Genomic DNA, 144,179 nt, shown 5'->3' with positions numbered 1-144,179 from the left:
TTGCGAAAAAGAAGGCTGAGAGGAGACTTAATAGCTGTCTACAAATACCTGAAGGGTTGTCACAGTGCAGATTAGAGATGAGCGAGTACCAAAATGTTCGGTGCTTGCTACTCGAGTTGAACTTTTCGTAATGGTTGAGAGCTCGTTTCGAGTAACGAACCCCATTGAAGTCAATGGGAGACTTGAGCATTTTTCAAGCTGACCGATGCTCCGCATAGGAGAGGTTGTGTGAAACACCTGAAAACATCAGAAAGACATGGAAACACCACTGAAACGGATAGGGAACAGCAGGGGCAGCATGCATGGGTGCATCTGAGGCTACTATGTCCCATTATTAAGCTAAATTGGGGGCAAGAGCCTGGTGGCCACCCCCCTAACAATTTACTTGGGACAGACCATAAGCAGCAAGGCAGATGCGCTGGCACATCCTAGCTAAGTACCACACTAGCTGAACCAAGCCAATCAACGCCTGTGGGTGACACCACTACCTCTTCTCCTGGGTTACATGCTGGCATTACTGTCCAACCCCCCCGCACGAGCCTGCCTCCACAGCGCACACAAAATTTTCGCTGCGCGGCGTTCAGCTGCCCTCATGCCACACGCTCGCTTGATAGCCACACCACCTTCATGTCTATTTATAATTGCGTATTGGATGAGGAGGAAACGGAGACACACACTGCAGAGGGTTAACAGGGCCTGGCAGCGACCCTCTTTGAAAGTGTGGGCAATAGCCCACAATGCTGATGAGAATTGATGATTAATTGACGTACGATCATAACTCCAATCCCGTGGCACCTCCGTCACAAAATTGTCAGGAGCCGCAAATGTGGGCATAAAGGGGACTCAAGTGTCAGTACTTCTACACATCTTCACAATGTAGCAGCGCATACTTAGGCCTCCTTCCCACGAACGGATTTCCGCCGCGTAATTCGCGGCGAAAATCCGCTGCGCTGCCCGCAGCTATTAGGTTCTATTGAACCTAATAGCACAATGCTCACGATGCGTAATTCCACCGCGGAATTACGCACCGCGATTTCTCCCGTCCTCACCCGCAGCATGCTCTATTTTCTGCGGGTGAGGACGGGCTGTACGCACTGACGGCTTCCATTGCAGTCAATGGAAGCCGTCCGTTCACGCTATCTCCCGCTGTAACCAGCGGGAGATAGCGTGAAAAAACGCTTTCCCGCCCACCGCCGCGCGTCATATGACGCCATATGACGCGGCCGGCCGCGTCACGTGACACGGCCGGCCGTGCACGTGACATGGCCGGTGACGCGGCGGCGGTGGGCGGTGACGGCCGGTGATGCGGCGGCGGTGGGCGGGGAAGCGATTTCACGCTATCTCCCGCAGGTAAGTATAGGGGCTCTGGGGGGCGCCGTGACGGGCTTCGCAGCGGAATATTACGCGGCGGAGCCCGTCACGCTCGTGGGAAGGAGGCCTAACTCCAAAGATTGGTTTGAAGCCGGAGGTGTCGCAAAAGCAGATACCACAGGTATACAGTGAGTGACCCTGTAAAAGTCTCTAACTCAGTTACGCTTCCTGGGAACGCTCCAATCTAGTATCTCGTATAACTGTGGTAATTTGTAACATGAGAGATATTACATGCCAACCAGCGCTGATCCCCAGACCCCAAGGAGGAGGTTGCATAATAAGCCAGAGAAACCGTGACTGAGGTAGGACCCGCAATACTGGGAAGCACGTGAGCGGGCCCAGGGTCAGGCTCGGTCGCAGCCTCCACCTGGTTGACCCAATGTGCCGTCAGTTACGGTTCCTTTCATCGCTCCATAGACTGGATGAACCACAAAGAAGTTCCACAAGCCAAACCTGGCGCAGTTGCTTTCCCCACCAGGACCTCGGCCTCTGCCCACACCCTCAGCAATCGTGGGCATAAAATAGACTCGGATGCTAGTACTGCTGTGAGCGTCTCATTAATTCAGTTACGCTTCTTTTGATTGGTCCAAACCAGTGTCTCAGATAACTGTGGTAACAAGAGAGCAAATACATGTCGACCAGCGCTGATCCCCAGACCCCAAGCAGGAGGGAGAGGTGGCATAATAAGCACGAGAAACCATGACCGAGGTAGGACCCGCAATCCTCTATGTGGGAAGCACGTGAGAAAAGCCCAGGGTCAGGTTCGGTCCCAGCTTCCATCTGGTTGACTGTAAGTAACATATCTATGGGAAACGCATGTGTCCCCACACAATTCATTCTGTGTATATGTCAGATAGTTGATAAATGCAATGGGAAAGCCTTCTGTGCCCTATCCAAGTCATACAGTGTATTTGTGCCAGACAGCTGGACACTGCGCTGGGAAACCTTTGGGCACCCACAGCATAGGCGAGCCCATGAAACCCAAGGACAGTATTAAACATGAAGAAAAGAGAGTGCCCAAACATGGCAGAGTTTCACCCCGCCTAGGACCTCGGCCTCTGCCCACACTTCTGCCCAATTCATGCTGTGTAAGTGTCAAATAGCTGAACAACGCAATGGGAATGCCATTTGCACCCTATCCAAGTCATTCAGTGTATTTGTGCCTGACAGCTGGACACCGCGCTGGGAAACCTTTGTTCACCCACAGCATAGGCGAGCCTATGAAACCCAAGGACAGTATTAAACATGAAGAAATTACAGTGCCCAAACATGGCAGAGTTGCACCCCGCCCAGGACCCGGGCCTCTGCCAACACATCTGTCCAATTCATTCTGTGTATGTATCAGATAGCTGAACACCACAATGGGAAAGCCTTTGTGCACCCACAGTATAGGCGAACCCCTGAAACATTTCTGTAGCACGAATATAGGCGGACACCTGAAACATTTCTGTAGCAAGAGCATAGGTCAACCACCCAAACCTTTCTGTAGCAATAGTATAGGCAAACCCCTGACACATTTCTGTAGCAAGAGTATAGGCCAGTGGTGGCGAACCTATGGCACGCGTGCCAGAGGCGGCACGCAGAGCCCTCCCTGCTGGCATGCAGAGCCATCGGCCGCTCACCACTAGTGAGTACCTGGAGGGGCCGCGGCTCCCCTGCAGCAGGAGACAGAGAGCCGGCAGCGGCAGCAGGAGACGGAGCGCCGGCGGCGGCAGCAGGGGACGGAGCGCTGGTGGCCGTAGCAGCAGACTGAGCGCCGGCGGCCGCAGCAGCAGCCGCTGGTAGCAGGAGACGGAGCGCCGGAGGCATGAGCACAGCCACTACCAGCAGAGGCTGGAGAGAGCGGCGGTAGCAGCAGCTGGAGAGCAGGACACAGAGCGACTTCAGCACAGACTGTGGGGCCGCTGAGGGGTGTGTCACTGGTACGCGGGGGGCCGCTGGGGGGGTGTCACTGGTACGCGGGGGGCCGCTGGGGGGGGGGGCGCTGGTACGCGGGGGCCGCTGGGGGGGGTGTCGCTGCTACGCGGGGGTGCTGGGGGGTGTCATTTGTACACGGGGAGCCACTGGGGAGTGTCGCTGGTACGCGGGGGGGCGTCGCTGTACGCGGGAAGCCGCTGGGGGGTGTTGCTGGTACGTGGGGGGACGTTGGGGGGTGTCGCTGGTACGCGGGGGGTCGCTGGGGGGTGTTGCTGGTACGCGGGGGGCCACTGGGGGGGTGTCGCTGCTACGCGGGGGCGCTGGGGGGGTGTTGCTGCTAGGCGGGGGCGCTGGGGGGTGTCACTAGTACACAGGTAGCCGCTGAGGAGTGTCGCTGGTACGAGGGGGGCCGCTGGGGGGTGTCGCTGGTATGAGGGTGGCCGCTGGGGGGTGTCGCTGGTACGCTGGAAGCCGCTGGGGGGTGTTGCTGGTACGCGGGGGGCCGTTGGGGGTGTCGCTGGTACGCGGGGGGCCGCTGGGGGGGGTGTCACTGGTACGTGCAGGGCCGTCACTAGTATGCGGGGGCGCTGGGGGGGGTGTCACTAGTACGCGGGGGCCACTGTGGGGTGTCACTAGTACGCGGGGGGCCACTGTGGGGTGTCGCTAGTACGCAGGGGGGCGCTGTGCGGTGTCACTAGTACGCGGGGGGGGGCGCTGTGGGGTGCCACTATTACCACTGGGGTATGTTTACAGGTGGCGGAAATGGGCAGGGCTGTTTCAAAATAGACAGCGTTCAGATTTTAACTGCTTTTTGGATGCAGAAATGCTGCAGAATTTTTCACATAAATTTCCGCTGAGGACATTATGCAGCATTTCTGCATCCAAAAAGCAGTTAAAATCTGAACGCTGTCTATTTTGAAACAGCCCTGTGCATTTTTAGAAAGACGGAGGTAAAATCATACGTCGTGATAAGCTCCGCCCCCTGACGTGTTGGCACTTTGCAATAAATAAGTGGGTTTTGGGTTGCAGTTTGGGCACTGGGGCTCTAAAAGGTTCGCCATCACTGGTATAGGTGGACCCCTGAAACATTGGTGTACCTAGAGTATAGGCGGACCCCTGAAACATTGGTTTACCAAGAGTATGGGCGGACCCCTCAAACATTGGTGTACCAAGAGTATAGGTGAACACTTGAAAAGATTTGTTTACCAAGAGTATTGGCAAAGGCCGAAAAAATTAGTTTGCTCTGAGTATAGGCGAAGGCCTGACAAATTGGTGTACCAAGAGTACAAGTGTACCCCTAAAAAATAGGTTTAGCCGAGGACAGGTGAAACCCATAAACATTTTTTAAAGATAGAGTTTGTTGTTGCTTAAATTGTAACAGAGCCTGGAGGCAGCCCTCCGAAAAAATTGGTTTTAACAGAGCCTTTTGGCCCGCAGAAAAGTTGGCAGTTCAGCGTAATGATGTGCTGTTTTTGGAGGAGGAGGAGTACTTTTTTGGGGTTAGAGAGAGGATGCATATTTCTCCTGTGGCAGATAAAAGAATCTTTATGATCCACTGCTTTCTGACGGAGGAGAAGAGAAGTCTGGGGAAATCCAGCATTTGTTCATCTTAATGAGTGTAAGCATGTCGGCGCTGTCAGTTGATAGGCGGGTATGCTTATCCGTGATGATCCCCCCATCAGCACTAAACACATTCTCTGATAAGATGCTAGCGACAGGGCAGGCCAGCACCTCTAGGGCATACAGCGCAAGTTCGTGCCACGTGTCCAGCATTGACACCCAATAGTTGTATGGAGCAGAGGGATCACGAAGGATGGTGGTACGATTGGCTATGTACTCCATCATCTTTTTACAAGGCTCCCTCCGACTCAGCCTTGACTGGGGAGTGGTGACACAGTCAGGCTGGGGAGCCATAAAGCTGGCAAAGGCCTTGAAGAGTGTTCCCCTCCTGCGCTGGACATGCTGCCTCTCCCCGTGTCTCCCCTGCTAGTTGGCCCTCTGAACTACGTCTTCTACCGCTAGCACTGTCAGATGGGAACTTTTGCATCAGTTTTTCCACCAGGGCCTTGTGGTATTGCATCACTCTCATACCCCTTTCCTCTTCAGGAATGAGAGTGGAAAGGTTCTCCTTATACCGTGGGTCGAGAAGGGTAAATACTCAGTAATCCATGTTGGCCAGAATGCATCTAACGCGAGGGTCACGGGAAAGGTAGCCTTACATGAAGTCAGCCATGTGTGTCAGAGTCCCAGTATGCAACACATCACTGTCCTCACTAGGAGGATGACTTTTATGATCCTCCTCCTCTTCAGCCCATACACGCTGAACAGATGAGAGGGAAGCAGTATGGGTACCCTCTGCAGTGTGGGCAGCAGTCTCTTCCCCCTCCTCCTCCTCCTCTTCCTCCAAAACACACTAAGATACAGACATGAGGGTGGTCTGGCTATCAAGGGACATACTGTCATCCCCCATCTCCTGTTCTAACCGCAAAGCTTCGGCCTTTATGCTTAACAGCGAGCTTCTCAGCAGGCAAAGCAGCAAGATGGTAACTCTAATAATGGCTGCATCGCCACGCACCATTTGTGTAGACTCCTCAAAGTTTCCGAGGACCTGACACATATCTGCCTTCCATCCCCATTCCTCTGTGAAGAACTGCGGAGGCTGACTACCACTCCACCGGCCATGTTACAGCTGGTATTCTACAATTGCTCTACACTGCTCGTAAAGCCTGGCCAACATGTGCAGCGTAGAATTCCACCGTGTGGGCACGTCGCACAGCAGTCGGTGCTCTGGCAGCTGGAACCGATGTTGCAGTGTTCTGAGGGTGGCAGCATCCGTGGTGGACTTGCGGAAATGTGTGCACACGCGGCACACCTTGCCGAGCAGGTCAGACAAGTGGGGGTAGTTTTTCAGAAACCGCTGAACCACCAGATTGAACACGTGGGCCAGGTTACGGCCGTTGTCACACACGACCATGGCGGGTTGGAGGCTCAGCGGCGAAAGCCAGAGGTTGGTCTGCTCGGTCAAACCCTGTAACATCTATGGGGCAGTTTGCCTTTTCTCCACCGCTTCCCCACCGCTGTGCAGCCGAGCCGCGCGCTCCAGACTGCTGGAGACGTGCTCACACTTCTTAATTGAGAGGTGGAGGTGGCGGAGGAGGAGGGGGGTTTGAAGGAGGTGGCATAATACGACGAGAAACCTTCACCAAGGTAGGACCCGCTATCCTCGGTGTGGGTAGCACATGAGCGGTCCCAGGCTCTGACTCAGTCCCAGCCTCCACCAAGTTCACCCAATGTGCCGTCAGGGAGATATAGTATCCCTGCCCGCCAGTACTTGTCCACGTGTCCGTCGTTAAGTGGACCTTCCTAGTAACCGCGTTGGTGAGGGCACAGTTTATGTTTTCCGGGAGACGTGCTGGTGTAGGGCGGGTACGGCGCACCAGGAAAAAAAGTGGCGACTGGGGACCGAGTACCAAGGGACCACTGCCGCCATCATGTTTTTTAAAGCCTCCGTTTCAACTAGCTTGTATGGCAGCCTCTCCAGGAGTAATTTGGCAATATGCACGTTTAAAGATTGTGCATGTGGGTGGTGGCGTATTTCCTCTCTCACTCCAACAATTGTGTTAGCGACAGCTGAATGCTGCGCTGGGAGACATTGCTGGAGGCAATGGAGGACCGCAGAGGTGGGGGTGTGGGTGCAGGCTGGGAGGCACGCGTGCCTGCGTCCTGGGAGGGGGATTGGATCTGTGTGGCATGTTGTGGCACAGGGGAAGAGGCAGTGGTGTGACACGGAGCAGTGAATAGCCTTCGTTCCACATCGTGGGGTGCTTGGCCATCATATGCCTGCGCATACTGGTGAAGCTGGTAGAGGTGGCTCCCCAGCTGTTCTTAGTGCGGCATAGGTTGCACAGCACTGTTCGTCGGTCGTCCGCGCTCTCACTAAAAAACATCCACACCTTTGAACACCTAGCCCTCTGCATGGAGGCTTACCGTGAGGGGGTGCTCTGGGAAACAGTTGGGGGATTATTGCCTCTGGCCTTGCCTCTCCCCCTGGCCACCTCACTGCCTCTTCCAACCTGTCCTGCTCCTCCACTTGCCTCCCCCTCTGAAGCCCTGTCTTCAGTAGGCTTAGCAAGCCAGGTGGGGTCAGTCACCTAATCGTCCAGCTGCTCTTCCTCTGAATCCTCTGTCCGCTCCTCCCTCAGACTTCCTGCCCTTACAACAACCTCACTGACAGACAACTGTGTCTCATCATCATCCTCCTCCTCATCCACCAAAAGCTCTTGAGACAGTTGCCGGAAGTCCCCAGCCTCATCACCCGGACTCTGGGAAATTTCCAAATGTTGGGCATCAGTCACGACAAACTCCTCAGGTGGGTGAGGAACCATTATTTCCCACTCAGGGTAGGGATCCGAGAACATTTCCTAGGAGTCTGCCTGCTCAGAATCTGTCATTTTTCTGGTGTGACAAGGCTTGGAGAAAGGAGGAGCAGCCAGAGAATTCAGAAGTGCAGTCCCTAGCCCAGTAGGAGTGGACTGCGTAGAAGACTGGGGATTTGATACATTCCTGGACGCGTTATCCGCGATCCACGACAGGACCTGCACGCACTGCTGTGCTTGTAATAAAGGTCTACCATGCGGACCCACAAAATGTGGGATGAAGCTGGGGAGCGGAGAGACGTGGTGCTCTCCTAATCCTTCAGCAGCCGGCTCTGATTCACCCCGCCCATGACCTCGGCCTCTGCCCACACCCTCACTTGAATGCCCTCATTCGTGTCTACGTCCACATCCTCAACCCTTGCCCCTACTCTTTATCATGTCGAATAAAGGATAGAGCAGGGGCCAAATAAATTAACCCACTATATAGCGCTGAGAACTGGGGCTAATTCACCACACACAGAGACTTGTAGATTCCAGAGGCTCTATGCTGTGACAGAAAAAATCAAACCGCTGTCTTGTGCGTATACCTAGGGCTAATTTACCGCTCACAGAGACTTGTAGATAAGAGAGACTGTATGGAGTGGCAGAAAAAAGTAACCCAGTGGATAGTGCTGATAACTGCGGCTACTTCACCGCACACAGACAATGCTAAATGTGAGATGCTGTGCACAGGGCAGAAGAAATTAACCGACTGTTTAGCGGGGAGAATTTAGTCTTGTTCACCACGCACAGCCATTGGCAGATGTAAGAAACTCTGCAGAGCCCTAGGAAAAATTAACTCACTGTTAAGTGTGGAGAATTTAGGCTAGTTCACCACACACAGCGATTAGGGGATGTGAGATACTCTGCAGAGCCCCAGGAAAAATTAACCCACTGTTTAGCATGGAGAATTAAGGCTAGTTCCCCACACACAGCGATTGGTGGATGTGATATACTCTGCACAGGCCTTGATGCTTGAAGAAATTGGTGCACTACTGCTCCCAGCCAGCCAAAAACGTAATGCACACAATGAGTAGTAGCCCTAAGAAGGACTGTTGGGTTCTTGAAGTCAAGATCCCTGCTTAACCGCACCCTACACTAACACTTTCCCTATCTCAGCAGAAACTCTTTCCCTAACCTCTCCCACCATGCATCTGAGGCGAGCCGCGGGGGCGGGACCAGTTTAAGTACTCGGCGGTCACCTAATCGGCCCAGCCACTCACTACTGTGGGTTGGGATAGGGCTGGCATGTCACAGCAGGAAGTGGTAATGCCTTCCCTTCATGTTTAGTGGCTAAAAAATGGCGCTAAACATGCGAGGAGGGGAAATGAAATTGACTCGAGTACCTCATGGTGCTCGACTCCAGTAGCGAGCATCTCGAGTAGCCAAATACTTAAACGAGCACCAACCTCGGACGAGTGTGCTTGCTCATCTCTAGTGCAAATGGATCAGCCCTATTCTCATCTGCATAAGAAAAGACTAGAAGCAATGGGATGAAACTGAAAGGAAGGAAACACAGATTAGATATTAGACAGTGAGGGTGATCAATGAGTGGAACAGGTTGCCACGGGAGGTGGTAAGTTATCCTTCAATGGAAGTGTTCAAACAAAGGCTGGACAAATATCTTTCTGGGATGATTTAGTGATCCTGCACTGAGCAGAGGGTTGGACCAGATGACTCTGGAGGTCACTTTCAACTCTACCATTCTAGGAGTCTATAACCACTGTGAGAAGGTAGTCACTATTACATATCGGAAACACCCCACAAGTCCGACAATTTTGGAGATGCTCTGACCTAGTCATCAATTTGGCTCTTGTCAGTCACTCACATCCTCATGCTTGCCCAATTTTTTCCTCTTCCAAAACATCAAGAACCAACTGATCACTTGTTGCATATTATATCCTACCCATTGACCAGCACCATTGCCACCAGTTAATCAATATTAAGCACTTTAGCTGTTAGCGTCTTTAATATTATGGATAATTGGTATCAAAGCACGCAATGATGAGGTGAGGAAAGCTTTTATCGGAAGGAGTTTTGTGGATGGTCAAGATGGTTTGAAGAATGGAAGCCTTTTTTTAGGTCTAGGAGGTCTTCTCTATTATGGCTTTTCCCACAGCTTCAATGTTTTAAAGTATTTCCAAATGGCACATTTGATGTCCTGATTTCTTAAGCTATAGATTAAAGGGTTAAACAAGGGAGTCACCAGTGTGTACAGTACAGACATGCCTTTGTTCAGATTTATGGAGTTATCTCTTGGTGGGAAGATATAAATGGATGACAACGTCCCGTAGTAGACGCACACAACGATCAGGTGGGAGCTGCAGGTGGAGAAGGCTTTATGTCGTCCAGTGCTGGAGGAAATCTTGAGGATGGTCCGGATGATTGAAATGTAGGTGACTATTATAATTATGAACGGAATCAAGAGGACTGGGAAGGAGACCACTGCAGTAACCAGTTGTACAGATGATGTACTGGAGCAGGACAATCGTAGAAGAGGCGCAATATCACAGAAGAAATGGTTGATGACATTAAGGCAGCAGAATTCTAATTTGCTTAAGAAAACGTAAACCGAAAGAGGAAAGGTGAACCCTAACAGCCAGCAGGAGGTGACCATCCAAAGCTGATGGGTGAAAGTCATAATGGAGACGTAGTGTAATGGTCTGCAGATGGCCACATTTCGATCAAAGGACATGGCAGCCAACACAAAGCACTGGGCAATGCTTGGGACACTCAATAAGTAGAACTGAGATAAACATCTGGATACCGGCAGTCGTCCTTCTCCCACCAGTATCAACCACAACATGTTGGGCACAATGTTACTGGTGAACAGGATTTCTGACAAGGACAACTGGCTGAGAAAGAAGTACATGGGGGAGTGGAGGCTCTGGGTGACCCCAACCAAAACCACCACAAAGATATTAGAAGTTAAAGCCATGATGTGGATGATCAAAAAGAAGATGAAAATAACAATTCTGAGGTTGTGTAGGTTTCCAAATCCCAAGAGGAGAAATTCTGTGACCATTGACTGATTCTTCCCATCCATTCCCTGGATAGCAGAAAACAGAACATGACTAGGCAGGAAAACCTATGGTGAGGCCACAATATTATTAGTGGTTTTCTATAGAACAACATATTCATCGAGGGCAGAATTTTAGGGAGGTTGTAACTGGCACTTATCTTCACCAACCACCTTGGGCTGAGCTACAGGTAATGCCCAGGTCACACCCACAGCTGCCAATTGGCTCCCACACACACACCTTCACAGATTCCCACGCCCACGTCCGTGCATCTTGTACACGTCTCCCCATATGTACTGGCCATCTCCCTGACAGCTCACACATCTCTACTCCCATCCCCCACCAGCCCAGCTCTCAAAATCCATGCCACCCCTCTCTCAGGGCTGTAGTCTCCTCTCCTCTGCCCACATACTGGGCCACCCACCTGACAGCTCACACATCTCAGCTCCGGACCCATGCCGGCCCTGCTCTCACCATTGATGCCACACCTTTCTCCAGGCTGTAGTCTGCTCTCTCCCCACCGGCTCCCTCTCACCAAGCCAGCCGCACTCGAAGGCACTTGGTGTCTGTTATTTTAAGGAGCGGGTGGCGGATGGATAGGGCTTGTAGCTCGCTGACCCGTCTGGCTGAGGAAATGGCCACTAGGAAGATTGTTTTAACTGTGAGCATTTTTATTGAGAGCCCCTCAATTGGTTCGAAGGGTTCCCCTGACATGGCCCCCAAGACCAAATTCAGATTCCAGTCTGGGCATATGTTGGTGGATCTAGGTCGCAACCTATCTGCCGCTGTCAGGAATCTACTGATCCACCTGTCCCCTGCTAGCTTAGTGTCAAATAGGGCGCTAAGGGCAGCCGTTTGGACCCTTAGGGTGCTTGGGGAGAGGCCCATATCCAGGCCCTCCTGCAGGAAGTCCAGGATCAATGGGATGTCAGCGCCGCTGCTCGAGGAGTCCCTCTCCTGTCTCCAAGAGATAAACCTCTTCCAGATTTTCTGGTATATGCGGTTGGCTGTCTCTTTCCTACTTGCCATTAGCGTCCTGACTACCTTGTCCAAGAACCCCCTGACCCTCAGTATGGATTCTTCAGTAACCAGGCTGTTAAATGGAGTCTGCTTATGTCGGGGTAGTTCAGGGGCCCCTGCGTTAGGAGATTCGATTGAGCCGGAAGGGTGACTGGCTCCTGGATGCTCAGGTTTCTTAGAAGGCTGAACCAGCTCCTTCTTGGCCAAAAGGGAGCCACTAGGAGCAGGGTGCATGCCTGTGACCTGAAGTGCTACAACACCCTTGGGATTAATGGAATTGGGGGAAAGGCGTACACCAGTTCTCCTCCCCAATCCTGGCTCAGGGCATCCACCGCTGTTGGCCGGTCCTCCCGTCTGAGGGAGAAGAAGTTCTCTACCTTGGCGTTTTGTCTGGATTGGAAACAGGTCCAGTTGTGGCAGACCCCATTTGTCCATCACAATCCGGAATGCCTCCTGGGATAGAGACCATTCCCCTGGGTTTATACGCCTTCGGCTGAGGAAGTCTGCCCTCTGATTCAGGGATCCATTCAAGTGTACTGCCGATAATGAGAGGATGTGGCCCTCCACCCAGCGAAAGATTCTTTGTGTGATGCTCTGTAGAGCTGGCGACCTCGTGCCCCCCTGGTGCCGAATATGGGCTACTGCCATGGTATTGTCCGATAGCACTCTTATGTGCTGGTTTTTTACTGTGTCCCCCAGGTGCTGTAGGGCCTTCCAGATCGCCTGTAGTTCTCTGTAGTTTGAGGACTGGTGTTTCGTCCCCAGCGGCCATGGGCCCTGTAGGAGCTTGTCTCCAACGTGCGCCCCCCACCCCCAGGAGCTTGCATCTGTCGTGACCTGCACGGCTGGATTCAATATCCAGTGGACTACCCTTCCCAGATTTCCTGGGGACGTCCACCAGCGCAAGGATATTTTCACAGAGTTCTTGATCTGCATTCTCATTTCTAGTGAGGATTGCTTGCCGTCCCATGCTGAGAGAACTGCTGCTTGCAGAGGTCTGGTATGCGCCTGGGCCCATGCTACCCCCGGGATGCATGATGTTAGGCTTCCCAGGAGGGACATAGCCTCCCGGATTGAGCATGACCATCTCTGAATGAAGGATTCTACTATCTGTCGGATTTTCTGCGCTTTTGACTCGGGGAGGAAGGAGCATTGAGCTTCTGAGTCGAGTGTTATGCCTAAAAACACCTTCTCCGTGCTGGGGTTTAGGCTGGACTTCTCCCAATTTATTATCCAACCTAAGAACTGTAATAGGTTGAGCACCGTTGTCAGGTTTTCTGCTAGGAGTTCTCTGGACTCGGCTATAATTAAGATGTCGTCCAGGTAGGGGACTATCAGAATCGACCTCTGCCTTAGGTAGGCTGCGACCTCCGCCATGATTTTCGTGAAGATGCGGGGTGCTGAGGAGATTCCAAAGGGCAGGCATCTGAATTGGAGATGTCTTGTCCTCTTGCCCATCTCTAGCGCGAACATTAGGTACTTTCGTGAGTCCCTGTGGATTTGTACGTGAAAATAGGCGTCCTTCAGGTCGATCGATGCCACGTAGGCTCCCTTGGGGATCAACCTTACTGCTGAAGTGATTGATTCCATCCTGAACTTCCGATATTTGCCGAAAATGTTCAGGGGTTTTAGATTTATTATCATGCGTGAGCCTCTGCACGTTTTTTTTTATTAGGAAGAGTCTGGAGTAATGCCCCCAGGTCTCTTCTCTCTGTGGCACGAAGGACACTGCTTTTAGACGTTGTAGGTCCCGCACCGCCTGCTGGAGCGGGTGCAGTTGTTGCGCTGGACCTCTGGTAGTAATGTATCTTCTCCTGGGAAGAGATACCAGCTCGATTCGGTATCCCTGCTGCAGGATCTCCGGGATCCACGGGCTCCTGCAAATTGAGGCCCATCGATCCGCGAAGCTCCGCAGCCTCGCCCCCACTGGGATGGCGTCAGGGCTTCTGCTTGGCTGGATCCCCCTGGTGAGGGTTGAAGAGGAAGTTCCTCCCTCTGCCCCCCTTGGGGTAACTCCAGGGGCCCGTCTTGCCTTTGCCCCTATACGGTTCCGGCCGTTGTGCTGGGGCCCGGAAGAAGGTCTTCCCCTTACGCTGTTTCTCTTCCGGGAATCCTTTCTTTTTATCTGATGCCTTTTCTAGGATCTTGTCCAGATCTGGACCAAAGAGGAACTGGCCGTGAAAGGGGAGCGAGAATAATTTATTTTTTGATGCCAGGTCACCCGACCATGACTTCAGCCACAGGACTCTTCTGGCAGAGTTGGTTAGGGCCGTTGTTTTTGCTGAGAGTTTCACCAACTCCGCCGCTGCGTCCGCCAGGAAATTGGTGGCCATTTTTAGTATAGAGAGGGAATCTATAATTTGTTTCCTCGGCGTTTTGTTTGAGATATGTAGTTCCAGTTGCTCTAGCCATACCCCCAGGGTTCTAGCGACACATGTGGCTGCGACCCCTGGTCTGAGCGTACTGGCAGCTGCCTCCCAAGATCTTCTTAATAGGCCCTTCGCTTTCCAATCCATTGGGTCTCTCAGCTGTGTGGCGTCTTCAAAGGGCAAGGTTGTCCCCTTAGCCACCTTAGCCACTGGGACGTCCACTCTGGGTATTTCTTCCCAATTCGTGCATACCTCCTCCTCAAACGGATAGTGCCTCTTAACCCCCCTAGAGGAGAAGGATCCCGTGTCGGGTTTCTTCCACTCCTTGTGTATTATCTTGGATATATTGTTGTGGACCGGGAAGGTATGCTTCCACCTTTCCCCCAATCCCCCAAAGACCTCGTCCTGTATGGTGCGGGGTTCCTTGGGTTCTTCCATCTTTAGCGTGGCTCTAATGGATTTGATAAGTTCCGTTAGGTCTTCTCTGTGGAAGAGGTACTTTTTGTAGTCCTCTTCTTCTGAGGACTCCTCGAGCACCAGCTCTTCTGGTTCCGATCCTGAACTCTCTTCAGAGTCTGAGTGCTCCTCTGGGCTATACGCTTTTCTTTGGCGTTTCGCCCCCGATGCCCCCTTTGGTGGCGTTTTAGGAGTCGTCAGGGCTGACCGTACTTCCTCTCGGACAAGCTTCCTGATGTCCTCGAGGAATCCCCCCGATTCCTCCTTGACCAGCTTGGCTATGCATGTCTTGCATAATGACCTCACATGCGAAGCCGGCAGTCTTGTGCCGCATTCTGCGCACTTTTTCGCTTTGGCTCTGGGAGGGGCATCCCTTTTATCCCCCTGGCAGATAAACAAAATTTTGCGTGTAAGGATGCAACATTCACAAATAACGTACACGAATATGCATGCCTTGTTTTGCCCCACTAGCTACTTACGGTTCCCGCTGCGGTTGAAAATTCCGCAATCTCTGGTGCTGGAGCACTCATTGCTTGTTACTGGTGCTGCAGACACTCTTGGTGCAGTAAGCCAATACTCACTGAATGGCCTTTACTCGCTCAGCGCCATCTTCTCTCAGGTTCCTTTTAAATTTTTTGCATTTGGCGCCTTTAATTTTAAGCCCTGCCCCCTCCAAGCGACGGCCGCGCTTGCCGCGATGACATCATCACGTTAGTCACATGGCACGGTGCCACGCCCCCTTCCATGCTCATTAAGGAGAAGCAGGAAGCGCCGCGCTCGGTCCTAAGCCGGCGCTGAGGAGAGCTGGAGCCCCGCTTTGAACCCCCCGGGGGAACCACCCCATGTGGCGTCCCGGGAGTCGCTCTGCAGGAAGGGAGGACAGGCTGGACCACTGCCCTCTGATCCGCTGGTAAGTTCTTCTGGCTGGCCTCTCCATCAGCCCCTCTCGGTGATCCTGCCTCCTGGCAGGACAGGAAAACACTGAGGAGGGGAGGATGGGGGGGGGGATTTTAACCTCTCAGTGTGTTCCTGTCCTATCAGGAGGAGGCGATCTCAGGTGGTGCTGTCGTGGAGACGACCTGGGAAAACTTTGTTTTGAGGTGCTAATGCACCCTCCCTATAGTCACGTTCTTGCCCCATTGGAATATCACCTGCTTGATCCCCTGAAAGAAGCCCTAAGAGGACGAAGAGTCAAGTCTGATGAAGACAGCGGCGGCGCATTCGTGGCTTGCAGCTTAACCTAAAAAATTTTTTTTTGAGGTAATACGAAAGCTTGTTGGTGGATGGACAAAATACACTGAAAAGCAGAGAGATTATGCCGAAAAATAATGTATTCATCTTTTTTGAAAGTTGATTAAAATAAATTCTACAGCCGGAGTGCGGATAATTATTGACTCACCTTTATAAAGTATTGCAAGTAAAATCTAATGCCAGTGCCCAGGGTGCAACTATGGTAGTACATTGACAGCAGTTGCACTTTGGCATTGGTGCCTGAGTGGGTCCAAAGGCCCCTCTGTTTCATAAGAAGACCCCAATATGGCAAGTAGGGGACCTGTCACATATTTTGCATTGGGGCCACTTAACTAAATGGCCATTTATACGACTTTGGTCTCATGCACATGGCGGAGACTGTATGTGGCACATGAAGCCGGTATGGTTCTACACTATGGATCCAAAGTAACATAGTGTGTAAGGCTGAAAAAAGACACATGTCCATCCAGTTCAGCCTGTTACCCCCTAAGGTTGATCCAGAGGAAGGCAAAGTCACTATGCATGCTGCTCTATGGTGTCTTCATATGGCTCCTTATTACAAAGATATTGTATTCGATGGGGCTCTTGCATTCTGTATGGACCAGGGCATATTTACATACAGTAGGGACTCATAGATTTCTATCGGTGCCATATTATATTTTCATACAACTCTTTGCGTGAATACTGAGTTGGTCATCTATTGGTTTGGGCATTATTATGAAAGAAGCTCATGAGAAAATGTGTAAGGCCTGGGTAACACTACCATGCCACATGTTTGCCCAGAAGTACCTACAAGCAGTCCCTCTACCTTAAAAGTCTAGGAGATAAAAGTAACTATAGATATAGAAGAGCTGAGCTTGATATTGAACTACTACTTCTACCAAAAGTAGTTGGACATCTGAGCAAGAATCATAGTGGGGATCCTTTGGCCTTAATGATATCAGATGCTGTCAATGGCATACTTTCTACTAACATCTAATAGACTTCAGCTAGTATTTCCCTCCCTCCATTTATCCTGCAAATGTCGGTGGGTTCTCTCAAAGAACATGCATTGACCCATCTACAATGGTGCAAGGAGCCTCATCATTGGACATTTGAGCAATGAGAAAACATTCAATGGAGGGACGATCATGCTACTCCATCTTCACATCAGATGAGGTACCCGGGTGTGGAGGATGCCGGGGAACGTCTTCTACCTGGGTGTGTTCTGCCAACAGTTAAGTACAGCGGAGGTACCATTATGGTTCGGGGATGTGTTACGTGGCATGGTCTCAGCCCATTGGTTGTAGTTGCAACGGAGGTGTAGCCTGACATTCTAGACAACAATGTGGCAATACTCTGGGAATGGTCAGCCATACTTCCAACAAGACAACGTGCCTTGTCACAGATCCAATGCTGGTTTACATTGGTTTGAGGATACGGATGTTCCATGATTGGACTGACCCACACCCCATTTGAACCATAATGAACATCTTTGAGACAAACTGGAACATGGGGTCAGGAAATGTGAACAGCATCCATCTTCTTTGAGAGAACTTGCCAGATGTTTGTGGGATGAATCGAGGGAAATACCAGCTGTAGTGTATCAGATGTTAGTTGAAAGTTTGCCACGGAGAACATCTGATGTCATTAGGGCCAAAGGAGCCCCACTAAGTATTAACATATATCAAAATAAATACTACTCATCATTCTTGCCTAATTGCTTTTGGTTGGACAGTGTATGTGAATAGTTATTGTTGGAACTGTGCACCATTAAGTGTGGAACCACCAGGGTGCCAGGCGAAGCAGCTTCTACTGTGACCAACTACACTCAACAGTCAGCTGTAGTTAGTGATGACTGCGGATGATGGAAAATGCAGTGGAAATCTTATAGTAGATTGATATTAGAGCAAATACCCATGAGCCTCTAGGGCCCTCGACACACTTACTGGTGAAGGTGGATGGCGATAGTGGCCCCATTTCAAGCTTTGCAATGGGAACCTTACAGTTTGGCATCAGCATCAGACCAACCTGGGCAGATGGGGCTGCAGCTCCTCTCACAATCTGGCTGAACATGTATGCGGGTGACATTGGTTGTAGAGTTGACTGTGACGGTCACCCAAGACCCTCCATAGACCCTGGTTACCCATCATGTATGTTGGTGTATGGGGTGATCAATCTTACCTGACATTGTATGTGATGCATAAAACCAGATGCCTTGTTCACATACAATGAAGTGCTTTATATAATGGCAGCAGATCCTCAGGGAGGAGGCTTGATTATCGTCAGTAGACTCGTTAGTGCTTCTTTTAATACTAATGATATTATTTTGCGCACATCCCCGCAGACTCAGTATTACTGTTCTACACAAATGTTAGTTTATTTGTAGCTCAAAAAGAGATCAAACTGACCCCATAGATTCTAATTGGTAGAAAAAAGGGGAAACACAGGCAAGGACCGCCATGCATGGCCAACATCCATTAACCCCTTGAGTGGCACACCCGGAAATTTTCCGGGACGAGCTCCACTGCTCATAGCGACATAGCCCGGAAGATTTCCGGGCTATGTATCACTATGGGAGCTGCAGAGCACAATGCCACAAGCTGTGACAGTGTACTCTGCCTGCAAAGACCCACAGAAAACAAAGCAAGGGCTTTGAAAAACCAACAGAAGATGTCCCCGATATGCCGGCATCTCCTGCTTTGTTTACAGGTTGCCATAGAGACCATCGGCTTGTCAGAAGCAAGCCGATGATCTCTGTGGCAGGGAGAGCTTGGTGCTTGGCTGTCAGAGGACAGCTAGGTACTAGCTCTTACAGCAGAGATCAGAGAAAACCTCCGATCTCTGCTGTGTTAACCCTTTACATGCTGCAGTCTATGTGACTGCAGCATGTAAAGGGCTGTCACCATTGGACCCCCGGAATGTGATCAGGGGTCCTGATGGGTCCCTGTGGAAGTGGACAAAAAAAATAAAGGGACAAAAAAAAAAAAGTAAAAAAATTATAAAAAAATTATTAAAACACTTGTCTCCCTTTACTTTGTAAAAATCAAAAATACAATCACACATGTGGTATCCATGTGTCGTAATGACCCAGAGAAAGAAGTTAATGCATTATTTAACCCCTTAATGACATGGCCCCTTTTTTTCTTTTTTCCCCCATTTCTTTTTTTCCTCCCCCCTGTTTAAAAAATCACAACTTGTCCCGCAAAAAACAAGCCCTTATATGGCCATGTCAATGGAAAAATGAAAAAGTTATGGCTCTTGAGACGCAACTGCAAAATTAGTTGAAATTCAATGATTAGACCATTTTAAAAAACCTGCCCTGGTCGGCACGACAGGGTGGTAGGAAACCCGCCACTCAAGGGGTTAAAGGGAACCCGTCATGAAGTTTTTACAATGCAGTTCCTTAACGCTAATTACTTTTGTCATACGCTCCGCGGTACATTTACTAGATGTGTTTGACATTTTCCCGCCCTGTATTCTAATGAGCTGAAAAGAGTCAAATTAGTCTTTCAGCGCCACGCCGGGCACCGACCTGTTCTTGGTTGGCCTGCATACTGATTTCTTATACTTCACTGTTAACCTGCGCAGGCGTCGTAACAAACCCTCCCCGCACCGCACAGCTCTCCTTCACTAGCTGTAACTCCAGCGGCGTACTGCGCAGGCGACTTGAAGATTGTTACTCCTGCTGCGTCCGAGGTCAGATGACTGTGGGAGTAACAAGCCCCATGACGCATGCGCAGTACGCCTCTGAAGTCTCAGCAAGTAAGAGGGAACAAAGGTGCGCAGGCGATAGCAGGGTCTGCTACGGCGCCTGCGCGGGATTACAGTACAGATGGGAAAAGCAGTGTGAATGCTGACCAAGAACCGGGGCAGCCCGGCGCGGCACTGAGGGAAAAATGTGACTCTCTTTAACTACAGCGCGGGAAAACTTCAAAAGCAGATTGTAAAGGCACTGCGGCACGTATTACAAAACTAATTAGCGGTAAGGAAATCTCAGTAGCAGCGCTGTTAAAGGTTTATCATGGATTGTATTGTAAAAACTTGATGACACGTTCCCTTAAAAATGCATTTAAAAAACATTTGCAGGTTTTCATAACTCCCATAGGACCAAGAAGTTGTTTTTTTTTTTGGGGGGGGGACTCTCTAGCAGGAATAACGCCCCACTAATAATGCAGCGTCCAAGGAGCGGGCCCCAGCCTAGGAGATGTTGTAGAAATGATGATTAGTTAGCGTAAAATGTCTATTGATTTGTATAAACTAGATGTATTACGCAGCTGTAGTGATTTAACTCTGTAGAGGCTAATGGCTGCATAATTTCATTATGGTAATTGCTGGACAATGGCATGATGAAAGATGTGTGCTATAATGTTAGCCTAATGTAAAGCTCCTCTGCAGCCTCTTAAGGGTTAAAGTCACATTGCTATACTGCAAGACTGAAGAACTGTATCCACGTTGGGCGTTTTCCCAGCCCTCCCCCACCCTCAACTTCTGAGACAAAGAAGCTACTTTTGCCTGACCACTTGTTGAGGAGACAAAGACTGGCTCATACACTGGACTTGAGAGGGGTGTGGGAAGGGGGCGGGGGATTCTATATGGCCCAACGAATGAAAACCTATATATGTTACTGATGTAATGTGTTATACGCCCATAAAGGGCAGGTATTATGTGTTTCAATAAAATGAGGGTCTGAGCATTGTACGACCAGATCCAGTTTAGACCTGAGACTTATAGCTTGTGTCTGATTGGTTGTTATAAGACGTGCACATGCCATACTACATAATTGGGAATCTACAGAATACCCTGAAACCTGCTGGAGAAATTAGCATCCAAAACAGAGACAGCGGGGATTAGATGTAGGACTTGTCACAGTGGCTCTACAGTTTCCCATCCAGAGGGTAACCAGGGACACGTCCAAGGGGCCGAGTGCAGGCTAATAAAATTAGGTTAACCTTCTGAGGGTTTACCTGAGTCCACCTTTGTCACGGGTGACACCACCGTTCCTTCCTCAGTGGTGATTTCTCTAAGTGGGAATAAAGAGTCCACACGCAGGGTTGAGGTTTTTAAAGGCAGAACCGGAAATGGTCGGTAAAGCCGTTTACTTAAACACAACTTGTAATAAAGTTCAATACAGGCCACACTTGACATTAACTGGCAGATTAGGTAGCGCAGGAGGACACGTGGTGTGACAGTGAGGAAATATGGGAGGACAGAGTGAGTTACACAGGCCAAGTTATCTGTGCGTCTCCGGTACCAGACACTTTTTCACGAACACCTCACCGACTCTCTACTGATACACACTCACGGAGGAGTAGATCTGCGCCCAACACTGCACAGAGGGAACTCGCACTTCTTGCGGCCTTTCACTCACTTTCTTCATCTAGGGAAGAAGAAGGGGGTCCTCAGCACATGTCTCCTATCCTTTCGGCCTCTTCCATATCCACCACACACAAATGAAAGGTGTCTGTGTGCAGGGCAGCTTCTCTCAGGATGGACAGGTGAATCGGACCAGCCAAGACAAACTCCAACAACCACTCTCCTCAGTCATGCACCTTGCAACCACATTTATAAAACAAGGTCACATGACAAATAGATACTATTCCAGACATACCCAGACAGTAACCCATTCAGTGCTGCAGCTATGCAATACACATCAAGTTAGTAAATGAAAGGTCATATAATTATCATTGGGTCTCTTGTTTCTTGATAATGGACAACTCATTTGGTGATCACAATGTATAACAACTATCCATTGAAATGATTAGGAGCAGAAGCGTTAATTATGATTGCTAACCTGTGTTCCCTTAGTCCTGACAGCAGCACAATTATTGGGGTTAATTCTGCCCCTGTGTAATATTAAGACAGATGGAATTTGTAATGAATCAAATTAAACACTAATCAACTAGAGCCACCTAATACTATAAGAAGAATGTCTAGCCCCCTGTCCCTATGACCAGATCATAACAATGTTTCCCAGAATCCTACTCATCCTAGTGCCACATGGACGTACCTGGGTGTGGAGGAGCCTAGGGAACGCCATCTGGAGTGTGCTGTGCCAACAGTTAAGTGTGGCAGAGGTTCCATTATGGTCCAGGGATGTTTTACGTGGCATGGTCTGTTTTTGAATGGGTGAATGGAGGAAAATACCAGCTGAAGTGTATCAGACGTTAATAGATAGTAAGCCATGCAAAGTATCTGATGTCTTAGGGCCGAAAGAGGCCTCTGTGCAGCCAGTCCAATCGTGGAACATCCATAACCTCAAACCAACATAAAACAGCAGTAGATTTGCGGCAAGACACGTTTTATTGTTGGAAGTATAACTGACCATTCCCAGAGTATTGCCACATCGTCCCCAGCACATTATTGTCTCAAATGGCAAGGCACACCTCCGTGTTCATGGTTCTTGGCACTACAACCAACCAACCAAGACCATGCCACGTAAAACATCCCTAGACCATCCTTAACTATTAGCACAATACACTCCAACAAAAGGCATTCCCCAGGCAAGTCTATCTGATTTGAAGATAGAGTAGTTTCATCCATCACTCCATAGCATGTTCATTCATTGTTGAACTGTCCAATGACGATGCGACTTGCAAGATTGTTGACGGGCCAATGCATCTTCTTTGAGAGATTGCACGGGAAGTTTGCAGGATAAATGGAGGGAAGTATTAGCTGAAGTGTATCAGATGTTGGTTGAAAGTATGCCATGGAGAGTATCTGATGTAATTAGGGCCAAGGGAGCCCCACTAAGTATAAACATATGGCAAAAAATACTGATTATGATTCTTGCTCTAATTACTTTTGGAAGGGTACTGTAACGGAATAGATTTCCATTAACCAGACTTTTATGACATTTTTATCAGCATTCCTCTTATTCATGAGAATGGACCAAGACACTTGGTTACTACCATGTAAAACCACCATCCATTTAAATACATGGAACCACTATTGTTTGTCCATTGATGGTCATCAGAGGGATCATTGAGGTTCTTAAGTGGGAATACCGAAGGGACAAAAGGTTTCAATATTGACTTATGAAAAACCCTATGAACCCTCCATGTAGCTGGCAAATCAAGTTCATCATAAGCAAGCGGGTTTACTACACACGTGATGACAAAGAGACCCACGTAACGCGGCACCAGTTTCAAAGACGGAACCTTCAATTTGAGATTTCTAGAAGACAAATATACCTTCTGTCCCATCCTGTAAGGTTCAGATACTGACAGACTCCTCCCACTACGCAACTGCATACGAGCCCCCATTGCTTCCAGGTTCTTCTGTACTTCTTTCCATACTCCCTGCAGCGTATCTGTGGTAACATCAGCTGCAGGACAGGCAGACAGAGTAGAAATAGCTGTAAGGAAGCGAGGATGCTGACCATATACGCAAAGGAATGGAGATACCCCAGTGGAAGAACAAGTACGGTTGTTTAGCGCAAACTCTGCCAGCAGCAGGAACTCCGCCCACTGATGAGCCTTTTCGCTAGCAAACAACCGTAAATATTGCACTAAATCCTGGTTCTTCCGCTCAGTCTGACCATTAGTCTGCGGGTGAAATGCTGACGAGAAGGAAAGCGACGTTCCCAGGTTCCTACAGAAGGCTCGCCAAAATTGCGCAACAAACTGAACCCCGCGATCAGATACAATGTTCTCGGGAACCCCATGTAGACGAATGATTTATTTTACAAAAATCTTGGAAAATTCTATTGCAGAAGGTAGCTTCTTTAACGCCACGAAATGTGCCATCTTTGAGAAACGTTCTACAACATCTAGGATAGTGGTGAACTTCTGAGACTCAGGTAGATCGGTGATAAAATCTACCGATAAATGCGACCACGGACGAAAAGACACCGGTAACGGTCTAAGAGGCCCCTCCGGACAACGCCGCCGGCTTTTACTGCGTGCACAGACAGAGCATCCCTTAACAAAGTCGCGGATCTCCCGAGACATGCCTGGCCACCAGTAGTGTCTAGTACAAAGATCCAGAGTCCCCTTAAGCCCCGGATGGCCTGCGAGAACAGATGAGTGAGACTCTTCAATGACTCTGAGACACAAGGTCTCTGGCACAAACCATTTGCCCTCCGGCACCCCCAAGGGAGCGTCCTGCTGACAATTTTGTAGATGAGGAACGAGATCAGAATTTCTTAGCATTGGCGAGATATACCAAGTTTTTATGATCTGTATACACGGTAATGGGATGCCTTGCCTCCTCAAGATGGTGACGCCACTCTTCTAGAGCCCACTTAATCGCCAATAACTCATGATTACCCACGTCGTAATTACGTTCCGCCGAACTGAACTTCCGCGAGAAGAACGCACATGGACTATACCTAGGTCTCCCGCTGACTTCCTGAGACAATACAGCCCCCGCCCCCACCTCAGATGCATCAACCTCAATGAAGAACGGTCGCCATGCGTCAGGTTGTACTAGCACCGGAACAGCAGTAAATGCCCTTTTGAGACGACTAAATGCCTCTAGGGCCTCTGGCGACCATCTTACCAAGTCAGCACCCTTCTTGGTAAGATCGGTCAGGGGTTGAGCAATAACAGAATAATTCTTAATGAATCTATGGTAGAAATTTGCGAAATCTAAAAACCGCTGGAGAGCTTTCAGGTTGTCTGGTCTGACCCATTGGGAGATTGCTGCCACTTTATCAGACTCCATTTGAATCTCCATGGGTGAAATCACATAACCTAGGAAAGACACTTGTTTAGTACCAAAAATGCATTTCTCCAACTTGACAAAAAGTTGGTACTCACGCAAACGGGTCAGAACCAACCTCAGGTGCCGCACATGTGAATCCCAGTCTGGGGAGTACACCAGAATGTCATCGAGATATATGACCAAAAATACCCCCAGGAAGTCGTGGAAGACCGCATTCATAAATCCCTGGAACACAGCGGGGGCGTTACAAAGTCTGAAGGGCATGACTAGACATTCAAAATGTCCGAACGAGATGTTGAACCCGGTCTTCCACTCATCTCCACAGCAAAGGCAGGATTGAGGTGCTCACCCCTAGCTAAACCTGGATTCATCACTGAAGACAACTCCTGGTTCCACTCAATAGACCAGTTTCATTGTTCATGACACCACTGCAAATGGAAGTGATAGTGTGTTGGTGTCAAAGGCACTACATGTAATGGGCACCATGAGACCAATTGTCCTTCAGCTGTTGGAGTAACCCTTTACATTTAGATTTGGTAATAAGGATACCGGCATCTGAGTTCTCTCATGTGTCTAAATTAATTAACAATGATCATCGGAGAAAGAACAAGAGATATTAATTGTGTCAAGTCAGCACTATACTCTTTCTAAAAAGCCAAGGTCAGTTTTAACTTTATTTATAGTGTGAGCAGACAAAGAGAGTATAGGGGCCTATCATGGTGCACCACCTTCCAGAACTTAACAAATCATGACATAGTTTAATGAATAATTATGTGACTCATTGCCCACATCATCCTAGTAAAGGAATGTGGACACAATGTCAAACATGGTCTTCAGAAAATGCTGCTTCTACTAATTTCAAGAACAACTGGATGAGACTATATATTAACCCTTAAATAACAAGTGTAACATATCAAATTAATATTTTCACATAGCCAATTGCCTGGAAATGGTTCCGACTGACACAGGGGTGTAACGATGGTGTCTCTTGTCTCTGGATAGGGAACAACAAAACAGTTGGAGCTGCTTGTCTTTGTTGGATGATCAAACAATCCTTTTTACTGGTAGTCTGTTGAGGGTGTCCTCAGCCCAGTCACCTTGTGTGCCCTCACACATCCACTGATCTCCACACCTCCCAACAGTCTGGTCAGATGCTTTTCTCTACTGGTGGTCTGTAGGAGCATCCTGAGCCCAGTCACCTTGTGTGCCCTCACACATCCACTGGTCCCAACACCTCCTAACAGTCTAGTCAGACACTCCTCTCTACTGGTGGTCTGTAGGGGGCATCCTGAGCCCGGTCACCTTGTTTGCCCTCACACATCCACTGGTCCCAACACCTCCTAACATTCTAATCAGATGCTCCTCTATCCTGGTGGTCTGTCGAGGGTCCTGAGCCTGGTCACCTTGTGTGCCCCCATCCACTGGTCCCAACACTTCCTAACAGTCTGGTCAGATGCTTCTCTCTACTGGTGGTCTGTCAGGGGTTCCAGAGCCCGGTCACCTTGTGTGCCCTCACACATCCACTGGTCCCAACACCCCCTAACAGTCTGGTCAGATGGTCCTCTCTACTGGTGGTCTGTCAGGAGTCCAGACCACCTGCCTTCAGTCTTGTCTGTCATGGGAGAATAAAGAAATGTTGCACCCAGAAACTTGTATGTTGCCACATTACTGGCATTGTGTGGATTCAGCAGGGAATATATTCAGATTCCTGATGGCTTTTGCATGTGGATTGTCCGACCAAATTGGAGTGGTGAGAAGTGGTGCTGTTGGTTATCCTGTATATTTCAAGACTGTCCATCTAATCACACCACAACTCTCATCATTTACAGATCTTCCTGAGATGGAACTGCTGGACGAGTTTTACAGCAAAATGACAACTTCTTCTGGGAACGGGAGTGTTTTTGACAATAAGTGTATTAATCGGCCATGTGTCAAGACTGTAATTATTCACAATGTGCTCTGCAACCAGTGGGTCTGACCATGTTATGTTCGTCACGTGCTATAGTTAATATCATAGGAATACAACTGACATTACACTACATCTATACAAGCAGAAGAAGGAATCTGGAAAAAGCTTGATGAAATCCATGCAAATCTTGTGGGGACCTCACAGATATGCCAACCCTAGGTCTGGTTTTAATTCCAAGTCCCCAACAGTGTATGACAACATTACTAATAGTGTAGAGCGAGCTGAACCAGTCGAACCCTGCTTTGCTTAAAAATTTAGTTTGCATCAAATCACAAGTGATGTGATGGTGGCCCTGTGGCTCAGTGGTTATCATTCTGTTCTTGCAGCACTGGGGTCCTAGGTTCAAAACTGACAGACGATAACATCTGCATGGATTTTGTATGTTTTCTTTGTGTTTTGTGTTCTTCTCTTCTTTAAATCAGAAAATAAAAGGTGATATGTAATATGTATGTGCTATAAAGACAGAATTACCAGTGGCTGAGCACTTTTCTAGTCATAGACACGACATAGAAGATATGAAAGTTATGGTACTGAAGGGCAATTTCAAGTCCCAAAGCCATAGAAGAATTTCACAGGGATTTACGCGTGACTGGGAAGTATGAGAAATCTATAGCACAGATTACCCTGCTGGCCTGGTGACCCCTTAACACTAATTCAGGGACCATAAAACCTTCACACCATTATCAGTGACATTTAAAAATGTTTGTATCACTGCTGCAGAATTCTTTTAAGAGGAAAATATTGACATCCATGTCTGTGCCTTGTCATAAGTATGTGTGTGTAAATCTGCAAACCTCTTCGGATCTATTTCATTTAAGCCTGAAGAAGAGCCCTGCGTTGGTTCGGAAGCTCACATTAACATCATGTTATTTTGTTAGCCATTAAAAGGTATCATATCTAGATATCTTGCTGGGAACAATCACATAAAGGTGATTATTATGGACCACTAAGCCACAGGAGAAGAGGAGCAACACTACCTTCACCACCCCTCTTTGGAAACTAATTCAGAACTTTTTTCAAAAATGTAGGGAATCCGACGAACTTTAAAAGTTCAGCCATTTCTCATTACTAACCACTGAGTATTGTTTGGGGTCCATAGTTACATTATAACTAATTGTAGTAAAGACAACAATGAATAGATCAGCTGTGGGACTCTGGGACCTCCCCAGAGGATCTCATCTCAATATATAATGTCATCGTGCAGTAATGACACTCCTGCTTCTCCACAGAACAGCAGCATATTTCAGGTAAGATATGAGAATTGATGAATATTTCTTACATTAGGCCATCCATTGTATCAGCCGTACATCTTCATTCATTATATTTTTTCTTTTTGGTGGAGGTGAACGGGGTCTGGGGTCTTTTATATTTACTTACAATTTTATTTTACTTTTCTTACATTTCTTGCGTTTAAAAGTAACTTTTAAAAAGCCAGTGTTTCTGTTACTGTATTTGTTGCAGCCAGGGCCTACATGCACCTTCACATTTAATTTATTTGTTGGAAATGCCAAAAAAAATGTATTATGCAAAAGTGGAAAAACCTAAAAAGAATATATAATATTCATATTGTCGTAATTGTACCAACCCGAAAAAAATATATATATATCATGTCATTTATGCTGTATGATTAACGCTGAAAAAAAAACACTGGCAGAATTTGTATTTTTCTCCCTGCCCTTCAAAAAAATTAATAAAAGTTATACAATACATTATATTTACCCCAAAAGGGTGCCATTAAAAACCACAGTTTTTCTATAGTAAGCTATACAAATATAAGCCTCAAAGATCCTCCACTGCCCCCCAAGATTTTTTAAGAGATATCTCTCTCCCACAGCTCACGGCACAACAAAGCGAACGCTTAAGTCAACATATCACAGAGGAGGAGGTGGAGGAGACTATGAAGCATCTAAAACGAGGTAAAGCCCCTGGCCCAGATGGATTGACGGCCTTATATTGTAAAAAATTCATTGCGCCCCTCTCCCGCCCTTTAACTCACCTCTATAATGGTATTTTATTGGGAAAAACTGTCCCTGGGGAATTTTTGAATGCCCACATTACGGTTATCCCCAAGTTAATCAAAGATCCCACTTCACCCAAACATTATAGACCAATTTCGCTTTTAAACCTAGACTACAAAATCCTAACAAGCATCTTAGCTAACCGTTTGAATAACTTTCTCCCCTCCCTGATTCACAAAGATCAGGTTGGCTTTATCCCCTCCTGACTGGCTCCAAACAACATAAGAAAACTCCTAAAGCTTATACATGTCTCAAAAACACATAAAACCCCACTAATAACCATTGCCCTGGACATTGAGAAGGCTTTTGACAGCCTCTCCTGGGATTATCTTTTCGCGATCTTAGAAAAGGCGGGCATTCAGGGGGGCTTCGTCACAGCGCTATGCTCACTTTACTCCACCCCTTCATTAGAATTAAAACTCCCATGTTCCTCAGCCAACAAAATAATTATTCAAAGAGGAACAAGGCAGGGCTTCCCCCTGTCCCCTGTCCTTTCTGCACTGGCAATGGAACCCCTGGCTCAGACCATTAGAAAGAATCCAAACATATCTGATGTTACAGTAGGAGAGCAGGAATATAAAGCCAGTCTTTTCGCGGACGACATTCTCCTTACGCTAACCAGACCCCTCACCTCACTGCCCAATCTAATAGCAAATCTAGACTCATTCGCTGAAGTCTCAGGTCGAATAGTAAATTACAAAACAGAAACCCTCTTCTGCAATATTCCCTCACCTACACAGAAGCTTATAGAGATAAACATCGGATTCAAAGCCTGCCCACAAGATATTACCTACCTGGGTATTAGGCTTACTTCCTCTATAGGCGCGCTATATAAATGGAATTACCCCCCATTATTCACTTCCTTAAAAGCAGAAATGAGGAAATGGGATCATCCTGCCCTCTCGTGGATAGGTCGTTATAACTCGGTTAAAATGATAATTTTACCACGCCTTCTATATCTTTCCAGGTGTTTGCCCATGGATGTCCCCACAGGTGATCTATTGGGCAAATAAAAAAACCCAGAATCAAACAAAAAGTTATGCATTATCATAAAAGAGTCAGAGGACTATCAGTCCCCGACCTGAGAAACTATTTTCTCTCAGCTCAGCTGTCGCAAATTCCCCCTATATTTGCGGGTTCAAGCAGACCATTGTGGGTGGATCTAGAGGCTTCTCTCCTAGCTCCGGTGGACCTTGGAACCGTATTCTGGGTCAGAAAGCTAGAGTTGGCAAATATTCAGCATCTCTCACCGCTAACCTACCCCTTATTTCTGATTTGGAGGAGGAATAGATTTAAGCATTCCATGATGTCACCTCTCCCCCTATTGCTACCTGTTATCCCTAACCAAGTGTCGTTTTGGGCCTACAGCATGACAGCTTCCCGTGGTGGCGCGCCAGGCACATTATCCTTCTGTACCATTTTATGCCACATGGCAGACTCCTCACATTGCAACAGTTGACAGATAGGTATTCTGTCCCAGACAGCCTCTGGTTTGAAGTGAGGCAAAGTTACAGTTTCCTCCGCTCTTTGTTGGGCCCCGCTACCACCACCTTCACCCCTACAGCATTCGAAAGAACCTGTATCTGGTCCCCACTGCGAACAGGTATGATATCCCTATTGTATGCCAGCATGAATCAGCCTCCATCAGGAATTAAACTTCCATTTATGCAGTGTTGGGAGACAGATCTTAATATCTCTCTCTCCTTACCTAATTGGCAACACTGCTGTACATTCATCTTAAAAGGCAGCCATCAAATAACACTTGCTGAATCCTCACTTAAAATTCTACATAGGTCCTACCTAGTACCTTCAACAATCCCTACCTTCAACAAACCATCCATAATGTATCCTCGTTCTTGTTATTCCTGTTAAAGAATAAAAATGAGATTATTCAGAACCGCGGCCACACCTGACCATGTGCTGCTGCTATTCTGCTTCATTGAAGTAAACAATGCTGAGTTTCTGTACTACACATGACCTCTGGAAAGTTGTGGTGCAGTTTTTAACCATGCAGACTAGTGATGAGTAAACTTTTGAAAAGTTAGGTTTAGCCGGTTCGTCGAATTTGGTCAAAACGTTGAGTTCGTTACTAACCAGTACAAACTGAACTGGAACTTCACCAACACCCCTAAAACTGGTCTATAAGACTGTCTAAGAGCCACAAAAGTCCTGTAGAACACTCTTAGGTCACCTAGAAGGGCATCCAAGTACTTTTGAGATGTTTTTAAGGCAAATTTAATGAAGAAGAAGAAGAGGAGGAGGAAGAAAAAGATGATCATTTTAGTGATTTTGGCCAAGATGAAATGCCCAAGGTTTGGGTTCACAATGAGCTGAACTTTTAGCAAACTTCAACATGAAATAGGATTCGACTCTATCATGTCATTCAACACTAATGGGGACCAATAGCAATGTTGTTCCAGTGCAGTTTAATTGGGCTAGGTATTTGATTTTCACTATGGGCTGTCTTCTGCTTTGAATCTGGTAGTGCAAAGTTGATAGGCCAACTCAAAGTTAACTAATGTTTTAAGCCATTAAGATCCAAGCATAGTAAATATATGGCACTTGGTCCTGCGCTTTAATCCTGGCTGTAGTCAAGCAGGAGCAGGTTGAGTGCTTGGCTGTCTGATACAGCTGAGGACCCGAAGGAAAATACAAAAGTGGTTTTTAACCATGAGCCCCAGCATGTTAGGGCTGTGGTAGCTTAGCAGACCCCTGAGCAGCTCTGACAGTGACTACTGGCACACAAGGCGGATGTTTTCTCCTCTAAGTGGGGCCTCTATGGATGCTGGTCATATGGATGTCCCAGCTACAGTGGAAAAGTGTGAAATTAAAAGAATGCATGAATTACCCCCCAGAGGTCTCATATGACATCATGGGGAGCATAAATGTTTAAAAAAAAGTTACAAAAATAAGTTTAAAAAATTACAAATAAAATTAAAAATATATATAAAAAAAGGAAAAGATCCACCATCAAAGTCAAACTAAAGTGTCACCATATCTGCTTTATAATCCAGGTGTATACAAATGATATATCAAAATGTCCAAAACTAAATGACAAACCCATTCCTGTAGTTTATTCTAATGTAAATATAAGAATTTTAAAAAGGAACAATACATTTCAAAAACTTATTTTTTACTTTTCTTTAAAATGTATTTATTGGGGTTTTCTTTTGCAAATCACATACAACAAGTGAACATGACCCGCTTATCAAGGTTACAAAGAGATACACTGCATTGTAAAGGGAAATAGAGTAGACTATGATCCATTGACATACCAAAGGAGAAGAGAAATGAGAATGTTCTACATAGCAATGGACATACTGATCCTGAATACCGACCTTGTTCTAGTTATAACCTTGGCAGCTCGATAATTAAATTCTGACTTACATAACAGGACAAGTTTTAATAAACATGTAAGTGTACTATGCGACCTGCGGGCCTGTCCCTCTCTGGAAGACCAACTAAGGGCCCTGCTGCTAGAGCTAGGTTGTGAGGCCTCGGAAATAGTTTGGAGCGTAAACCCCGCAACGAAACAGTCAAAGGGGTAGAAAGAAGAGGCCAGTACATATGTATGTATATGAGCCCACCTGTCGCATACCATAGAGGACATTGTCCACTAGGGTCATTGGAGTGCACCGTGTCAACTCCTATGTTGACCCATCGGCAAGCCATTTAGAGAACGCCATGAAACCCCTATAATCTATCCACACTGTCCAAGTGTTGGAACAATTGTCGATTCCCTGATCTACCACCGACTCGGGGCTCCTGAGCTCTTCCATGTACCTGATAAAGTCTAGTGCCTCTACCCACATGGCCCTCGTTAACGCTCCCCTCTGATTTTACTTTTCTATACACATTACTCCTAATAAAATAAAGAATAGGTAAAAAAATTTCTGCCGTATGTGAAAGAAGGTCTTACAAAAAATATATATATATGTAATGAAAATAAATCTGCAGCAAAAATAATTTTGGCCAGTCGGGAAAAAAACAATAGGGCCATAAAAACACCACATGGGCAACATTGCTAAAAGGTATCTGGTCCTTTAAGGACTGAAATACTCTGGTGTTTAAGGGTTTAATGTCTGGTGAAATTGTGGAAGACAAGCTATTGGAGGGGTACATGTGGGGTCTTGATGACTTGTAGTTGTATAAGTTTTTGTATAGTATAGAATTGAGTGGTGACCTACAGCACCACCTGACAAATACAATTTTGGGTTGTAGAATTGAGAATACTCGTAAATTTGGCTTCATGAGTGAGTATCGGAAATAAAAGCCAAGTCAACTACTGTTGACTCTCCGTCTCATATTCTGTCTCTTATTATTTGGTTCTGGCACTGAGCCCTGATTTATGCCATTAGAAGGACCTGATATTCTACCAAAACCAGAACGGAACTCCTCAGAATACATTTTTGATGGACTTGGTCAGTCAAGGCCAATAACATCCAACTACTCCGATTCATGACAAGTTCCCAGGTCGGCAGGTCACCAACTAATTTATCAAAATACCAACTTTTCATTAGCCAATAACTTCTTCATCGGTTTGCATGTAAGAGTTTAAAGATTCTTTATAAATATTGTTGATGAGAGAGATGGTTATTCTGCTCTTCGAGGAATGGATGAGAAGAATCAGACAGTGGTCATGGAATTTCTTCTTCTTGGATTCGGGGACCTCAACAACTTCAGGATTTTAACTTTCATTGTGTTACTGATTGTTCATATCATGGCGTTGTCTGGAAATATCCTTGTTATTGCTTTGGTTGCAGCCAAAAAGAGTCTTCATTGCCCAATGTACTTCTTCCTCAGCCAGCTATCCCTATCGGAGATCCTGTTCACCACAGACATTGTGCCCAACATGCTACGGCTGATACTGGAGGGTGGAGGGAAAGTCTCAGTTTCTCAGTGTGTATTCCAGTTCTATTTGTCTGCTGTTCCAACCATTGCCCAGTGCTTGTTGTTGGCAGTAATGTCCTTTGACCGTCACCTGGCTATCTGCAGACCTTTACACTATGCCACCATTATGACCCTCACACATCAAATACAGATGGTCACCATCTGCTGGTTGTTGGGCTTCTCCTTGTCCATTGTTATATATGTTTTCCTAAGAAGACTGACATTCTGTTACCCGAACGTCATTGACCATTTTTTTTGTGATATTGCTCCTCTGGTTCAGCTCTCTTGTTCGGATACGTCTTCAGTTGAACTAGTCACGGTTTTGCTTGCTTACCCCATTATCTTGTCTCCATTCTTGTTCATCATGGGCAGCTATATCTCTATCCTACAAACAATCATTAAAATTCCCTCCGGAATAGGGAGACAGAAAGCGTTCTCCACCTGCAGCTCCCACCTGAGTTCAGTATGTCTGTATTATGGGACATTAGCCACCATATACATATTTCCACTGAAGGAGAAGTTCATAAATGCCAACAAGGGTCTGACATTACTCTATGCCCTGGTGACTCCTTTGTTCAACCCTCTGATCTATAGCTTGAGGAACCAGGATATTAGAATTGCCATTTATACTTTTGTCCGCATTTTACAACAAGGCAAGGATTGAGCGCTTATTCCATTATTGCTACTGACAACCTCATTCCTAGCTCCTTTCTGATATGTATCTGGTTGATGACCATCTTGAAGTCGGCTTGTTAAAAGTTGCCATTTGTACCTTGGTCTTGCTATCTAATAAAGTGATTGGTTATTGGTATGATTCCATCGATCATAATACACTGAAAAAGCCAAAAATGCAATACCTGATAATCTGCAAAGCAGACACGGTCGCCATAGGCACAATCGCCACCGGTACAATTGCCGTAGGGCAGGCGCAACCGCCATAAGCCCTAAAGATATGCAGTCAGCCAGACTATAATGTGGAGGAGCAACTTGTTCATTGCAGGCTAATATGCAGTCACCCACTCAGCCCAGCCCAGATTGGGGAGGAGTGACTGCATATACTAATAGCCTGCACATGTGAACGATACCAAAGATGCCAGCCATAGATGGGTGGTGACCCACCATACAAGATATCAACCCCACTGATATAACAGCAGGTTGCTCTGCATTACCTGAGTCTGCAAAGCAGACACAGTCGCCATAGGCACGATCGCCATAGGGCAGGCACAATTGCCGTAGGGCAGGCGCAACCGCCATAAGCCCTAAAGATATGCAGTCAGCCAGACTATGGTGTGGAGGAGCAACATAGTCTGGCTGACTGCATATCTTTAGGGCTTATGGCGGTTGTGCCTGCCCTACGGCGATTGTGCCTATGGCGACCGTGTCTGCTTTGCAGAATATCAGGTATTGCATGTTTGGCTTTTTCAGTGAATAATGTCTTTGTTGTTTTCCTCACCTCTGTGATTTTATGATTCTGTCAATCATCGTTGTATCGTCAACCTCCTATGAACAGACATCAATATGCATGGACAGGAAGAGTCAATTGTGTCATGTTGTCTAGTTGTTCTACCTACACTGCTGTACATTCTCCCATGAACCCAGTGCATTGTTAAGGAGAGTACACATATCTAACAGTCATCATATATAATAATAAACTTTATCTGTATAGCGCCAACATATCCTGCAGCGCTTACATAGACAGGGGGATACAGAAAGACAAAAGTACAAACATTACAGAACCCCGGTTACATAGTAATCAGCTGATGGAGACAATAGGGGTGAGGGTCCTGCTCCAACGAGCTTACATACTACAAGTAATGGGGTGGTACAGAAGGTAAAGGGCTGGAGATGTGCACAGTATGGTGGAGATGTGCACGGTATGGCGAGGTGGAGATGTGCGCAGTATGGTGATGTGCACGGTATGGCGGAGATGCGCGCGGTGTGGAGAGTGAGGGATGCTATACACAGACAATGGTCAGACATTTGGCCGTGTGACGGCAGAAACAGTATGACTGCAGAAGCGGTTTATAATGGCTAGCAGAGATTGCAGTCAGTAGGTCAGGGAGCATGTTATCAGGCGGAGTACAGAGGGCTTTGTTTAGGGAATGTGGTATGCCTCCCTGAAGAGGTGCGTTTCTAGAGCACACCTGAAGTTCTGCGAGTCCTGGATTGCTCTGGTAGCCTTTGGTAGTGCGTTCCAGAGGACTGGTGCCGCTCTAGAGAAGTCTTGGAGGCGGGAATGAGAAGTTCGAATTAAAGGGGCGCTCAATCTGGTTTCGTTAGCAGAGCAGAGGGCCGGGGCTGGTTGATGGATTGAGATGAGAGAGGCGATATAGGGGGGCGCTGCGCTGTGGAGGGCTTTATGGATGAAGGTAGCGAGTTTAAATTGAATTCTGTATTTAACGGGCAGCCAGTGCAGTGACCGGCACAGGGCAGAGGCGTCCGAGTAGCGGCTGGACAGGAAGATGAGCGGCTGCCGCATTCAGGATGGATTGGAGAGGGTAGAGCCTGGTATATATGCTTCTGGGTGGATAAATGCAGTCTTAGGCCAGGTTCACACATGGCGAGATCGGTGCAGGTATTCAGTAAAAGATTACCAGCAGCAATTACGCAGGAAATCCTTCTAACAAGGCAGAATCGCTCCGGGAGTTCCGTAATGAAATATCTGCAGTAATTCGACAAAAATTCTGTAGTGGACAAATCTGCACCAAAGACCTACGGATTTGGCCATGTTTTTCAAGGGTTGAATTCTGCAGCATAAATAGACTTGTTGCAGAATCAGAAACTGCAGCTTTTTTCAAAAATTCTGCGGATTCGTCGCAGAAAATATTTGCACTGTGTAAAGATTTTAAATCCCTTCCACATGGCTTGTTCTGTAAATGCTGCAGATTTTTTGCAGCAAGTCCACTAGCATAACAGTCCATGGAATGAATGGCTCTACTCAGGGCCTGCAGCACCAACCATGTTGTTGACCCCACGTCCGGTAACGTGTGATCAGCTATTGAAGTTGGTTTAAACAAAATTGATCTAAGATTTGCAAAACTAAGTGATCTAGGATCAAAGGTTCAACCTAGAAGAAATGTACCACGAAGTAGATTGGAGGCTGTAGTCAGGTGATCTTCCCAGTATTCATAGTAAAAACGTGGCCGCTACCAGTAGCAAATATGGGTGTAATTTCACCATCCAAGCAAAGCCTATCAGCCTAGGCCACCATCTTGGATTTTGCCAATTGATCTTTGATCAACGAGTTTTATCCACCAGAATCTGGAGATCAAATTTAATACGATATCTGAGTCTCGATCACGAATTAAACCGCATTGTGCAATGTTTTTCTACTTGATTGGTGATCACCTCTTATTGATCGCCCACCAAACGTTGGTGCAGCCCAACCAAGTGTGGATGTGAACAAATATATAGAGTCAATAGATGAAATGGAAGCCAAAAGTATCCCTTTGTCCTAGTAATGGTGGGTTGCTAAACCACCCATGATCTCACCTTCTGACATCTTTAGGGCAGTTCCCCAAACAGTATTTCTCCTGCTGTCACAAGACTACCCTCAACATGCATCCTACAGGGTCACTACTATTTGTCTCCAGATCCTTAGATCATTTCCAGCAGATTTGATGATTTTTCGTAGTATTTCTACTATTTCACTCATTTTTGGTACTGGACCCCTGTTGCTCTACTGAACCAGCTTTGCCTCATCCTGATGGCAAGTCCAGGTGCTCCGCCTATACTACTGTACATTGTCTCATGACCAGGTCTATACTTATGCACTACACGTACCTAACAATTATGAACTATGGTTCCAGGTGGATAAATCCAGACTTAGACTGGGTGGGGGTAAGGTTGGAAACAAACCACCACTCCTAAAATGAGGTATTTTACGGTTTGTAATACAGAAAGAAGGAGCACTTTTGAGGACAATGGAGGGTCAAGGTGGGTAAGAAGAACTAATTCTGGAGAGCCCCATTAATCTACATTCCACTTCTTCCCCTGTTCAGCAAAATACTGTTTTCCTGTAATTTTTCTTCTTTATCAGCACATCACTCAACAGGTCCCCATGTGCTACTTATAAGGTCCTATGCCACCCATGTAGAAGATACAAGTGTTTCCCAATTTCCAGTTGACTCAACAGCACAAGGATTAACTAAAACTTTTTTATTTCTATGCAGATAGGCAGGAAAGTCTTTTCAGAAGACGTTTTCCAGCCATAACAAGAGCAACAGCAACAACCACAACCACTGAAGTGACCAAGCCGATAGCCACCAGCATCCACAGTCGTAGAGGTTCATGGCCTGCACGCCTTCTGGAAGCTTGGGCTATTCCTGCTCTGGAATCCTGCATAGGCTTTGTGCTGATGACTAGAAGGGGACCCTGTGTGACCAGACCATGCTCCTCCAGATGGGAACCTGGGTGAAGCAATGAGACAAGTAATTAATTTTCTGTAATATCTTCAAATAGTCATAGTACAATGTAAGACAAAAGCCTATGTGCTTGGGACACTTTGTAGTTATGTTCACCCAAGAAACCTATATGAAAATGCTAGAAGCTTCAATACATGACTATGTCCAGGTTCACCCTTCGGTGGCCACAGCCAAGTTGTATCACTAGGCCAAACTAGTACCACAAGCAAACATACATCTCTCCAGAAGTTTCCTCAACTATCAGGCTTATTCTTTTGTAGATGTCTAGCATATGTTAATAGTCCTACCATCTGGATATTCTTCAGAGGAGCAGAAAGTTGTGCCATATGCATGTAGGCTACAAGTCAGCCATTTACACTTCTAGAACTCACCAACATCTCTCTTCCCAAGTCCTCTTGGACTCCCAGGGAAGGAGTCCCAAGTCATTGTCTGGCCTGCAGCAGTGGTACAGTTCATAGTGGAGCAGCACTGGCAAATTCCACTTGGGCCTTCCACAGGTGACCAACTAGAAGAGATGGAGATCAACCAAGTAATCCAGTCAATGATCAGCCACCATCTAGAGTCGTAGTAGATATTTGAACCTAGGATACCAGCAGAGTTCTATTAGTTCTTACCTGCTAGATGACTTGTTGTAGGAGCAGGCCTTGTTCATTGGATCTGGGGTCTTGTTGATGGCAGCAGCTCTCAGAGAACAGGTGATATAGATCTAGGACACATTTACAAAAAAAGTCACTTAGAAACATCCTATTTTTTGGAAGTAGGGGCAAGTACCATTTTAAGTTAAGGGCCATTTTAAACATATGGTTGCCCTTTTGAGGTGACCCAAGTGGAGGCACATTTTGTAGCCTCTGGAAACTCAGGTTGCTTGTAGGCCAGTATTTTAGTAATACTCACTGTAGAGAGATCCCCATCTATGAACTTGAAGGCATCAACCATGAAGCGAAGCTTGTCTACTTGAGGTCTTGGAGAAACAAAGACTGAAGAGGAATCCTCCTGCATCCCATCCATCAAACACCTTCAGGACAGAATGATTGTAGATAACGGGCTCCATAGAAATGCAGTATTGATGATGGTAGCAACTCACCCATTATTAGAGATGATCTCATAACGAGGATTGGAGGTCACATTTGGAGTAGTGGTGGCCACACAGCCATCTACAAACAGGATCATTGGGACATGGTTCCGTGTGTCCAGAGAGGCTTCTAAGTAGAAGATGTCACCAAGCTGGAAGACCAGTGATGGTCTGGGAGCACTCCAGTCATCTGAAGAGCATATATTGGAGTATTAGCATAAGCTGAGACTACGCCATGGTTGAAATGCTGGAAAGCTTCTTACCAGTCATGATATGCAAGGAGAAGGTCAGCTGCTCTTCTGTGGTCACTGTGGTGCCAAAGGGAATCCATGTGGGCTTGATTGCATTACTGCTCACATTGGCGTGTCTAGACAAGAAATACTATTTTCACACTGGGCTTACTTGGGGCAAGATTGGACACTGAATCAGGACTGGGAAACAAACTAATGCTTCACCTTCTGCATCTACTCAGAGGCTGACCTTTTAGACAAGCTTTATAACAATTCAAAGTCAATAGGTGATGCTGCAGAAGTGTTGTTCCACCTTTTCCATTTGCATATTTAACAATCATACATTAGATTTCAATGCACCCAGACTCCCTCCTGCTGGGAGTCACTGGGCAGCAAACTCCTGCTAGCCTGCAGATAGGAAGGTCATTAAAGGTAGTGCTCATCTGGTTGACCATTTGGCCAGATGGCATGGTCATCTTTAGTCATCGGTTCCCCTTCCAAGGGAGAGGGAAACAGGAGTCAGACCATTACTACAAGATAGACTGCATCCCCACTGTGGTCCCGGTGATTGTTGTGACACATTTAACAGGAAGTCAGGGGACTGCTATAGCCAATGAGAGGCCCTCCAGATGTGAGCACTGATGCTGTAGCCTCTCATTGGCTGCAGTGGCCTTCTGATTTCCTGTGACATCTGTCACAACAATCATTGGGACTGCAGTTGGTTCCAGCGCCGATTCTGGCAGATGTGGAGGGGTTCACATTCTGGCAGGCTGGTTCATGGAGCAGCCAACAGAGGGCGGGGCAGTGCAGGAGACCTCTCTCCTCTCGCTCCCCCGCCCCTCTACATTGAGATACACAGCAGCCATTCGCTATTGAACAGCGGCCGTTTATGCAGAATGAAAGATGAGTGAAGATCATCGCTCAGCTTAAACGATGAGCGATAAAGCTCACCACCAATGGAGAACGAACAGCCACTGTGTTATCTCAAATGGAGGGGGGCGTGGGAGGGAGAGGAGAGAAGTCTCCTGCACTGCCCTGCCCCCTGCTGGCCGCTCTGCCTGCGAGCCAGCTGGGTTAACTCCTGTACAGGAGCACGGCGACACAGGGACGAGTGTCAGGCATAGTTTGAAACGCGTCTAGTGTAAATGGGCCTTAACCCTTTCCAATTCCAACTTGTAGCCTGCTTTTTCTTGGGGGCTTACTCTTCCTACCGTTCTACAATGGCGCTATATGCTGGCTAAAGCCAGTACTGCATGAGGTGACACATTGGATAGGCTCCGACAGCAGAGAGGCTGGCAATATACAGTAAGAACCCCAACAGGCGTCTGCCAACATCGGAGCTGTACAGCCTTAAACCATAATGTCTTTAGATGTCACAGTGGATTGGAAAGTGTTAAGCCTTACAACCCCCCCCCCCCCCCCAATACTGGGGTAGACTAACCTTGGGTAGAAGCACTGAATGGGCACTACAGCAGGGTTGGCCCTGATAACGGGCACAGTGCTGGAGGTGGCGGGGGTGTAGCGCAGGTTGAAGCTGTAGATCAGCCAGTCTGGAGTCATCTGGAAGGAGAACTACAGGGTTAGTCAACTGGTTCCTACTGTGGAGAATCGGAGGACCGGATCTGCAGGGTCTTCATAGCATTCTCAGGTTTATTTCACCACAAGGGGGCAGCATTCAGGCACTTATTTAACCCTTCCAGAACTGAAGACGTTCCATTTTTGTCCACACCTGAGTGTCTCAAATTTAATTTAACCATTGGCATAGCCGTATGAGGGTTTTGTTTTTTTTAAGAAAAAGTTCGATTTTTTTTAAGTTGCCACCATTATTGTACAGAAACACAAACTCCCCTCCCACTATTGTTTATAGTGTTCAGTGTACAGTAAGTACTGACACTAACTGTTTTCATCAGTTGGACTGACGGGGATAGTTTTTTTATTGCCACCATTCTGGGAAACTTGTCTTTTAGGGCAATTTTTATTTATATTTTTGGGGCCCAGCAGCCTTTACCACGTGGGATTTTGAATGAAATATTTAATCTTTTGGACTTCTACTTGCATGGCGATACCCAGTGTAAGATTCTTTATTAGTTTAAGTTCATAGCAAAAAAAAAAAAAGGAAAAAAGTTTTGGAAGTTTAAAAAAATAAATAAATGAAACTCCGCTGCACATGAGCTGCAGGCCGGGTGAGTGGACGGGCTATAGGGCTGCTGCACAGCTAGAGGCCATTGGAGTTGCTATTACTACTGGGGCTACTATTAGGGCTCGTTCACAGGCACAGGTGCATTCCAGTTATCCAAGTGCGCTGTGTGTATTCGTACAACCAAAAATATCTTCCGCCATGTTTTTTCAACTCCATTGGAGCGTTTCCCTGTGAGCAGATACACTGCATACTTCTGCCAGCCTATTCACTTTAATGGCCCTCCGCAGCGCATAAAACGCCAAAATAGGGCGTGCCGACAATTGTTTGCATGCAGTTGCACATCGCATGAAATAAGATACCCTCATGTGAGATCAGTCGGTTCTATTCACTGCATAATATGCTGCACAAACACCCTGGTGTGAACAAGCCCTTACTACACAGTCTTAGTTATAGTCGGCCCTTTAGAGGCACCCATAAGGCTGATGTGGCCCTCATTGAACATGGAGTTTGACACCCCTGACTCAACGCCTTGCACAACACTCTCCGTAGCAGCAGCTGGGAGCCCTACACCTAGATGCCACCATGTGGCGCCTCCTCAAGTTTCACAAGACGCCCTGAAGCAGAATGCAAGAGCCGTTCTTACCTCCAAGCTGCTCCCACATTCTTGAAGGCCGTTGTCAAAAACCACCATAGTATCTGTAGTCTGAGGTGCAAATCCACAGAAACCCAGGGTCAGGTCTGAGGGCTTCAACAGCTTACCGGTCCCATAGAGATCCCTCCACACCGTCACCACCATCCTGTCCTCACCGCATTGCACACTGATGGGGGAGGCTGGAGGCTCTTGGGGCTGATCACCCCCTACAGGATAGCTGGAGCCCCATCCAGACACTGGCTGAACACCTCTCAGAGGGCCAAAACCAGGCACCGACTCAGCCGGAGACCAAAGACTTCCTCTAGAAGAGCCCACTTCAGATACTGGCTGGCCTAGCGCTCTAGAAGACCCCCATCCAGTCTCTGAGCGTCTCCAGCGAGTGTCTGACTGGCGCCAGTGCCTGGCCAAGGCATCAGTAGAGCTTGTTCCATAGAGAAGAACCACTAGCAGCCAACTCCATCTGCTCCACAGTGCCATCCTGACCAAAGCCCAAGCCACATAAGGAGGAGGTGGAGGGAGCCGAGCTTTATACCCCACCCATTACACTGCCATCACTCCACCTGACGCCTCGTTGTACTCAGCTGATCACATCTGTCATGAGGGGAAACCAAGACATGAGGCCAACTAGGTCAGAAGAGATCGACGGCTCAGGCTGGAAGTGGTTAAAGGGGTGGTTCCACCAAGAGGACTCATCCTCTTGGCTTATCTCATGACTGGTGGGGCTCCATGTGCTCAGTCCCCCACTGATCAGATGATAACCCGTGGTTAGGCGATAAGTTATTTTGTTTGGAGGATCCCTTTAAAATCCCAAAAAGTTTTTTCGACTGAAGCTAAATCTTTTATATGCAGATTAATAGTTTATACCGTATATTCTTCAGAAGCCGGAGGCTAATATCACGCGGGCGAGTGCGATATCAGGCTGTGAAACTCAGGCTATTATTGCGCTCACCAGCCTGCAATGTCCCCGCGGATACGAGGTGTTTTTGTGTTAAACCGCCTCACATCACTTCAGGGAAGAAGCCGTCGGCCGGAGGAGGATCGCGGAGTATGCCACTGTTCTCAATGGGTAAACCTCGCTTCGCACTCACGTTCACCTCACACGCCGTGCGATGCTGTGCCGGGCCCCGATGTTGGGGAATGCACGGTGTTCCGAGGGAGCGCCCATGGATAGGAATACTGCGATTCTTTTGCACTGCGATGAGATGCGGGGAACAAAAAAAATCGCTCATGCGTATGCCCACTATTCAAAAGGAAGGAGTTCATATTTGCGTGAGATTAGCGCGTCTCCAACACACAAATCACGTAAGATTTTCTCAGCTGTATGAAAACGACCTGAAGGAAAGACGCTGCCACTGACCCCTAAATAGATTTCCACCTTTGTCACCAAAAAATACTGGTCAAGCTAAAAAAGGGGCGTGGGGGGGTTAGGGGCGTGGCCTATCACGACATATGATTTTACGATTTACTCCAGTGGCCCTTATAGCAATAGTGCCTCCTCTCTGTGGCCCCAGTAGTTGCAGCACCCCCACTTAGAGGCCCTAATAGTAGTAGCACCACTCTCAGTGACTCCAGTAGTAGCAATGCCCCCTTTAGTTGCCCAAGTAGTAACAATGTTCCCTCTCAGTGGCCCTAGTAGTAATAGCGCCCACTCCAAGAGGCCCCAATAGTAACAATGCCGCCTCTCAGTGGCCCTAGTAGTAATAGCGCCCACTCCCAGAGGCCCCAATAGTAACAATGCCGCCTCTCAGTGGCCCTAGTAGTAATAGCGCCCACTCGCAGAGGCCCCAATAGTAACAATGCCGCCTCTCAGTGGCCCTAGTAGTAATAGCGCCCACTCCCAGAGGCCCCAATAGTAACAATGCCCCCTCTCAGTAGCCCTAGTAGTAATAGCTCCCTCTCCCAGAGGCCCCAATAGTAACAATGCCCCCTCTCAGTGGCCCTAGTAGTAATAGCGCCCACTCCAAGAGGCCCCAATAGTAACAATGCCGCCTCTCAGTGGCCCTAGTAGTAATAGCGCCCACCCCCAGAGGCCCCAATAGTAACAATGTTCCCTCTCAGTGGCCCTAGTAGTAATAGCACCCACTCCCAGAGGCCCCAATAGTAACAATGCCCCCTCTCAGTGGCCCTAGTAGTAATAGCGCCCACTCCCAGAGGCCCCAATAGTAATAATGCGCCCTCTCAGTGGCCCTAGTAGTAATAGCGCCCACTCCAAGAGGCCCCAATAGTAACAATGCTGCCTCTCAGTGGCCCTAGTAGTAATAGCGCCCTCTCCCAGAGGCCCCAATAGTAACAATGCGCCCTCTCAGTGGCCCTAGTAGTAATAGCGCCCACTCCAAGAGGCCCCAATAGTAACAATGCCACCTCTCAATGGCCCTAGTAGTAATAGCACCCACTCCCAGAGGCCCCAATAGTAACAATGCCGCCTCTCAGTGGCCCTAGTAGTAATAGCGCCCTCTCCCAGAGGCCCCAATAGTAACAATGCTGCCTCTCAGTGGCCCTAGTAGTAATAGCGCCCTCTCCCAGAGGCCCCAATAGTAACAATGCCGCCTCTCAGTGGCCCTAGTAGTAACAGCGCCCACTCCAAGAGGCCCCAATAGTAACAATGCCCCCTTTAGTGACCCTAGTAGTAATAAAGTCTTCCTTAGTGGTCCCTCTAAGTTCTCTCCCCATCATCAAGCACTGTCACTGCCGGTGAAGTTCCCATCGGGCGCGGCTGCAGCACTCCAAGATCCTCACCCCTGTCTGCGCTGCGTATCGTACATTCAGGAACTCAGACGGCAGTGCCATCTTAACAGCATTATGGGCCCCCGGGCAAAGCAGTGTACTGGGGCCCCTAGACAACTATTCATAGGAGTAAACATGGAAATCTTCGATAAAATCAAACATATTTATTTCATTGGCACTTCCAACATATTCGGTGTGGAAACATTACAAACCTGTTGTGCAGCATAAAACTGATCAGCATGATGAAAGGGTTAATCACCTGGAAATGTATCATCTATGGCGATACGACGGCACGGGACGGCGTCAGGAAACCGCGGGAGGACGAGCGAGTTAGTAACCGGCTACCAAGACCAGAGAACCGGAAGTCTAAGGCTGGGGTCACACGGGGCGTAAATCCTGCAGAATGTCCCCAGTGGGACCGCACGGAAAGTCGGCGGGATTTCCGCAGCTGAAGTCTTGTAGGTTTTGCCGCAGGTTTTGAAAGTTCTGCTGTGGCCATTTCTCTCATTAGGGAGGGGAGCGCCAGCAGAGGAACCGCTGATAAAATTGACACGTCGCGGCTTTGAATTACACGGGGTAGGTTAGTTTCAGTGCGGCTTGGCCACAACGGGCTGTACGCAGCGTATGGATGAGATTTTTGCAAATCTTGTTCGACTCACTGCTTAATTTTGGGCTTAAGATTGCTGGTGGAACTTCCATGCAGAAAGTCTGTGCAGAAATTCCGCGACAGTTCCGTCCTGTGTGAACCCAGCATAAAGCAGGTGTCACAGTAGCGATAAACCGTGCGAGGCTTGTGCTTTCCCACATAGCACCGTGATGTGATGCCAGGCCGGAAACATCACAGCATGCTCCATCTTCCTGTAATATCGCCCATTGTTTTCAGTGGAGCGGCAGTGGGACCATTGAAAGCAATAGGAAAACTCTGATCCTCTGTTACAGCTGCGGCAGGGAATTCCTTCATCCTGGCGGGGAATCCCTTGAGACGCGGCAGGAGTGAAGGGATTCCCCCCGGGAATGAAGGAATCACCTGCCACTGCAGGTCTTAGCGGATTGCGATGTTCTCCCATTGCTTTCAATGGTCCCAGTGTGGCTGCCGCCCCATAGAAGGCATAAGGTATGCAGGGATTCCCTGCAGTGATGCAATGCTGGTTTCACATGGTAGAAAGTGTGTTATCGGTCCGTGAATCTAGTCTAGGTCTCCAGGGTCCATTCTCCTCTTGTAGACGTCTTTGTTTATAGTGCTAGGTGACTACACTAGAAAGTACCGAGACGATGGACTTCACAGGATGATCCACATCCATCCGCAGAAAAGCTCTATTATAGAAACTATGGATAATTCACTAAAGGAATTCTGAAAATTAAACAGAAAGTGACAAAATGAAAGTCTTCAGATGGCAGACAGATTGGAGCCGCGTTCATAACCCGCCAACCAACATCATAAACTAGTAACTAGCTGATATACCCGGCTTCGCCCGAGTTAATTTGGTACTGGTGTTTATCTGGTGTTCACACGGAAAATCTTATGAAGTCGTGGTTACTTTAGAGATACTGAGGAAAAACATATGTTCACCATTTTGCATAGTTCTTTGCGTTACCCAGGAAACACCACATGGAGGTAACCATGCGACGTTTCCTTCATATAAAATGACATCAGGAAGTGAGAGAATTAGATTCCATACGTAAAATTTGGACACTAATTCTCTTGCGCATAGAATTGAATAATGGAGTTGGGACCCATTAGCTGTTCCTATTTATGACAATCAATGCTCGTGCCAAATTTCAAATTCTATTACATTGGGAAGTGAAAGAATTAGATTCCGTACGTAAAATTTGGACGCTAATTATTTTGCGCTAGAATTGAATAATCGAGTTGGGACCTCTTTACTTTTCCCCATTTTGGACATAATGTACGCCGTTACCAAATTTCATGTTTCTACATTGGGAAGTTGGAGAATTAGTGGCGAGTCAGTCAGGGCTTACTAATTATATATATATATATATATATATATTAGAGCTAGTCCCAGTGTTTCTGGTAGCACATCACTCACAGCAGCTTGATTACCACACAAGACAACCACAGCTTGGCTCCTCCCACAGCAGTGACATCACTGTAGGTCCATCAGCCCATCGGATACCTGTGGTAGTGGGTCAGGGTGTTCTGTCAGGACTACTGAGTTGTCTGAGAGAATAGCGGTTTAGTTGTATTTTCATTTTGTTATTTTTGTCCTCCCCTTCCAAGAGCCCTAACTGTTCTTCTGGGCGGTCAGACTGTTTTTTATATATGTTGTAGGACCTTTGATGGTGTCACCAGGGGGGCAGAGCAATGATGTTGCCAGAGGTGGAGCATAAGAAGCACTCACATACAGACAAGTGGTTGTTAGTAGTTTGACAATACCAGGGGCATTGATGTTACCACACATAGACTAGTACTACTACGCTATGAGCAAGGCTTTGTGGGTGTATCGGTGTATGCCCCCATACTTTTGCTGCCCGAAGGATGTGTCAATCCCTCCCCCATCTCAAAGCCCCTCCCCCACCCAAGCCCCTCATTGTTCTTCTGCAACAAGCAGCCACAGCACTTAGTCTGAGACTGTAACCAACACGATTCTGTGCCCCATCCTAGTAAAACTATTTGGTATACTGTGCCTCCTAAACTAGGTTGAATTTGGTCAGAGTCACTTTTAAATGAAGACAACCACCCTAAATCTTCTGCTCAAGAAAACCTGAAGTCATGTACTCATCCCCTCACTGTACATTTCCCACTCCATGCTGCAGATAACATAGGGAATGGGTTGTGACAACTGCTGTGGTGAGCCGAGTGCCCAGAGCAGTCAGTTGTCACCTTCAGGCCACCAAGCCCTTGTCCTCCCATATTCATGGAGAATCCTCACTAGTAAAGAGACATCTGTTTGGTAAAGGCCTTTATTCTTTATAACTTACAGCTTCTTAACATACATACTAATGACAACTACAGCAACAATGATGACCATCATGCTGACCGAGCCACTGGCCACCAAAACCCACAGCTCTAAGGGTTGGGACTCTTCAGGGACTTCTGGAGACTGGACGTATTCTGCAATGGATTCTACGTGGTACGTGTCCGCCCCGATGACCAATAGAGGGCCAAGTGTGGCCATAGCATGCTCCTCTGGATGAAGGCCTGCAGGAAAAGTTAGAGTAAAGGCTCATTTACACAATCTTTGAAATGATTGAAAGACTAACAGCAATAGTTTTGTATAAACCGCTAATGGACATTGGTGTCTATTACTTTCATTTGTGTGTAATTGAGCCTCCCGCAGCTGTTCACAAATCACAGCATCTGGTCTGGACTTTGCATTCAGCTGCTTTGTCTTTGAATGGGCTGTCAGCTGACTACAATGTAATCAGCTGCTCCCATGAAGAACAGTGTGCGGTCCCTGCTATCTCTTTCCCGCTGAACAATGGCTTTTATGCTCCCCTAAAAGTAACCGTTCAGCTGAAGTGAAAGATGGAAGCATTTGAACGCAACAATTATTGCTCAAAAGCAATCGTTTGAACGAATTTTGAGCAATAATTGTGTAAATGGGGCTTAACCTTTTCGAATCCATCGTCTAACATCTTCCTACACTCCGATTGAATCCTTTACAGCTCCAATGTCAGGAGACGGCCAACTGGGTATTCTTACTGTCTATTGCCAGCCACTCCGCTGTTAAAGCCTGTGTGTATGTCAGGCTCCAGCCAGCAGATGGCACCATTGTAGAACAGCAAAAAGAAAAAGCCTTCCAGAAAACCCCAAATCCAAAATTGGATTGGAAAGTGTTAAGGCCACCTGGCGTAAATCTCCATATGGATCATGTCCGAAGAGCCTTGGTAGAAATAGCCTTTACAAAGCTACCTATTCACTATAGCAGCTGATGGTGCCTGAGACCATCTGCTACCCGGCCCATGATTTCAAGTAGTTACACTGGAAGTTTCTATAGAGAGAAGTAAACTTTACTAGATCTAACTAGCATGAATCCACAATAATTGGCTGATAGCCCTAGGCAGTGGGACGACAGGGGCAGCTGCCCCAAAGCTGTCCAAACTGTAATCCATGGCTAGAACTACAACAGCTATACTCCTGTGTCACTGCTTCCACTCCTGGCTTCTGCTCTGGAAAGCAAGAGTAGACCGATCACACAGTAGTCACTATGGCCACTCCCCGGCCTCACTAATACTGAGGCTGGAAGCTTTAGTGTTTGTGTTACTCAGAAGTCCATGCTCCTGATGCCTTGCAGGCTTGAGGCCAGGAGGACCAACATGGGATACAGCATTTTGTATTTTAGTAGCTGCAAAGGGCTTTAGTGCCAAACAGAAGAAACAAAACCAAAGCATTACCAGTTGGGGCACAACAGGGGGCAGAGGGGGTACCATTACTGTGTGGATCATTATTGATATATTACAGATCGGGACATTATGTAGAAGTTTGAATACGGAAACCAGATGGTTGGAAAGACAAGAGTCTGTCAAATTCTGACTAGACATGTTGTAACCAGGAGAAGTTCCATGTGGTCTGAGCTAGCTAGAGAAGAGAATGTAAGTGACTCCAGAGGGCACACCACTTGTGATAACTAAGAGTAATGTAACTGTAATCACAGATGGTCCAGTCTGTGGAGCCAGCATCTGACAATATATTATTTTCTTCAGTGGGGATTTTTGTGCAGGTCCACAGCAGACTTCACACATCCAATTGAAAAGGGGGAAGTGATGGGGATCTGCATCAAAGTCTGCCACTGGGGGAGGTTTCATGTCATGAGGGGGGTCCTCTGAAGAGAAAAAAAAAGTCACTGGTCCCCCAGCTGCTTAAGGACTATTCGTGTCATGTGACATTTAATGGTCAGTTCCCAATACTGACCCCATCCCATTAGGCATTTACATTCAGACTGATCTTTAGGTGTTAACGCAGTTAGACACCAGAGTCCATCAGCCCACCTTGGGAGACCCACCACATTTATGAGGAGTGCACAACATTTAACACACCAATGCCAGAACACCCCTTTAAAAAGGTTCTCCTTAGATTAAGGTGTTATGTGCAACCAAGGAGCACTATGAGGAAAAGAAAAAAAAAAAATAAAAAAATCTCTGAACTGGGAGGCCAAGTTCACAGGCGAGCGCGATATCAGGCTGTGAATCATGGCTTCAGTTCACACTTGCCAACATGCAATTTACCTGCAGATGTGAAGAGTTAGGAAACAGCCTTGCATCACTTCAGGAAAGAAGTGATCCTCCACCTCAGCGGTGGATTGTTTCATAGCTTTCGATTGGGAGACCTCACTTTGTGCGCACCTAGTACATGGTGTGATGCTGCCGTCACCCCCATTAAAGACGATGGGCGCTGAAATGTGAGAGCATGCTTCAAGGTAGGGCATGCTGCAATTTGTTTCCCACATCGAATTGCTCATGTGTATGACCCAATTCAAGGGAATGGGGTTAATATTTGTGCATCTTACATTGCAAAAACCTTGCTTTGTTCGCTTGCCTGTGTGAGGCCAGTCTTTGTAATGCTCTACAAGGAGGAATTCTGACTACCCCATCCCTAGTACTCACCAGCTTCTCTCTTCCCAATTCCTCTTGATCCACCAAAGGAGGTGTCCCATGGTCTGGGCTGACGAAGGGAAGTCCCACAGTTCCTGGAGTCACAGCAGCGGCAGATGTTATTGGAGCCCTCAACAGCAGACCAGCTAATAAGGAACACAGAATTGGATGACCATGTTAAGATATTGGAGTTGTCAACCTTTAAGAACCCAATATAGTTGCTTTGCTAGTGGGTCAAGAGTCAAGTGATTAGTCTCAACCCTTGTTTACTGGACAAAGAATCCCTCAACTCTGCAGCATCTTTTGAAGCATCAACACTTATGGAAGCACTGAGAGCCAATCCTACTACAAGTACCACCATGCCAAGCCATGACCAGCACCAACATGGTTCAGATACCAAGTACAGTTGACACTCCAAGTACAGATACCCATGCACGTTTCCCAGCTAGTGTTCTCCATGACAGTGTGCATTGTGTATTACCCTGCAGATAATGACTCTACATGTCAGCAGTTAAATACCAGGGAACTACAACCCAAGCCTTTAAGTGCCCGTTACCACCACCACCACCAGGTGTAGACCACATACCATGACCAGAGCTTGGAACACAGTAGCTTCAATTTGTCTAAGGTTACCTTCCGGTCATCTTGTTATAGGAGCAGGCCTTGTTCATCGGATCAGAAGGCTGGTCGACTGCTGCAGCTCTTATAGAGCAAGTGATGTAGATCTAGAAGAAGACCATGCTGAATAGGCAAAGTGTCAACTCTACAAGTTACCTTCATGTAGCATCTGAGGGAAGTTTCAACACATGATCCCTTTGTTCCTAGAGATGAAAGCCACCAGAGTTGTCTGGCTGCAGCTTACCTCCCTGAACGGCTTGGCTGAGCCACCAGAAACAACTGTTAGCTGAACAATTGTTCACGGTGTTTTGGCAGCTTTCGTCTCCTAAAGACTAATAAGGTTTCTCACCGTTGATACATCTGTCCCAACAAACCGGAAGGCATCAACCATGAACTGGATCTTATCTGGCTGAGATCTTGGAGATATGAAGGCCGAAGAGGAGTCATCTTGTGTTCCATCAACCAGACACCTAAACAAGAAGTAGGTGTTTAGTAGATCATAAAACCTGGAGTATAACCCCAGTCACAACGTACCCATTGAAGGCTATGATGTCATAACGGGGGTTGGAGTTCACATCCCACGTAGCGGTGGCCACACAAGAGTCAACAAACAGGATCATTGGGATGTGGTTGTCAGTTTCCACTGAGGCCTCAATGTGAAAGACGTCACCAAGCTGGAAGACGGAGGAAGACCGGCGACCACTCCAGTCATCTGTACGGACAACAGAAGAGAGAGTCAGGAGTCAAATAGTGAAGTCAACCACATCCTACCTCCACCCAACTTACTGGGACAGGGCATGCTGTTGCTGACTGCTCAATGGTTGATTTAATGTTCTGCTGACAGCAATTTGTAGGTTACTGTGACTTTAGAGGGGAAGTAATTAGGAACAGCCGTGAGCAAGAAGTAGTCAGTCTGTGCAGCTATGCTACAGTGTGGGGAGCAGAGGTGGCTCCTCGTCCCAATGGATATTGGCCCCCGACCACAATTGAGCCATCCCCAGAACAGCAGGGTAACTGAAGCAGATCGCATCGCCCCCTGCAGTCAACCACATGCTACCTCCATCCAACTTACCCATCATCAGGTATAAAGAGAAGGCCAGCCTGTCTTCTGTAGAGACTGTGGTACTAAATGGAGCCCATGTTGGCCTGATAGCATTGCTGCTCACATTACCATGTCTATGAGAAAAAATAAACTTAATAGGAGAGTTTAGGATAAGAAGTCTCACACTGGGGGACAGTTTGGGGAATGGGCGGGCGTTTATAAACTTATTGAGAAGACAGTTTAATAGATGCAATCTAGAAACACTGCCCATTACTAGGTCAGACCAGATTACATTGTGTCAGTCCTTACTTCTCACCTGGAATTCTATTCATATGCTAGACAAGATCAATAGTGGTGTGCAGTCTAGTGACCTAACAGTAGGGCACCCAGAGATCACCGAACAAGACATGACTAGCATAGACTTACCGAGGGTAGTAGCACAATATGGGAACCGCAGCAGGATTTGACCTTATTATGGCAGAGTCGATGGAGACGGGGTTGTAGTTCAACACGTTTTTGTAGATGAAGAAGTCTGCAGTCATCTGATCAATCAAGAGAGAAACCCAAAGAAGTTACCTTCCCCGACGCAAGGTGCCAGGACCTCAGTGCAACTGCTAAGAACTCCCACCAGGGACAGAGTCACTATGGGTAATACTGTACAGAACTCATCAGGGGCCACAAAAGCTTCATGCACAAAACCCCAAGATTAAATGGGTAGAGCAGTTGACCCAGCCTGAGAATAAGACTTCAATAGTAGAATAGCTGACACACACACACACACACACACACACACACACGACTTTGCATTGAAAACCAAGTTCCTATTAAAATGAATTAGAACTTTGCCTGCAATACCAAGCCTGGCCATTGCAGCAAGAACAGAGCTATCTGCTTCCTGTAGGAGTCAGCTGATTGGTGGCAGCTCAGTCAATGGACCCCCTCTAGTCAACCCATCCTGTGGTTAGGCAATCAATAACACACACACAGTGGAAACCATTACTTGACCATGTCTGATGTAAAAGTTAGTGTAAAGAGGGTCACCAGCTTTTGGCATGTGCTCACCTGTAGGCGGCTCCCACAGGCCTGGACATCATTGTCAAAGACCACCACAGTGTCCGAGCTCTGAGGCAGGCAGGAGCCCAGGGTCAGGTCTGATGGATTCACCAGGTTCCCGTTCCCATAGAAGTCTCTCCACACCGTCACCACCATCCTGTCCTCACCACACTGCACACCGATGGGGGAGGCTGGAGGCTGATCGCCCCCTACTGGATAGCTAGAATCCCATCCAGACACCGGCTGAACACCTCTCAGAGGGCCAAACCCAGACACCGACTGAGCTGGAGACCAAGGACTTCCTCTAGAAGAGCCCACTTCAGATACTGGCTGGCCAAGCGCTCTAGAAGACCCCCATCCAGGCTGAGAACGTCTCCACCAAGCCTCTGACTGGCGCCGACGCCTGGCTAAGGCATCAGTAGAGCCCAGTCCATAAAGGAGAACCACTAGTAGCCAACTCCATCTGCTCCACAGTGCCATCCTGTCCCAAGACCAAGCTACATGAGGAAGAGGTGGAGGGAGCCGAGCTTTATACCCCACCCGTCACACGGCCATCTCTCCACCCGACGCCTCGTTGTACTCAGCTGATCACATCTATCATCAGTGGAAACCAAGACAGGAGGCCAACTAGGTCAGAAGTGATCGACGGGTCAGGCTGGAAGGGGTTAAGGGGATGTCCCACGAAAAAGACTCATCCGCCCCCAGCCAGCCCCCCTGTAGTCCATGACACATCGCATACAGAGCAATGTTACATTGAATCCTATGGGAAGGGAATCGCCAACCATGTGTGGTAAATTGTGTGACGCTGCAAACGAGGCGCAGTCAGGGCAGAAACTGAGAAATGTAGCGCCGCACGCCCCCTGCGCCCCACAGAATACACGGAGGCTGATTTAGGGCGCATTCACACAGGCAAGTGCGATATCACGCCATATCAGACCAATATCGCGCTCTTACACCTGCTTAAAAGAACGCAGCGCGTCTGCCGGTGATTTTCACGCACGTCGCCGGCGCTTCAGGGGTAAATAATCGCATTGTTCTGGCGTGAATTGCAGTGAGGCGGCTCAGACGATGCAGTAAGTCCGTAATGACATGCTGCGTGCCGCCAATCCCCATGCATGTACGCGTGTATGTGCGCACAATACGCACCGAGATAGCGCACGCTGCGAGTTTTCTGTGCCCGTAATACGTGCGTCAAAAAAACGCTAGTCTGAGCGACCAATTAGAAACCAATGGGCTGTTGGCAGCCTGTACTTGCGCAAAAATGTCCAGCTTTCAGCATTTTTGCACCCTACGCGGCGCAGGTTTAAAAAGTGTTCAGGGGTTAACAGTATGGGGGGGGGGGGGCGCAGCGTCCGACCGCCCGGCGGAGTTATTATACTGTAGACCAGAAACTGGCAGAAACCATAGTGAGCGTCCCGCTCGGCGCTAACGTGGATTCCACGCGCCAGTTCCATCTATACCGCAATCGGACGGAACTCATTCCAGAGACGCGCCCGCCTGACTGCGCCCTGACTGATGCCAGTACGGACACGGGAAAAGCTGCGCCCGAAGAGCCGCACGTCATTTTGCTGCAATTCGCCGCATTCTTCAATGTGTTTGTATAAAAATCACATCAACAACCGCTACAAAAACGCGCGTTTTTCCTGCTGCGGATTCTGAAGCATTTTTCTGTACGTAGAAATACAAATTGGCGCTTTATTCACAAAAGAAATTCATGAAATTTGTGAAAAAAAAATCGCGAGCGAAAGCCGAACGCGTCCGTGTCCATCTTACGAAGATCCCGAATTCTAAAGCGTCGCAGCGCGTCCGGCTGTGCTGCGATTAACATGCTAAAAAAAACGCCCATTGCAGCTTAAGAGCGCCTTTAAAAAACGGATGGCGTATGTCAGAGCACTAGTCTGTATTGCTGCGTATTACGAATACGGGCGAGCAGATTTGCGCCATGAACGATGCTTTTTTGCGCACGTATTGGTGCATTTTACTGCACTTTTTGCACCCGCAGGCCGTGTTTATTGCGCACTAAACACAACCGCGCCCGGGATTACAGCTATTTAGCCCAATGACTCCGGATGTGTTCTGTTTCCAGCAGAATTTCGCAGCGTATCGCCATCTTCTTGCGTGTTACGCACACATTTGCGCCCCCCTACAGACTCCTATCGGGACCAGCACCACTGATGTCACTTGAATGACATCACTGGGTTGTATTCTCTGCAAAAATGTGTTCCATACGTGCGTGTGAATGCGCCCGAATACTCGCCAAAATAGGTCATGCTTCGGGATTCTTTCATGCGCATAAAGTGAGAGCGCCCCCTATAGAAATCACTGGGCTTTCAGCTCTGCATATTATGTGCCAGGATGGTAAATCCGCCTCCTGCTGTCATCACTTTACAGCTGGCGGCCGCAGGGGTACCGGGGGAAGTATAAGTTAAGAACCTCTCTTCCTGTTGTTCTCACTCTGACCACTATGGGGCAGCATAGAGTTGGGTTGGTCTGTCTGGGGCTGATCGGTTTAGTCTTCAGACAAGACTTTGTATTCTCAAGGAGTCTGTCCAGAGTTCTCCGCCAAGTGGCCCCCTGGCAGAGGCGGTCTGGGGGAAGTAGTGATGACTGGAGGTATCAGGGGGTCTCATCTCTTCCTATTGATATGGTGGCTCCTGGGGGGCATTTATCCCCTCCTGCTGTTGATAATGACTGGGGGTCTGTAGGGCACCCTGCTGGGGAGCTGCAGCCCCCTGACTCTATCATCAGTGTGCAGTGCGGGGAGGGCAGGATGGTGGTGACTGTGAAGAGGGATCTCTATGGGGATGGGAAGCCCCTGAGGGACTCTGATCTCACCCTGGGGCCCCAATCCTGCGGAGCTGGACCCCGGAGCTCGCACACCACTGTGGTTTTTGAAACTGGGTTGAAAGAATGTGGGAACAGCTTACAGGTATTAACTCTCGTCAGTGCCTTAATTGGTGGAAGGTGTAGTTCTGAAATTGTCCACTTGGTGGCACCATGGAGATTGTTTGCCCCCCCCCTCCCCCTCCCCCTCCTTCCTTCCCCTACAGGGGTTGAAATTTGGAGGGGGGTGCTGTTATACTGATGTCTATGAAAAGTAGCTTCCTCCGGTAGTGGTTGGCTGCAGTACCAGTGCTCACCAGCTGCATGGCAGTAGATGGCGCTGTAGACTGCAGTCACCAGTGACTGTGCAAGTGCTTGTTTTAGCTGCAGTAGTCCCGGTCTTAAAGGCACCGCGCTGTTTTATGTAAATTAATACTGGTGCTGAGGTTACAAGATGTCTTATTGTATACTGTTCCTGCTTCTACTATTCTCAAAATCTCTGCTTGCTGTCAGTGAACAAAAATTCATGTTTATATTGAGAGGTAACAAACATGGAACCTGTGTGAGCCGGACAGGCTTATATGTAAACTAGCTGATATACCGGGCTTCGCCCGAGTTAATTTGGTACTGGTGTTTATCTGGTGTTCACACGGAAAATCTTATGAAGTCGTGGTTACTTTAGAGATACTGAGGAAAAACATATGTTCACCATTTTGCATAGTTCTCTGCGTTACCGAGGAAACATCACGTGGAGGCAACCATGCAACGCTTCCTTTATATAAAATGACATCAGGAAGTGAGAGAATTAGATTATGTACGTAAAATTTGGACGCTAATTCTTTTGCGCTTAGAATTGAATAATCGAGTTGGGACCCATTAATTTTTCCTATTTATGACACTTTCAATGCCCGTGCCAAATTGTAAGTTTCTATGACACGGGAAAGTGACAGATTTAGATTCCGTACATTATATTTGGACGCTAATTCTTTTGCGCATAGAATAGAATAATCGAGTTCGGACCCATTAGCTTTTCCTTTTTATGACATATTCAATGCCCGTGCCAAATTTGAAGTTTTTATGACATTGGGAAGTGAGAGATTTTAGATTATGTACGTTAATTTTCAACGCCAATTCTTTTGCGCTAGAATTGAATAATCGAGTTGGGACCCAATTACTTTTCCTATTTTGGAGATAATCTATGCTTGCGCCAAATTTCATGTTTCTACGACATCGGGAAGTTGGAGAACTTTTGGCGAGTCAGTGAGGGCTTTCGTCTTTATATACATATATATACCACTGTAAGAGCTTATTTACTGTATCACACCCAGAAAACTGGAGGGTCTCCTAACCTGTAATTTGATAACTTGCTTCTGACTTCAGATGACTCCTGACTGGCTCATCTACAGCACCAGCCTTACTCTTAACCCAACGGCTAATGCTCAGAACATGCCCATAACCCGCAAAAACCCAGCTGTGATCCCTATCGAGTGTTATTACCCTAGGTAAGTGCTTCCTGTAGAGGGCGCAACAAACCCCAGACACTACTATAATACTGCCCCTATGTACAAGAATATAACTACTATAATACTGCCCCTATGTACAAGAATATAACTACTATAATACTGCCCCCTATGTACAAGGATATAACTACTATAATACTGCCCCCTATGTACAAGAATATAACTACTATAATACTGCCTCCTATGTACAAGAATATAACTACTATAATACTGCCCCCTATGTACAAGAATATAACTACTATAATACTCCTCCTATGTACAAGAATATAACTACTATAATACTGCCCCTATGTACAAGAATATAACTACTATAATACTCCTCCTATGTACAAGAATATAACTACTATAATACTGCTCCCTATGTACAAGAATATAACTACTATAATACTGCTCCTATGTACAAGAATATAACTACTATAATACTGGCTCCTATGTACAAGAATATAACTACTATAATACTGCTCCCCTATGTACAAGAATATAACTACTATAATACTGCCTCATATGTACAAGAACATAACTACTATAATACTGCCCCCTATGTACAAGAATATAACTACTATAATACTGCTCCTATGTACAAGAATATAACTACTATAATACTGCTCCTATGTACAAGAATATAACTACTATAATACTGCCCCTATGTACAAGAATATAACTACTATAATACTGCCCCTATGTACAAGAATATAACTACTATAATACTGCTCCTATGTACAAGAATATAACTACTAGAATACTGCCCCCTATGTACAAGAATATAACTACTAGAATACTGCCCCAATATGTACAAGAATATAACTACTATAATACTCCTCCTATGTACAAGAATATAACTACTATAATACTGCCCCCTTGGTACAAGAATATAACTACTATAATACTGCCCCCTATGTACAAGAATATAACTACTATAATACTGCCCCCTATGTACAAGAATATAACTACTATAATACTGCCCCCTATGTACAAGAATATAACTACTATAATACTGCCCCTATGTACAAGAATATAACTACTATAATACTGCCCCCTATGTACAAGAATATAACTACTATAATACTGCCCCCTATGTACAAGAATATAACTACTATAATACTGCCCCCTATGTACAAGAATATAACTACTATAATACTGCCCCCTATGTACAAGAATATACCTACTATAATACTGCCCCCTATGTACAAGAATATACCTACTATAATACTGCCCCCTATGTACAAGAATATAACTACTATAATACTGCCCCTATGTACAAGAATATAACTACTATAATACTGCCCCTATGTACAAGAATATAACTACTATAATACTGCTCCTATGTACAAGAATATAACTACTAGAATACTGCCCCCTATGTACAAGAATATAACTACTAGAATACTGCCCCAATATGTACAAGAATATAACTACTATAATACTGCCCCTATGTACAAGAATATAACTACTATAATACTGCCCCCTTGGTACAAGAATATAACTACTATAATACTGCCCCCTATGTACAAGAATATAACTACTATAATACTGCCCCCTATGTACAAGAATATAACTACTATAATACTGCCCCCTATGTACAAGAATATAACTACTATAATACTGCCCCTATGTACAAGAATATAACTACTATAATACTGCCCCCTATGTACAAGAATATAACTACTATAATACTGCCCCCTATGTACAAGAATATAACTACTATAATACTGCCCCCTATGTACAAGAATATAACTACTATAATACTGCCCCCTATGTACAAGAATATAACTACTATAATACTGCCCCCTATGTACAAGAATATAACTACTATAATACTGTTCCTATGTACAAGAATATAACTACTATAATACTGCCCCCTATGTACAAGAATATAACTACTATAATACTGTTCCTATGTACAAGAATATAACTACTATAATACTGCTCCTATGTACAAGAATATAACTACTATAATACTGCCCCCTATGTACAAGAATATAACTACTATAATACTGCCCCCTATGTACAAGAATATAACTACTATAATACTGCCTCCTATGTACAAGAATATAACTACTATAATACTGCCCCCTATGTACAAGAATATAACTACTATAATACTGCCCCCTATGTACAACAATATAACTACTATAATACTGCTCCTATGTACAAGAATATAACTACTATAATACTGCCCCCTATGTACAAGAATATAACTACTATAATACTGCCACCTATGTACAAGAATATAACTACTATAATACTGCCCCCTATGTACAAGAATATAACTACTATAATACTGCCCCCCTATGTACAAGAATATAACTACTATAATACTGCCTCCTATGTACAAGAATATAACTACTATAATACTGCCCCCTATGTACAAGAATATAACTATCGCTACCTTCCCTACGGTATAATAACATGAGGCTTTCGGTTTCTTATCTTTGGTAGATTCACCAATGTGAGTAGTAATTCTCTTCTGCCAACTTGGCTTCCGTTCGCCACCACGGAGTCATCAGAAGAGCGTCTGGTCTTCTCCTTACATCTGATGACTGGTAGGTCGGTAGCCATGTATATTATCAGTGAATGCAGTGTGAAGCTCTGGTTTATGGGCGGGGCTACATCTATGGTCTCTGAGCATCCATGTCTCATGAATAGAATGCAGAAACTACTGTGCAGTGAAGACTGACACAGTAAGGTGGAAAACCTGTACCCAGGGGTGCCCCTACCATGAGGCGACCTGAAACCACCACCTTAGACGGCAGTGTGTTGCTGCCCAGCTGGTATGTTTCTTACTGGTACCGTTAAGGGGGTCACTTAATATTGGGGGAACTATTACTTTGTCACTTCAGACGAGGTTTTATGTGTTGGGTATCGTGTGAATTGGTGCTTTCAATGCCTGTAAAATGTTTGGGTATTTTGTAGGGTGGGCGCCATTTCACACTTGGCCTCAGGCAGGGTGAAGGCTTGGACCCCCTGCCTGTATTGAGTATCCTTATGTGCTATGACTGAAGTGTTGCCTCCACAGAGGACTGGTCGGCCCCCAGGTCATCGCTGCTCTTCCACCTTGGAGACGTCTTCTACGTTGAGGCTTCGGTGGAGACCCAGAACCACGTCCCGTTGATCCTGTTCATTGACGGCTGTGTGGCCACCACTTCTCCCAACATCAGCTCCACCCCTCGCTATGAGCTTATTGCTAACAGTGGGTATGTACCCCCATTCCTGTCTCCCTGGTGTTATGGGGGTCTCCACACTAATAAACGTTCTCCATAGGTGCCTGATTGATGGGACTCAAGAAGATTCCTCTTCTGCTTTCCGCTCTCCAAGACCCCAACAGGACAAGCTGCAGTTTATAGTGGATGCTTTCCGCTTCACGGACTCCCAGGAGTCCACTGTAAGAGTCAAACTGTAGTAATAGCGCCCCCTAAGGGGTTGTCATGTCATGCCCCGCCTGACTCTTCACCCTGTTGTAGATCTACCTCACCTGCTCTCTGAGGGCGGCTGCTGACACGCAGGTCCCCGACCCCATGAACAAGGCCTGCTCCTACAGCAAATCCTCCAACAGGTGAGACTGTGGCCCTGGGAGGTGGGGCCACCTGCAGCCAGAACTGTGACCTCTAGTGGTAGTTTGTGGAAACGCAAGTATGGTTCATCATGCTTCAGGTTACCCCCTGGACCCATTCACACAGGCTGCTGTGATGTGTTGTGTTTTTACTGTGTATGCAGGTGTTTTGGGGTTTTTTTGGTTTGTTTTTTTGCGCACATGTAAAAAACAAAGAGGCGATTATTGATATATCTCCTGCCAACCTGTGTCATCAGTGAGCCCCCCGTACCGCGTGTCTGATACGTATATAAGCCTTCCTATAGACTAGAATGACATCCGCTCGCTCCGTAAAAACGTATGAAAATGGTAAACTCTACCATTTTTTTTTTCCCCTCCCCCATGTGATCAGAAGTTGCCTGACAATTGCGCTGGTGTGAAGATTCCAGAGCCAATCAGTTTGGTTTATTCTGCGTGTAGTATGGGACATAACCGCGCCCGTGTGAATGAGCCCCGAGCTCCAACCTTCCCTGCAGTGCTCTCCAATATGACCCGCCGCCGCAGGAAGGAGACCACCATGTTGGGGCTTATTCACACGTATGCAATTCTAGTCTGCGGGAAAACGTACCATTTTCGCTGCGTGCGTTCTCGCTGCGCGGTCTGTAAATATGGGTGAGACCGCGCTGCGCTGCGTTTATTCATGGGGGGAAAGTTAATTGGTCCAAAAAAAAAAGGTCCTCTGATTACCGGAGCGCAAAACTGTTGTATGGCGCCTGTAGAAAACTAAAATACGGACCAACACCCGTGTAAAGGGGCCCTGGGGCTCATTCACACCCGCATACTTACGGTCCATATCCCGCATGCTGTTTTTGCGCACGTAATGCGGACAGCATCCGCCCCCTGGACTTGTTGGCGTTCAGACGTGATTTTCACGCATGTGGGGAATAACAGTGGCTTGTCCTGGTCTGTACTTGGCCTGCCTTCCTCAGGTGTAGGCGTAAAGCGCCGCAGGTCGCCCGTGACGTTATACACACGCAGAGACGCGTATGAGCGGAGTATACGCTGCGCGTGACCGGGAATCTGGCGTCTGTCATATTTTTGTTTTGTTTTTTCCCACACGTGTGTAAAGACGACATACATGCAGTGAAAACGCTGTTAACGGATTGTAGTGGTATTACCAGTGATGGCCACCAGGTGGTGACAACGCATCAGGTTAGACCTTCTATAGCGCTCCTGTTTCCTGAGTTTAGCGTATGTCTTCTATGTATGCTATATCCAGGTGCGTGTGATATGCAGGACTGCGCACGCAGCCGTACGCGGTCTCCGCTGCCATACCGCAATTTACAAGATCAGTAACACGTATTCGCTGCGATTTACGGATTGCGCTCACACGGGCAGACTTTACTGGCTGTATACGGACCCGGTCCTCATTGTATTCAGCTGCGGTTTCCATGTTTGTATGTTACGTGTTTAACCCCTTCCTACCCCAGGGTGTAAATGTCCATCGTGGCTGGGAGGAGTCCCCGCGAATGTGCGTAAATGTACATCTTACGGATGATGTGGGCTCAGAAGCGGAGGCAGCGCCACCTACGGACGATCCCTACTGTTACCCCTTAGGTGCTGCGTCAATGTTGATCGTGGCATGTAAAGTGTCCAGAATGAGGGCGCCCCCTCTCTGATGACATCGGCTCTCCGCCATGGAATTACAGAGGGCCGATGGGTTGGCATGGCAACTGGATGCCAGACGTCCTGCAATGTATTATCCCAGCGATCGTAGCATTGCAGGTTCGAGTCCCCTACAGAGACATAACAAGTAAAGATATTTTTGCGTGCGTCCCCTTGGTTTGTTTTTTTTAACCCTGTTTGGCTGAATGCGGGGTAGAAGTGCGCTGCGGCTGCTGTGGTGGCACTACCACGGCGCAGGCTGTTATACCGCCCCCATGAGGCCACTGCAACAGAAAAATAAGTTGCAACTGGAGAGCGTCCCCCAAAATTTCTGCATCCCTAAAGGGACCGACCACTGCCTGTAGTGAGACTAGTCGCCGACCAGGGCCTAGGCCTGGTGCTGTAATGATGCCCCTCTTTCTCCTCAGTTGGGCAGCTGTTGAGGGTCCCGATGAGATCTGCCGATGCTGTAGCACTCCGAGCTGTGTGGCCCCCAGCGGTCACAGCAGGGTCTGGGGCCCGTCCTATAGAAGACCTGCCAGGAGAGACGTCCTACCAGGTCAGTAACTTCCTTACATAGGACTGCTGGAAAGCGTGCCTGCAAAATGAACTATTTCAGCACTAATCAGCTCTGCTACATCTGTTGCGATACAGAATCCTCAGCAGAGGTCATCACTATCCGATCAGTGGGGCTTTACGGCTCAGGACCCCCACCGATCAGCTGATTGAAGTGGGTGCAGCCATTGTGTGAGTGACATGGCTGCTACAGTGCTCAGCGAGTGTCGCCGTACACTTCATAGTGGCCGTGTCTGGTATAGCTGCTCACATTCACTTGAACAGCACTGAGCTGCTCTCGGGTCATGTGACTAATAGACGCAATGTCGCTGGTCTGCATGGGCACCGCTGCTCTCGTGCAGCTGACCAGTGGGGGTCCCAAGCGGCAGACCCCCACCACCCATATGATTTTACTGACAGCTCATCAATGTACATCCTGGCTGGGAAGGGGCTCCTGCAAATGGATAAACCTTCATGTCCTATGGATGGCGCAAAAGCTGAGCCCGTGGCATCCGCAGCGGGAGGCGGCTGTGACCAGTGGGGGCTCTGATCCCGCTGTTACCCCTTTTATATGCTGTGATCAGTGTTGATTGTGAAATGTAAAGGGAAGGACTGTAATTACACAGAGCTGATGGGTTACCATAGCAACTGGATGCCAGACAATGGCCTGTGATCACTACAAGAAGCTAGAATGCACTGCAGTACAGAAGTACTGCAATGTATTATCAGTGTGGTCATAGCATCGCAGGTTCAAGTCCCCTACAAGGGTGTGTGCGTGCGTGCGTGCGTGCGTGCGTGCGTGCGCGTGTGTGTGTGAGATTATAGTATTTGGTTTTGTGACCTGTGGAGTAGACTGAACGCTTCTCTCCATCTGTTGCACAGCATATTTAATTTGACTCCCTTCCACATCTTGTATCACATTGTGACGCCATGTTGTGCTTCTTGCAGGACGGCGGTCAGAGGACAGGCAGGCGGTGGTCTCGGTGGGACCACTACTGGTGCTGGGAGAAGACCAAGGACAGTCTCTGGCGGTGCAGGGGTCCGGTGTGCTGGAGGTCTGGGTCCTGGGGGGGGCTGGGGGTCTCGGGCTTGTCATTCTTCTTGTTGGTGTCGTCCTTGCAGCATCTCTGAAAAGAACCCCCTACCCCCAGGCTGTACGGGAATAAAATGGCGCTCCTCTACTCCAGCGTGCACCTCCGTTATTTACTTATTGTTGCATGAGGCGTCTTAAAGGGGAACTCCATCACAAGTTCTGCTAGAGGGTGGCCTGATCACTGATGTGTACGAATACCAGGACTAGAAAGGGTCTACTGTGTCACAGCACCCCCTCTGTTCACAGGTGGGGTCTGGTGGTGCATCTCAAGTGATTGGGACTGACCCGCAATACTGGACACCGCCCATGGACAGAGGGGGTGCTGCTCCTGGATGAAGCGCTTAACTGGCCCATGATGCATCACCACTAGTCCCAGTATTGGGTGGCGGTTGGTAGTCGACTGCAGCTAGAAAATGGCACTGGATTAGAGGCTGGTGTGGTCGGGGCTCATCTGGAAGCGGCTGCTGGGTCAGATGCGTTATATCCATTTGGGGGAGCATTGCTCTGCTCAAACCAGGGGGGGCAAGTCTGAAGCCGTAGTGACACGGTGAGTGACGTTCTCATGAATGATAGGAAGGGACCTCCAGGGTCATCGGGTCCAACCCCCTGCTCAGTGCAGGATCACTAAATCATCCCAGACAGATATTTGTCCAGCCTCTATTTGAACACTTCCATTGAAGGAGAACCCACCACCTCCTGTGGTAACCTGTTCCACTCATTGATCCCCCTCACTGTCTAATATCTAATCTGTGTCTCCTCCCTTTCAGTTTCATCCCATTGCTTCCAGTCTTTCCTTGTGCAGATGAGAATAGAGCTGATCCCTCTGCACTGTGACAGCCCTTCAGATATTTGTAGACCGTTATTAAGTCTCCTCTCAGCCTTCTCTTCTGCAAGCTAAACATTCCCAGATCCTTTAACCGTTCCTCATAGGACATGATTTGCAGACCGCTCACCATCTTGGTAACTCTTCTCTGACCTTGCTCCAGTTTGTCTACGTCTTTTTTAAAGTGGGGTGCCCAGAACTGGACCCAGTATTCAGATGAGGTCTGACTAGGGCCGCCTGTACACAAGCGGAAATTCTGCGGCAATCCTATGCAGACGGCTGCGCGGCAAACAAATCGCGGCATGCTCTATTTCTGTGCGGGGCTCGCAGAGTCCCGCACTGAAACGTCACTGCCCGGCCGCCGGCTCCGGTCTGCGCATGCAAGGCAAGCCGGCACATCAAACAGCCGGAGTCGCGGGTGAGTACGCGCTGCTCTCTGCAGGCGCTCGAGTCAGGTCCCGCGGCGAGAATCCTCGCAGCCGGATCCGACCCGCCCGTCTGCAGGCGGCCTAAGGAAGAGTAGAGGGGATAATGACCTCTTGTGATCTCGACTCGATGCTTCTCCGTTACATCCCAGAATTGGGTTTGCATTTGTCTGCGGCATCACACTGTTGGCTCTCTGATGGATTGGCGCACGCTCACACAGGCGCTTGTAAAAACACAGCTTTGTCACCGCAGCGTTTACTGTGAATTCAGCTGCATCGATGCGTTTTCAACGGCAACAAAAATGTTTCCCATTCATTTCAACGGGCGCCGCGTCGCGTTTACAGCGCTGAAACGCCGAAAGATACAACCGCCATTACCCGACGGATAACAGCGATCACATAAATGCTGAAGAAAAAAAAGCTAAAGTCAATGTTTTCATCTCTCATCACGGATCTGATGCATGAGGGGAGATGGAACTGCTCCGTCCGCTGATGTCCCGCGACTGCAAGGACCCGACGCCTTCTGCACATGCACGCCAGACCTAAAATGCTGGGCGCATGCGTAGAAAGCCAGGGAGCCAAGAAGTCCTTGCTGCCGGCTTCCAAAGATAGCTGAGAGCATGGAGATGGCACGGACGGCTGCGGGATGCGATTGCTGGTCACATGATTGCTGTCAGCCAATGGATAATGGCGATCAAGTGTAAAAAATAAATCAAGTTTTAGGAAGTCTCAGTTTCCTCTCCCCCTTATGGCTGTATGGACCTGCGTACCCAAGGCCCCTGGATTTATCCGCAGACCTTACCCCCACTTCTGCACCTGTGCCTATTGCCAAAATGGCAGGCGTATGCGCAAAACCCGAGGATTGCTGGAGAAATGTAAAATCTCCTTCCTCCCGGCTACCAACGATCACTGAGAGCTCGAAGCGGTGGCCATTGGGCGCGTGGCGCGGTCCGCGGTGTCATGTGACAACAAGGCAGCCATCTATCTCAGGCTGTTCTCACATGACCAGATAGGAATTCCGGATCCCGCGTGCGTCTGATCCGCGGTCATACACGGATCAATCAAATGCACGGATTACACAACTCTGCGCACATGAGCGGGTTGGGATTCCGTAATCCATTTGCAGAAAACAGAATGCCCATTGTGCCCCATGGTAGTGGATATACCCGCAGCCCATACGTAACTGCATTGTGTACGGACTGCGGGTACCCGGGTCATCGCGACGGTGTGGGAGACACAAGCAAAAAGGCATACTGCGCATGACCGCCTGCGTGAGTAGGCCATTATGCGCAGTACATTACTCGGCCGTACGCAGGGTCACAGCCGGGCTCACAGATGGGATCCGCTGCGGGCCTCCACAAGCAGATTCCACATCCAGCAGTGTGAGCCCGGCGTTATTCAGATCGCTACCTGTGATACGTATTTTACAAGAAGCCCCGGGAACGCTTGCCTTCCTGCAGTTCCAGGAGCAGCTTGTTGAGTGGCTTCTGTGTGAGACCGCCGCACCTCATCAAGCTTACGGAGATTCACGAAATGCTACTTTTTACCCCCCATACCCGCCACCGAGGGCAAGGAATACCCCAAAAAAGCATGAGAGGAGGGGGATACCCGTGGCCTCCGCGGCCCATTCGCAGTGCCAGCTGTAGACGGGTTGTGGATCAGACGGTTTCCATGAACTGCAGGACAATAGAGCGCACCGCCATGTGGGTCTTCCCCATTCACAAGCAGTAATTGCCATTGTTTTCTGCACGCCATGGGGGGTTATTGCTGCGGACCCCCGAGACGGACCGCAGCCCCAGATTTTGCTGCAAAAAGCCACCCGTGTGCATGAGCCTTAAGGGAACGCCAAAAAGGAAGAGGGGGGGAGGGAGGTTTTTTTTTTTTAAGGAGTCCATTTTTTTTTTTCCCCACAAGTGAGCAATGGGGCCTGGAGTTTATTCCGTTGTGCCCTGCAATCCAGCGGGCATTCCCTCCATTATAGGCCTGGCCATGTGTCCTGTAAGTAGATTGGGGCCACAATGGGTATGTTTCTGAACACGGGACTAGCGGGAGTATCCATTTTGGGGTGAACGTCTTCATTCATGTGTGTGCTGTACAAAAAACAGTTTTTAAAATGACATAATTGCCAAAAAATGAAAATGTATTCAAAAACTGTGGGGTCAAAATACGCAGTGCACCCCAGAGGAATGCATTAGGGGGGCTAGTTTTCCAACTGGAGTCATTTGTGGGGTTCTCCGTCGTTTTGGACGCTCATGGGCTCTACAAGTGGGCAATAAGGCTTAAAACACCTTCAAGCAAAATGTCCTTTCTGAAAGCCCCCGGCTGCTCCTTTCATTGTGGGCCCCGTTGTGCATACAGACATAAGATTAGGGCCACAATGGGTTTGTCTCTGAACACGGGACAAACAGGGGGATCCATTTTGGGGTGTAAATCCTCATTTTCATGTGCATTATGGGGGGGGGGGGCTGTCTTTAAAATGACATATTTACCAAAGTATAAAATTGTGTTTTTTCTCCTCTAAATTGCATTAATTCCTGAAAATCCTCCTGACCCCCTCAGTGAGTACATTAAGGGGGGTAGTCTTTACAATGGGGTCATTGGTGGGGGTATCTATCCTTCTCACAACTATGAATAATGTGTCCAGGATGTTTGCTGTTTGCACATCTTTGACATCTTGCATATGAAAATGTTTAAAAATAACAATTTTTTTTAAAGGTTTTGTCGCTTTTAATAAATAAACACAAATTCTATCTATTTTCACCCCCTAAATGAAGTACGACATGTGGTGAATAAACAAGGTGAGAATCAGTGGGATGCAGAACCTTTAGGGAGTTATTCTATGGTAAGACACACACGTCACATCTCCAGTATTGGGCTCCGTCACTCCAGAGTTATTGTAGCACGCGGCGCGGCTCTTACCGCTGGGGGCTTCGGGCGCGCACTCCATATTAATCCATGCCAGTGAACATTACACTGCAGCCATACAATGTGGGGTTAAGCAAAAACTCATCCACAACGGTCACGGGAGAAGTGTGAGGCCGCGGCGGGTTCTGGCACATATCACGCTCCTCTGTGTGAATGCATGCAATCGATGGAGCCTCACAGCCATGTGTTCAATCAGGGGGCTGGATGGCGCATTCCAGCGCTGCCTGTTCTATATTTGTCAGTATCACACAGGGCATGAGTAGATGTACTAGGAGGTATCACACGTGATAGGATTGGATACACCAGTATCACACAGGGCATGAGTAGATGTACTAGGAGGTATCACACATGATAGGATTGGATACACCAGTATCACACATGGCATGAGTAGATGTACTAGGAGGTATCACACGATAGGATTGGATACACCAGTATCACACATGGCATGAGTAGATGTACTAGGAGGTATCACACATGATAGGATTGGATACACCAGTATCACACATGGCATGAGTAGATATACTAGGAGGTATAACACGTGATAGGATTGGATACACCAGTATCACACAGGACATGAGTAGATGTACTAGGAGGTATCACACATGATAGGATTGGATACACCAGTATCACACAGGGCATGAGTAGATGTACTAGGAGGTATAACACGTGATAGGATTGGATACACCAGTATCACACAGGGCATGAGTAGATGTACTAGGAGGTATCACACATGATAGGATTGGATACACCAGTATCACACATGGCATGAGTAGATGTACTAGGAGGTATCACACATGATAGGATTGGATACACCAGTATCACACAGGGCATGAGTAGATGTACTAGGAGGTATCACACGTGATAGGATTGGATACACCAGTATCACACATGGCATGAGTAGATGTACTAGGAAGTATCACACATGATAGGATTGGATACACCAGTATCACACATGGCATGAGTAGATGTACTAGGAGGTATCACACATGATAGGATTGGATACACCAGTATCACACATGGCATGAGTAGATGTACTAGGAGGTATCACACATGATAGGATTGGATACACCAGTATCACACATGGCATGAGTAGATGTACTAGGAGGTATCACACATGATAGGATTGGATACACCAGTATCACACATGGCATGAGTAGATGTACTAGGAGGTATCACACATGATAGGATTGGATACACCAGTATTACACATGGCATGAGTAGATGTACTAGGAGGTATCACACATGATAGGATTGGATACACCAGTATCACACAGGGCATGAGTAGATGTACTAGGAGGTATCACGCATGATAGGATTGGATACACCAGTATCACACATGGCATGAGTAGATCTACTAGGAGGTATCACACGTGATAGGATTGGATACACCAGTATCACACAGGGCATGAGTAGATGTACTAGGAGGTATCACACGTGATAGGATTGGATACACCAGTATCACACAGGGCATGAGTGGATGTACTAGGAGGTATCACACATGATAGGATTGGATACACCAGTATCACACATGACATGAGTAGATGTACTAGGAGGTATCACACATGATAGGATTGGATACACCAGTATCACACAGGGCATGAGTAGATGTACTAGGAGGTATCACACATGATAGCATTGGATACACCAGTATCACACAGGGCATGAGTAGATGTACTAGGAGGTATCACACGATAGGATTGGATACACCAGTATCACACATGGCATGAGTAGATGTACTAGGAGGTATCACACATGATAGGATTGGATACACCAGTATCACACATGGCATGAGTAGATATACTAGGAGGTATAACACGTGATAGGATTGGATACACCAGTATCACACAGGACATGAGTAGATGTACTAGGAGGTATCACACATGATAGGATTGGATACACCAGTATCACACAGGGCATGAGTAGATGTACTAGGAGGTATAACACGTGATAGGATTGGATACACCAGTATCACACAGGGCATGAGTAGATGTACTAGGAGGTATCACACATGATAGGATTGGATACACCAGTATCACACATGGCATGAGTAGATGTACTAGGAGGTATCACACATGATAGGATTGGATACACCAGTATCACACAGGGCATGAGTAGATGTACTAGGAGGTATCACACGTGATAGGATTGGATACACCAGTATCACACATGGCATGAGTAGATGTACTAGGAAGTATCACACATGATAGGATTGGATACACCAGTATCACACATGGCATGAGTAGATGTACTAGGAGGTATCACACATGATAGGATTGGATACACCAGTATCACACATGGCATGAGTAGATGTACTAGGAGGTATCACACATGATAGGATTGGATACACCAGTATCACACATGGCATGAGTAGATGTACTAGGAGGTATCACACATGATAGGATTGGATACACCAGTATCACACATGGCATGAGTAGATGTACTAGGAGGTATCACACATGATAGGATTGGATACACCAGTATTACACATGGCATGAGTAGATGTACTAGGAGGTATCACACATGATAGGATTGGATACACCAGTATCACACAGGGCATGAGTAGATGTACTAGGAGGTATCACGCATGATAGGATTGGATACACCAGTATCACACATGGCATGAGTAGATCTACTAGGAGGTATCACACGTGATAGGATTGGATACACCAGTATCACACAGGGCATGAGTAGATGTACTAGGAGGTATCACACGTGATAGGATTGGATACACCAGTATCACACAGGGCATGAGTAGATGTACTAGGAGGTATCACACATGATAGGATTGGATACACCAGTATCACACATGACATGAGTAGATGTACTAGGAGGTATCACACATGATAGGATTGGATACACCAGTATCACACAGGGCATGAGTAGATGTACTAGGAGGTATCACACATGATAGCATTGGATACACCAGTATCACACAGGGCATGAGTAGATATACTAGGAGGTATCACACATGATAGCATTGGATACACCAGTATCACACAGGGCATGAGTAGATGTACTAGGAGGTATCACACATGATAGGATTGGATACACCAGTATCACACATGGCATGAGTAGATGTACTAGGAGGTATCACACATGATAGGATTGGATACACCAGTATCACACATGGCATGAGTAGATATACTAGGAGGTATCACACATGATAGCATTGGATACACCAGTATCACACAGGGCATGAGTAGATGTACTAGGAGGTATCACACATGATAGGATTGGATACACCAGTATCACACAGGACATGAGTAGATATACTAGGAGGTATCACACATGATAGGATTGGATACACCAGTATCACACAGGGCATGAGTAGATATACTAGGAGGTATCACACATGATAGGATTGGATACACCAGTATCACACATGGCATGAGTAGATGTACTAGGAGGTATCACACATGATAGGATTGGATACACCAGTATCACACATGGCATGAGTAGATGTACTGGGAGGTATCACACATGATAGGATTGGATACACCAGTATCACACATGGCATGAGTAGATGTACTGGGAGGTATCACACATGATAGGATTGGATACACCAGTATCACACATGGCATGAGTAGATGTACTGGGAGGTATCACACATGATAGCATTGGATACACCAGTATCACACAGGGCATGAGAAGATGTACTGGGAGGTATCACACATGATAGGATTGGATACACCAGTATCACACAGGCATGAGTAGATATACTAGGAGGTATCACACGTGATAGGATTGGATACACCAGTATCACACATGGCATGAGATATACTAGGAGGTATCACACATGATAGGATTGGATACACCAGTATCACACATGGCATGAGTAGATGTACTAGGAGGTATCACAGATGATAGGATTGGATACACCAGTATCACACATGGCATGAGTAGATGTACTGGGAGGTATCACACATGATAGGATTGGATACACCAGTATCACACATGGCATGAGTAGATGTACTGGGAGGTATCACACATGATAGCATTGGATACACCAGTATCACACATGGCATGAGTAGATGTACTGGGAGGTATCACACATGATAGGATTGGATACACCAGTATCACACAGGGCATGAGATATACTAGGAGGTATCACACATGATAGGATTGGATACACCAGTATCACACATGGCATGAGTAGATGTACTAGGAGGTATCACACATGATAGGATTGGATACACCAGTATCACACAGGGCATGAGTAGATGTACTAGGAGGTATCACACATGATAGGATTGGATACACCAGTATCACACAGGGCATGAGTAGATGTACTAGGAGGTATCACACATGATAGGATTGGATACACCAGTATCACACATGGCATGAGTAGATGTACTAGGAGGTATCACACATGATAGGATTGGATACACCAGTATCACACATGGCATGAGTAGATGTACTAGGAGGTATCACACATGATAGGATTGGATACACCAGTATCACACAGGGCATGAGTAGATGTACTAGGAGGTATCACACGTGATAGGATTGGATACACCAGTATCACACAGGGCATGAGTAGATGTACTAGGAGGTATCACACATGATAGGATTGGATACACCAGTATCACACATGGCATGAGTAGATGTACTAGGAGGTATCACACATGATAGGATTGGATACACCAGTATCACACATGGCATGAGTAGATGTACTAGGAGGTATCACACATGATAGGATTGGATACACCAGTATCACACAGGGCATGAGTAGATGTACTAGGAGGTATCACACATGATAGGATTGGATACACCAGTATCACACAGGGCATGAGTAGATGTACTAGGAGGTATCACACATGATAGGATTGGATACACCAGTATCACACAGGGCATGAGTAGATATACTAGGAGGTATCACACATGATAGCATTGGATACACCAGTATTACACATGGCATGAGTAAATGTACTAGGAGGTATCACACGTGATAGGATTGGATACACCAGTATCACACAGGGCATGAGTAGATATACTAGGAGGTATCACACATGATAGGATTGGATACACCAGTATCACACATGGCATGAGTAGATATACTAGGAGGTATCACACGTGATAGGATTGGATACACCAGTATCACACAGGCATGAGTAGATGTACTAGGAGGTATCACACATGATAGGATTGGATACACCAGTATCACACATGGCATGAGTAAATGTACTAGGAGGTATCACACGTGATCATTATCATACACGGGATTAGTCAGTGACTAGAGAGTATTTTCTGTGACAGGCTGGACGCACACGCTGCCTCCATGATAACTGTAGGTAGAAGGTACCCATTTACCTATTTTCAGAGCACCTGCCCTTATCTAATATGGCCGCCTCTCCCTATAGGACTAATCCCTTTCCCTGATCTGATATGGCCGCTCCCCTCTCATCTGGATTTGACCACACCCCTTACGCACGCGTTCCTAGAATGTAATCTAGCTCCTCCTCCTAAATCCGCATCGAGCTCCTCCTCCCGTACACGCTCCGCCCTCTCAGGTGCTGCCTATGTTGCCGCTGCGGTTTCTCGTCATGTGATATTTCTTCCTGCAGCCCCGCCTCTCCGCGCCTTTCTCCACCAATGACAGGATGGGAAGGCGGAGCCTCTAGCGCCGTCCTCCAGGTGCGGCCTCGGCGAGCGAGAGCGGAGGACGGAGCCGGAAGTAGCGGGGACCGCGGACGGGAGCTGCGGAGGAGGCGGGGAGAGCACCGGCCGCCCGCACGAGCACCAATCCGTCCCGCTGCCCTACCGGGACCGCGCTGTAGGTGGCAGAAGTGCTGGGAGCTGACAACAGTCTATAGAGACCCCCAGGCTGTTGGAAGAGCTGGAGATTCCGGACTGTCTACAGAGACCCCCAGAGCGGCTGTCACAGGGACTGTAGACCCCTAACCGTCTGCAGAGACCCCCAGAGCGGCTGTCACAGGGACCGAAGACCCCCAACCGTCTACAGAGACCCCCAGAGCGGCCGTCACAGGGACCGAAGACCCCCAACCGTCTACAGAGACCCCCAGAGCGGCCGTCACAGGGACCGAAGACCCCCAACCGTCTACAGAGACCCCCAGAGCGGCCGTCACAGGGACCGAAGACCCCCCAACTGTCTACAGAGACCCCCGGAGCGGCTGTCACAGGGACCGTAGACCCCTAACTGTCTGCAGAGACCCCCGGAGCGGCCATCACAAGGACCGTAGACCCCCAACTGTCTACTGAGACCCCCGGAGCGTCCGTCACAGGGACTGTAGACCCCCAACTGTCTACTGAGACCCCCGGAGCGGCTGTCACAGGGACCGAAGACCCCCAACCGTCTACAGAGACCCCCGGAGCGGCTGTCACAGGGACCGAAGACCCCCAACTGTCTACAGAGACTCCCGGAGCGGCCGTCACAGGGACCGTAGACCCCCAACCGTCTGCAGAGACCCCCGGAGCGGCCGTCACAGGGACCGTAAACCCCCAACCGTCTGCAGAGACCCCCGGAGCGGCCGTCACAGGGACTGTAGACCCCCAACTATTTATAGAGACCCCCGGAGCAGCTGTCACAGGGACTGTGGACCCCCAACCTTCTGCAGAGACCCCCAGAGCGACTGTCACAGGGATGTAGACCCTAACCGTCTACAGAGACCCCCGGAGTGGCCGTCACAGAAGCTGAAGTTTCCTTCTGTCTACAGTGACATCGGGAGCGGCGGTCTCAGAGACTGTAACCCTCCAGCACTCTCACCTGGTAGAGCGGCGGTCTCAGAGACTGTAACCCCCCGGCACTCTGTGATTTCGTAGAGCGGCGGTCTCAGGGACTGTAACCCCCCCGGCTATCTGCAGAATCCTCCAGTCTTGCAGAACCCCATTTCCTGTGTGGCCCTTCGGCCTGGGGGTCCCGGGATCGGTCTCACACTTTGCAGGACACTTTGAGAAGCTCTTTTCCAGGATTTGGGGTCCCCCCTGTAGTGAGGGGCTACGCCTGGGGGGCCCTCGCCCGGTGGTCGTAATTGCAGTGTGGATGTGCAGCAGCATGTGACTCGCTGCAGCCGGAGAGTGATGTGAGCAGCGCCCCCTGCTGTCAGCGAGGACAGTCCATGTGACCCGCTTCTACCTCCCCCGAGCAGCGAAATCATGGCGACTGACCCCCCAGCCCGGAGCCTGGATGACATCGACCTCTCCGCACTGAGGGTGAGAACGGGCTTGTGGGGGGTGATGTGTGGGCCGGGCCTAGGAGCTGACACTCCTATATACAGAGAGGGGGCCGGGCCTCGGAGCTGACACTCCTATATACAGAGAGGGGGCCGGGCCTCGGAGCTGACACTCCTATATACAGGGAGGGGGCCGGGCCTCGGAGCTGACACTCCTATATACAGGGAGGGGGCCGGGCCTCGGAGCTGACACTCCTATATACAGAGAGGGGGCCGGGCCTCGGAGCTGACACTCCTATATACAGGGAGGGGGCCTCGGAGCTGACACTCCTATATACAGGGAGGGGGCCGGGCCTCGGAGCTGACACTCCTATATACAGGGAGGGGGCCTCGGAGCTGACACTCCTATATACAGAGAGGGGGCCGGGCCTCGGAGCTGACACTCCTATATACAGGGAGGGGGCCGGGCCTCGGAGCTGACACTCCTATATACAGGGAGGGGGCCGGGCCTCGGAGCTGACACTCCTATATACAGAGAGGGGGCCGGGCCTCGGAGCTGACACTCCTATATACAGGGAGGGGGCCGGGCCTCGGAGCTGACACTCCTATATACAGAGAGGGGGCCGGGCCTCGGAGCTGACACTCCTATATACAGAGAGGGGGCCGGGCCTCGGAGCTGACACTCCTATATACAGAGAGGGGGCCGGGCCTCGGAGCTGACACTCCTATATACAGGGAGGGGGCCGGGCCTCGGAGCTGACACTCCTATATACAGAGAGGGGGCCGGGCCTCGGAGCTGACACTCCTATATACAGAGAGGGGGCCGGGCCTCGGAGCTGACACTCCTATATACAGGGAGGGGGCCGGGCCTAGGAGCTGACAGTCTACAGGAGGAGACCAGCGCCAGGCCTAGGAGCTGACAGTCTACAGGAGGAGACCAGCATTCCTATATACAGGGAGGGGGTCGGGCCTCGGAGCGGACACTCCTATATACAGAGAGGGGGCCGGGCCTCGGAGCTGACAGTCTACAGGAGGAGACCAGCGCCGGGCCTCGGAGCTGACACTCCTATATACAGAGAGGGGGCCGGGCCTCGGAGCTGACACTCTTATATACAGAGAGGGGGCCGGGCCTAGGAGCTGACAGTCTACAGGAGGAGACCAGCGCCAGGCCTCGAAGCGGACACTCCTATATACAGAGAGGGGGCCGCGCATAGGAGCTGACAGTCTACAGGAGGAGACCAGCGCCGGGCCTCGGAGCTGACACTCCTATATACAGAGAGGGGGCCGGGCCTCGGAGCTGACACTCCTATATACAGAGAGGGGGCCGGGCCTAGGAGCTGACAGTCTACAGGAGGAGACCAGCGCCGGGGCTCGGAGCTGACACTCCTATATACAGAGAGGGGGCCGCGCCTCGGGGCTGACACTCCTATATACAGAGAGGGGGCCGGGCCTCGGAGCTGACACTCCTATATACAGAGAGGGGGCCGGGCCTAGGAGCTGACAGTCTACAGGAGGAGACCAGCGCCGGGGCTCGGAGCTGACACTCCTATATACAGAGAGGGGGCCGGGCCTAGGAGCTGACAGTCTACAGAAGGGGACCAGCATTCCTATATACAGGAAGGGGGTCGGGCCTCGGAGCGGACACTCCTATATACAGGGAGGAGGCCGGGCCTGACACTCCTATATACAGGGAGGGGGCCGGGCCTGACACTCCTATATACAGGGAGGGGGCCGGGCCTGACACTCCTATATACAGGGAGGGGGCCGGGCCTGACACTCCTATATACAGGGAGGGGGCCGGGCCTGACACTCCTATATACAGGGAGGGGGCCGGGCCTGACACTCCTATATACAGGGAGGGGGCCGGGCCTGACACTCCTATATACAGGGAGGGGGCCGGGCCTGACACTCCTATATACAGGGAGGGGGCCGGGCCTGACACTCCTATATACAGGGAGGGGGCCGGGCCTGACACTCCTATATACAGGGAGGGGGCCGGGCCTGACACTCCTATATACAGGGAGGGGGCCGGGCCTGACACTCCTATATACAGGGAGGGGGCCGGGCCTGACACTCCTATATACAGGGAGGGGGCCGGGCCTGACACTCCTATATACAGGGAGGGGGCCGGGCCTGACACTCCTATATACAGGGAGGGGGCCGGGCCTGACACTCCTATATACAGGGAGGGGGCCGGGCCTGACACTCCTATATACAGGGAGGGGGCCGGGCCTGACACTCCTATATACAGGGAGGGGGCCGGGCCTGACACTCCTACATACAGGGAGGGGGCCTCGGAGCTGACACTCCTACATACAGGGAGGGGGCCTCGGAGCTGACACTCCTACATACAGGGAGGGGGCCGGGCCTCGGAGCTGACACTCCTACATACAGGGAGGGGGCCTCGGAGCTGACACTCCTACATACAGGGAGGGGGCCTCGGAGCTGACACTCCTACATACAGGGAGGGGGCCTCGGAGCTGACACTCCTACATACAGGGAGGGGGCCGGGCCTCGGAGCTGACACTCCTACATACAGGGAGGGGGCCGGGCCTCGGAGCTGACACTCCTACATACAGGGAGGGGGCCGGGCCTCGGAGCTGACACTCCTACATACAGGGAGGGGGCCGGGCCTCGGAGCTGACACTCCTACATACAGGGAGGGGGCCGGGCCTCGGAGCTGACACTCCTACATACAGGGAGGGGGCCGGGCCTCGGAGCTGACACTCCTACATACAGGGAGGGGGCCGGGCCTCGGAGCTGACACTCCTACATACAGGGAGGGGGCCGGGCCTCGGAGCTGACACTCCTACATACAGGGAGGGGGCCGGGCCTCGGAGCTGACACTCCTACATACAGGGAGGGGGCCGGGCCTCGGAGCTGACACTCCTACATACAGGGAGGGGGCCGGGCCTCGGAGCTGACACTCCTACATACAGGGAGGGGGCCGGGCCTCGGAGCTGACACTCCTACATACAGGGAGGGGGCCGGCCTAGGAGCTGACACTCTGTATATATACACACGAGGAGGGGCCGGGCCTGGGAGCTGACACTCTGTATATATACACACACAGGAGGGGGGCCGGGCCTGGGAGCTGACACTGTATATATACACACAGGAGGGGGCCGGGCCTGGGAGCTGACACTGTATATATACACACAGGAGGGGGCCGGCCTAGGAGCTGACACTGTATATATACACACAGGAGGGGGCCGGGCCTAGGAGCTGACACTGTATATATACACAGGAGGGGCCCGGGCCTAGGAGCTGACACACTGTATATATACACACAGGAGGGGGCCGGGCCTAGGAGCTGACACTCTGTATATATACACACAGGAGGGGCCCGGGCCTAGGAGCTGACACTGTGTATATATACACACAGGAGGGGGTCGGGCCTAGGAGCTGACACTCTGTATACATACACACAGGAGGGGGGCCGGGCCTAGGAGCTGACACTCTGTATACATACACACAGGAGGGGGTCGGGCCTAGGAGCTGACACTCTGTATATATACACACAGGAGGGGGTCGGCCTAGGAGCTGACACTCTGTATATATACACACAGGAGTGGGGCCGGGCCTAGGAGCTGACACTCTGTATATATACACACAGGAGGGGGCCGGCCTAGGAGCTGACACTCTGTATATATACACACAGGAGGGGGCCGGCCTAGGAGCTGACACTCTGTATATATACACACAGGAGGGGGCCGGGCCTAGGAGCTGACACTCTTTATATATATATACACACTGGAGGGGGCCGGGCCTAGGAGCTGACACTGTATATATACACACTGGAGGGGGCCGGCCTAGTAGCTGACACTGTATATATACACACTGGAGGGGGCCGGCCTAGTAGCTGACACTGTATATATACACACAGGAGGGGGTCGGGCCTAGGAGCTGACACTGTATATATACACACAGGAGTGGGGCCGGGCCTAGGAGCTGACACTCTGTATATATACACACAGGAGGGGGTCGGGCCTAGGAGCTGACACTGTATATATACACACAGGAGTGGGGCCGGGCCTAGGAGCTGACACTCTGTATATATACACACAGGAGGGGGTCGGGCCTAGGAGCTGACACTCTGTATATATACACACAGGAGGGGGCCGGCCTAGGAGCTGACACTATATATACACACAGGAGGGGGCCGGGCCTAGGAGCTGACACTCTGTATATATACACACAGGAGGGGGTCGGGCCTAGGAGCTGACACTGTATATATACACACAGGAGGGGCCGGGCCTAGGAGCTGACACTCTGTATATATACACAGGAGGGGGCCGGGCCTAGGAGCTGACACTGTATATATACACACAGGAGGGGGCCGGGCCTAGGAGCTGACACTGTATATATACACACAGGAGGGGGCCGGGCCTAGGAGCTGACACTGTATATACACACAGGAGGGGGCCGGGCCTAGGTGCTGACACTGTATATATACACACAGGAGGGGGCCGGCCTAGGAGCTGACACTCTGTATATATACACACAGGAGGGGGCCGGCCTAGGAGCTGACACTCTGTATATATACACACAGGAGGGGGCCGGCCTAGGAGCTGACACTCTGTATATATACACACAGGAGGGGGCCGACCTAGGAGCTGACACTCTGTATATACACACAGGAGGGGGCAGGGCCTAGGAGCTGACACTCTGTATATATACACACAGGAGGGGGCCGGGCCTAGGAGCTGACACTGTATATATACACACAGGAGGGGGCCGGGCCTAGGAGCTGACACTGTATATATACACACAGGAGGGGGCCGGGCCTAGGAGCTGACACTGTATATACACACAGGAGGGGGCCGGGCCTAGGTGCTGACACTGTATATATACACACAGGAGGGGGCCGGCCTAGGAGCTGACACTCTGTATATATACACACAGGAGGGGGCCGGCCTAGGAGCTGACACTCTGTATATATACACACAGGAGGGGGCCGGCCTAGGAGCTGACACTCTGTATATATACACACAGGAGGGGGCCGGCCTAGGAGCTGACACTCTGTATATATACACACAGGAGGGGGCCGGCCTAGGAGCTGACACTCTGTATATATACACACAGGAGGGGGCCGACCTAGGAGCAGACACTCTGTATATACACACAGGAGGGGGCAGGGCCTAGGAGCTGACACTCTGTATATATACACACAGGAGGGGGCCGGCCTAGGAGCTGACACTCTGTATATATACACACAGGAGGGGGCCGGCCTAGGAGCTGACACTCTGTATATATACACACAGGAGGGGGCCGGCCTAGGAGCTGACACTCTGTATATATACACACAGGAGGGGGCCGGCCTAGGAGCTGACACTCTGTATATATACACACAGGAGGGGGCCGGCCTAGGAGCTGACACTCTGTATATATACACACAGGAGGGGGCCGACCTAGGAGCTGACACTCTGTATATATACACACAGGAGGGGGCCGACCTAGGAGCTGACACTCTTTATATATATATACACAGGAGGGGGCCGGGCCTAGGAGCTGACACTGTATATATACACACTGGAGGGGGCCGGCCTAGTAGCTGACACTGTATATATACACACAGGAGGGGCCGGGCCTAGGAGCTGACACTCTGTATATATACACACAGGAGGGGGTCGGGCCTAGGAGCTGACACTCTGTATACATACATACAGGAGGTGGGCCGGGCCTAAGAGCTGACACTCTGTATATATACACACAGGAGGGGGTCGGGCCTAGGAGCTGACACTGTATATATACACACAGGAGGGGGCCGGGCCTAGGAGCTGACACTCTGTATATATACACACAGGAGGGGGTCGGGCCTAGGAGCTGACACTGTATATATACACACAGGAGGGGCCGGGCCTAGGAGCTGACACTCTGTATATATACACACAGGAGGGGGCCGGCCTAGGAGCTGACACTATATATACACACAGGAGGGGGCTGGGCCTAGGAGCTGACACTCTGTATATATACACACAGGAGGGGTCGGGCCTAGGAGCTGACACTCTGTATATATACACACAGGAGGGGGCCGGGCCTAGGAGCTGACACTCTGTATATATACACAGGAGGGGGCCGGGCCTAGGAGCTGACACTCTGTATATATACACAGGAGTTGGCCGGCCTAGGAGCTGACACTGTATATATACACACAGGAGGGGGCCGGGCCTAGGAGCTGACACTCTGTATATATACACACAGGAGGGGCCCGGGCCTAGGAGCTGACACTCTGTATATATACACACAGGAGGGGGCCGGCCTAGGAGCTGACACTCTGTATATATACACAGGAGTTGGCCGGCCTAGGAGCTGACACTGTATATATACACACAGGAGGGGGCCGGGCCTAGGAGCTGACACTCTGTATATATACACACAGGAGGGGCCCGGGCCTAGGAGCTGACACTCTGTATATATACACACAGGAGGGGGCCGGGCCTAGGAGCTGACACTCTGTATATATACACACAGGAGGGGGCCTGCCTAGGAGCTGACACTGTATATATACACACAGGAGGGGGTCGGGCCTAGGAGCTGACACTCTGTATATATACACACAGGAGGGGGCCGGCCTAGGAGCTGACACTCTGTATATATACACACAGGAGGGGGCCGGCCTAGGAGCTGACACTGTATATATACACACAGGAGGGGGTCGGGCCTAGGAGCTGACACTGTATATATACACACAGGAGGGGGCCGGCCTAGGAGCTGACACTGTATATATACACACAGGAGGGGGCCGGCCTAGGAGCTGACACTCTGTATATATACACACAGGAGGGGGCCGGCCTAGGAGCTGACACTCTGTATGTATACACACAGGAGGGGGCCGGCCTAGGAGCTGACACTCTGTATGTATACACACAGGAGGGGGCCTGGCCTAGGAGCTGATCCTCTGTATGTATACACACAGGAGGGGGCCGGCCTAGGAGCTGACACTCTGTATGTATACACACAGGAGGGGGCCGGGCCTAGGAGCTGATCCTCTGTATGTATACACACAGGAGGGGGCCGGCCTAGGAGCTGACACTGTATATATACACACAGGAGGGGGCCGGGCCTAGGAGCTGACACTCTGTATATGTACACACAGGAGGGGGCCGGCCTAGGAGCTGACACTGTATATATACACACAGGAGGGGGCCGGCCTAGGAGCTGACACTGTATATATACACACAGGAGGGGGTCGGGCCTAGGAGCTGACACTCTGTATATATACACACAGGAGGGGCCCGGGCCTGGGAGCTGACACTCTGTATATATACACACAGGAGGGGGCCGGGCCTAGGAGCTGACACTCTGTATATATACACACAGGAGGGGGTCGGCGTAGGAGCTGACACTCTGTATATATACACACAGGAGGGGGCCGACCTAGGAGCTGACACTCTGTATATATACACACAGGAGGGGGCCGGGCCTAGGAGCTGACACTTTGTATATATACACACAGGAGGGGGCCGGGCCTAGGAGCTGACACTGTATATATACACACAGGAGAGGCCCGGGCCTAGGAGCTGACACTGTATATATACACACAGGAGGGGGTCGGGCCTAGGAGCTGACACTGTATATATACACACAGGAGAGGCCCGGGCCTAGGAGCTGACACTGTATATATACACACAGGAGGGGGTCGGGCCTAGGAGCTGACACTCTGTATATATACACACAGGAGGGGGCCGGGCCTAGGAGCTGACACTGTATATATACACACAGGAGAGGCCCGGGCCTAGGAGCTGACACTGTATATATACACACAGGAGGGGGTCGGGCCTAGGAGCTGACACACTGTATATATACACACAGGAGGGGGCCGGGCCTAGGAGCTGACACTGTGTATATATACACACAGGAGGGGGCCGGGCCTAGGAGCTGACACTCTGTATATATATACACACAGGAGGGGGTCGGGCCTAGGAGCTGACACTCTGTATATACACACAGGAGGGGCCCGGGCCTAGGAGCTGACACTGTATATATACACACAGGAGGGGGCCGGGCCTAGGAGCTGACACTCTGTATATATACACACAGGAGGGGCCCGGGCCTAGGAGCTGACACTCTGTATATATACACACAGGAGGGGGCCGGCCTAGGAGCTGACACTGTATATATACACACAGGAGGGGGCCGGGCCTAGGAGCTGACACTCTGTATATATACACACAGGAGGGGGCCTGCCTAGGAGCTGACACTGTATATATACACACAGGAGGGGGTCGGGCCTAGGAGCTGACACTCTGTATATATACACACAGGAGGGGGCCGGCCTAGGAGCTGACACTCTGTATATATACACACAGGAGGGGGCCGGCCTAGGAGCTGACACTGTATATATACACACAGGAGGGGGCCGGCCTAGGAGCTGACACTGTATATATACACACAGGAGGGGGCCGGCCTAGGAGCTGACACTCTGTATATATACACACAGGAGGGGGCCGGCCTAGGAGCTGACACTCTGTATGTATACACACAGGAGGGGGCCGGCCTAGGAGCTGACACTCTGTATGTATACACACAGGAGGGGGCCTGGCCTAGGAGCTGATCCTCTGTATGTATACACACAGGAGGGGGCCGGCCTAGGAGCTGACACTCTGTATGTATACACACAGGAGGGGGCCGGGCCTAGGAGCTGACACTCTGTATGTATACACACAGGAGGGGGCCGGCCTAGGAGCTGACACTGTATATATACACACAGGAGGGGGCCGGGCCTAGGAGCTGACACTCTGTATATGTACACACAGGAGGGGGCCGGCCTAGGAGCTGACACTGTATATATACACACAGGAGGGGGCCGGCCTAGGAGCTGACACTGTATATATACACACAGGAGGGGGTCGGGCCTAGGAGCTGACACTCTGTATATATACACACAGGAGGGGCCCGGGCCTGGGAGCTGACACTCTGTATATATACACACAGGAGGGGGCCGGGCCTAGGAGCTGACACTCTGTATATATACACACAGGAGGGGGTCGGCGTAGGAGCTGACACTCTGTATATATACACACAGGAGGGGGCCGACCTAGGAGCTGACACTCTGTATATATACACACAGGAGGGGGCCGGGCCTAGGAGCTGACACTTTGTATATATACACACAGGAGGGGGCCGGGCCTAGGAGCTGACACTGTATATATACACACAGGAGAGGCCCGGGCCTAGGAGCTGACACTGTATATATACACACAGGAGGGGGTCGGGCCTAGGAGCTGACACTGTATATATACACACAGGAGGGGGTCGGGCCTAGGAGCTGACACTCTGTATATATACACACAGGAGGGGGCCGGGCCTAGGAGCTGACACTGTATATATACACACAGGAGAGGCCCGGGCCTAGGAGCTGACACTGTATATATACACACAGGAGGGGGTCGGGCCTAGGAGCTGACACACTGTATATATACACACAGGAGGGGGCCGGGCCTAGGAGCTGACACTGTGTATATATACACACAGGAGGGGGCCGGGCCTAGGAGCTGACACTCTGTATATATATACACACAGGAGGGGGTCGGGCCTAGGAGCTGACACTCTGTATATACACACAGGAGGGGCCCGGGCCTAGGAGCTGACACTGTATATATACACACAGGAGGGGGCCGGGCCTAGGAGCTGACACTCTGTATATATACACACAGGAGGGGGCCGGCCTAGGAGCTGACACTCTGTATATATATACACAGGAGGGGGCCGGGCCTAGGAGCTGACACTGTATATATACACACAGGAGGGGGCCGGGCCTAGGAGCTGACACTGTATATATACACACAGGAGGGGGCCGGCCTAGGAGCTGACACTCTGTATATATACACACAGGAGGGGGTCGGGCCTAGGAGCTGACACTCTGTATATACACACAGGAGGGGCCCGGGCCTAGGAGCTGACACTGTATATATACACACAGGAGGGGGCCGGGCCTAGGAGCTGACACTCTGTATATATACACACAGGAGGGGGCCGGCCTAGGAGCTGACACTCTGTATATATATACACAGGAGGGGGCCGGGCCTAGGAGCTGACACTGTATATATACACACAGGAGGGGGCCGGGCCTAGGAGCTGACACTGTATATATACACACAGGAGGGGGCCGGCCTAGGAGCTGACACTCTGTATATATACACACAGGAGAGGGCCGGCCTAGGAGCTGACACTCTGTATATATACACACAGGAGGGGGCCGGGCCTAGGAGCTGACAATCTGTATATATACACAGGAGGGGGCCGGCCTAGGAGCTGACACTCTGTATATATACACACAGGAGGGGGCCGGGCCTAGGAGCTGACACTGTATATATACACACAGGAGGGGGTCGGGCCTAGGAGCTGACACTCTGTATATATACACACAGGAGGGGGCCGGGCCTAGGAGCTGACACTCTGTATATATACACAGGAGGGGGCCGGGCCTAGGAGCTGACACTCTGTTTATATACATATATATATATGTTATGTTTCTGTTGCCCATAGCAACGAATCACAGCGCAACTTTCATTTCTTATGCTGCTGAGGTAGATTGGTTGCTATGGGCAACAGAAACATTTTCTTTTAGACAGCTTTCATAAAGGTGTGTTGCCCATAGCAACCAATCAGAGCTCAGATTTCATTTCTTATGCTGCTAAGGTAACGTGAAAGCTGCGCTGTGATTGGTTGCTGTACTGCCGAGGTAACGCGAAAGCTGCACTGTGATTGGCTGCTGTACTGCTGAGGTAACATGAAAGCTGCGCTATGATTGACTGCTGTACTGCTGAGGTAACGTGAAAGCTGCGCTATGATTGGCTGCTGTTCTGCTGAGGTAACGTGAAAGCTGTGCTATGATTCGCTGCTGTATTTCTGAGGTAACGTGAAAGCTGCGCTGTGATTGGCTGCTGTTCTGCTGAGGTAACGTGAAAGCTGCGCTATGATTGGCTGCTGTATTTCTGAGGTCATGTGAAAGCTGCGCTATGATTGACTGCTGTATTTCTGAGGTAACGTGAAAGCTGCGCTGTGATTGGCTGCTGTACTGCTGAGGTAACATGAAAGCTGCGCTGTGATTGGCTGCTGTACTGCTGAGGTAACATGAAGGGCCTCTGATACTACAGCATTATATGATAATGAGACCTGATGAAGGATGAAGCCGTTACTCAGTGACACGATGATTATGGCGATCGTTACCATTGGTTTCATCTAGAAATTGTAATGCGAATTTCATTGGGGTGAAGCTGCTCTCTCGCTCTGCAGAGGGTGCGGGGGGAGGGGGGGCTGCCGGCCGGAGGGGGGTGGTAGGGGTCCTGCGCTCAGGGAGTACTTGGGCACGGCGGGCGGATACATGGAGAGTGGGAGGGGCAGAGCTGTGCCTTCTCACAGCTGGGGTTTGTCTCAGTTGTCTGGGTGATGCGGCTTGGTCCTCCGTGTCGCCACCGTCCGTGTCCCCCCTGTCCCCCGTGTCCCCTGTCCCCCGTGTCCCGTGTCCCCCCTGTCCCCTGTCCCCCGTGTCCCCTGTCCCCCGTGTCCCCTGCGGTGGCTCCCGGGATGGGAGCAGCGGTGTATCCAGCTCAACATTGTGTGTCACACGCGGCGGGATTGGATACGGCAGGCATGTATGGCACGCGGCGGGATTGGATACGGCAGGCCTGTATGGCACGCGGCGGGATTGGATACGGCAGGCCTGTATGGCACGCGGCGGGATTGGATACGGCAGGCCTGTATGGCACGCGGCGGGATTGGATACGGCAGGCCTGTGTGGCACGCGGCGGGATTGGATACGGCAGGCCTGTATGGCACGTGGCGGGATTGGATACGGCAGGCATGTATGGCACGCGGCGGGATTAGATAAGGCAGGCCTGTATGGCACGCGGCGGGATTGGATACGGCAGGCCTGTATGGCACGCGGCGGGATTGGATACGGCAGGCCTGTATGGCACGTGGTGGGATTGGATACGGCAGGCCTGTATGGCACGCGGCGGGATTGGATACGGCAGGCCTGTATGGCACGTGGTGGGATTGGATACGGCAGGCCTGTATGGCACGCGTCGGGATTGGATACGGCAGGCATGTATGGCACGCGGTGGGATTGGATACGGCAGACCTGTATGGCACGCGGCGGGATTGGATACGGCAGACCTGTATGGCACGTGGCGGGATTGGATACGGCAGGCCTGTATGGCACGTGGTGGGATTGGATACGGCAGACCTGTATGGCACGCGGCGGGATTGGATACGGCAGACCTGTATGGCACGCGGCGGGATTGGATACGGCAGGCCTGTATGGCACGTGGCGGGATTGGATACGGCAGGCCTGTATGGCACGCGGCGGGATTGGATACGGCAGGCCTGTATGGCACGTGGCGGGATTGGATACGGCAGGCCTGTATGGCACGTGGCGGGATTGGATACGGCAGGCCTGTATGGCACGTGGCGGGATTGGATACGGCAGGCCTGTATGGCACGTGGCGGGATTGGATACGGCAGGCCTGTATGGCACGTGGCGGGATTGGATACGGCAGGCCTGTATGGCACGTGGCGGGATTGGATACGGCAGGCCTGTATGGCACGTGGCGGGATTGGATACGGCAGGCCTGTATGGCACGTGGCGGGATTGGATACGGCAGGCCTGTATGGCACGTGGCGGGATTGGATACGGCAGGCCTGTATGGCACGCGGTGGGATTGGATACGGCAGGCCTGTATGGCACGTGGCGGGATTGGATACGGCAGGCCTGTATGGTACGCGGCGGGATTGGATACGGCAGGCCTGTATGGCACGCGGCGGGATTGGATACGGCAGGCCTGTATGGCACGTGGCGGGATTGGATACGGCAGGCCTGTATGGCACGCGGCGGGATTGGATACGGCAGGCATGTATGGCACGCGGCGGGATTGGATACGGCAGGCATGTATGGCACGCGGCGGGATTGGATACGGCAGGCATGTATGGCACGCGGCGGGATTGGATACGGCAGGCATGTATGGCACGCGGCGGGATTGGATACGGCAGGCATGTATGGCACACGGCGGGATTGGATACGGCAGGCATGTATGGATATGGAGTCTATAGTGACATATGCAAATGAACCAATGTGGGCGGTCCCCTCACTTCATTATAGGTCAGAGGGCTCCCTGATGGGCGGAGCCTACCACACATGCTCATTAACATATATTAACATCCTCCCACCTCACCATCCCCCCAACCCGCCATGCTTTACCCTGCAGCTCACCAGAAAGCGCGCTAACGGTGGAGAGAGAATTTCCATGACAGGAAGGATAGAACATGATAAACTACAGCAGTTATATCATAGTAGGGGTAGACAGCGCCCCCCACTGCCCACCTGCGGATAGGAGATCAGCACTAGCCTATCACAGCTGAGCTCCAGCATCTGTCATCATTTGCGCGGCCTGCGGGATGGATGGCAAGTCATCTGTCTGGAAACCCCATCCCACTTGTCCCGCTGAGGGTCTGCTACAGTTGTATCTCTCCTGGACGTGTTACCTGCGCTGATACATTGTAACAAACTGTCAGGCAGGAGATACGATTGTAGCAAACCCTCAGCCGTGAGAAATGAATAGTTTCTTCTGATGCACTGACAGCAAGCAGAGGTCTTTAATACTAGAAGGAATCAAAGCCCAAACCCTACTAGGGCCACGTGTGACACTCAACGGCCAAATGTGGGCGTGTCTTCATAAGGGACCGCCCCTCCAGCACGACCGCACTCGTCCTCTTAATGCCGTTTTTATATATGAAAATTGAGGAAATGACACGGTAATCGGTGCCCTGTTACCATAGCGACCAGAGCATGCGGTGACGCCGGTTGTCATGGTGACTGTTGTTAAAAAGAAGTGATCAGGAAAGTGATGGGGTTCGTGTTCTCCGTCAGACGGAGGAGTTGCGTCTCTGGCCTCGCCCGATGAGCTGACAATCTAACTTCCAGCTGGGTGCAGTTGTAGTCGGCGGCTGGTGTCAGGACTGACGGGGCAGGAAGCTGATGCGCAAACATGCTGTTCCGTATTACGCCATCCGGGGGCGGCGCACAGCCACGAAGGTGGCTCTGCAAAGGGTCAAATGGGGTGTAAAGGGAGCTCACACAGCTGAGGGTTCGTTTCAGTCTGTCTGTGACGCTTGTTGGTACGGACCCAGGAAAGAGAAAGACTGCTTGTGGTCAGTCCTGCGCACACCGCTGAAGGTTCGCTGCAGTGTACCAGTGTACACAACCATCCTGACACCTGTCGCGAACACACTGAAACGAACCCTCAGATGTGGGTCTGCAGCGCGTGAGCAGCAAGAAAAGTGGGAGGCGGATGGTCTGCACCTCTCACGTGTTGCAATCACACAGCTGAGGGTTCGTTTCTATGTCTGTGTGATAGCCGTTAGCATGGAGCTCATGAGAGAGAATCGTGCAGCTGCTGTCTTTAGTCTACTGGCACATTGTAGCAAACCCTCAGCTGTGTGAGCTGGACTGCTTCTAGGAGGAGTTTTCAGAATTGTTCTGTTCACTGACAGCAAGCTGAAAATGGCAACCAGCCAAAACACCCTGAAAGAAAATGTAATTTATGCCTTTTGGGGGGTTTAAAACCGGCCCCTCTGGCAGAGCTGAGAGTTTGCTGCCGTTGATCGGTGTAACAAATCCTCTGGAGAGGAAGTGAAACTGTTTCAATTAACTGACAGCTAGCGGAGATCTTGAAAATAATGAGCACTAGAAGCGCAGTGAAGGCAAATACCATTGTCTCCATCCTGCCACCTCTTGCTCACATCGCTGATGGTTTCCATGCACTGACAGCAAGCAGAGATTGTGCACTGGAACCCTGCAGAAGTTGTCCTTACACAACGATCTGGCTTCATTTAGATTAGACTGGATACCGGCCCTTTAAGAGACCACCAGTGTCTCGTGCACAGACCCCACCGCTGGTGGCACATCCTCTGGGGACGGAGGAAACAGTTCTTAAATGATGAGAAATGGCAGAACCGTGGATGACGATGCTATCCCTTCATCTTTCAGCCTCTTCCTGCTCACACCTCTTTCTGTTCACTGACTGCAAGCAGATCTTGTTTTGGAGTTAGCATTAGGACATTGCAGAGCTTTCCCATATGCAGCGATCTGGCTTATTTTAGATTGGATTCCGGCCCTTTAAGAGACGGTGAGTTTCTCACGCATGGACCCCCCAACCTGCTGGCGAGCGGCGCGGTTCGTTCTCAGCGTCTCGCACTCCCTAGACGACCGTCTTTCTTGCGGTTTCTTGAGAGCTGTCGTGTTGTTTCCTGTGTTGACCGCGCTGCTGACTCGGCGTTATGTTGTGTCTGTCACTCCAGTCACAGCCAGAGCTGCATTCCGAATTCTGCGCTGCCTTATTGTTGCCTCTCAGACTGCAGGGAATCTGGCAGAGGGAAGATGTGAACGCAGCTCTGGATGTGATTGGAGTATAAACATTGTAACTCGGGATCTGATTCATGCAAGGTATCAGGTGTGTGCATTGTGAGTTCAGCTCTGGAGGTGACCGGAGTATAACCTAACCCTAGATCGATGCACAATAAGGCCAGCTGTCAGCTTCTTCAGCGGAGACTGAAAACTCACCGTGAGACGGGCGCTCTCATTACGGCGGTCTGTCTCCTCAATGTCCGGGAGCTGCCTACAGCCTCACTATGACGGATGGAGCGCTGATACATTGTAACAAACTGTCACACTGGGGAGACTTGTGCCGCTGATGTGCTTCCCTCACAGAGGATTCTCTAGATGGGATACATTGTAACAACCCCTCAGCTGTGAGATGTGTTCGGTCAACTGACTGACAGCAAGCAGAGATCCTGAAAAAGCATTGGAACAGATAGGGACCCCGTCTTGTGGTGGCGCCGGCAGGGGTATGATTGCGTGTGACACATCAGCTGGCCTCGCTGTTTATGTAAGGATCGGCGCGGACTATTCCCAGCCTCCCCGCCGTCATTATCACGCCGCATTAACCGTAATACACAGGAGCGCTGTGATAATGGGGGACATTCCGTGGCCTGGATGGAAGAAGGCTCATTTAAAGGGACAGTACGCCTGCAGCATTCTCTTGTATCAGCCATTTCGGAGCAGCCGCTGACCACTTCAGGGTTACTGGCCCTGTTAGTGCTGGTAGTTATGAGCGGGGTCCTGTGGGATCCGTGTTACCCATGGCTGTTGAGCTGCTGTGGTTTGCATCTGGGGGGGGCGAGAAACAACGGACCACCCATAGTTACCGCCAGCCAGTAGTCCTGTGGACTGTGTTGGCTCGCCTGAGGGAGAGCAGGGGGCCTGCCGCAACTCCTCGGGGAGGGGGGGAGTAAGAGCAGGGGGCCTGCCGCGACTCCTCGGGGAGGGGGGGGGAGTAAGAGCAGGGGGCCTGCCGCGACTCCTCGGGGAGGGGGGGGGGAGTAAGAGCAGGGGGCCTGCCGCAACTCCTCGGGGAGGGGGGGAGTAAGAGCAGGGGGCCTACCGCAACTCCTCGGGGAGGGGGGGAGTAAGAGCAGGGGGCCTGCTGCGACTCCTCGGGGGGGGGGGGGAGTAAGAGCAGGGGGCCTGCCGCGACTCCTCGGGGGGGGGGGGGGGGACTAAGAGCAGGGGGCCTGCCGCGACTCCTCGGGGGGGGGGGGGGGTAAGAGCAGGGGGCCTGCCGCGACTCCTCGGGGAGGGAGGGGGAGTAAGAGCAGGGGGCCTGCCGAGACTCCTCGGGGAGGGGAAAGGTGAGAGCAGGAGGCCTGCTGTGTCCTTCATAGGGGGAGGGGGGTTAAAGCAGGAGGCCTGCTGTGTCCTTCATAGGGGGAGGGGGTTTAAAGCAGGGGGCCTGCTGCGACTCCTCGGGGAGGGGAAAGGTGAGAGCAGGACACATGCTGTGACTCTTCGGGGTGGGGGGGTTAAAAGCAGGGGGCCTGGTGCAACTCCTTTGGGGGGGGGGGGGAGTGAGAGCAAGGGTCTTTCTGCGACTCCTCGGGGGAAGTAAGAGCAGGGGGGGGGGCGGCCGCTACTCGTCGGGAAGGTGGGAGTGAGAGCTGGGGGCCTGCTGCGACTTCTCGGGGGGGGGGGAGGGGTTGAAGTGTGAGAGCGAGGGGCCTGCTGCGACTCCTCAGTTGGTGGGGGAGGGAGCGCGAGCTGGGGACCTGCTGTGACTACTGAGGAAGGGGGAGATGAAGGGGGGCCTGACGCGACTCTTTGGAGGGAGAAGGAGGGAGCATGAGCAGGGGGCCTGCCGTGCCTACTGGGGAAGGGGGAGATGAAGGGGGGCCTGACGCGACACCTGGGGGGGGAGGGAGCACGAGTAGGGGACCTGATGTGACTACTGGGGAAGGTGAAGGGGGCCTGCTGTGACTACTGGGAAAGGAGGGGGGGGGGGTTGAAGGGGGGCCTGTGGCGACTCCTCAGGGGGAAAATGAGGCTCATTGGGTTAGCCTTGCTTTAACTGGGGAGGGGAGTGACGTTCAGAGCGGGGCCGTTAATGGGCCGGTTGGGTACTGCGGGTCTTTGCGGTCCTCGCTGTTTTGCGGAGGCTCTGACTTCTGCCGGCTCGGCTACGGCTTGGGGTGGATGATCTCTTCTTGGAACCAACCTACATCCGCGATCACCCAGCTTTCCCAGGGACAGATATCCGCATGTTGTCCGAGGCTCCGGCCCTCCGCTGGCTGCAGGATATTCCCGTGGACAGGGGCCCTGTAGCTGGGGGCATGAAGAGTTACATGGAGAGCGCCCCCTCCTGGGCACTGACTTGTATGGCTGTAGCGGTCCCGTGTGATGTTTCTACATGGCTCCGCCTCTTATGTGAACCATTCTAGCATGTCTATATCCCCCCCCCCCCCCCCCCCGACTACAGGCAGGACGGGGTTAATATTTCCCAAACCGCAGAGAGAAAAGCATCGTGCTGCAGTGCAGTGTGGGAAATGTGCCAGCAGCTACAGAGAGCATCCGTCTGACTGAATATGCCTGACGATCTGTATAATAGTGCAGACTGGGGGATGGAGGTCATGTATCATACACCTGTATCCCCCGCTGACCAGGGTATAGTATGTGTATACAATGGATGAGTGGGTGGGGTCATATATCATACACCTGTATCAACCCACTGTGTATACAGTGGGGGCGGTAGCGCATATATCATACACCTGTATCCCCCACTGACCAGTGTATAATATGTGTATACAATGGATGAGTGGGCGGGGTCATATATCATACACCTGTATCCCCCACTGACCGGGGTATAGTATGTGTATACAATGGATGAGTGGGCGGGGTCATATATCATACACCTGTATCAACCCACTGTGTATACAGTGGGGGCGGTAGCGCATATATCATACACCTGTATCCCCCACTGACCAGTGTATAGTATGTGTATACAATGGATGAGTGGGCGGGGTCATATATCATACACCTGTATCCCCCACTGACCGGGGTATAGTATGTGTATACAATGGATCAGTGGGCGGGGTCATATATCATATACCTGTATCCCCCGCTGACTGGTGTATAGTATGTGTATACAATAGAGTGGGAGGGGTCATATATCATACACCTGTATCTCCCGCTGACCGGTGTATAGTATGTGTATACAATGGATGAGTGGGTGGGGTCATATATCATACACCTGCATCGATCCGTGTATAGTATGTGTATACAGTGGGGAGGGGGGCGGTACCGCATACGTCATACACCTGTATCCCCTGCTGACTAGTGTATAGTATGTGTAGACAGTGGGGGCGGTAGCGCATATATCATACACCTGTATCTCCTGCTGACTGGTGTATAGTATGTGTATACAATAGAGTGGGCGGGGTCATATATCATACACCTGTATCTCACTCTGACCGGTGTATTGTATGTGTATACAGTGGGGGAGGGGGACGGGGTCATATATCATACACCTGTATCCCCTGCTGACTAGTGTCTAGTATGTGTATACAGTAGGGGCGGCAGCTCATATATCATACACCTGTACCTCCCACTGACCAGTGTATAGTATGTGTATACAGTAGGGGAGGGGAGCAGGGTCATATATCATACACCTGTATCCCCTGCTGACTAGTGCATAGTATGTGTATACAGTGGGGGCGGTAGCTCTTATATCATACACCTGTATCTCCCGCTGACCGGTGTATAGTATGTGTATACAGTGGGGGAGTGGGGCGAGGGTCATATATCATATACCTGTATCCCCTGCTGACTAGTGTATAGTATGTGTATACAGTGGGGGCGGTAGCTTATATATCATACACCTGTATCCCCTGCTGATTAGTGTATAAGTATGTGTATACAGTGGGGGCGGTAGCTCATATATCATACACCTGTATTCCCCGCTGACTGGTGTATAGTATGTGTATACAGTGGGGGAGGGGGGCCAAGTATCATACACCTGTATTTCCTGCTGACCAGTGTATAGTATGTGTATACAGTGGGGGAGGGGGGGGGTCACATATCATACACCTGTATTCCCCGCTGACTGGTGTATAGTATGTGTATACAGTGGGGGAGGGGAGGTCATGTATCATACACCTGTATTCCCCACCGACTGGTTTATAGTATGTGTATACAGTGGGGGAGGGGGGGGAGGTCATGTATCATACACTTGTATTCCCCACCGACCGGTGTATAGTATGTGTATACAGTGGGGACATATATCTTACATCTTTATACTCTACTGTCTGGTGTATAATATGTATATACAGCAAAAGAGTGGGGATATTATATCCTTCACCTGTGTCCTCTCCCTGACTGGTGGTACAGTATGTATTACAGTGGGCTGGGGTCATATATCATACACCTATAGCCTCCTTCACACAGGCGACACGGCATCGCCACAAGAAAATCGCATGTAAGCCCTACCCCGAAAATAAGTCCTAACTGCTGAATTTTAATTTTTTTTTAAAGTACCCTTCACCTCAGAAACGTCCGGGGCTCCGCTGCATCTTCTCTGGCCGGGGATGAAAATTCCCCGCCTCCTGGAAGCACTGGCTGTGATTGGCTGACGCTTAGCCAGTGCTCGATAAATGGCTGTGATTGGTTCATTGATCACTGGCTGTGATTGGCTAAGTGTCAGGCAATCACAGCCAGCGCTTCCAGGAGGAGGGGATTTTTCAATCCCCGGCCAGAACAGATGAAGGAGAATAGTGCGGGGGCCGAGAGGAAGCCGCTGCGGGGGCCGAGAGGAAGCCGCTGCGGCGGCGGACAGCGCTTCTGAGCTGATGTGTGGTGTTTAATGTCCCCTGCAGCCCGGCCGTACATCAGCGCTCTGACACTAGGATTGTCTGCAGTCAAAGTGCAGCGCATGAAAATCCCAATTACATGCGATGCAACAGAGAGGAAGGCTCCATAGGGAGACGTGGGCTACAAGACCTCACGGGCATATCGCCGGGTTATAGCATGGGACGTGTGAAGGAACCTGTAGGAAAGCACGGCTTCACATGTGATGTGTAGCAACGTGACTGTCGCCCGTGTGAAGGAGGCCTGTAGGCTCACCTGACTGGTGTATAGTATGTATTCTAGCAGAGGAAGGGGGCGGGCGGGGGGTTAATTATATCATACGTCTGTAGCCCCCCCTGTTTGGTGTAAATAACCCCTCCTTCTCCTGCTATAATATATACTATACACCAGTCGGGAGGATATAGGTGTAGGATTCCCCTCCCTCACTGTATATATTACACCAGGGTGTGGAGGCTTGTCCTACATAACATACTTGCATCCTCCCCCTCACTAGGGCGTACTATTTTATTACACACCTGTAATGGCCCTGTATATAGTGCATCTCCACATGAGTCAATCCTGATGAAGGTCCTGTGTTGTGTCATTGGAGGTGTAACTACTTTCTAACTATATAACACACCTGTATCCTCCAGTGCCTCGGCTGCTGGTGATTATATATATTACCTGTCAACATAGGAAAGCTCCATGTCCTCCTACTCATCTGGATGAGGGGAGGATTATATAGTACATACCTGTATCCGCCACCTGTGTGTTATTACCTAGTGCACACCTGCATTACACTCCTGTATTCTACTTTGACTGTGGAGCAGTATATATTTCACTGGGGGTGAAGAATATAGTATATTACACTGCTGTATTCTCCCCTGACTGTTCGTGTGTGTGTGTGTGTGTGTGTATATATATATGTGTGTGTATATACACATACACACTGCTGCACAGTCGGGGGAAGACAGACGTGTGTGTGTGTGTGTATGTATGTGTATATATATGTATATATATATATATATATATGTGTGTATATATATATATATATATATACACACATACATACACACACACTCCTGTCCGCCCCCTGACTGTGCAGCAGTGTGTGTACATCAAAGCCGTCTTTTGAGCGATAGTCGCTGTGTGTAATCGCGCCCGTCGTGCCTTTTTCGTTACCTGTTCGTTCATCGTTGTCTTTCAGTTGGCTTAGAATCCATCGTTCGGCAGTTCACTTTTCGTTTGGTCAAAATGACATCGTTCAGCCGTTTAGCTGGCGTCTTCCATATACCGTATATACTCGAGTATTAGCCCACCCGAGTCAATAAGGTTTACCACAAAAGATGGGTAAGACTTCTTGACTGGAGTATAAGCCGAGCTATACCCGAGTATGTACTAGGTAAACAAAAACGAGCCGTACTCCCCTGTCAGCCGGCGCCTCCCCGCAGTCTTCTCCCCGGCTTGCTTTTGAAATCCCCACTGTCAGCCCTGTGATTGGATCGAGTGCCGGCCAATCACAGCCGGCGCTCGATAAACTAATCACAGCCATTCAGAATGACATCTCTGAATGGATGTGATTGGTTTATCAAGCGCCCGCTGGGATTGGCCGGCGCTCGATCCAATCACAGCACTCACGGCGGGAATTTCAAAAGCAAGCCGGGGAGAAGACTGCAGCAGCTGGCCGTACCGCCGGGGACACAGACGCCGGCTGACAAATGAGTATTGAGGTTTTTAGTTTTTTCCTCACTCCAGTATCGGTCGAGGGGGGGGGGGGGCTTTTCAGCCCATTTTTTTGTGCTGTAATTGGCGGCTTACGTTACTCTTATATCAGACAGCCGGTTTCTATGAAGACCAGATGAGCGCGGCCGCCATCGTCACGATACTAAGCAGCTCTTCTTCCCTTCACTAAATGCCCGCGCCGTCAAACAAACCATCGCTCAATTATCTAATGCTGCCCAGCGATCTAACGCCGGACGCTGCCGCCATTTATGTTAGGTGAAAACGCCCGTCTTTAAAAGCACAACAATCGCTCACTTTTGATCGTTCTAACGAATGTTGGGCGATGATTCCCCCTACAGCAGGATGATATTGTAGATATTACACCTGTATACCTGCCATGTTATCCCTCCTGCTATAAACACGCTGTCATATCCCCATTACTAAAGAAACCTTTGGTGCTGCCAACCGTCTAATCTGTTCACCTGTCATCTCCTGGATGGTCTGGTCCGCTCTCGCCCTATAAGCGCTCTCTTCATCTGTCATCTCCTGGATGGTCTGGGCTGCTCTCGCCCTATAAGCACGCTCTCTTCATCTGTCATCTCCTGGATGGTCTGGTCCGCTCTCGCCCTATAAGCGCTCTCTCAGATAACGCTCATTAACCCCTTACAGTCTGGTGCTCTCTACATTCTACAGAAACCACTCTTACTAGAGGGTAAGCCATCCTCTGAACGGCGACCGTCCTGCACTGATCCTCCGATCTCTGCGGCGTTTGATACCACAGATCACCAAAGCTCCTCTCTGTCGGCTCTCAGGACTCTCTGCTCTCCTGGTGGTCCTCCTGCCTCTCTGACCGCCCGTGCAGTGTATCCTTCGGCTCTACCGCTCTTCCATTTGCAGTTGGGGTCCTCTGGGTTGGGTCTTCAGTCTTCTTTACACTCTTGGCTTGATTACTGCAGCTCACTACTCATCGGTCTTCTCGCTAAACTCTCCCCTCTCCAATCCAACCTGACCGCAGCAGCCAGACTTATCTTGTCAGGTCGCTGCACCGCCGCCTTCAACCCTGTGCCAGTGATTGCACCGCCGCACACTGTGCCAGTGACTGCGCCGCTGTCGCCTCTGACTCTGCGCTAGTCACGGTGCATCCGACCCTGTGCCAGTGATTGCACCGCCGCACCCTGTGCCAGTGATTGCACCGCCGCACCCTGTGCCAGTGATTGCACCGCCGCACCCTGTGCCAGTGATTGCACCGCCGCACCCTGTGCCAGTGATTGCACCGCCGCACCCTGTGCCAGTGATTGCACCGCCGCACCCTGTGCCAGTGATTGCACCGCCGCACCCTGTGCCAGTGATTGCACCGCCGCACCCTGTGCCAGTGATTGCACCGCCGCACCCTGTGCCAGTGATTGCACCGTCGCACCCTGTGCCAGTGATTGCACCGTCGCACCCTGTGCCAGTGATTGCACCGTCGCACCCTGTGCCAGTGATTGCACCGTCGCACCCTGTGCCAGTGATTGCACCGTCGCACCCTGTGCCAGTGACTGCACCGTCGCACCCTGTGCCAGTGACTGCACCGCTGCACACTGTGCCAGTGACTGCGCCGCTGCCGCCTCTGACTCTGCGCTAGTCACTGTGCATCCGACCCTGTGCCAGTGATTGCACCACCGCACACTGTGCCAGTCACTGTGCCTCCGACCCTGTACCAGTGATTGCACCGCCGCACACTGTGCCAGTCACTGTGCCTCCGACCCTGTGCCAGTGATAGCACCGCCGCACACTGTGCCAGTCACTGTGCCTTCGACCCTGTGCCAGTGATTGCACCGTCGCACACTGTGCCAGTGACTGCACCGCTGCCGCCTCTGACTCTGCGCTAGTCACTGTGCCTCCGACCCTGTGCCAGTGATTGCACCGTCGCACACTGTGCCAGTCACTGTGCCTCTGACTCTGTGCTGGTTGCTGCACCAGCTGTCTGTCAAACATAGAATACAATTTACAGTCCTGACACTCCTCCATAAGGCTCTCCTCATCGCTGTCCTGTGTTCTCCGCTCTGCTGATCGCCTTACACCTAATGTTTTGCGCGAGGTCCGTGCATTTCCCCGACACACAGAACTCATGCAATGAATTTATGCATTGTTGGCGTGTCTCCTCTCACCAATAGTGCGAGATGGAAAAACGGAAGCAGGTCCTACTTTTATGCAATTCACACAAGAGATTAGGACTTGCAGCGTCTCGCACATTGTACACCAACAGGGGGGGCCGTGTGATGCGAGTTGTCGGCTGTGTAAATACAGCCCTACACTAAGCTTTCTCTGTACCCCCAACAGACAAGGTCACGGCCGCAGGGTCTGATTACTGCCGGGAGGACACTTTCCTGCATCTTTGTCTCCTCATGTCTCTCTCTAATCTGTTTTCCAGGATCCTGCAGGAATCTTTGAACTTGTTGAAGTGGTCGGAAATGGGACATACGGGCAAGTGTATAAGGTAAACTGACTCAATACGGACTGCTCCTGCTGCTTCCTACTTCTGAAAATCGTATTCCTGTCTCAGTCTTAAGTTGCTCAAATGGGAATGCCCCTTTTAATGTCTTCTCGCTCGCTACTACTTGATCTTGCCTTCTACTGTTCTCTTCTCAATGCTTTCTGCTCCTACTGCTCCCTTCTCCTTGCTTTCGGCTCCTCCTGCTCCCCTCCACCTTGCTTTCGGCTCCTCCTGCTCCCGTCTCCTTGCTTTCGGCTCCTCCTGCTCCCGTCTCCTTACTTTCGGCTCCTCCTGCTCCCGTCTCCTCGCTTTCGGCTCCTCCTGCTCCCGTCTCCTCGCTTTCGGCTCCTCCTGCTCCCGTCTCCTCGCTTTCGGCTCCTCCTGCTCCCGTCTCCTCGCTTTCGGCTCCTCCTGCTCCCGTCTCCTCGCTTTCGGCTCCTCCTGCTCCCGTCTCCTCGCTTTCGGCTCCTCCTGCTCCCGTCTCCTCGCTTTCGGCTCCTCCTGCTCCCGTCTCCTCGCTTTCGGCTCCTCCTGCTCCCCGTCTCCTCGCTTTCGGCTCCTCCTGCTCCCCGTCTCCTCGCTTTCGGCTCCTCCTGCTCCCCGTCTCCTCGCTTTCGGCTCCTCCTGCTCCCCGTCTCCTCGCTTTCGGCTCCTCCTGCTCCCCGTCTCCTCGCTTTCGGCTCCTCTTCCTGCTCCCCGTCTCCTCGCTTTCGGCTCCTCTTCCTGCTCCCCGTCTCCTCGCTTTCGGCTCCTCTTCCTGCTCCCCGTCTCCTCGCTTTCGGCTCCTCTTCCTGCTCCCCGTCTCCTCGCTTTCGGCTCCTCTTCCTGCTCCCCGTCTCCTCGCTTTCGGCTCCTCTTCCTGCTCCCCGTCTCCTCGCTTTCGGCTCCTCTTCCTGCTCCCCGTCTCCTCGCTTTCGGCTCCTCTTCCTGCTCCCCGTCTCCTCGCTTTCGGCTCCTCTTCCTGCTCCCCGTCTCCTCGCTTTCGGCTCCTCTTCCTGCTCCCCGTCTCCTCGCTTTCGGCTCCTCTTCCTGCTCCCCGTCTCCTCGCTTTCGGCTCCTCTTCCTGCTCCCCGTCTCCTCGCTTTCGGCTCCTCTTCCTGCTCCCCGTCTCCTCGCTTTCGGCTCCTCTTCCTGCTCCCCGTCTCCTCGCTTTCGGCTCCTCTTCCTGCTCCCCGTCTCCTCGCTTTCGGCTCCTCTTCCTGCTCCCCGTCTCCTCGCTTTCGGCTCCTCTTCCTGCTCCCCGTCTCCTCGCTTTCGGCTCCTCTTCCTGCTCCCCGTCTCCTCGCTTTCGGCTCCTCTTCCTGCTCCCCGTCTCCTCGCTTTCGGCTCCTCTTCCTGCTCCCCGTCTCCTCGCTTTCGGCTCCTCTTCCTGCTCCCCGTCTCCTCGCTTTCGGCTCCTCTTCCTGCTCCCCGTCTCCTCGCTTTCGGCTCCTCTTCCTGCTCCCCGTCTCCTCGCTTTCGGCTCCTCTTCCTGCTCCCCGTCTCCTCGCTTTCGGCTCCTCTTCCTGCTCCCCGTCTCCTCGCTTTCGGCTCCTCTTCCTGCTCCTCGCTTTCGGCTCCTCTTCCTGCTCCTCGCTTTCGGCTCCTCTTCCTGCTCCTCGCTTTCGGCTCCTCTTCCTGCTCCTCGCTTTCGGCTCCTCTTCCTGCTCCTCGCTTTCGGCTCCTCTTCCTGCTCCTCGCTTTCGGCTCCTCTTCCTGCTCCTCGCTTTCGGCTCCTCTTCCTGCTCCCCGTCTCCTCGCTTTCGGCTCCTCTTCCTGCTCCCCGTCTCCTCGCTTTCGGCTCCTCTTCCTGCTCCCCGTCTCCTTGCTCTCCCCACACTAACGCCGGCTGTGTATTGCTCATACCCACTACTCCACCAATCCCAATCGTTGCCTGCTGTCTGCTCCTCATTGGCTGCTTCTCTGGTTTGCTTGCTTTTGAGCGCCCAATTCTCTGCCCGCTGCTGCCCCTTCTCCTGGTAGAATCCTGCTGTCCTCGCTGCTCGCTGTTGTCCCCATGTACACCGTACTGCTGGTTGCGTTCCCCCGCTGTTTACTCCTCTTCCTCACTTGCCTTCACACCCCCACCGCTCCCCCGCCGGCCTCCCTGGTCTCAGTATTTTCTATCACTGCCCGGCCTCTCCTGGAAGATGTCGCTACTTCATAACCGTTCGGCTGCCCGTCGTCAGCGCTTGTTGTACTGGCAGTGCCAGCCTGCAAACCTAGAGGAAAAAAATGCAGAGTAAGCAGACGGCACACGGAGAGGAGGGGGAGGGGGATTGTGGGTGAGAGAGACGGAAACAGAGGGGGCGTTATTAGGAGAATGAGCGGGGGAGTATTATTGTAGCGCTCATTCCCATGGCAACAGAAAATGATGTGCAAGAACAGGAAAATGGTCTAAGACTTATCCTGGCATTTTGTACCTGCGTGCACATACAGTACACAGAGGTGCCCTTAATAGGGAGGGGCTAAATGTCTGTTTCTGTGACTTTGTGCTCCTCCCCCTGCAGGGTGATCTATACAGAAGGGAGCTATGAGTCTGCTCCTCCTCCTGCAGGGTGATATATACAGAAGGGGGCTATGAGTCTGCTCCTCCTCCTGCAGGGTGATATATACAGAAGGGGGCTATGAGTCTGCTCCTCCTGCAGGGTGATATATACAGAAGGGGGCTATGAGTCTGCCCCACCCCCTGCAGGGTGATATATACAGAAGAGGGATATGAGTCTGCTCCTCCTCCTGCAGGGTGATATATACAGAAGGGAGCTATGAGTCTGCCCCACCCCCTGCAGGGTGATATATACAGAAGAGGGATATGAGTCTGCTCCTCCTCCTGCAGGGTGATATATACAGAAGGGAGCTATGAGTCTGCAGGGTGATATATACAGAAGGGGGATATGAGTCTGCTCCTCCTCCTGCAGGGTGATAGATGCAGAAGGGAGCTATGAGTCTGCCCCTCCCCCTGCAGGGTGATATATACAGAAGGGGGCTATGAGTCTGCTCCTCCTCCTGCAGGGTGATATATATACAGAAGGGGGCTATGAGTCTGCTCCTCCCCCTCCAGGGCGATATATACAGAAGGGGGCTATGAGTCTGCTCCTCCTCCTGCAGGGTGATATATACAGAAGGGGGCTATGAGTCTGCTCCTCCTCCTGCAGGGTGATATATACAGAAGGGGGCTATGAGTCTGCTCCTCCCTCTGCAGGGCGATATATACACAAGGGGGCTATAAGTCTGCTCCTCCCTCTGCAGGGTGATATATACAGAGGGGAGCTAGGAGTCTGCTCCTCCCCCTCCAGGGCGATATATACAGAAGGGGGCTAGGAGTCTGCCCCTCCTTCTGCAGGGTGATATATACAGAAGGGAGCTTTGAGTCTGCTCCTCTTGCAGGGTGATATATACAGAAGGGGGCTATGAGTCTGCTCCTCCTCCTGCAGGGTGATATATACAGAAGGGGGCTATGAGTCTGCTCCTCCTCCTGCAGGGTGATATATATACAGAAGGAAGCTATGAGTCTGCTCCTCCCCCTGCAGGGTGATATATACAGAAGGGAGCTATGAGTCTGCTCCTCCTCCTGCAGGGTGATATATACAGAAGGGGGCTATGAGCCTACTCTTCCCTCTGCAGGGCGATATATACAGAAGAGAGCTATGAGTCTGCTCCTCCTCCTGCAGGGTGATATATACAGAAGGGAGCTATGAGTCTGCTCCTCCCCCTGCAGGGTGATATATACAGAAGGGGAATATGAGTCTGCCCCTCCTCCTGCAGGGTGATATATACAGAAGGGGACTATGAGTCTGCTCCTCCCCCTGCAGGGTGACATATACAGAAGGGGGCTATGAGTCTGCTCCTCCCCCTGCAGGGTGATATATACAGAAGGGGGCTATGAGTCTGCTCCTCCTCCTGCAGGGTGATATATACAGAAGGGGCTATGAGTCTGCTCCTCCTCCTGCAGGGTGATATATACAGAAGGGGGCTATGAGTCTGCTCCTCCCCCTGCAGGGTGATATATACAGAAGGGGGATATGAGTCTGCTCCTCCTCCTGCAGGGTGATATATACAGAAGGGGGCTATGAGTCTGCCCCTCCCCCTGCAGGGTGATATATACAGAAGGGGGCTATGAGTGTGCCCCTCCCCCTGCAGGGTGATATGTATACAGATGGGGGCTATGGATCTGCCCTGTCTCGCCCCGTGTAACCTCTAAGTATTGACACCCCTCACACATGTACATATAATGACCAATGTCTTCTCTATCGTTCTTCCTAGGGCCGTCATGTTAAGACTGGTCAGCTCGCCGCTATCAAAGTCATGGATGTCACTGAGGTGAGGGATCTGTTTGCTGATACTTTGGGATGGGGGGGGGGGCTATATTGATGCAGCAGACCAGATCGTGACAGTTTGGCCTCTTGCTGTATTTTGTGTTTTCTTTCCGCAGGATGAAGAGGAGGAGATCAAGCAGGAGATTAACATGCTGAAGAAGTATTCCCACCACCGGAACATTGCAACGTATTATGGGGCCTTTATCAAGAAGAGCCCGCCGGGCAACGACGACCAGCTCTGGGTGAGAATCTGCAGTTAGATTGTCCGTGCAGGAGCAGGTAGGTAGATGCAGGTAGATGCAGCTGCTGTTACATGTGTCTGACCAGCAGGAGGCTCGTGGTAGGAGTAGGAAGTAGGATAGTTGTGTTCCTCCCTTCACTCACAGACTACTGGATCCGGAGATTTGGGAATCGGCATGGAATATGTTGATAGGGCTCTGCTGTCACTACTGGGGAAATGAGGAGGAGATGGGATCTGCTGTGACTAATGGGCAAAATGTGGGTGAATGGGCTCTGCTCTGACTAATGGGCAAAATGTGGGTGAATGGGCTCTGCTGTGACTAATGGGCAAAATGTGGGTGAATGGGCTCTGCTGTGATTACTAGGGAAATACCTGTGCAGGGACTCCGCTGCGGCTACTAGGGGGAAGGGCTCTGCTGTGACTACTGGGGAAATGCCGGAGTACAATATTTGCAACTACCTGAGAGAAGTGATCTGCTTTGATTACTGGTGAAAATTTGGAGGGTGGGATGTGCTGTGACTAATGGGGGTGAGTCAGGACCTTTTGACTGTTCCTCTGTGTGCCCCGGCAGCTGGTGATGGAGTTCTGCGGAGCCGGATCGGTGACGGATCTGGTGAAGAACACCAAAGGGAACGCTCTGAAGGAGGACTGCATTGCCTACATCTGTCGGGAAATCCTGCGGGTGAGCGGAGGACGCCTCTGCAGTCGGGGGGAGCAGTCTGTCACCTTCCTGCAGACCGGCGGCTTCTAACCTTCAGTGATTGCCTATATTTCCCATGAGCGCATCTTCCTGTCCTATTAACCCTTCGTGTTGTCCACAGGGCCTCTCCCACCTCCACGCTCACAAAGTCATCCACCGTGACATCAAAGGGCAGAACGTGCTGCTGACGGAGAACGCCGAGGTGAAGCTGGGTGAGTAGTCTGAGGCGGCGGGCGCTGCCGTCCTCGTGGGATCTCAGCTGCCCTTTTTCTTACCCCACACTTTGCACTTTTCTTGTAGTTGATTTCGGAGTGAGCGCCCAGCTGGACCGCACAGTTGGGAGGAGAAACACCTTCATAGGGACCCCCTACTGGATGGCGCCAGAGGTCATCGCTTGTGACGAAAACCCGGATGCCACATATGACTACAGGGTAAGAGCTGCGGGCGTTCTGTGTGCCGGGCGGCTCTTGATGCCCTTCCGTCTGTGTCGCCCTCAGTTGTAACCTTTTCCCCCTCTCTCTTCAGAGTGACATTTGGTCTCTGGGCATCACCGCTATAGAGATGGCAGAAGGCGCACCACGTGAGTGTTATTACAGTCCCTGTACATTATACCCCCAGTTGTTGTTTTACGGGAAAGCAGAGTAGTAATTAATTTGTTTTTACAATGTGTGTTAATTTGGGAAGCGGTCTACTGATGATGATTGGTTGTTTGTACACTCGCCCTCTACTGATGATGATTGGTTGTTTGTACACCCGCCCTCTACTGGTGATTGGTTGTTTGTACACCCGCCCTCTACTGGTGATTGGTTGTTTGTACATCCGCCCTCTACTGATGATTGGTTTATTTTTACACCCGCCCTCTACTGATTGGTTGTTTGTACACCCGCCCTCTACTGGTGACTGGTTGTTTGTACACCCGCCCTCTACTGGTGATTGGTTGTTTGTACTCCCAGCCTCTACTGATGATGATTGGTTGTTTTTACACCCGCCCTCTACTGATGATGATTGGTTGTTTTTACAGCTGCCCTCTGCTGATGATGATTGGTTGTTTTTACAGCCGCCCCCTGCTGATGATGATTGGTTGTTTGTACACCCGCCCTCTGCTGATGATGATTGGTTGTTTGTACACCCGCCCTCTGCTGGTGATGATTGGTTGTTTGTACACCCGCCCTCTGCTGGTGATGATTGGTTGTTTGTACACCCGCCCTCTGCTGGTGATGATTGGTTGTTTGTACACCCGCCCTCTGCTGGTGATGATTGGTTGTTTGTACACCCGCCCTCTGCTGGTGATGATTGGGTGTTTGTACACCCGCCCTCTGCTGCTGGTGATTGGTTGTTTGTACACCCGCCCTCTGCTGGTGATTGGTTGTTTGTACACCCGCCCTCTGCTGGTGATTGGTTGTTTGTACACCCGCCCTCTGCTGACGATTTGTGGGTTTTCTGTACGCTTGGTTGTCCGTAGTCATCCTAGTGTGATGATTGAGATGTTGTCTATACACTTGGCCCCTGGTGCATGTTGACTCGTTCTCAGTCCACTTGGCCTCTGGTAATTGCATGATTGTTTGTAATTGGCCAATTGGCTGTCTGTACTTTTGGTGATGATTGGTTCTCTACACACTTGACCTTCGGTTGTAATTGATATGTTGTTTGTACACTTGGCCTCTAATGGTTGGGTGTGTGCACGCTCGGCCTCTGGTGCCGGGTGGGGGTGCGCGCGCGCTCGGCCTCTGGTGCCGGGTGGGGGTGCGCGCGCTCGGCCTCTGGTGCCGGGTGGGGGTGCGCGCGCGCTCGGCCTCTGGTGCCGGGTGGGGGTGCGCGCGCGCTCGGCCTCTGGTGCCGGGTGGGGGTGCGCACGCGCTCGGCCTCTGGTGCCGGGTGGGGGTGCGCGCGCGCTCGGCCTCTGGTGCCGGGTGGGGGTGCGCGCGCGCTCGGCCTCTGGTGCCGGGTGGGGGTGCGCGCGCGCTCGGCCTCTGGTGCCGGGTGGGGGTGCGCGCGCGCTCGGCCTCTGGTGCCGGGTGGGGGTGCGCGCGCGCTCGGCCTCTGGTGCCGGGTGGGGGTGCGCGCGCCCTCGGCCTCTGGTGCCGGGTGGGGGTGCGCGCGCCCTCGGCCTCTGGTGCCGGGTGGGGGTGCGCGCGCCCTCGGCCTCTGGTGCCGGGTGGGGGTGCGCGCGCCTTCGGCCTCTGGTGCCGGGTGGGGGTGCGCGCGCCTTCGGCCTCTGGTGCCGGGTGGGGGTGCGCGCGCCCTCGGCCTCTGGTGCCGGCTGGGGGTGCGTGCGCCCTCGGCCTCTGGTCTATACTCTACTCACATTAGTTAGATCACTGGTTCCCTGCCTCCATCACCCTGTGGTCGCCGCTGCTGGTGCCGTATAGAATGCTGTTCGTTGGCTAATTATGTCCGTGGCATCTGTTGGGCGTCTTGTATGTTTCCTCACGTCCTCTCCTCGCTCTTTCCGCAGCGCTGTGCGACATGCATCCGATGAGAGCTTTATTCCTCATCCCCAGGAACCCTCCCCCGAAACTCAAATCCAAGAAGTGGTAAGTGTCTAATTACTGTGCTAATCGCTGCAAAGCCGTATAATGCCGACCACATGGGAAATAATACAGGATCGCATTAATTCCTTGCTAAATAAACAGAGACGGCCCAAATCCTCTCCCGTGTCACATGACCAACTACTCCCGCTACACAGCCCTACTCCCCATATACAGCCCACCAGCTAGTGACTGATATGGATACAAATCAGTGATGTGCTTTTATACTGTATCTATTATGGATTTACATAGACTAGGTGTAGCCACGGCAACCAGAATACACAATAAAAGAAAACGCACCATGCTTTATACTGCTGGCTGCGTTCAGAGGATTGATAATGAACGACATGCACGTTCGCGGGTCCAGTTACGTTTTTTTTTTCCCCTCCTGTAGGTCCAAGAAATTCATCGACTTCATTGACACCTGCCTGATCAAGAACTACATGAACCGCCCGCCCACCGAGCAGCTCCTGAAGTACCCCTTTATTAGGGACCAGCCCACCGAAAGGCAGGTCAGGATCCAGCTGAAGGATCACATCGACCGGTCCCGGAAGAAGCGCGTGGAGAAAGGTACGTCCGCGGGAGAGGCCTCCTATATACCCTGTGACATAATGCACCCCCTGCTGTACATTATGACAAGTTCTGTGGCCAAGTAGATACAAAAGATCACGGTACTATGAGGTCACAGTCGTGGTACGTTATACCTTCTTCTGCATGCCAGCTGCTGCAGAACCTCTTTCTGAAATTGCTACTGACATGTTATGAGTATTCTTCCACCCCACCCCCCTCCCTATTTCCATGCACAGATGAGACTGAATACGAATATAGCGGCAGCGAGGATGAGGAGGAGAATCACGTGGAGGAAGGGGAGCCCAGGTAAGGGCGTGCACCTCGCATCAACTCGCTGGCACCACCTTGTGGCCGTTCCATGGCGACACAAGGCTCCTTTTTCCAAAATCCCTGAGTATATCCCCCATCTTTCTAGCTCCATCATGAACGTGCCCGGCGAGTCCACGCTCAGACGTGAGTTCCTGAGGCTGCAGCAGGAGAACAAAAGTAACTCTGAAGCTCTGAAACAGCAGCAGATGGGACCTCAGCACCGCGACTCCGAGGCGCACATCAAGCAGCTGCTGCATGAGCGCCAGAGACGCATCGAAGAGCAAAAGGAGGAGCGCAGGCGCGTGGAGGAGGTAGGTGGAAGGGGCTTGGATAGATGTGGTCACTGTGTTCCAGCCCAAACTGAAAGTCTTTCCCTTGCTGAGGTAGTGGTGTTCTGCCACTTACTACCCCCAGTATACCCTGATTGGTGTGACATTGGGAACCTTCCTTTGTTGTGTTACGTACTGTTTGCCCCAGTCTGTTGTTAGTTTCTGTATCTCCATCTTTATTATTGCAGCAACAACGCCGTGAGCGAGAGCAGAGGAAACTTCATGAAAAGGAACAGCAGCGGAGACGGGACGACATACGGCGGGAGGAGGAGAGGAGGATGGCTGAGAGGGAGCAGGTTAGTCTCTCAGTGCCACAATGACAAGGTGGACTCTGCACTACGACACACGTGTATCACAGGGTATTGCTATGGAAAGTGGTACATGTATGGGCAGGTTATCGCTGCAGCATGGGTTATGTTTATGACACAGGATATTGCTGCAGCATGGGGTACATGCATCATACACCGTATTTTCAGCATGGAGTATATTTATAACACCAGGAATCGCTGCAGCATGGGGCAAATATGATGCAGTGCATCGCTGCTGAATGATCTGTGTCACACAGGAAACCACTGCAGCATGGGGTATGATGGGGAAGTGTTGCAGGGTGATATACTTGTATGGGTCAGGGTAGGCACATGCATGTTTCTGGATTAAGGGTCACACATGCCTCATGTATGCAGGGGGAGGGCTGGTCACCTGTCAACCTGCACCCTGTCACACAGTTCTGTACTGTCGCTGAGTACCATGTTTAGGGAGGACCGCATCTTCTCGTCCCCCATGTCTGTAACCCTGTGGTCGCCATGTCCGTGTTGCGGGGAAGTTTGTGTGTAATCTGGCTCCCTCCTTCCTGTGTTCTCTCTGGATCTCTCCCAGCTGTCTCTTGGCTCTCTCTGCATCTCTCCTTCTCTAGGAATATATCAGACAGAAGTTAGAGGAAGAACAGAGACAGTTAGAAATCCTCCAGCAGCAGCTTCTGCAGGAACAGGCCCTATTACTGGTAAATCGGTGCTCCTCCTCTTCGCTTTTCTAGTGCGGCCTCTCCTCGCCTTGTCATTAATTATTTCCCGAACTCCTCTAATGCACATTATACCACAATGAGACTCTGGGGTAAATGTACACGCTAATACCCCTGTCTGTACTACACTGTGGCACTCCTTTCTGCATATAGACCCCCTGCGCTCCACCGTGACCTCCCCACCTGTTCATACAGACCCCCTACGCTCCACCGTAACCTCCCCACCTGTTCATACAGACCCCCTGCACTCCACCATAAACTCCACACCTGTTCATACAGACCCCCTGTGCTCCACCGTGACCTCCCCACCTGTTCATACAGACCCCCTGCACTCCACCGTAACCTCCCCACCTGTTCATACAGACCCCCTGCACTCCACCGTAACCTCCCCACCTGTTCATACAGACCCCCTGCACTCCACCGTGACCTCCCCACCTGTTCATACAGACCCCCTGCACTCCACCATGAACTCCCGACCTGTTCATACAGACCCCCCTGCTCTTCACCGTGACCTCCACACCTGTTCATACAGACCCCCCTGCTCTCGACCGTGACCTCCCCACCTGTTCATACAAACCACCCTGCTCTCCACCGTGACCTCCACACCTGTTCATACAGACCCCCTGCGTTCCACCCTGACCTCCCCACCTGTTCATACAGACCCCCCTGCGCTCCACCGTGACCTCCCCACCTGTTCATGCAGACCCCCCCTGCGCTCCACCGTGACCTCACCACCTGTTCATACAGACCCCCCTGCGCTCCACCGTGACCTCCCCACCTGTTCATACAGACCCCCCTGCGCTCCACCGTGACCTCCCCACCTGTTCATACAGACCCCCCTGCACTCCACCGTGACCTCCCGACCTGTTCATACAGACCCCCCTGCGCTCCACCGTGACCTCCCCACCTGTTCACAGACCCCCCTGCGCTCTACCGTGACCTCCCCACCTGTTCAGACCCCCCTGCGCTCCACCGTGACCTCCCCACCTGTTCATACAGACCCCCCTGCGCTCCACCATGACCTCCCCACCTGTTCATACAGACCCCCCTGCTCTCCACCGTGACCTCCCCACCTGTTCATACAGACCCCCTGCTCTCCACCGTGACCTCCCCACCTGTTCATACAGACCCCCTGCTCTCCACCGTGACCTCCCCACCTGTTCATACAGACCCCCCTGCTCTCCACCGTGACCTCCCCACCTGTTCATACAGACCCCCTGCTCTCCACCGTGACCTCCCCACCTGTTCATACAGACCCCCCTGCTCTCCACCGTGACCGCCCTACCTGTTCATACAGACCCCCTGCAATCCACCGTGACCTCCCCACCTGTTCATACAGACCCCCCTGCGCTCCACCATGACCTCCCCACCTGGTCATACAGACCCCCTGCGCTCCACGGTGACCTCCCCACCTGTTCATACAGACCCCCCTGTGCTCCACCGTGACCTCCCCACCTGTTCATACAGACCCCCCTGCGCTCCACCATGACCTCCCCACCTGTTCATACAGACCCCCTGCACTCCACCGTGACCTCCCCACCTGTTCATACAGACCCCCTGCGTTCTACCGTGATCTCCCCACCTGTTCATACAGACCCCCCTGCTCTCCACCGTGACCTCCCCACCTGTTCATACAGACCCCCTGCTCTCCACCGTGACCTCCCCACCTGTTCATACAGACCCCCCTGCACTCCACCGTGACCTCCCCACCTGTTCATACAGACCCCCCTGTGCTCCACCGTGACCTCCCCACCTGTTCATACAGACCCCCCTGCTCTTCACCGTGACCTCCACACCTGTTCATACAGACCCCCCTGTGCTCCACCGTGACCTCCCCACCTGTTCATACAAACCACCCTGCTCTCCACCGTGACCTCCACACCTGTTCATACAGACCCCCTGCGTTCCACCCTGACCTCCCCACCTGTTCATACAGACCCCCCTGCGCTCCACCGTGACCTCCCCACCTGTTCATACAGACCCCCCTGCACTCCACCGTGACCTCCCCACCTGTTCATACAGACCCCCCTGCGCTCCACCGTGACCTCCCCACCTGTTCACAGACCCCCCTGCGCTCCACCGTGACCTCCCCACCTGTTCACAGACCCCCCTGCGCTCCACCGTGACCTCCCCACCTGTTCACAGACCCCCCTGCGCTCCACCATGACCTCCCCACCTGTTCATACAGACCCCCTGCACTCCACCGTGACCTCCCCACCTGTTCATACAGACCCCCTGCGTTCTACCGTGATCTCCCCACCTGTTCATACAGACCCCCCTGCTCTCCACCGTGACCTCCCCACCTGTTCATACAGACCCCCTGCTCTCCACCGTGACCTCCCCACCTGTTCATACAGACCCCCCTGCACTCCACCGTGACCTCCCCACCTGTTCATACAGACCCCCCTGTGCTCCACCGTGACCTCCCCACCTGTTCATACAGACCCCCCTGCTCTTCACCGTGACCTCCACACCTGTTCATACAGACCCCCCTGTGCTCCACCGTGACCTCCCCACCTGTTCATACAAACCACCCTGCTCTCCACCGTGACCTCCACACCTGTTCATACAGACCCCCTGCGTTCCACCCTGACCTCCCCACCTGTTCATACAGACCCCCCTGCGCTCCACCGTGACCTCCCCACCTGTTCATACAGACCCCCCTGCACTCCACCGTGACCTCCCCACCTGTTCATACAGACCCCCCTGCGCTCCACCGTGACCTCCCCACCTGTTCACAGACCCCCCTGCGCTCCACCGTGACCTCCCCACCTGTTCACAGACCCCCCTGCGCTCCACCGTGACCTCCCCACCTGTTCACAGACCCCCCTGCGCTCCACCGTGACCTCCCCACCTGTTCATACAGATCCCCCTGCGCTCCACCGTGACCTCCCCACCTGTTCATACAGACCCCCTGCACTCCACCGTGACCTCCCCACCTGTTCATATAGACCCCCTGCACTCCACCGTGACCTCCCCACCTGTTCATACAGACCCCCCTGCGCTCTACCATGACCTCCCCACCTGTTCATACAGACCCCCTGCACTCCACCGTGACCTCCCCACCTGTTCATACAGACCCCCTGCGTTCTACCGTGATCTCCCCACCTGTTCATACAGACCCCCCTGCTCTCCACCGTGACCTCCCCACCTGTTCATACAGACCCCCTGCTCTCCACCGTGACCTCCCCACCTGTTCATACAGACCCCCTGCTCTCCACCGTGACCTCCCCACCTGTTCATACAGACCCCCCTGCTCTCCATCGTGACCTCCCCACCTGTTCATACAGACCCCCCTGCTCTCCACCGTGACCTCCCCACCTGTTCATACAGACCCCCCTGCTCTCCACCGTGACCTCCCCACCTGTTCATACAGACCCCCCTGCTCTCCATCGTGACCTCCCCACCTGTTCATACAGACCCCCTGCTCTCCACCGTGACCTCCCCACCTGTTCATACAGACCCCCTGCTCTCCACCGTGACCTCCCCACCTGTTCATACAGACCCCCTGCTCTCCACCGTGACCTCCCCACCTGTTCATACAGACCCCCCTGCTCTCCACCGTGACCTCCCCACCTGTTCATACAGACCCCCTGCTCTCCACCGTGACCTCCCCACCTGTTCATACAGACCCCTGCTCTCCACCGTGACCTCCCCACCTGTTCATACAGACCCCCTGCTCTCCACCGTGCTCCCCTTCCTCTATAGCAACTCTTGTACACCATGAAATTCCCTCCCGTATGGTGACTACTACACCATATCCTCCTTTCCGGAAAGGTCCGCCATATTATACCTGAACTTTATCTACCGCACAGTGACACCCCTCCCTGTATTACACCCTGCTGGCTTCTCTGCTCTCCCGGTCAGCAGAGGTTTGTTGGCACAAGCAGCGCTTCTCTCAGTCGCTCTCCTAGAGAAGGCAGATATTAGGCTGCAGCTGTCCTTTCCTGTGATCTCCACACTGCCGCCCTCTCGTCTCTTCCCCTGTTTATTCCTGTAGGTGGCGATCTCCTCCTCTGTCCGTGTTTTGTATCCGGTGTATAGATACTGAGTATTATTACACCCGGCGGCCTGCCCCCTAGCAGTGTAGAATAATACTCCACTATACCCAGTAGTGTGCAACGTGTGTGTGTTGGCGCATTCGCCGTTGGTCGCGTTCTTTGTGTGGCTCATGCGCTTAGCCAGTTTTATCTGGGCAGGAGTACAAGCGGAAACAGCTGGAGGAACAGCGCCAGTCGGAGCGCCTGCAGCGGCAACTCCAGCAGGAGCACGCTTATCTCAAGTCTCTGCAGCAGCAACAGCAGCAGCAGCAACAGCAGGAGAAGAAACCGCTCTACCACTACAACCGGGCCGTCATGAACCCCAGCGAGAAGCCCGCCTGGGCCAGAGAGGTACGGTGGTGCCTTCTGTAATCCTCCCTCCCAATATTTGATCTTGGTTGCTCAGTTTTTGAGTCAAACACAGCCGCTGCTCAACCTCTGTCTGCTTTTGGTAAAGCCGGATTAATTTTGACGACGTATGGGATTTTTATGTTTTCTACAGGTGGAGGAACGGTCAAGGCTGAACAAGCAGAACTCTCCACTGTCCATCACAAAACTCAACTCAGTAGAGTCATCCGGGACCCCCAATCAAACCCCTCCATCACAAAGGCCACTGGACCTCCAGGAGCATAAGGTAAGCGCGCCAACATTAACTTGGGGGAAAAAAAAACCGTTTTCTTTCTGTTGATTAAAGGAGATGTCCAGGGAAATACTATTGATGACCTATCATCAGTGTATCAGTAGCTGATCGTCTGGGGTTCACGGTCAGCACTGCTAGACACAGGGGTATGAAGCAAAGTTGCTGCTCTGACCCCTGTGTAGTGGCCGGTGCTTGTAATTGCAGGTGCGGCTCCTGTGGCATGCAAAATGGACAATTCCTCTAAAAGAGTTGTACCTGAATTTCAAGTTATTCCCTGACCTTACGATACGCAAAGGGAAGGCAATAACTTGATGATCGGTGGGGGTCTCGCTATTGAGACTCCTGCTGATTTTGAGAGTGGGAACTCCCATGTTCCGTTCTGTTCTCCTGTCACTGCATAGCAGCTGGAAACAACTGAAGGCAACATTAGAAATTGCTATATACTGCAACACTGATGTATTGCAGTATATAGTCCAAGCAATAAAATCTCAAGTTCATGTTCACATTGCCCTTCTCTTTAAAAAAAAGAAAATGCTTGGTGTCTGCAGGAGGGCGTGGACCCACCAGCTTGGTGTCTGCAGGAGGGCGTGGACCCACCAGCTTGGTGTCTGCAGGAGGGGGTGGACCCACCAGCTTGGTGTCTGCAGGAGGGGGTGGACCCACCAGCTTGGTGTCTGCAGGAGGGGGTGGACCCACCAGCTTGGTGTCTGCAGGAGGGGGTGGACCCACCAGCTTGGTGTCTGCAGGAGGGGGTGGACCCGCCAGCTTGGTGTCTGCAGGAGGGGGTGGACCCGCCAGCTTGGTGTCTGCAGGAGGGGGTGGACCCGCCAGCTTGGTGTCTGCAGGAGGGGGTGGACCCGCCAGCTTGGCGTCTGCAGGAGGGGGTGGACCCGCCAGCTTGGCGTCTGCAGGAGGGGGTGGACCCGCCAGCTTGGTGTCTGCAGGAGGGGGTGGACCCGCCAGCTTGGTGTCTGCAGGAGGGGGTGGACCCGCCAGCTTGGCGTCTGCAGGAGGGGGTGGACCCGCCAGCTTGGCGTCTGCAGGAGGGGGTGGACCCGCCAGCTTGGCGTCTGCAGGAGGGGGTGGACCCGCCAGCTTGGTGTCTGCACTTTCACTTTTATTTTGAATTCTATGTTTTTTTCCTTGGACTGGACAATACAGGGTGGAATTTTACTTCTGTTCTCCCTCTGAGGAGTACAGTATACAGCAACCTCCCCACCAAGGGACTACAAAGTAAGGGCAGCTCACACGAACATTGCTTCGTCATATTACGCAATGGCGTTGCATTCGTGTGAGCTGCCCTTACTGCGTACTGCTACTGCTGCTGCTCAGTCCTCTTTAAGGACTTCCCTGCAATGTTTTGTCAGCAGTCCCTCCTGGTGTTGTGTTACATGTTGCCCACCGCTCAGCCTCTAGGGTTGGATTGGGGTACACGTACTCCTCCTGCTGTAACGCCTCGCCAAGGTTCCAAGCCCGTGCAAAGCGGTCTACACCAGGTGTCCTACTGGTCTCATAGAACAAGATAGACCCACACGGGGAGGAAGAAGAAGAAATCCAGACGCCCTTAGCCACCAAGCAACAATGATCTCTGTCTGGGTGACCGGGCTGGTATATGGTGTAATACAAGGGCCGTAGCGCACTCAGTGGGAGTACAGCCTACCATTGGAGGATTACGTGTCCTGCGGACCGCTGGGTCTGCTGTAATTACATAGATCTGGTGAGTGGCACAGAGCCCGTTGCCCTCTCTTACAGAAGAATGGGCGTGACTACCCCCTATAGCAGATCCTGGCTATACAGTCCCACTGTCCGGGAGTGTCTGACCTGTCGTATACAACCGCCATACTCTACTGCTATCATCTGCTAGAGCCCACACAGGTACTTCTCTAAAGCCATTTCTAGTAGATGTCTGCCTCTCGTCAGGGGATTCCTATTTCCTGCTCCATAATGGGAGAGCACAGTCTTCTAGTCAAGCTGATTGATTCCACATGAAGCCGCACAGGACCCATGAGCCATAACGGGGTTCCTCTTCAGCTCTCCGTCCCCTGTCTGGCAGGTTGCTCCAAGCACAAGTATAAATGTGGCCTAAAGGATTTCTACGGTCACTGAAGTCGCACATTTCTCCCTCCCGGGGTGACGGCAACGCTACGTGATTCCTAGCGGTCATTGATGGCGGTTTTGGTGAGCCAAAGGGCCAATTTCCCTCTTTTGGAGGAGTAACTTACGCTGCATAATCTCATCATTGCTGGTAGATCCCTTCATATCTTCACACGTCTCACACGGGGTTAACAGCCAACCTTTATACAACATTGTCGGCACGCAAGAACAAATCCCTTCTAGTTTCTTCTTTCTGGCTGCATGTTCATGGATTATCAGCCTCTCTGAGGACCCTCTGTGTTATAGAAGATGGAATACGCCAATAAAGCACAGCGCTCTACCGCCAGCCGGCCAGCATGACCCGTCGGAGCGCGGCTAGCTTCTAGGAGGCTGCAGGGCGTTGTTAGCGTAGATGTAAGCCTAGCCTTGGACTGTTTTGTAACAGCGCAGAAGATTCTGTACTTTGAGGTGTTATAGCCTCTTTGTACTTCACTTCTTCAGAGGTCGGCTATATACCGGCCTCCTACTGTACTAGCCGACCTGCTTCAGGCCTTACAGCGGCCGGCATCTGGGCGCAACAGAATGGTCATCTTATGAGTCAACAAGATGGTTGGCATCAGTAGCGCCACTCTCCAAGCCCTACAAGGTGCATCACTTTGTTGTATCCTCTGGAGACCCTGTCGATGTGCCCCCACGGGGTAATTGGCAACCACACTCACCGTTTTATTTCCCCGCCCCCGAGGAGCTGCTCTGGAACGTTCCCCAATAACACGGAGGAGAAAGCAGGATTTTTTTAAACATAAAATCCCTTTCTCATTCCGTTCAGCGGTGGACGCGGCGGCGGCGGCCCGGTTATCATCTCTAGCCCCGGCAGCGGTCACCAGAAGGGATCCCCCACCTGACCTGCTGCTGTTAGTTCATGTGCTAATTTACTCTCTCCGACTCATTCAGCTCAGGAGGGGTGAGGCTGGTGGGAGGGGCTAACATTTTGGGGGCTTTTTGTCGCCTTCTACTGGCAGCAGCGATCCCCCTCCTCGCCCCCCCACCACCACCTCAATGAACAGGACGAGGAATGGATTTTACGGTAAGTAACAAAAATCCAGTTTTTTTTGGTTAAAATTGTATCTACTTTTTAAAAATAGAGAAGCATTAAATGACATAAAGCGTCATCGCTGTAATGACACCGACCCCCAGGGCAAAGGGCATGTGCAATATCTACTGCACCGCACTCGCTCTAGATCCTCTAATCCTCCCACACCCCAATTAAAATGGCGCAGTTACCTTTTTTTCATTAAAAATGTTAGTATGAGTGTTTCTGCACATTATACAACTTGCAAGGCGAGGAGGAAAAAACGAAACTTAATGCCAACTCTGGTCCTGAAGGGGTTAATCTGCTGTATTGCGTCGTGAGAGATGCGGTGTCACATCAGAAGTGTGATGGAGCTTCTACAATGCAGCCACATTATGTATAACCGAATGTTACCGACGTAGCCGCAGCTTTGGAGGTGACTGGAGAGCATGATGTAACTGTCAGATTTACAAGGTTGCTGTCCGCTCTCTCTAATGGTAATTCTCCACGCTCGGCGACTGTGTAATTGCCTCATTGTAGCTGACCCGTGCAATAATGAGAAGAACCTCCGCCTGTAATCGGCAGCGAGCCGCGCTTTACAATTCCCACCGCCATGAAATATGTAAGCAGTTAAAAGGAGGTTTTCAGAGTGCGTCCTTAAAGGGCCGGTAACCCTGCTATAAGCGGAGCAGGCCATAATGGTCTCTGCACTGGAGTAGCAGTCACCAAGGAGTCTTTCTGCACTTGTGGCTGATATCAGGGAGCGATAGATTACACAGGATTGGTTGTAGCCTCGCTGTTCATTCATGTCTTATCCATCTCTCAGCCGCTCCGCACTGTCGCACCACAGGCCCGTGTGGCCCTGAAACCAAACCCCAGGCCCAATTCCCTACAGGACCCGCCGTCGGCACCCATGATCAGCCGCCAGCCCGCCATTGCCATGATGCCTCCTGCCTCCCGGAACCAGCTAGCCCGTCAGAGCTCTGACCCCTCCCCAGAGGTGGCCCTTATACCTTCCACCCGACCAGACAGGGGCCCCTGGGTGAAAATGGAGCCAGAGACCCCTCCTCCAAAGGTAAAGGGGGTGTGAAGATGTCCTCCAGCCACCGGCAGCAGTCAGCGACAGTGGCACCCTGTCCTTCTCGCTCCACTTTAACCCTTTCTTCTTGACCGCCGGTATAACTCCGCTTTCCGCTGTCCTGTACTTTCCACCTTCTTCCTAAATCTGCTAATACTTCTCTCTGGGAAAGCTGGGTGACGACCAACATGACAGAATGCAGAAGGGCCTTCCTAGGTTCTCAAGGGGTGATAACACCCCTGCCTCTTTCTCTCTGGCATTCAGGGTCTGGAAAAGCTGAGTGGCAATATGGTTGCTATTATGGTATGTAGTGATGCTGCACCTCTGCTGTATCTCTGTAGGATGAGGCGGATTTGCCATTCTGCAGCCTGGAAAAGCTGGGTAACAACTGCCATTACAGCTATGGTAGGGTGTCACCGGACCTCTGAAGGGCAAGTTTGCCTTATTAACTGGCCCATACATGTACAGTGCACATCTGGTGCCGCTGTATGCCGTGGGCTCAGGAGCCATACACACGGTAACCATGAGGTTATGGGTGGCCACTCGCTGTCATGGCAGCCAGGTGTTTTGTAAGGCGGTCAGCACTGCCATGAGGGTCTGCCTGTTAACCCCCGCAGTTTAGGATGAGCACTTTTTGTACTGGCTTTTTTTTTTTTTTTTAACTTTTACAAGTAATCTATTTTTTGGAATAAAAATCTTAATTTTACACGTATTTTTACGTTTTCTTTTGCAACCCTTTTGATTGCTTATACGATATACTGCAATGCTTCAGTACTGCAGTATAAGCTATCTCTACCAGTATTTTATTAGGATGGTCCATAGGCCTGTCCTAATAGGCAGAAAGACATGGCAGCCCTGGAGGGGGGCTTTAAAGGGCCCTCAGATGCCATTAACAACCAAACAGTACCTCGTTGCAAGGTGGCCTTTGGTGACCCTCAAACTCCGATTGGATGCCCAAAAGTATCAGGGGTAAGGAATGTTGGAAAGCTGGACTACATCCCCAATGGGAGCTGTAACAGTGGTCTTACTCCCTGACACTCGGCTCATACAGCTTTCCCAGACCCCTGAATGACTTCCTCTGCTGCATCTACCGGAAGAGCGGGTGTAACCTCTGCCTAAATAAATCCCTATGGGAGCCGTAACAGCGGACATCCAGCTTTCCCAGATTCAGCACTTACTACTCTCTGGCCACGGAGGCCGTCCGTCTACACCTCAGACACTAATGGCTGCTGTCACTAACACTACTCTGCTCTCCTGGCCTCCGGACCGCCTGGCATCGGGACACGTCTAACTTCTCGCTGCGTCTCAACTCTGCGCTGGGCTTTACCTGTATCTGTCGCTGGATTTCTTTTCCCACAATCCTCTCTGTTAAACACATATGGGATCAGAGTTGCAGGTCAATATACCTGATTCTGAGTGACCTCACAACTTCTACTCCATTCACCTGCAGAGCTGCATTCACAACGGACCTCTGCCTCCATTTAAACTCCTTGCATCGCGGAAGATGTAGTGTTGCCTACTGGACCTGGAATCCACGCCATGCGCTGTGCCGTCACTACGTCTGCAGAGAGATACAAGCTTCTGCAGCCTGAGAGTCCTTCAGAAAGTAACAGAATTGTGAATGCAGCTCTGGGAGTGACTAGAGAAATAAGGCTTTATAACTTTGTAGAGCAGCAAGAAAAAATTCTGTGTTCACAATTCTGTTGCCCCAACTTTGCTCTTGGATCTCCCAGAATCTTGGTGTGAACACTACATCTCCCACAATGCACCTGCAGCACTAAGGCAGCAGAATTGTGAATTCAGCCCTGGATGTGCCTGCAGCTCACTCTACCGATTGTTGTTCTAGGTTCCCCAGAGGACAACGTCCATAGCGACTGCTCTGAACACGAGCGGATCTGGAGGAGGCCGACCAGTCCAGGCGGTGAGAGCCAGGTGAGTCGCCCTACCCCGCCACGTTTAGCTATTTTGGGGGGGTTCAAGTTTTCGACGGAAGGATTTTCCTCTATACTGCAAAGTTGTTCATCTTCTCTTCCACTCGTCATCCTGTAGAGGTGACCGCTGCCATCAATCAGTCTGTCCGTGTCGCCTGATATCATGCACGGTGTCTAACGATCTCCACTCTTGTCTTGCAGCAATCCTGACCTGCGCCGTGCGGAGAGTGGCTGGGAAAGAGGGGATTCCCTGCTGCAGTCTCCTCACCCGAACCTACCCCAGGCCGGGTCACTGGAGAGGAACCGTATAGGTAATGACCTGACGCCCCATCCACCCACCTGTAGGCAGGGGGGGTCACATCCATCATAAGGTGCTGGACCTGATCTCCGGGCAGCTGATTGGAGCAGGTTTAGTATCAGCCGCTCTCTTCTCTGGGCAGTAAGGGTCTTATTTGGGGGATCAATTAAGGGCCATATTAAAAGTCTTAGATCTCCTGAAAAACCATATAGGAAGTGGTAGAATCGGCTGCTCCCCATCCCCTGCCAATGTAGATCACCGGACTCAGCAGGGGGTCCAACCAAGGATTAAGCAGCGGGGTCTGTCCGTCTCGGTTTCTTAATGTGTGTAATGTCTCCTGCAGCCCCTCATAAACTGGAGGAGTCTTCAATCAGTCCCCCTGGCATCAAAACCCCAGGAGAGGAGCATCGCTCCCGGCCGGGACGTCCTGCTGTGAGTATGACCCCACAAGATGGGGGCTCTGGGTATAAGGTTACACCTTCCCTGTATAAAGGAGGAGTGTTTGTGTTCGGGTATACAGTTACACTTTTGGGGTCAAGACGTCTTGCAATAATCTCTTTCTTTTCTCTACTGCTGTCAGAGTTATAAAAGAGCGATTGGAGAGGTTAGTGGCCTTATGCTGTGCTTCAGGGTGACGTTACCTACTGTTTGTATGACTCTGTGTATGCAGTCATTGTATGTGTCACAGTATAGTGTGCGGCTGTACATTACCCAGTATGTGTGTATCACGTTGTAGTGTGCGGCTGTACATTACCCAGTATGTGTGTGTCACGATGTAGTGTGCGGATGTACATTACACAGTGTATGTGTGTGTCACGGTGTAGTTTGCGGCTGCACATTACCCAGTGCATGTGTGCGTCACGGTATAGTGTGGGGCTGTACATTTCCCAGTTTATGTGTGACGGTTTGGTGTGTGGCTGTACATTACCCAGTATGTGTGTGTCACGGTGTAGTGTGCGGCTGTATATTACCCAGTATGTGTGTCACGATTGAATGTGCAGCTGTACATTGTGTGTGTCACGTTGTAGTGTGCGGCTCTACATTACCCAATGTATGTGTGTGTGTAACGGTGTAGTGTGCGGCTGTACATTACCCAGTGTATGTGTGTGTAACGGTGTAGTGTGCGGCTGTACATTACCCAGTGTATGTGTGTGTAACGGTGTAGTGTGCGGCTGTACATTACCTAGTGTATGTGTGTGTCACGGTGTAGTGTGCGGCTGTACATTACCCAGTGTATGTGTGTGTAACGGTGTAGTGTGCGGCTGTACATTACCCAGTGTATGTGTGTGTAACGGTGTAGTGTGCGGCTGTACATTACCCAGTATGTGTGTGTCACGGTGTAGTGTGCGGCTGTACATTACCCAGTGTGTGTGTCACGGTGTAGTGTGCGGCTGTACATTACCCAGTGTGTGTGTCACGGTGTAGTGTGCGGCTTTACATTACCTAGTGTATGTGTATGTCACGGTGTAGTGTGCGGCTGTACATTACCCAGTGTGTGTGTGTGTGTGTCACGGTGTAGTGTGCGGCTGTACATTACCCAGTGTGTGTGTCACGGTGTAGTGTGCGGCTGTACATTACCCAGTGTGTGTGTCACAGTATAGTGTGCGGCTTTACATTACCTAGTGTATGTGTATGTCACGGTGTAGTGTGCGGCTGTACATTACCCAGTGTGTGTGTGTGTGTCACGGTGTAGTGTGCGGCTGTACATTACCCAGTGTATGTGTGTGTCACGGTGTAGTGTGCGGCTCTACATTACCCAGTATGTGTGTGTCACGTAGTGTGCGGCTGTACATTACCCAGTATGTGTGTGTCACGGTGTAGTGTGCGGCTGTACATTACCCAGTGTGTGTGTCACGGTGTAGTGTGCGGCTTTACATTACCTAGTGTATGTGTGTGTCACGGTGTAGTGTGCGGCTGTACATTACCCAGTGTGTGTGTGTGTGTGTGTGTGTGTGTGTGTGTGTGTGTGTGTGTGTGTCACGGTGTAGTGTGTGGCTGTACATTACCTAGTGTATTTGTGTGTCACGATGTAGTGTGCAGCTGTACATCACCCAGTGTATGTGTGTGTCACGGTGTAGTGTGCGGCTGTACATTACCCAGTATGTGTGTGTCACGGTATAGTGTACGGCTGTACATTACCCATTGTATGTGTGTCGCAGTATAGTGTGCGGCTGTACATTACGCAGTGTATGTGTATGTACATTACCCAGTCTATGTGTGTGTCACGGTGTAGTGTATGGCTGTACATTACCCAGTATGTGTGTCACAGTGTAGTGTGTGGCTGTACATTACCCAGTATGTGTGTGTCATGTTGTAGTGTACGGCTGTACATTACCCAGTATGTGTGTGTCATGTTGTAGTGTACGGCTGTACATTACCCAGTATGTGTGTGTCACGGTGTAGTGTGCGGCTGTACATTACCTAGTGTATGTGTGTGTCATGATGTAGTGTGCGGCTGTACATTACACAGTATGTGTGTCACGTTGTAGTGTGCGGCTGTACATTACACAGTATGTGTGTCACGTTGTAGTGTGCGGCTGTACATTACCAAGTGTATGTGTGTCACGTTGTAGTGTGCGGCTGTACATTACCAAGTGTATGTGTGTGTCACTGTGTAGTGTGCGGCTATACATTACCCAGTATGTGTGTGCCACGGTGTAGTGTGCGGCTGTACGTTACCCAGTATGTGTGTGTCACGGTGTAGTGTGCGGCTGTACATTACCCAGTATGTGTGTGTCACGGTGTAGTGTGCGGCTGTACATTACCCAGTATGTGTGTGTCACGGTGTAGTGTGCGGCTGTACATTACCCAGGATGTGTGTCACGTTGTAGTGTGCGGCTGTACATTACACAGTATGTGTGTCACGTTGTAGTGTGCGGCTGTACATTACACAGTATGTGTGTCACGTTGTAGTGTGCGGCTGTACATTACACAGTATGTGTGTCACGTTGTAGTGTGCGGCTGTACATTACACAGTATGTGTGTCACGTAGTGTGCGGCTGTACATTACACAGTATGTGTGTCACGTTGTGTGCGGCTGTACATTACACAGTATGTGTGTCACGTTGTGTGCGGCTGTACATTACACAGTATGTGTGTCACGTTGTAGTGTGCGGCTGTACATTACACAGTATGTGTGTCACGTTGTAGTGTGCGGCTGTACATTACACAGTATGTGTGTCACGTTGTAGTGTGCGGCTGTACATTACACAGTATGTGTGTCACGTTGTAGTGTGTGGCTGTACATTACACAGTATGTGTGTCACGTAGTGTGCGGCTGTACATTACACAGTATGTGTGTCACGTGTGCGGCTGTACATTACACAGTATGTGTGTCACGTTGTAGTGTGCGGCTGTACATTACACAGTATGTGTGTCACGTTGTAGTGTGCGGCTGTACATTACCAAGTGTATGTGTGTCACGTTGTAGTGTGCGGCTGTACATTACCCTGTGTGTGTATGTGTGTGTCACTGTGTAGTGTGTGGCTGTACATTACCCAGTGTATGTGTCACAGTGTAGTGTGCGGCTATACATTACCCTGTGTGTGTATGTGTGTGTCACGGTGTAGTGTGCGGCTGTACATTACCCTGTGTGTGTATGTGTGTGTCACTGTGTAGTGTGCGGCTGTACATTACCCAGTGTATGTGTCACAGTGTAGTGTGCGGCTATACATTACCCAGTATGTGTGTGTCACGGTGTAGTGTGCGGCTGTACATTACCCAGTATGTGTGTGTCACGGTGTAGTGTGCGGCTGTACATTACCCAGGATGTGTGTCACGGTGTAGTGTGCGGCTGTACATTACACAGTATGTGTGTCATGTTGTAGTGTGCGGCTGTACATTACACAGTATGTGTGTCACGTTGTAGTGTGCGGCTGTACATTACACAGTATGTGTGTCACGTTGTAGTGTGCGGCTGTACATTACACAGTATGTGTGTCACGTTGTAGTGTGCGGCTGTACATTACACAGTATGTGTGTCACGTTGTAGTGTGTGGCTGTACATTACACAGTATGTGTGTCACGTAGTGTGCGGCTGTACATTACACAGTATGTGTGTCACGTAGTGTGCGGCTGTACATTACACAGTATGTGTGTCACGTTGTAGTGTGCGGCTGTACATTACACAGTATGTGTGTCACGTTGTAGTGTGCGGCTGTACATTACCAAGTGTATGTGTGTCACGTTGTAGTGTGCGGCTGTACATTACCCTGTGTGTGTATGTGTGTGTCACTGTGTAGTGTTTGGCTGTACATTACCCAGTGTATGTGTCAGTGTAGTGTGCGGCTATACATTACCCTGTGTGTGTATGTGTGTGTCACGGTGTAGTGTGCGGCTGTACATTACCCTGTGTGTGTATGTGTGTGTCACTGTGTAGTGTGCGGCTGTACATTACCCAGTGTATGTGTCACAGTGTAGTGTGCGGCTATACATTACCCAGTATGTGTGTGTCACGGTGTAGTGTGCGGCTGTACATTACCCAGTATGTGTGTGTCACGGTGCAGTGTGCGGCTGTACATTACCCAGTATGTGTGTGCCACGGTGTAGTGTGCGGCTGTACATTACCCAGTATGTGTGTGTCACGGTGTAGTGTGCGGCGGTACATTACCCAGTGTGTGTGTGTCACGGTGTAGTGTGCGGCTGTACATTACCCAGTGTGTGTGTGTCACGGTGTAGTGTGCGGCTGTACATTACCCAGTATATGTGTGTCACGGTGTAGTGTGCGGCTGTACATTATCCAGTGTGTGTGTCACGGTGTAGTGTGCGGCTGTACATTACCTAGTATATGTGTGTGTAACGATGTAGTGTGCGGCTGTACATTACTCAGTGTGTGTGTGTATGAATGTCATGGTGTAGTATGTGACTGTACATCAGACTACTGTGTGGTTGTAGATTCCTAGTCATATACACACACTAGTATACAGCCACATACTACACGGTGACAGTCATACATACAGGGCAGGTAATGTACAGCTAGTGTATTGTGTGGCTGTATATTATATGGTCTGTATATGACTGTCACAGTGCAGTGTGATTGTATATTACGCAGTGTGTGTGGTTGTACATGACCCGGTATGTATATACATGTTGCAGTGTAGTGTGTTGCTGTACATTTACATACATCCCGTTGTAGTATGTGGCTGTACATCTGGTACCTGTACCTTGTATGCGTCACATTGTAGTTTACTATGGCTCATAACTCTGCTTTTGTGTGTGGTGTGTGCAGCTGAGCATTACCTGCTGTGTGTGGCTGCAGACGTCCGTGTGTTGTATGACCGCACGTTACTAGGTTGTATATCACAGTGTAGTCTGCTGCAGTACAATACCCCATCCTTGTATGTCGTGGCCTGTCAGTTGTACTGTATAGTTAGTCTACTCTCCTTCCTGCCCCTCCCTGTATACAGCGTATATACAACTACATGTCCTGCTTGCTTATTTTATAATGTCCTTCCACAGGACCATTTATTAGTGAAGGATCGCCCAGAAGACGTCCCAAAACCCCCCAAAAAGGCGCTGGACTACTCCTCCTCCAGTGATGAGATGGACAGCAGCGACGAAGATGATGATGAGGGCGACCAAGATCGACAGGAACAAAGTAGAGAAAACTCACAAGCCAGGTACCGAGCAGTCAGCAGTCAACCCCTCCCCCCCCCCCCCCCCCTTCCCCAACAGAAATATGGCGGGAAATCGTTAAAATTATTCCTTTTATTTTTCCTCTCTGAAGTCGAAATGGTCGCGATGCGGATACTGACAGCGTGAGCACTATGGTGGTCCACGACGTGGAAGAGCTGGTGGGGAGCACATCTGACAGCTCCTATGGAGATGGCACCATGATCGTACAGCGGGTAAGAGGGTCTCAGAACGTCAGCCGGAGAGATGAACGGCTCGTGTCTTCTAGAGGTCCTCCTTATTTAGGAGAACAGCTGCAATAATCTAGAGGATTCCACCCTTGTCTCACTGTTTGAGTTGCATTGGAGTGGACCATCTTGTCTTTTTCCTTCCCTAACTTGGAGCATGGTCCAGAAGAAACCTCTTGAGGAGAGTCCTTTACGCCTGGCAGACATGACCATCCTAAGTCGTTAATAAAGAGGGTGATCACACGCCATTCATGTAATGTAGAGGAAAGAAAATTGCTACCTTGCTGGAGTGTCTTGTGAGACTTAAGAAATGCAATATCTTCATGTATGAGTATGAGTGCCGTCATACTCTCAGATAAAGTATTACATAATCATGTCCTAGTGTTATAATACACAGTCTGTAGATGTAGAACAAGATCCATCACTCTTCTTTCTCTCAGACGCCAGAAGAGGAGCGGAACCTGCTGCATGCCGATAGTAACGGATACACCAACCTGCCAGATGTGGTGCAACCGAGCCATTCACCCACCGAGTCCAAGGGGCCGGGCTCCTCCCCTAGCAAGGAGGGTAGTGGAACTGATGTGAGTAATGGATGCACTATGGAAGGGCCTGACACGGTGGATCCCTGTAGGGTATCTTGGGGTGAAGACCCAGATATGACTAGTTGGGGAGTCTTACAAATGGTGAAGTATTGAGAAGAGAAGATATTTGGGGATGGGACTTGGTTGATTACTGAAAAAATCTGCTTAAAGAAAGAGCTTGTTGGTTGAGTATTGAGACAGGAAGTCATTTGGAGTGGAGTTAGGACCTGTTGGAGATGTTTGGAGATGGGACTTGTTGGATGAGCATTGAGAAGGGAAGACGTTTGGAGATGGGACTTGTTGGATGAGCATTGAGAAGGGAAGACGTTTGGAGATGGGACTTGTTGGATGAGCATTGAGAAGGGAAGACGTTTGGAGATGGGACTTGTTGGATGAGCATTGAGAAGGGAAGACGTTTGGAGATGGGACTTGTTGGATGAGCATTGAGAAGGGAAGACGTTTGGAGATGGGACTTGGATGAGCATTGAGAAGGGAAGACGTTTGGAGATGGGACTTGTTGGATGAGCATTGAGAAGGGAAGACGTTTGGAGATGGGACTTGTTGATGCTCAGAAAGGAAGATGCTTAAAGAAGGAACTTGTTGGTTGAGTATTGGGAAGGGAAGACTCTTGTAAAGGGGGCTTGTTGGTTGAGTATTGAAGAAAAGACCTAAGGAGAAGAAAGCTGTTGGTTGATTGAGAAGCGAAGAGGTTTGTAAATGGGACTTGTTGGTTGAGTACTGAGAAAGGGAACATTTGTAGATGGCTCTAATTGCTTGAGTATGGAGAAGGAACTGAATGCTGAGTAGGGAAGACCCTTGCAGAATGGGCTCCGTTAGTATCGAGGAGACAAGACCTTTTGCAGAATAAAGTTGTTGCTTGAGTCAGTCATTTGGAGATGGGAATCCTGAGAGAGGAGAATGTAGGGACGGGAAATTATCGATTGAGTATTGACACGGGAGACATCTGGAGATGGGACGTGTTGGATGAGCATCAGGGAAGGAAGACTAGGGGTTAATGCACATGGGCAAGTGCGATGTCAGTCTGAGAAGCTCAGACTGATATCGCACTTGTAATATAGCGCTTCTCGATGCGAGCATGGTGCGTTTTACCTTACATCGCCCCCTATCTTTGTACTTGGGATTATCACGAGTTAAAAGATTGCTAATGCTTCCAATAGTTCTCACTGGTAAATTGTATCCCGTTCCGTGCACATCGCACCGCGGGAGCGCCAAATACGTGGTGGGTTTGTTTTTAAAGATCCCTTAGGAAAGAATCGGTGATTCCGTACGAGGAATCGCCCCAAAATAGGACATGCAGCGATTTATAGTTTTCCATCTCTCAGGATCACTGCAAGAGAATTGTCACTTTTGTGCATAAACACCCTGAAATCGATGTGTCAGTAACACCGGCGGGTTCCATCAATATTGGGAATGGGACTTGGAGTGCTGAGAAGGGAAGACTCTGAACAAAGGAGCTGATTCAGTACTGAGACGGAAAGACCCTCAGAGCCGGGACCTATTGGTTGAGTAGTCAGAAAAGAACACATTTGGGAAAGAAAGTTGTGGATCGAGTGAGAAGAAAAGACATTTGGAGATGCGACCCATCGGTTGGGAAAGGAAGATGCGTAAAGAGGAATTTTGGTTATTTTGTCAGGCAGTGCGGGAATTCATGATGCTTTAAGAAAGGAAGGCGACCCAAGATGTAGAGTATTGGACCTGTCGGTTGTAGTGGGGACACTTCGGGACTGGATGAGTAGAAGTAATCCCTGTAGAGAACTACCAAAAATATAAAAAAATAACCTTTACTGATCATCTAAAAAATAAGAAGCTAAAGAAGAAACCAAACCTGCCTAAACCTGGTATGATGTCAGCAGCGGGATACGGACGTGTAGATGCGTTACTAGTACCAGATCATGCCAGTGTCGCAGTCTAACCAACCAGAGACTAATGGTATATACCGCCACAGGCTGTAATGTACACAAAGGTATAAGGATAATCTATCGGGGGCGGAGCTTGGTATGTCACGTATGTGTGGGATCCATAGACTATTACAGAATCGTGGGTTGGCAGTGAGTGTAATGCTGGTTCGAACAGGGCGTGCGCGGCCCTCGCAAGAATTGACGCAGGATCGCGATGTTACGTCAGGGAGCGGCTGGCGTCCAGCAATGGCTGCTGATTGGTGCTAGTGAGTGTGAGCCCCCTCTGAGAGTAGGTGGAGCTACAGCGAACATAGGCGAAACCTGTGCCTACCAAGACGGTCAGCGTACACTGGGAAACCAAACCCAGAGGCTCTAGCCCAACATCAAGGCTAGATACCAGCGGGGGAATAGAACTTCAAACATCCCGATGAATCAGCAATTAGTGCAATTAGCTGAGGAAACGTGTTGATGATGGGAGATCGTGAAAGGAACAATGTGAATAGGATCAGAAGGTTATCGCAATGACAACGGCAAAATGAGACGTCAGCTCAAGAACAGCTCATCACCAGTCAGCCTCTCCCAGAGGGGCAAGTATATAGACCGGAGAGGGACGGTCACCAAATGTAGAAATGAGCAGCGACATGCAGAGGAAGTGATGAATAGAGCCGCCTCTTATGAGATGAGCCCCATCTGTGTGGCTGATGACCTCCGGTCCGGGTCTGAGGGGGTTATATAGAGAATCTATACATCCCTGTATATGGGGTCTAACGCATTATATGGACCGGCCCTGTGAGAGCTACAACATAATGTCTGGTACTGCATATACAGTCGGCGTAAATATCCCAGACAAGACTAATAAATGGTCTGTGATATTTGTCCTATGCGGCTGCACCGCCCCCGATAGGAGATTATCATTATACCTTCGTGTACATGACAGCCTGTGGCGGTATATACCATTAGACCAAGAGTCATGGGTCTCTGCGACACTGGCATGGTACTAAGTGGTATCTGTTATAGGCCCATAACCCGCTGCTGACTTCACACCAGGTTTATGCAGGTTTTGTCTCTTCTTTTAGGCTCTTACATTTTACATGATCAATAAGTTATTTTGTAATATTAAACATTTTTGGTCGGTTCTCTGCAGGGCCGACATCCTCTAAACGGGAACCCATCTGTCTGTGACTAGAGAGGAGTAAAGGGATTTAGTATTTGTGAGAGTGGAAGCCTTGAGGAAGGTGTTGAGTAGCGGTTGTGGTGCCAGTCACTGGTATACGGTGTGGAGGTCATAGAAGATGCAGATGAATCGTTGGGTAGAACATCTGAGATGATTGGTCTGGAGTTGGTGGTGTACAGCATTGGAAATAAGAGATGTTGTACTGGAGATGAAGACGCCAGGGGTAGGAAGACAAGCGACGACTCGGAAGATAGGAGAAGAGAAGGTGGAGATGGTTTTGTATACTGAGATTACTGGTGGACCATTAAAAAGTGAGAATTGCTTGAGTTGCGGCTATATAAGATGGAGTGAAATGTAAAATGACCGATTCTGGAGTAGATTTATTATCGAGTGCGTACATGATGAAGGCGACCTATAATACAATGCCCTCCCTCTCTCTGCAGTATCAGTCTCGTGGGTTGGTGAAGGCTCCCCCTAAAACCTCATTCACCATGTTTGTAGACCTGGGGTTATATCAGTCAACCGGTGGCACAGGCGACACCATCCCGGTGGCAGGTAGTGTACACAAGTCCTCTTTATGATGCGTTGGCGCCCCCCAACCTTAAAAATATTTCATCCAGAATGTCCTCTGTGCAGCGTCCTTTGTGAGTGGAGATGTGGCCCGATTGGAGCAGCTAAAATATGAGGCTCGGAAGGGATCAGTGGTGAACGTGAACCCTACTAACACCAGACCGCACAGCGACACCCCAGAGATCAGGAAGTACAAGAAGAGGTTCAACTCTGAGATCCTCTGTGCCGCACTCTGGGGTAAGGGCAGAGGACAGGAGGTTCACAAATGTTTTGGTCTTCTCTTCCACCACTTGTCATCTCACATCTTGTGTTCTCTACCAGGGGTGAACCTGTTGGTCGGCACTGAGAACGGGCTGATGCTGCTAGACCGCAGCGGTCAAGGAAAGGTCTACAGTCTGATCACCCGGCGGAGATTCCAGCAGATGGATGTCCTGGAAGGACTGAACCTCCTCATTACCATCAGTGGTGAGTGGACACTCCCGACAAGGACAATACTCCCTACGCCTCACTCTGTATCCTTACCTCCATCTATTGGGCACCCATTACTCTAATGATCTACCCCTGTCCAAACTAAAGGCACCCCACCCTCTAGGTGGTCCGGCCTCTAGTGTTCTTCATAACCTTTGGCTTTTTCCCCGTGTGTCCCAGGTAAGAGAAACAAGCTGCGCGTCTACTATCTCTCGTGGCTCAGAAACAAGATCCTCCACAACGACCCCGAAGTGGAGAAGAAGCAGGGCTGGAGTACGGTGGGCGACATGGAGGGATGTGTCCATTATAAAGTTGGTAAGAACACGTAATATTGTATCCCCTCGATCTTCGGCCCATTAGACGGGTCTCATCCTGACCCACATCCCTTCTTTCTTCCTCAGTCAAGTATGAGCGTATCAAGTTCCTGGTGATCGCCTTGAAGAACTCTGTAGAGGTCTACGCCTGGGCCCCCAAACCGTACCACAAGTTCATGGCTTTCAAGGTAACCTACAAGGGGGTTGATGACTTTTGCAATGGGGTTATTTCCTTAGGAATTGAATTGCCAACAGACATGCTTCCTGTTCGTGACGCCCTCTTTTTGTAAACCCTTCCAGTCCTTCACAGACCTCCCTCACCGACCACAGCTCGTGGACCTCACAGTGGAGGAGGGGCAGAGGTTAAAGGTCATCTACGGTTCTTGTTCCGGTTTCCATGCAGTGGACGTGGACTCAGGGAACAACTACGATATTTACATTCCTGTCCACGTGAGTCGCCTTTTGCATCATCGGTCATGTGACCAGATACGGACGAGTGGGGAAGACTTCATCCTTTCTTTGTCGTCCTTCAGATTCAGAGCCAGATTAACCCCCACGCCATCATTTTCCTGCCAAACACAGACGGGATGGAGATGCTGCTGTGCTATGAGGACGAGGGGGTCTATGTGAACACGTACGGGAGGATCATCAAAGACGTGGTGCTGCAGTGGGGCGAGATGCCGACCTCTGTGGGTGAGTCAGGCCGCAATTTAAAGGGGAAGCGTCACCAGAACTCAACACGTTAAACTAGCGGCAAGGGCAACGGGGGCCACAACCACAAAACGACTCCTTAAAGTGCAGCCCTAGATTACCTGTAGTAATGGCTGGAAGTATCTAAGGTAGATCAGTTAGATACATATATATCTCCAGCCACAGGTGTCTTGGATATGTCCAGGTGCTGGGATGTATCTAATTGGTCTCCTGTAGATTCAGTTAGAAGTCTGAATGTATCTAATGGATACAAATTAGATACACATCTAAGGGAGAAAGTGACATACTTGAGTTTGAATGTATCTAAGGGTGACCAGGTGGATGCCTGCTAGAATCTGGATGTATCTAAGCTGGAGATGTTACATCTTCACCTACGCCTGGATGTACAGAATGTAGAGGAGACAAGTTAGAGGTGGACCTGCATCTTGACGTATCTAAGCGAGAGCAGGTAGATGCCCACCTGTGTCGGGAGATATCTAAGGGACAGCACTTAGATACTTACCTGCAGCAGGGGTGCAGAGCCGCAGTGCTCGGGGCTCCAACAGGTCGTGTTTTCAGGATATCCTGTAGTTGGAACAGCTGTAACAATAATTACATCACCTGTGCAATACTGAGGAAATTCTGAAAACCTGACCTGTTGGGGCCCGGAGGACTGGAGGGGTGCAACTCTGGTCTACAGGAAGAAGAATTGGAGACCTACCTGCATCTGGACATATCTAAGGGAGACAAAGAAGGTACTTAATGTATCTGTGGAGGAGCAGTTGGATACCTGCCGTATTCAGAATGTATCTAAGAAGATACCTATTTTTGGATGAGTCTAAGACATCTGTTACTTACCTACCTTGGTCTGGGCATATCTAAAAGGGACCAGGTAGATACATAACTGTGTCTGGATGTCTCTAAAGGAGAGCACTTCACCTACCTACCTACACCTAGATGTATCTGCCCATGTCTAAGGCAAGGTAGTTAGATACCAGAGTCAGAACGTATCTAAAGTAGAGAGTTACTTGCTTGCCTGAGTTTGCACATATCTAAGAACGACTGGGTGGATGTCGACTTGCATCTGGATGTATCCAAGCAGGAAAAGTTAGATGTCTGTTTGTGACTGGATGTACCTAAGTGAGAACAATAGATACATCAAAACACAGGAAGGCATCCCATTAGATAGACCGTGCTGCAAACAGGGATCTAACCTCTCCTGCTCGGATACATCCAGATGCAAGCAGCCATCCACCCAGTCGAACTTGGATATGTATGAACTCACTATGTAACTCTCTACTTTAGATACATTCTGTTAGATACCTACCTTTCTCTGGACATATCTAAGCGAGGCCCATTAGATACCTGAGTGCATCAATCAGTTGGATACTTCCCTGCCTCTAGACGTATCTGATAGTTTGACATGTTTTGTCTTCTCCTCCAGCGTACATCTGCTCCAACCAGATCATGGGGTGGGGAGAGAAAGCCATCGAGATCCGTTCGGTGGAGACCGGCCACCTTGACGGGGTCTTCATGCACAAGAGGGCTCAGCGACTAAAGTTCCTGTGTGAACGCAACGATAAGGTAATGGGGACACCATACATCCCGGCCTCCGGGGGCGCTGTAACGCTTCTCATGGTGCTAACGCTTCTCTTGGCCTCTCTTCCAGGTGTTTTTCGCCTCGGTTCGCTCTGGCGGGAGCAGCCAGGTCTACTTCATGACCCTGAACCGCAGCTGTATAATGAACTGGTGAACGGTGAATGATGGGGGATCACAGAAGAGTCTGCTGCCGATCCCCACACACTGGATACCCCTCCCCGCTACTTTTTGACTCCTCCCCCTCTTACAGCAATTATTACTCCATTTTGTTTGCTTTTATCTGCATTTTAATTTATTGGGAGGCGCCACCCCCTCCAAGCTGCGTGACAGTAATATATATAAGATATACATTCAGGGCGGGGAGAGGGCACGATGTGGATTAGGGGCTCGTCCGCCCCTTCCTGACACGGGGACGGGCATCTTTATGGCTCAAGTTGTTTCTACATATGTTCGGTTTACTGATGGCGCAGGGACCGCAAAGAGCTGATAGCACATTTTCTGCGGACGCTAGACGGTGACGGAGTGATATATATCTATACCCTTTCCCCCTTATAATAGTCCCCCCTGACTTATCTCGCCGGTCGTCGGCTCCATTTTGTGACTGAACATTATTCTATGACCAGAAGCACTTTATCCAAACCGATAATCCAAAGTCATTCTTCCTTGCTGCTTTTACAGAATTGTCACATGTTGTGCTCTAGTCACATCCAGAGCTGCAATCGCAATGCTACTGCACATCCTGTTAGTGTTTGAACTGCAGGAACTAGCGTCCGGACAGAAGAGCCGCCGCTGCACTACATTGCTGGAGATGTAGCCTTGTGTAGGTACATCTCCCACAATGCAATGCAGCAGTGGGGAATGAGCCTAAAATTGCCAGCGCTGTTCTCGTATCTGTGTGATACGTTGTCGGCAGATGATGCGTTCTGCGCCTGTTACATCTCCCACAACGCAATACAGCTAGCAGGCTGCAACCTATTACAAGTTCTGCTGCAGTGTATTGTGGGAAAACAGCAGTACTCACTCCATTGCCAGTTCTGGGCTTAGCAATGACTCAGCAAATCTCTGAGCGCAGCTCTGGATGTGAATGGATCCTAACGAGGCATTCTGTGTGTTGCGATTCGTCCACTTTCCATGTGATGTCCGACCTCCCGCACCGCTTCCCACGACACTAATCTCCTCTTCTGTTTGGGTGAAATAGCCCCCTCTAATCCGTGGTGCGCAGAGCTGTTGGGGAAAGTAGGAATATATCTGCACTTCCCAACAGATCCTGTAGATGGTGCCAGAGCAACAACACACTATAGCGCAAATGCTGGATCAAAATCTAGTGTTCTCTGGGGTTATAAATAAAGTTTGTTGAATAGTGTGTCCCCGGCTGTTGTGCATTCTACGCCGAAAACTTTATTCCTAAAGACCACCGAGAACAGAAGGAGGCCCCCACAATTACTGACTCTCCAAAGTCCGGGGGTTAAGGGCTGCTGCTGCTTCAGTCGGGATTCGAGGTACCTCATAGTGAGGAGGTTTTATAATACGGCCGCGGCCATACCAAAAAAGTAAAGATTCTAAGCACCCACAGAATTCTATCTATAGCTATTTATGATCCCCTCCCCCAACGTGTGTGAACGCGGGTCACTCCAGACGTCCCCCAACGAGACAATTGAGGGCGAGGAACTGAATTTGCTATTTTTGTAAACTCGAGAGAAGAATTATAAGGAGGCGAAAAAATATTTTATGTAGCAAATTGTATAAAGGTTGAATTTGAAAAAAAAGTTGAAATTGGTTGTTATTGATCTTCTTCAATAAAGTTATCTCTGCTAGTAGCGCCGCCTGCAGACGTCTTGTATTTATCGCCGCTAATGGGCCCCAGCATATCGATCTGTACTGTGGTACTATCCCCTCGCCTGTGTTGCCATCTTCTCCACCTGTGACGGTCTTCACTGTAGTTCTGGCATTGTATTCATGAAGCAGGGAGCTCAGGATATGCAGGGCACTCCCTCAGGGGCAAACATTTTTTTAAAAGACATTTACCATGTCAGCAGGTTATCTTCCATCCACAGAATGCGGCACTCTGCTCGGTTTTGAAAAGGTTCACTTACCTGACTCCGCCCTCAGGTGAAGGTCTGGAAAACCCAAGTGATGAGGATTAAAGGAAGAAACATCATTACAATTATTGATAAATTACCACTCTGCCAAATATGTACAGACGTTTTATTTCTTACACCTTTATTAGGGGTCCTTCTTGCCCCTGCTTCCCTTTATCCCCGTAGTAGTCCTCTGTGCCCCTGCTTCCCTTCATCCCCCTAGTGGTCCTTTGTGCCCCTGCTTCCCTTCATCCCCGTAGTGGTCCTCTGTGCCCCTGCTTCCCTTCATCCCCCTAGTGGTCCTTTGTGCCCCTGCTTCCCTTCATCCCTCTAGTGGTCCTTTGTGTCCCTGCTTCCCTTCATCCCCCTAGTGGTCCTTTGTGTCCCTGCTTCCCTTCATCCCCCTAGTGGTCCTTTGTGCTCCTGCTTCCCTTCATCCCCCTAGTGGTCCTTTGTGACCCTGCTTCCCTTCATCCCCCTAGTGGTCCTTTGTGACCCTGCTTCCCTTCATCCCCGTAGTGGTCCTCTGTGCCTCTGCTTCCCTTCATCCCCGTAGTGGTCCTCTGTGCCCCTGCTTCCCTTCATCCCCCTAGTGGTCCTCTGTGCCCCTGCTTCCCTTCATCCCCCTAGTGGTCCTCTGTGCCCCTGCTTCCCTTCATCCCCGTAGTGGTCCTCTGTGCCCCTGCTTCCCTTCATCCCCGTAGTGGTCCTCTGTGCCCCTGCTTCCCTTCATCCCCGTAGTGGTCCTCCTTGCCCCTGCTTCCCTTTATCCCCGTAGTGGTCCTCCTTGCCCCTGCTTCCCTTTATCCCCAGTAGTGGTCCTCTGTGCCCCTGCTTCCCTTCATCCCTGTAGTGGTCCTCTGTGCCCCTGCTACCCTTCATCCCCGTAGTGGTCCTCCTTGCCCTTGCTTTCCCTCGTCCCCGTAGTGGTCCTTCTTGCCCTTGCTTCCCTTCATCCCCCTAGTGGTCCTCTGTGCCCCTGCTTTCCCTCGTCCCCGTAGTGGTCCTCTGTGCCTCTGCTTCCCTTCATCCCCCTAGTGGTCCTCTGTGCCCCTGCTTCCCTTCATCCCCCTAGTGGTCCTCTGTGCCCCTGCTTCCCTTAATCCCCGTAGTGGTCCTCTGTGCCCCTGCTTCCCTTTATCCCCGTAGTGGTCCTCTGTGCCCCTGCTTCCCTTTATCCCCGTAGTGGTCCTCCTTGCCCCTGCTTCCCTTTATCCCCGTAGTGGTCCTCCTTGCCCCTGCTTCCCTTTATCCCCGTAGTGGTCCTCCTTGCCCCTGCTTCCCTTTATCCCCAGTAGTGGTCCTCTGTGCCCCTGCTTCCCTTCATCCCCGTAGTGGTCCTTTGTGCCCCTGCTACCCTTCATCCCCGTAGTGGTCCTCCTTGCCCTTGCTTTCCCTCGTCCCCGTAATGGTCCTCCTTGCTCTTGCTTCCCTTCATCCCCGTAGTTGTCCTCCTTGCCCTTGCTTTTCCTCGTCCCTGTAGTGGTCCTCTGTGCCCCTGCTTCCCTTCATCCCCGTAGTGGTCCTCCGTGCCCCTGCTTTCCTTCATCCCCGTAGTGGTCCTCCTTGCCCTTGCTTCCCTTCATCCCCGTAGTGGTCCTCCTTGCCCCTGCTTCCCTTTATCCCCAGTAGTGCTCCTCTGTGCCCCTGCTTCCCTTCATCCCTGTAGTGGTCCTTTGTGTCCCTGCTTCCCTTCATCCCCCTAGTGGTCCTTTGTGCTCCTGCTTCCCTTCATCCCCCTAGTGGTCCTTTGTGACCCTGCTTCCCTTCATCCCTGTAGTGGTCCTCTGTGCCTCTGCTTCCCTTCATCCCCGTAGTGGTCCTCTGTGCCCCTGCTTCCCTTCATCCCCCTAGTGGTCCTCTGTGCCCCTGCTTCCCTTCATCCCCCTAGTGGTCCTCTGTGCCCCTGCTTCCCTTCATCCCCGTAGTGGTCCTCTGTGCCCCTGCTTCCCTTTATCCCCGTAGTGGTCCTCTGTGCCCCTGCTTCCCTTTATCCCTGTAGTGGTCCTCCTTGCCCTTGCTTTCCCTCGTCCCTGTAGTGGTCCTCTGTGCCCCTGCTTTCCCTCGTCCCCGTAGTGGTCCTCTGTGCGCCTGCTTCCCTTCATCCCCCTAGTGGTCCTCTGTGCCCCTGCTTTCCCTCGTCCCCGTAGTGGTCCTCTGTGCCTCTGCTTCCCTTCATCCCCTAGTGGTCCTCTGTGCCCCTGCTTCCCTTCATCCCCCTAGTGGTCCTCTGTGCCCCTGCTTCCCTTCATCCCCCTAGTGGTCCTCTGTGCCCCTGCTTCCCTTCATCCCCGTAGTGGTCCTCTGTGCCCCTGCTTCCCTTTATCCCCGTAGTGGTCCTCTGTGCCCCTGCTTCCCTTTATCCCCGTAGTGGTCCTCCTTGCCCCTGCTTCCCTTTATCCCCGTAGTGGTCCTCCTTGCCCCTGCTTCCCTTTATCCCCAGTAGTGGTCCTCTGTGCCCCTGCTACCCTTCATCCCCAGTAGTGGTCCTCTGTGCCCCTGCTTCCCTTCATCCCCGTAGTGGTCCTCTGTGCCCCTGCTACCCTTCATCCCCGTAGTTGTCCTCCTTGCCCTTGCTTTTCCTCGTCCCTGTAGTGGTCCTCTGTGCCCCTGCTTTCCCTCGTCCCTGTAGTGGTCCTCTGTGCCCCTGCTTCCCTTCATCCCCGTAGTGGTCCTCCGTGCCCCTGCTTTCCTTCATCCCCGTAGTGGTCCTCCTTGCCCTTGCTTCCCTTCATCCCCGTAGTGGTCCTCCTTGCCCCTGCTTCCCTTTATCCCTAGTAGTGGTCCTCTGTGCCCCTGCTTCCCTTCATCCCCGTAGTGGTCCTCTGTGCCCCTGCTACCCTTCATCCCCGTAGTGGTCCTCCTTGCCCTTGCTTTCCCTCGTCCCCGTAGTGGTCCTCCTTGCTTCCTGCTTCCCTTCATCCCCGTAGTGGTCCTCCTTGCCCTTGCTTTTCCTCGTCCCTGTAGTGGTCCTCTGTGCCCCTGCTACCCTTCATCCCCGTAGTTGTCCTCCTTGCCCTTGCTTTTCCTCGTCCCTGTAGTGGTCCTCTGTGCCCCTGCTTTCCCTCGTCCCCGTAGTGGTCCTCTGTGCCCCTGCTTCCCTTCATCCCCGTAGTGGTCCTCCGTGCCCCTGCTTTCCTTCATCCCCGTAGTGGTCCTCCGTGCCCCTGCTTTCCTTCATCCCCGTAGTGGTCCTCTGTGCCCCTGTATTCCCTCATCCCTGAGAAGTATTTAAATGGCCCTTTAGTGTAGCTCCCTGTAACCTCTACCTACCTGATCCCTTGGGTGGGCTTTGTTGGGCTGTTGAGGGGGATCGCCCCCTGTTCTCCACATTCTCTGTTATTGGATTCTGTTTAGCGAGTTGTGTGTGTAAATGTCCAAATGTAAAATCTCCCACTATTAACCCCGCACGGTGCGGGAGGGAAACGAAAAGGGCCAGAATTACCATTCCTTTGAGGGTTTTTTCTTCCTTCTGGTATCCGGGCTCCCAAAAAAATTTGCATAAAAAGTCATCAAGACGGCGTAAGTTTCCTAAAATGGTACTGAGAGAAACGACAGCTCAGCCCACAAACAACGAGCCCGCGCAGCCCAATGCAAAAAAAATCATAGAGTTACGAGTCGTCCGAATACGGCAGCAGAAAGCGAGTGTTTCTTTAAGAAAAAAAATCATTCACTTTTTAAAAATAGAAAAACATTAAACGCTATTAATTTGGTGTCGCTGTAATCGTACCGACCAAACAACACGGTCCAGATGTTATTTACTGCACCAAAAATGGCGCAATTACGTTTATTTCTCACTACTTGTAAAAATGGTTAAAGTTTTTCCGTACATCATACGTTACATTAAAGGGGTTGTCTCGCGAAACCAAGTGGGTCTATACACTTCCGTATGGCCATATTAATGCACTTTGTAATGTACATTGTGCATTAAATATGAGCCATACAGAAGTTATACACTTACCTGCTCCGTTGCTAGCGTCCTCGTCTCCATGGTTCCGTCTAAATTCGCTGGCAGCTTGCTTTTTTAGACGCGCTTGCGCAGTCCGGTCTTCTCCATTCAGCACGAGCCGCTTCAGTGTGCTCCCCGCTACAGCTCTTCTGCGCATGCGCAGACGAGCTGTCACTGCTCGGGAGCGCGCTGAAGCGGCCATTCTGCACCATCCTCTGTTAGAGGAAGGTGCAGAAACTGGAGCTGCCCAGCGGAGAAGCCCAGCCCAGCCCAGCAGCCCCGAGAAGCGTCCCAGGTAAGTGATGGGTCGGGGGGGGGGCTGCCGCTGCGCCGGGCTGCGCCGGGGGGGCTGTCGCTGCGCCGGGGGGGGGCTGTCGCTGCGCCGGGGGGGGGCTGTCGCTGCGCCGGGGGGGGGCTGTCGCTGCGCCGGGGGGGCTGTCGCTAGGCCGAGGGGGGCTGCCGCTGCGCCGGGGGGGCTGTCGCTAGGCCGGGGGGGGCTGCCGCTGTGATGGGGGGGCTGTCGCTAGGCCGGGGGAACTAGCGCTGGGCTCCGGAACCTAGCGCTGGGCTCCGGGGCCTTCACCTGGGCTGAGGGTCTAGCGCTGGGGAGCCGGGGGCTAGCGTCGGTTACCTGCTGTCTGGTCGGCGGCTGCGGGGCGTCTGGTCGGCGGCTGCGATGCGTCCGGTTGCCATGGAGACACAGCTGGCGGCGTCTCGGGAGCGCGCATGTCGGGCTGCAGCGAGCGACGGGGAAAGAGCCGGCGGCCATCTTGAGAAAACTTTTATAAGTTGCTGAAACGCTGGAACGGTAAGTACGAACCAGCTAGAAATGTCATTTACAGGGGGGCTTAGTAATGTGTACTTAATGGGGGGGACTGGGCAAAAAAAAAAATTAACTGCTTCCTCGAGACATCTCCTTTAAATGAACAACCCGTCCTGCAAATAACAGTCTTCAGGTCACTATGGCAACGGAAAAATTGAAAAGTTCTTGAAAAGCGGAGAAAATAAAAAATCTCTGGTCCTGAAATGGTTAAAGGGGTTGTGCAGGGTGCAAGAAACATGGCTGCTTTCATCCGAAAACCGCTCTCCACCTGTCCACAGGTTGTGTGTGGTATCGCAGCTCTACTCTTCAATGGAGCTGGTATGGTGCCATCTCCAGAAAAAAAGCAGCCTTTTTTTTTCTAATCATGAACAACCCCTTTAAGGGCAACGTGGCATCACGGGGCGCAACGTGGCATCACGGGGCGCAGCAAGTAATCACAACCCGTAGTTGGAAGAAAAAAAAGACTGACCTTGGATTCTTTTATTTTGTGGAGAGTCGGAATGAGGCTGCATTGACTTCTGTTATATTTGCTGGTTCACAGGGCTAAACCGCCATCTTGGATCACTCGGTCTGCTGTAACCAAAGCCGCCATGTACCCCTGACCTAGTGCCACCTCACCAGCAGGCGCCACATTAGGCTGAGGACATTTTCTTGGCTTAGCTCAGATTCCTGATGAGCCAGTTCTCAGGCCTTAGTAATAACTCTCACGAGTCGGTTGGGAGGTCATGCAAAAGTGTCCCGATGCCTTTTGTGGCTTACGGTAACATCCAATAAGACCTTTCCGTTCTCTGAACTTGCAAACAATAACCCAGTCATTAGGGGGCGCACTCAGGATTCTGCATTGAACTGAAGCGCGTCGTCTGTTATCTTGTTCCAGAATAACCTAATGACCTTACAAACCACCACAGGGTCAAAAACCCTCCGGCCCCAGAAGACGTCATCGATCTGCTGTGAACCTCGTCCTGCATCTCCACCTCAGGCAGATCTGTAAATGATGAGAGTTGTGGTGATTAGATGGACGGTCCTTATACCGGAGGCCCTAAAAATGGTTCCCCCCCTTGGCCTATAAGAGGTTCTCAGAGGCTCCTTGTGTGCAGTGACCTCTTTCTTCCGCTTGTGTAGGGCAGTGGTTCTTAACAGGGGCGTAATTGCCCCTGGGGGGCGTCAGGGGGGTGATAGAACATAAAGGGGCAGTAGGGGGCGTTCTGTGTTCGGTTTGTTGATCTTTTTTCATGTAGTAACTACATTTTTCTAAAAATTTGTAGTGATTCCTCGGTTTTTGTCGCCAAAATGTGTGAAAACAATCGGTAAAATCTGAAACTGACAAAAAACTGAGGCTACTGATCAATCACACTTCATAACGCTGGATAGCCTACAGCACAACCTAACCTGCTGTGTTCCATAATGCCGCTGATTGGCTGGAACTTTCCCTTGTGTGGGTCTCTGGGAGTTGTAGTCTTTTCAGAACACTGATATAAACTACAACTCCCAGAGGCCCACACAAGGGAAAGTTCCAGCCAATCAGCGACATTATAGAACACAGCAGGTTAGGTTGTGCTGTAGGTTACCCAGCGTGATTGACCTGTAGCGGAGTTATAAAAGTCACACCTCATTATATGATAGAGCGATATAAGCAGTGCGTTATTGAAGCATACTTTATAAAAATGCCATAAATATTAAACTGAACACTTGAAGTACGGATCCATCCCGTCTCCTACAAACGGACGGCTTCCCTCGTGCCTCGTTTGTGATAAGGCATTTTGTGCCTCGTTTGTGATAAGGCATTTTGTGCCTCGTTTGTGATGTCATTTTCCCATGAAGCTATGAACCTTCACACTGAGGGATCACCTTGTAAAAATGCATTCAGACCAATTGGGTGAGCCTGTCTCATTTTTCCAAGGTTTAAAGTCACAGTTTGAGTCCCGCAGCGCGGTAGGCAAGCTATTGGGAACATCTGCCCTCAATGCTGACAAAAGCTTCCCTGCTTCCCATAAAGTCTCTTTATTAGCGCAATGTGGCAAATCCCCTACTATTGGGGAAACACTTGTGTTACCCGCAGTTAGAGATGGTCAGTACTATGCAGGGCCTGACCCGTGTGCCGTGGGGAAATCGATTCCTTTGGGTAATGTCGTGTTTCAAGAAGAATTGACGAGATGCTGGCTGACGTGGGAGAAACGCTTCTGGACGTGTTAACGAATACAGAATTTGTAATGAAGATTGACGAGTCAGCGGTTAGAGCTAGTGAAGCCTTGTTGCTGGCTTACGTTAGCTTCATTAGTCGGAATGAAGAGGGAGTGGAGGAAGTGTTGTTTACCAAAAATGTAACCAGCGACACGAAGGGCTGCTCCATATACAAAGAGGGGGAGAACTTTTCCAAGAAAATAAATATTCCTTTAACCCATTAAGGACCAGGCACTGTAAATTTACGGCGCCTGGTCCTGGGCCTTAAGCACTGCTGATAGTAAAATTACAGCGGTGCTTTAAGTCTCCTGCTCTGCAATCAATCAGAAGGCAGGAACAAGTTATCAGCTGTTAGTAACAGCTGATAACCCGGAGAAGAAGGCAGGAGGGGGTTTTAACCCTTCCTGCCTTCTGCTTCCCCGAGTACACAGCGCTCAATGAGCACTGTGTACTAAAAAGTGAAAGCAGAACTGTAGCTTTCACTACGGGAGCCCAGGGGGATCATGTGACTGCCGGGGTTCCCTGCTACAGCAAAGCTGGAGAGTCATACTAGACATTGGCAGCTCTGCAAGTGACTAATGTCACTACAAGAGATTGTGGTGGAAGCCCAGTATATATCTATATGGATCGGTGGGCCTTGGCAGTAGACAGTTGTCAATTTAACATTCTGTATACATATTCGCTTTCTGTCTTGCTACAAATATAATGTTCTTACAGTTATGCAATAGGTACTTCCGCTCATATGAAAATATCTGTTTTATAACTCTGCTGACATGGGGAAGCCAACATGAAACTTCTGTTCTCAAAACGCTGACAAGATAATATATAGTATAAACACGTTACATTTTCCATCTGTTTTGCAATTTTGGAGGACAGTTAACTCAGACATGGACAACCGCAGCTACCGCAGAAATTACCCAAGCAATTTTACTGGAAACGTATGCAAATAACATGGGAGGTTTGTGCAATTTATAGTTCATGATGTAACATCCAATCATATCGAAGGAACCACACGTGGCTCCAAGACAACCCACTCATTTCATCCACCACCTGATGGCCAATCACAGATGACCGGAGGATGGAAGAATTGCAAGATGCTTATCCAATAATTAAACAATACGTT

General features: G+C 50.5%; 6 protein-coding genes across 7 annotated transcripts; 3 read left to right on the top strand and 3 right to left on the bottom strand.

Annotated features, from left to right (window-relative positions):
- Positions 1-9,804: 9,804 nt before the first annotated feature.
- LOC136610323 (olfactory receptor 6Q1-like) lies at positions 9,805-10,749 on the bottom strand. The gene has a single exon (XM_066589553.1). It carries the CDS (start codon positions 10,747-10,749, stop codon positions 9,805-9,807), a length of 945 nt encoding a protein of 314 aa, XP_066445650.1.
- Positions 10,750-33,064: 22,315 nt separating this feature from the next.
- Positions 33,065-34,006, top strand: LOC136610322 (olfactory receptor 10R2-like). Its single transcript, XM_066589552.1, has one exon. The coding sequence runs from the start codon at positions 33,065-33,067 to the stop codon at positions 34,004-34,006; it is 942 nt and encodes a 313-aa protein (XP_066445649.1).
- Positions 34,007-37,506: 3,500 nt separating this feature from the next.
- On the bottom strand, positions 37,507-42,337 carry LOC136610321 (zona pellucida sperm-binding protein 3-like). Its single transcript, XM_066589551.1, has 8 exons — positions 41,852-42,337; positions 40,510-40,628; positions 39,102-39,205; positions 38,851-39,028; positions 38,661-38,781; positions 38,381-38,472; positions 38,138-38,271; positions 37,507-37,751 (listed from the first exon to the last, which is right to left on the bottom strand). The coding sequence occupies exons 1-8, from the start codon at positions 42,335-42,337 to the stop codon at positions 37,507-37,509; spliced, it is 1,479 nt and encodes a 492-aa protein (XP_066445648.1).
- A 5,183-nt stretch (positions 42,338-47,520) lies between these two features.
- Positions 47,521-53,331, bottom strand: LOC136610319 (zona pellucida sperm-binding protein 3-like). The gene is made up of 8 exons (XM_066589550.1): positions 52,860-53,331; positions 52,224-52,339; positions 51,828-51,931; positions 51,290-51,467; positions 51,105-51,225; positions 50,771-50,862; positions 50,150-50,283; positions 47,521-47,744 (listed from the first exon to the last, which is right to left on the bottom strand). Exons 1-8 carry the CDS (start codon positions 53,328-53,330, stop codon positions 47,521-47,523), a joined length of 1,440 nt encoding a protein of 479 aa, XP_066445647.1. The 5' UTR covers position 53,331.
- Positions 53,332-55,620: 2,289 nt separating this feature from the next.
- Positions 55,621-74,815, top strand: LOC136610318 (zona pellucida sperm-binding protein 3-like). Its single transcript, XM_066589549.1, has 8 exons — positions 55,621-55,779; positions 57,054-57,175; positions 59,633-59,736; positions 60,210-60,387; positions 60,455-60,575; positions 60,655-60,746; positions 62,816-62,946; positions 74,376-74,815. Exons 1-8 carry the CDS (start codon positions 55,621-55,623, stop codon positions 74,813-74,815), a joined length of 1,347 nt encoding a protein of 448 aa, XP_066445646.1.
- On the top strand, positions 73,826-135,842 carry MINK1 (misshapen like kinase 1). Of its 2 annotated transcripts, XM_066593842.1 has the most exons (32): positions 73,826-75,378; positions 99,650-99,715; positions 103,955-104,011; positions 104,124-104,249; positions 104,820-104,930; positions 105,070-105,160; positions 105,249-105,379; positions 105,474-105,528; positions 107,404-107,482; positions 107,871-108,046; positions 108,283-108,352; positions 108,462-108,666; positions 108,873-108,980; positions 109,598-109,684; positions 113,902-114,093; positions 114,245-114,376; positions 118,372-118,620; positions 120,470-120,555; positions 120,756-120,865; positions 121,196-121,284; positions 126,310-126,470; positions 126,578-126,698; positions 127,151-127,291; positions 130,828-130,939; positions 131,021-131,191; positions 131,276-131,419; positions 131,603-131,737; positions 131,824-131,924; positions 132,037-132,186; positions 132,270-132,429; positions 133,871-134,010; positions 134,096-135,842. In XM_066593842.1, exons 1-32 carry the CDS (start codon positions 75,322-75,324, stop codon positions 134,177-134,179), a joined length of 3,897 nt encoding a protein of 1,298 aa, XP_066449939.1. In that variant the 5' UTR covers positions 73,826-75,321; the 3' UTR covers positions 134,180-135,842. The 2 variants fall into 2 exon arrangements, with proteins under 2 accessions (XP_066449939.1, XP_066449940.1); XM_066593843.1 differs by lacking the exon at positions 109,598-109,684.
- Positions 135,843-144,179: the final 8,337 nt, after the last annotated feature.

The sequence above is a fragment of the Eleutherodactylus coqui genome, chromosome 2, assembly GCF_035609145.1.
Source record: "Eleutherodactylus coqui strain aEleCoq1 chromosome 2, aEleCoq1.hap1, whole genome shotgun sequence".
Classification (NCBI taxonomy): domain Eukaryota; kingdom Metazoa; phylum Chordata; class Amphibia; order Anura; family Eleutherodactylidae; genus Eleutherodactylus; species Eleutherodactylus coqui.
Note: the sequence above shows the minus strand (reverse complement) of the source record. Positions and strands in the feature narration are given on the sequence as shown.

Bases quoted from the DNA above. Each gene is read 5' to 3' on its own strand.
- LOC136610323 (XM_066589553.1), bottom strand. From the start codon at position 10,749: ATGGATGGGAAGAATCAGTCAATGGTCACAGAATTTCTCCTCTTGGGA.
- LOC136610322 (XM_066589552.1), top strand. From the start codon at position 33,065: ATGGATGAGAAGAATCAGACAGTGGTCATGGAATTTCTTCTTCTTGGA.
- LOC136610321 (XM_066589551.1), bottom strand. From the start codon at position 42,337: ATGGCACTGTGGAGCAGATGGAGTTGGCTGCTAGTGGTTCTTCTCTAT. The intron at 39,206-40,509 runs GTTAGTCTACCC...TTTCTTGTCTAG, and splicing joins ATTCAGTGCTTCTACCCAAG to ACACGCCAATGTGAGCAGTA. The intron at 38,473-38,660 runs GTGAGTATTACT...AATGTGTCCTAG, and splicing joins TAGATGGGGATCTCTCTACA to ATCTATATCACCTGTTCTCT.
- LOC136610319 (XM_066589550.1), bottom strand. From the start codon at position 53,330: ATGGCACTGTGGAGCAGATGGAGTTGGCTACTAGTGGTTCTCCTTTAT. The intron at 51,468-51,827 runs GTAAGTTGGATG...TTGTCCGTACAG, and splicing joins CTCTTTATACCTGATGATGG to ATGACTGGAGTGGTCGCCGG. The intron at 50,863-51,104 runs GTGAGAAACCTT...GTCTTCTTCTAG, and splicing joins TTGGGACAGATGTATCAACG to ATCTACATCACTTGCTCTAT.
- LOC136610318 (XM_066589549.1), top strand. From the start codon at position 55,621: ATGGTGGTGACTGTGAAGAGGGATCTCTATGGGGATGGGAAGCCCCTG. The intron at 59,737-60,209 runs GTAGGTCGGTAG...TTGCCTCCACAG, and splicing joins CTCCTTACATCTGATGACTG to AGGACTGGTCGGCCCCCAGG. The intron at 62,947-74,375 runs GTCAGTAACTTC...AACTGTCTGCAG, and splicing joins CAGGAGAGACGTCCTACCAG to AGACCCCCGGAGCGGCCATC.
- MINK1 (XM_066593842.1), top strand. From the start codon at position 75,322: ATGGCGACTGACCCCCCAGCCCGGAGCCTGGATGACATCGACCTCTCC. The intron at 104,012-104,123 runs GTGAGGGATCTG...TTCTTTCCGCAG, and splicing joins AAGTCATGGATGTCACTGAG to GATGAAGAGGAGGAGATCAA. The intron at 134,011-134,095 runs GTAATGGGGACA...CCTCTCTTCCAG, and splicing joins TGTGTGAACGCAACGATAAG to GTGTTTTTCGCCTCGGTTCG.